Raw genomic sequence first — 144,179 nt, 5'->3', positions numbered from 1 at the left:
TACTCACGATAAAAAACACATTTTATAAGACGTACATCTCCGCTGAAGCCGCTCCCTCCGGCCACACTCGGATGTTTTTAGTGTTTAGGTTTTTTCCTGTTTTAACAGCAGTTAAAGATCAGACGAAGATTAACGGCACTGAGGTGTAGTTTGTAAGTACACTTGCTTTGTGTTCGTGTAAACATGCAGTGGGTTCGCTTTAAATGCCGGAATTGAAAAATGATGAAGTTTTGGGGGTTTGTGTGGCTGCTTCATTTTGTTTTGGGTCTCTTGTTTTTTTTAATGAGTCTTTTGAAGTTTAGTTGCATTATACAGTAGTGCACCGTGTACTCAAGTACCGAAGTCAGGCATAGTCGGTATAGATCCACTTTTCTGAAATAAGATGCAGCAGTTGCTCATCTCCTGCTGAGCCTGTGTCAGTTACAGCCTGAGCATATTATTATCCAGATTTTGGAGACAGGTGATGTGGGAGGGGGTTGCCTGGATTATACTGTACAGTATTTACTGTGCTGCACAGATCGATTGCACATCTTGCAGCACCTACTGTATAGAAAGACTGTACTGTAAATTTATGATCTGTGGTGGTTTGCATTTACATGAACCGTAATATCCCACTAGTTATCCAACCAAATCACATATTACACAGGATACACACATTACACTTTAGACACTATATACACTTAACATGAATAAATTATGGAAGAAACAGTTACGCATATGGCATTAAAATTTTGATATATTTGCACAATAAGTTTAAATTTTTTTTATAGTGAAATATAAATATATGCAAGAAAGTTGCATATTGCACTTGACCCATATTGACATAAAATGACAAATATTGCATGATATTTACCCATATTGCAGGAAATAATTCTTCCAGAGAATTTCACTAAGCATTTAATGCTTTACAGCTCTAGGGTTGAAACTGTTCTTCAGTCTCTTTATTGTGGTATTGATTGTTCGGTATCATCCGCCTGACGGTACCAGCTCAAACATTCAGTAGGGTGACCAGAGAGAATAAACGGAATTCCTGTAACCAGTCATAACGCAGAAGGCGGGATTTATCACAAAAGATGGGAAGCCTGACCCCTGACCTAACTACTGACTTCTGTTATATTTCCAGCAGATTAAACACTCCACAGCGCGCACACACACTTTATTTAGTGTTGTAATGCTGTGTGCTTTCAAATTACTGAGGTACGCACACACACGCACATGCACACACACACACATACACACACACACACACACTACTGTCGTTGTTATCCACAGATTCCAGTGCAGATCTAAACAGTGTTTCATGTTTAAAAGAGTTTATTCATGTTGTATTTTGCATTGTGGGCAAAAAGCTAACAGGAATCGTTTTGACCTGAACACAACACGGTGCCCTGGAGGACATCCACGTGGTACTAGGCAACTCAAAACACACTCATTAACTGTACAAAAACATGCACGGTTAAGGTAATTCTAGTGAGCTGTCTTGCTCATGAGATCTAGTGTACCACAATAGAGCAGAGAGAACCTCTCACATCTCACATCACACACACACACACAAATCTGTTTAGGAGAAGAAAGACTTTGATCTGGGCTACACACATATGGAAGTGATTTTTGACATTCCATCCAGATTAAAGCATGTTTGGAGAATGGTTTCACTAACCCCATTTCTTGGCTATGGTGAGTAGAGTTTCAAAGATGGTATAGATTTGGTTACGGCTAATACGGGCTCTTAAGGGGAGTGAAACTGGGGTCAGTCCAGAGAGAGAGAGGAAGAGATATATATAGAGAGAGAGAGAGAGAGAGAGAGAGAGAACAGCGAGAATGTACAGGATAGTGTCAGCCAACATAATAGCCAGACAGATAACAAGACATTTTAGAAGAAGAATAAATATGGCAATTATAAATAAAGTTACATTTTGATAAAAATAAATAAATAAATGATTTCCCTTATGCATGATGATTTCCACATTGCAGCAGCAAAGAACAACGTGCAAACATAAAGTAATGACAGTACAGTGTATAAATACAAACGAAAAGGGGAAAAAACAACACAGAAGTTAAATATTTAATTAAATTAAATTGCACTAGGTAATATAATATTGCACAGTTAAAAAATTATATTATTGCGATACGACGATAAGGCGATACGGTTTCTCAACCAGATTATCACACAAGATTAATTGTCTCAGCGTTTTTGCAAACATCGCACAGAAATAGACACTCATGGACGTTATTTATCGGTGCACACAACCCAGCGCACCATGGACTGGACAATCATGGACACAGCACACAAAATGCACACTTGCACACATATTGCACATTTGCACAAACAGTGCTCACTTGCACACTTTTTCATTCATTTCATTCACTCCACATATTAATCGCATTTTAATTCATTTTTGTCTTGTACAGATATCTGTACAGATTATTACTGCATATCATACTGTGTATGTAAGAAATAAAATTGGAATTTGATTTGATTTGCATAGTTTCTATTGCACAAACAGTGCAAGATGTTGTAAGTATACTGTAAGATAATGTAGCTATATTTTAAATATTGTGAGATATTGTAAGAAAAAAATGTAAGTATAGGTGGTCCTGAACTTTCTCTTTTACCATAGTAAAATACTATATTAAAATCGCTATAATTCAACCCCGAGGTAACACAGAATAGCCCTCTGGACTTTAAATCTCAAAATCCGTTGAGAGGTCTTTAGGGCTGTGTTCCATTTCACAGTGTACTTTAAAGTGTGCTCCCTACACCCAGTGCAGTCTAGTTTAAGGGAACAAAATCAAAACATTACCAAAATCCCTTCAATCAGAACACCCTCAGGCGTCACCAACTCAGCCATCACTTCCTATGTGCGTTACCATGGTAACGCAAACATCTCAGCCACCTGTTGCTGCTAATTTCGCACTATGAGAATTAAATATTAAACATTTATTGAAGAAAAACCGATAACACTTAAAAACATATGCTATGACATATGCATATAAATAAATAAATTATTTGATTTATTTACAAGATGTATGAAGAAATTATTATTATTGTGCATTTTTTATATAATTTTTTTATTATTACTAGTATATGCAATTGGAAGGATTTATTAAATGAATAGATTTTTTTAATGAATTGAAATTCAATTAAATTAATGTTACGTCGTCTTCGATATTAACGATAATAAAAATATAGCTCCATTTTTTCCAGCGAGATGCAGTGACTGATGGGAAATTTACAAAAATGTCCACTTCCTTTTGTTCCCTACACCATTCACGGTTCCTTTTGAACTGAGCAGTTTCGCTCTTGAATCGTACTAAACATAGTGGAACATCACGTGCAGTCCATTTCACAAGGACGTAGTAGCTAATCAGAGCGCAGCATAGGTCATCTTCATGAGGATAAGATTTAACGAAGGTGTCTGGGGTGTTCATATTTGATTACGGCTTTGATGGGTTCTGAAGACGTCCTTAGTAGGTATGTAGTTCGTATGGTCCTGAAGATGTCTTACCTGTACCTGTTCTAGCATTTTAAGGTCTGGTTATACTGTACCAATTAGAGGAAATTACAAATTAATGACTATGGTAGTGGTGCATGAGTGAAGAAGCCTAGTTTCTTTTCCAGTGTGACATTTGGAGGAAGAAAGCCTAGGCGAGTCTAGAAGGTAAGTAAAACACTGTGGCGACATTATTGTGGCATTTATGCTGTGGTTAAGTTGTTTACTGAAAGTAGTAACACAGGGGCTTTGTGGTTAACACAGTCAAGTCAAGTAGGCTTTTGTTTACACAGTAAAACGAAACAGCGTGTGGTGTAGATGTCTTCGATAGAGGGAAAAGAGACCCTGGTGATGTTCTCGGCTGTCCTCACTATCCGCTGTACGCTATCCTGACGTACGGGCTTTCTTATGCAAGGAGCTGGTATTGAGGAACCAGGTGAGGTTCGCCCCTAGGTGGCCACCCAGGAATTTGGTGCTGTTGCCGATCTCCACAGGGAAATCGTCGATGTTCAGCGTAGAGCGGTCGCTCCGTGTCCTCCTGAAGTCAACAACCGTCTCTTTTGTTTTAGCAACGTTCAGAGACAGGTCGTTGTCCTTACACCAGTCCGTTAGCCTCTGCACTTCCTCTGTGTATGCTGACTCATTGTTCTTGCTAATCAGACCCACCACGGTCTATCATTAGCAAACTTGACAATGTGGTTGGATCTGTATGTCCACCCTGGGGATGTGTCATCTCACATTACCAAGGTTGGGGGAGTTCGAATCTTGCCTTCCAGTCTGTGTGTGTGGAGTTTGCAGATTTAACTTTATTGTCATTGTGCAAAATACTGAATAATTAATAATAATTGTAGTAAATGTTATAAATAAAGGAGGATTATGGGTTCATATGTACAGGATGTGAGTGTGTTATTTACACAACATGCAGCAGATATAAAAAATAAGATATACATAGTATGTACTGAATAAATATGGGTGGAATATACCGTATTGTTGTGTGAAAAAAGAGTATCAGCGAGAATGAAAGGAAAGGTGTTCAAGACAGTTGTGAGACCGGCGATGCTCTACAGTTAAGTGACAGTGGCACTGATGAAAGACAGGAGGCAGAGTTAGGGGTAGCAAAGATATAGATGTAGACGTTGAGGTTCTTTTTGGGAGTGACAAGGATGGATAGGATCAAGAATAAGTCCATCAGAGACAACCCACGTTAGATGTTTTGAAGATAAAGTCAGAGAGGCCAGATTGAGGTGGTTTGGACATGTTCAAGGAGAGATGGTGAATATATCGGTAGAAGGATGCTGAGGTTGAAACTTCCAGGCAGGAGGTCTAGAGGAAGACCAAAGAGGAGATTTGTGGATGCAGTGAGATAGGACATGATGTTAGTTGATGTGAGAGAAGAGGCTGCAGAGGATGGGTTAGATGGAGGCAGATGATTTGCTGTGGCGACCCCTGAAAGAGAAAAGCTGAAAGACGAAGAAGAAGAAGTCGTCAATGATGATCTAAATTATGGATGGTGCAATTATTCTTCCGGTGTCTGTAGGTTTCCACAGTCTAAAGACATGCAGTCAATGTTGATTGGCGTTTCCAAATTGCCCATAACATGTAATTTGGTGTATAAATGTGTGTGATTTTGCCTTGCTATATGTTGGCACCCCTGTGACCCTGTATGGCAGGAATCTTTAACTTTAGTCCTGGAGGCCCAGTGTCTGTAAATCACCAATTTACAAGAGTCTGGTAATTAACAGATTAGACAAATCAGCTGTGTTTGAACATAAGAACCACCAAACTGCATTGGACACTGGCTCTTCAGGACTGGAGTTGAGGTCCTCTGCTCTATAGAGTAAGCTGTAATGGTAATGGATGGATGGATTGTGTAGGTATGCTAGGGCAATAATGTAATAAACATCTAACATGTGGTCACAACCTGGTTTTTGGTCACGTTTTTTCCAGTTTGGCGCCTCCTTCACTAAATGTTTCTGGCCCAAGGTTATCTTTTTTGTGATTTTCTCCCTAATTTAGTCATATTTTCCACCCATCAATAAGTAGGTCACAGATTAAGTCAGGGAGGGTCGAAGACTATGACGCGTTTCCTCCGAACTACATAACGCCAGCCAACTGCATCTTTTCGAACTTACGAACCTTTCCGCTACTTCCGCTTGCGTGAACGTACAGGCGTCCAAAATTGGCTGTAGAGCTGTGAATGATGTGAGAGTGCTAAGTGCCTCCCAAACCGCAACCTGCTAAGAGAGCTCGGCCAATCAGCTTTCTAGGCCACCGGCTGCGAGAGGCTACAGCATCACCTGGGAATCGAACTAGCAATCTCCGGATGATATATAATTTCAAACAGCAGATAAACTGTTGAAAAACAGTGTCAAGGTCACAGCAAGGTCAAATGTCTGAAATAGATTTTCCTCAATAGCTTCCTTTGTGTTTGAGGTATGGTTTATAGGTACCACTATGATATAAATTAGGAGCAAAAGGATGGATTTGTTGGCTATTTGTTTGCACTATAAAGGGAGATTATGTCATTGAGAGCATGTACATGTATTTGTTATGTGTTCAAATCCAAATTAAATACATGCTTCTGCACATTATAGCGTCTTTGTTAGTGCTTGAGAGTAATGCACGTCCATTTCTATGCAAAATCTTTCAATGAATCATTCACGCCCAGTTTATATTTTTGGAAACATGCTATCTACAGCGTATATCTCTTTCTTCTGGGAAGCAGGTTCATTCCAGTGCCAGCAGGTTAATAAAGCTTGACGGCAGTAGTGAAATGTTCAGCACTCCCTCCAGTCCAGGCCATGAAGAAGAGTAAAGGCCATTAAAGCTCACATCAGAGTAACTCTGCTCTGCTTGTGCGCTGTAGGCTGTAACTCCGGGTGAGAGCTCATCGTCGTGTTATTAGCGTTAGGGAGTCATAGCAGTGATGGATTCATCACCGAAGACTATTTTTCACTTCCCGGCTCGCCATAGATTTACACTGTATCCCTTACAATATATTTTTGTGAAAATGTGTCTGCCAACAAAACGCGCTCTTGTTTATTAGCGTACTTATTTCCAGATTTACATACAGATAGTGTTCGGGGAAGACTTAATACAAGAATTGCATTTTTTCTTTATACAAATCATGCTTTTGTTTGCTGTCAGGTCCTTTTACTTAGGGGTGAAACTGCTGTATTTGTATGTGGATGTGTTTGGTGCTCTTTATATCTTTATACTGGATTTGAACGTGTAGTTGATAAAGCTTTTCGAAATTTTATCGGAACCCTATTGCTGTGCAGAAAGACTAGAAAAAGGTCCTTAACGTCAGATATGTCTTAAATAGTCTCAGCTAGAGACATAAACAGAACTGGTCCCACCCTGAGTGATTTGTTATACATTTCGTTGGTCTTATTTTCCCAGAATATAAAGGACCATGTGTGGCTGACTAGGTCGGTTACTAACACTTTAATGTTTATTGAACTTTTCCAAGTCCTGAGAGAAATTTCCTATAAAATCGAGCCACCCAGAACTCGATATGTAGTTAGAACTCGAGAATGTATTCACACTAACAGACTGAAAATAGAACTGTCTGGTCCATTGCACACAAAGGGCTCTCACGCCGTAGTCTGTTTGTTTATTTATTTGTTTGTTTACTTACTTACATACTTGAGAAATAAAATTTTAAAAAATCATGCAAATGATTCATATTAAAAAGAAAAGACCAGGCAGGCAGCATAAACATGTTGTCATGGTAACATCCTGATTTATTTTTATTACCATTCTCCCGTTGTGCTTTGTTGTTGTTGTTGTTGTTGTTGTATTGTTTGGTATTTGTCCTGTCTATGCTATGTATTATGACCACTTCTGCTGTGATTATTAGACACATGGTTCCTGGTATTTATTTTGTCATGACTATGCTAATTGCTAATTGCTAATAGCCAGGATGCGCTAGTTTGGTGTTGTGATTTGTTTGTAATGTTCGTTAAAGGAAACCTCTTGAAATGAAAAAGGACATTATACTTTGTAGTTATTTTGACATTTAGATAAGTCTCCAGTGTGCATGTACAAAAAAGAAACTTGATTTAAAAGCAAATTAGATTTTCCCCCTATTGTGACCTCATATAAGAAGATGCCCTCCCCTAGGCTTGTTGTCCATGCTTGGTGTTCTATGGGGGCTTATTTACTAAAATGTTGCGTTTCGAGTTACATAAAGTTTAATATATGAAAAAAAAAAATATTATCTAAGGAGTATTTCAGCGGGAGCATTAACACACACATTTGGGGAGCTCTGAGAGACCTGTGTTACAGAAATAGTAAAATACAGGAACTTTAATAAAAATTTTTGCCTGCAGTTACATTCTGTCTCATCTACAGTAGGTATCTTTGGGTTGGCTAAGGGTGTACTGAGTGATGCTTGATGAATTTAGAATGAAACTCCTGGGCAGAAATGTGTGGAGTAGTGGAGTTCCTAAGAAGGGAGCAACAGATTTCAGTGCAGAAGAAAGCATTGAGACACAAATAAATAAGAGACTGTTAACATTTCCTGCTTGCAGTGAGATGAGTTGGCTAAAACTAGCTTGCGAGTCATGAATTTCTCAAGTTTCTATTGTATGTGGTTGTCTCTGTTCCACTCTAGTGATGGGTCGTCCATGAACGTTTCATTCTTTTTGAACGAGTCTTTAACGTATGTCTTGGATAAACGAGTACGGAGCGCGCATGCACAAAGCACCGCAAAACCTCTGTGGGTTATGTACAAGAAACAGAAATGAGTAGTTACCCTAGAGTGTGTTATTCCAAATCGGTCATTCTTTTGTCACGTGACTCTCATAGATGCTATGCAGTGCATTAAACAGGAAACCGAATTGAGCGGTTCTTCTCATGAGACTTCTAGTCCGAGTCGTTTGTTCTTTGGTCATGTGACTCCCGTAGACTCTATGCAGTGCAATAGATTCAAAAGAACGATCGTCTCGGATTAAAAGGCGCATGAGAAGAACCGTTCGGATCCCTGTGTAACACACTGCATAGCGTCTCTGTGAGTCACGTGACAAAAGTGGAACGACTCGGACCAGAAGATATGAGAGGTGAGCTGCTCATTCTGTTTATCATAATACGTCCTTAGCTGCGTTGCATTACTGGAACTATAGCCAAAATGTGTGTATGTAGACATGTTGGGGGTCTGTTTCTTGAAAAATGTATTTTATTTCTGATCAAAAGAACGAAATGAACTAAATGACTCCAAAAACAATTAGTTCATTTTGATGAACGAGATTCAAAGAACCGAGCCACTAAAATGATGCAAACTTTCCCATTACTCTTCCACTCCCACTTCTAGCCGAGAGAGAATAGCTACCCCCCTTCCCCCAATAAAAAATGCACAGGCTTGTACTGTCCTGTCCGTCATGTATCATGCAGCCTTGAACCTGCTAACACTCTGAGTTGACAGAAAGCTAAATGTGAATATCTGGTAGAAAAGAGAACAGGAGATTGCTATGCAAGCAGGTAATGCTCAAACGACTGCATTTATATCTGATGCTGCGCCTCTGACATTAAAACTAACCAGAAGTGTTTTATTAATGCATTTCCCGTGCTGGAGTCTGCTATTGAATTACTCGCCCTGAATAAGAAATGAAATCATTTGAAGATTTTCATGCCTTCATTCTCCCGCATGTGTAATATTTCTGGTCCAGCCGTACCACTCAGTCCTTTGTCTTTAAGGACGGAGCTCATTCCTTCATTCTCTCTGAGTGTGTCAGACACTTTGTTAAAGTCCGTGTATAAATACTGAAAGATTAATAGTTCCCATTTGTTTCTTTCTACATGACTGAATGTTTTTGATTTCCTGACACTCTAAAGCTGTTTGTTAATGACCACTGTCATAGCAGTCAAGAATAATGACTCCTATTACAATATTAAAAATATCAAATATAGAGCCAAAATCTGTATTTTAATATTAACCGACTATAAATATTAAGAGTTTAGTGTGGATTAAATTATGTCTTATATATGCTCAATGGCCAAAATATACTCCCTGATTGCGGGTCCTCCAGCCAGCGATCAATGATTCATTAATAACCCTGTGTGTGAGAAGCATGATTAACTTCGAATGACTGATCGCTGAGCAATGGGCTGCCCCGAAGCAATGCAATCTTTTTTTCCCCACATGGAGCATTAAATTTAATATTAATTAAGTCTTTATTTAAGGATAATGCAGTGGAAGAAATGAATAGAATGAGAGGTTTACGTTGCACATACTAAAAAACTTATTCTTTATTTAGAATGCATGACTTTTTTTTAACCTTTATTTTTTGCTATGGTAATTTGACATGTCTAGTGCATTATTAATCAACAAATGTGGACGGAATGTGGACTGGAACATTTTTAGCTTAAAAATCAAATTGTTAAAAAAAAAAAAAAGCTCATTTCTACATGCACAATGCGAGAAAGAGAACTCAAGGGACTGGGACTAAACAGCTGTGTAGCCCTAAGAAAACCACTTATTAGTGAGGCTAATTAGGAAAAAAGGCTGAAAAAGAATGAACCTGTGGAGCACTGAGAAAAGGTCATGTGGTCTGATAAGTCCAGATTTATCCTGATTCTGAGATCATGCCTGGATTCCTCCCGTACAATCCATATGGGGCAGTGTTGTGATCTGGGGTTGCTTCTCTAGGTTCAGCAACATTATGTTCCCAAAAATGATGTCGGCTAGCAACCTGAATATACGGAATGATCAGGTTTTTCCATTTATAAATTTTCCCTCTTTTTCCCTCAGGGCACGGGTATATTCCAAGATGACATTGTCGGAATTCACCGGGCTCAAATTGTGAAAGAGTGGTTCAGAGAGCATGAGACATCATTTTCACACTTGGATTGGCCAACACAAAGGATCAATTATGTGAACAATGGAAAAGGTGAGAGTAAAAGGGAGAGTCATTAGAGAGTGGGTCGGGGGGAGCTGTTAAGAAGAAACACCAATAAGAGAGAGATTAGGGAGGATCTTTAAGGTGTAAAGACCAAAGAGAGAGAAAGAGAAACGGGAGTCCTTAAGTGTGGCTTACCTGATGGACCCTTGAAGAGGTCTTGATCTACCTTGGGATGGATGAAGGGCCGAATGCAAAATAGGAGAAAGGTTGTGCCCAAGACCTCCACCTTTGTTTGAGAAGGATTTTTCCACTTCCACGTAGATATATTCTCCCCCTCAAAAATGTGTCTATTGTCCTTCAAGTGACTGATTCAGGCCCTGAGGTGTTGTTCTTTGTAGAGGTTGTTTTGTTTTCCCAATGTAGAGCTGTGAACACTCTTCATTGCATTGGACCACATATATTATATTGCTCTTTCTATGATTTGTGTTGAAGGTGTGTCCTCTTCCAACCTCCTTCTAACGGCAGGTATGGCACCAGTGGTGGGCATGCTAGTGAAGAACGATATACCAACAAAGAAAACCATGGTTTCCTCAGCATCCAGTTTCAGATCTCTGATCTTTAATTTTTTTTCTGAATATAACGCCCATATATATTTTTCACACAAATATTTTAAAATACACAACTGTCTATTATGTGCTTTTATGCTGTAGCATTACAGTGTCCCTTCACTTTAACTAAAAGGCCCAAACCTTTTGCAGTATGATAAAGCTCTTTTACATAAAGATAGAATCTGAGTAAAGACTATTGATTTTGTCCAATTGTAATTAGTTATTTTGTTTTTTCAGTCCAAAATATCAAGGTTTTTTCTTGTGCTGTTTTTTCCCACATAATGTGATGCATGTATAATTGTATAACTGTCCACCGTTTGCTCCAGCATGTAAGACCTACTGTACTACGATTGGCCACATCACTATGAGACACATTTTTAACAAAACGTGGTGTAACTATGCAAGTGAGTTGTCCTTCGCTTGTCCTTCTAATCTAATCTTCTCATATTATTCTGCTTAATGTAATAGTCTTACATCTTTTTTTAAATAGTGAGTATCTATGGACAGTTTGACAGCAACATGAGCGAAATGTCAGACTTTTGGCAGGCACACATGGTTAACTATGTAAGACCATGCCTATATCTTTTTAATGCATTCATATCAATCTATATTGTTCTTTTAATATTTACAAAATAAAACTACAACACTCATTAAATACAAAATTGGTTTGTGTACAGGAGACACAAGCTGAAAAGCTGTTGCATTTGGTATCCTTGGTTTTGTTTGCTCTTCTCCCTCCTCCAGTCTGATTTCTGACCTTCGTTATAACCTTAAGGGACCACAGACGTACAGTATATGCGATTGGTTGATGCCTGATCTGACCTTTTGTGGCACATCCTTGTACCTTTGATTACGCACTGTCATCAAAACCTGAAACTGATAGAGAAGGTACTGATAATGTATTTTTTTTTAAATGTTCCACATGAGCTTTTAAAGTCAGAGTAGACAAATCTACTAGAGAATTCCGTTTGAAATTTTTGGTCAATTAAGGTAATTAGGGCAGTCTCTAAGTCATTTTTAAATAAGGGCACACAGACAAAGGTTAGGGATGAGAATTAATGATGTCATTCGGTCGATACTGTGCTATTTCCCAAAGTAACATGCAGATGCCAGCTGCATGGCCATCCCAGTGTGGTAAATGGGAATTAAATAGAGTTTTCAAGGGCACAACAGTAGAAGCTTGATGTTAACAGCTGGGATTGAGTATGTGACCTTTTTTGTGCATAGCCAGTTAACAGTCTGCCAGGCAACTCTGAGAAATTACATCTGATCTTCCATTAAAAAGAGATTGCTATCTCTTTTAGGGATTGAATCTGGGAGGGAAAATGAGTCATAAATAATTTGCACTCTGTTGTTTTGGTTGGATTGAACTGTTTTGCCTTGCATGTTTACTGCATTGAGTAAAAATCTCTTTGGTTAAATCTTCCAACTCCTCTGCAATGCCAAACCATCGCCACAGGATTAGCTCTAAGTTCATTAACGGAAAAACACACACATATTACTATTTAATGAGTTGTTTTTGGCCAGCCTCCCTTTTTTGCTAGTTCCATTATTTCCTAATTGTGTTTTTAAGCAATGCAACCTCTTAAGTGCCACATGTTTTTGTTTTTCCCTCCATCTGCTTTCATACAAAGATAGAGGCCCAAGGATAGAGCCATGTGGCAACCCATCACCATCTAACAAAAGATGACCAAGAAAATTCCACACCTTTCTGAAATTAATTCATTCTGCACTAGCCTGAGGTCGTGAGCGCTCTCGACACACACATATGCCCCCTCGCAGGTAAGAGTTAGTATGACTATTCAGTTTATATGAATGCATTGAAAGCAGTCAGCAGCTGCTCACCTAGGTCTGGCTGTTTCGACAAGCAGCATCTTAATATTTCAAGAGCCATGTGAAAGCGCCAGACGCAGCACTTTTTGGACAGACTTTTCTCCAACTGCAGGCAGCTGGAGAGGAGCTTTCTGAGGCTTAATTAGAGCGAGAAGGCGGTTATCACAGGAGCAGTCGGCAGGTGCCTGCTTGAAATGTTTCATCCCCAGCCAGGCCTAGAGGAGGAACAGCTGAGCCAAGATGTCAAACACAATAGAGACCGGAGAATAAGTCTTCAGGCGCTGAACCGGGCCGACAAGCAGGCGAAGAGAGAAGAGTAGGGTGAAGGATGTGAGGGGTACGGTGTGTTGTTTAGCAATTTGTAGGGAATTAGATATGTGCCAAAAAAAATAAAAATAAAATAAATGTATTAAACAAAATAAATACACTAAAAGTGAATAAAAAATAATTACAAACCAAAAAAAGAGTTCTATCACTGTTACCCTATAGCAGCTGGCCAATGAGGAAGCAGCAATGTAGTTCCCCCATGTAGTTTATTTATGTCAGGAGGGCAGAGAGGTAAAGCTCGTGTTAAGTGGTGAACTTGGGAAGCAAGTTTGCTTGTTAATGGTTTCGAATTTATTGATTATGTTTATGTTTGTACTTTCTCCTGTACTTATTTGAAGAGTACTTGGGCTGCAAAACATTAAACTTGTACAGGCAGTCCCCGACTTATGGACATTTTTTCGCACATACGAACAGACCGTGGTTCTACTTCCGGTTCAATCAGGGAAGTAGCTCAGTGGTTAAGGCATTGGACTACGGTTCGGAAGATCCCAGGTTCAAAACCCCACAACCACCAAGTTGCCACTGTTGGGCCCTTGAGCGCGGCCCTTAACCCTCAACTGCTCAGATGTGTAATGAGATAAAAATTTAAGTCGCTCTGGATAAGAGCATCTGCCAAATGCGTAAATGTAGCTCAACAATAGACACTTCAGTGCATCAGATACTATTATTTACAATTACATGCAATATTTTCTGTGTATAATTGATGTATAAAATGTCAGTAAAAGTACGGTATATTTTATTTGTGTGTGTGGAGGTCCGGCCTCACTGGTTTTACCGAATCAGTCCAGAAGCATGATAAGAAATGTCTGTCCTGTAAAGCAGCGCCGATGGTTTATTAACAAACAATTGTCAATTGTTAATTGTCAACAAAACAGAGTTCAAAGACCAACCCAGTGGAAAACAGCTCTGAGACAACATGCCGTCTGGGATTCCACTCGCGATTTAAAGGCGGGGAGTCGGGGACTACCTGTACTGTGGTTTCTCTGGAGCATCTCAGAGGAGCCTTTTTTAATGACACACTTCATGGGTGTTCCAACTACAAGTAAAACTACCAAAGGCTAGTGTTTGGCAGCTAGTGAAAACTTTTTCAACTCCTTGGACTGTATCTTTGGGTAAAAAGAATTGACTACCCTTTATAGGGTATGCATTTCTGTGCGTAAATGTGTAGACATAGCAAATGCACAAGACCCAGTAGAGCACATAAAGTTTCAACAGGCTAACAAGTTTAAATTGAGAGCAATGCGGATATAAAAAAGCAAAAAAATACATGTGACACATAGACAGATCTTGAAAAAAGCATCAGAAAGCCACGCTCAATCCATTACCCCTTTGTAGTGTAAGACACCATTGATGCTCATTTCTTACAGTCCCTACAGGCTTACATTAGCTGTCCATGAACTAAAGGTCAGAAAAAGAGAAGCAGTGAGCACGGAGCTCATTCAGGAGAGCAGACGAGCCTTTCTCCCTAGGGTTTAATGAAGATTTGGAGGATGAAATCCGTCGGCAGAGCGAGATGGCTTTATCAAAGGCAAGGGGATTTTGTCATGATCCAGCTCGTTCAAAACTCTTGGTCCTTCTCATACTTTGTGCTGCAGTTTCTAAGACACTCACACACATTCTGTTTGAGGAAGAATTCAAAGTTAAATGCTGAATGTAGGATGGCTGGGTAAGAGAAAAATTCAGCATGTATATGATTGTATGTGGCATGGAGGATTGTGGGTAATTTGTAGAGCTACACCAACCACTAAAACGTTAGCGTACCAGACTTAATAATGATGGTTCCTGTACTATTACATGTACTGGTTGACATTTTCCCTTGTGGTTTCAGGAAGAACAGTGATGGAGGGTATATTTTTATTAATTTACATTTTTGGTACAAATGTTATCCTGGTTTAATGTATTTGGAGTATTATGGAATGTGAAGGTAAGCTAGATACTATATGTGTGGTAGCAAATTTGGACAAATGATGTTCTGGGCTATTACCTTTGCCCACGGTGGTTTAGTAGTTAGCACTGTCGCCTTGCACCTCCAGGATCCGGGTTTGATTCCCACCTGGAGTTTGCATGTTCTCCCCGTTCTTGGTGGTTTTCCTCCGGGTACTTTGGTTTCCTCCCACAATCTAAAGACATGCAGATTAGACAAATCAGCGTTCCCCAAATTGCCTGTAGTGTGTGAGTGAGTGTGTGTATGTGTGTGTGCCCTGCAATGGATTGGCTCCCTGGCCAGGGTGTACCCCGCCTCGTGATCTAAGTCTCCTGGGATGGGCTCCAGGCCCTCCGCGACCCTGTTTACAGAATAAAGCGGTATAGATGATGATGATGATGATGATGATGATGAGTTTATATATGCTTAGTGGTTAATGGTTCAAATCTTGCCTCCATATTCTTCCCATGCTTAGTGGGTTTCCTCCCAGGACACTGTTTTTCTCTTTTCTTGGTGCTTCCCAATTGCATTTAGTGTGTGATTGGGTGCTTAAGTGTGAGTGTGTTTGTGCTCTGCAACGGGTTGGAACCCCATCCTGGGTGTCCCACCTCTGCAGCCCAAGTTGTGGTTGGCACAACTAGCACACCTCATTCACCACCTTCTATACTATACAAATGACTAACTTGAAATAATTACATGAACAGTAATTATATATATTATAAAGGCATCACGATATTCAGACAGATTGAGGAACAAGGTTAAACAAACAAACAAAAAAAAAACCCTCTGCAAAATCCAGCGCAACCATAACCAGAATAAAGTGCTTACAGAAGTTAAATTAAATACGGAGTTAAAACCATACAGTAATTTTTTTTACATTTCTTGAGACAGGTCATGATTTAGAATAACTGCATTGACCCTGCATTAGTTAATAATACACAACAAATTTACTACTGTACATCTCAACATTTTTAGACTTACAGTATGATTCGATTCATTTATGAAGCCTTGATTATGAGCATCAATTCCAAGCACGCTAAATTATTCTTTAAAGAAATCCTATTATATATGAGAAGCACATACATAATTTTCAAGGACTCCTGCACTGCAATAGTTTCAATAATGTATTTGCTGTGCACTACTGGATTCGCTCAGAATATGTGGACTAATTAAGGGATTACTTCGGATTCCTCAGACTTAATACTGGAGCTATTTAAACATTGATAGGCTCGCAATAATGGGCAGACCTGTAACTTCTTTAAGAGGCTCCTCTGTCCTCCACTCGTTACCTGGATTATTAAGGGAACTAATTAAGGAGCGATCATACTAATACAAGCAATTATCCTTTATTAATTAATTAGTTTATTTCACTTGGCGGAGTGGGGGCGCACACGAGCACACACAATACAGGAAGTTTGGGGAATGCCAGTCTGTACTGTATGTCTTCAGAACGTTGGAGGTAGAACCCACAAAGCACAGAGAGAACATGCACGCACGAACCTGAGGTGAGAATCGAACCCCAACCACTACACCACTGTTCCATAATTATTAGTAGGAGTAGTTGACATAGTAGTTTTTAATCATCTCTTACTATCATTATTTTCCCTCTGTTCTCCCCACTTAAATTATGTTAGTCGTTTTTCACATTAAAGATAAAAAAAAAATCTATCTTTGGGAAAAAAATCTTATATGATTTATCATAATATGAAAGTATTGGACTTTATATAGTTTGGAAGGTCTAACGTACCCCATGACCACCAAGTGCAATTTCAACCCATTGGGACCCCACTGTCCTCCCTAAATTATAGGGCTACCAGGAGTGTGCAGGTTCTTTATCAATTCTAAATCTGGAATTTAAAGTACTCAGGATTGCAGAGAGTTTTGAAAAAGGCCAAAAAGTTTAGGAACCTCAGCTCGAACTTACTTCATCTTTTAACTTGATCAACTTTCTGTATTATGACATCAATTCTTCAACCCCTGAAATTTGTCACGTTCTCACATTTTCGGCCTTTCCATTACCTTTCATGTGAGTCTGGCACAAAGGTGCTTTATTTATGTGTGCGAGCAGTCATTTAGCTTGTATCATTAGTCATCCACGGCCTGTTCTTGCTGTCGTTTAGCGTTTGCCACATTTCTCATTTTCCGTGATTATTCTTTCTTCCTCACAAGCACAGGAAAGAAAACAGGCCATTAGTTTTATTTCTTTTTTTGTTTTCCTTTCTGTTTTCATTTGTCAGGTTGCCTCTCATTCTCTCCCCACACCCCTGCCGTCAGAGAGAAAATTGGCAAAAAATCAATTGATTCAAGGCGAGGAGGATAAACGGAGGGCATCGTGGTAGAACCAAGTTTTGGCAGATGACATGAGTTTAGCCTTGACGTGCATGCTTCATTTCTTCCATCTTTTTTTTTTTTTTTTCTTCTTTCCTCCTTGACTGAGGGCTCACTCTTTTTGGCCACGACTGAATGACAATGGGATAAGAAAGAAAATGAAAGAGAGAGTGAGAGAGGGTCTGATGTTTGTTACGCTATACAGGACCGAAATCAGGAACAGGAGATGAAAAAGCTGTATGCAATAAATCAAATGCGTTTTCATTCCACTTGCTTCTGTCTGGTCTGTGAAGCACTCAGGTGGTGCTCTTCTATGAGTCCTGAAGGCACTGCATTTGCATGGAGATAGGAGTGAGCAAAGGTTCCTTTCTCAGCCTTGACAGAGTGGATATCAGGATTGAGACACGGAAAGCAAATGGTATGTACTGTGGCGAGGAAGAAGCATCTTAATGCAGCTGGTTAAACCTCCTGTTCAGTATTTACGATGCAATCGATGTCCCATTGACTCGAGTCTTGTTTTATAGCAGTTGTGAAAACACCCAATTTATCTCAGCCGCATTTTAATTATTAGCAAACCTTTTGACATGCAAGGGAAATCCTCCTGAAGTGTATTCGATACTGTAAAGGAAACATAAACACCCTGAAATGACCAGTTTGTTTCTTTTTTTGCCATTCGAGCAGGGGTCGGCAACCCGCGGCTCCGGAGACAGAAGTGGATCTTTTGACCCTCTACTGCGGCGCCATGTGGTTTTGGAAAATAAATAATGAGTATTTAATTTAAATTTATTTTATTTTAGGTTGTTTAGTTCGTACGGTGATCTTGTAAAATTAAAATAAATATTTTTTTGTCTATCAAAATATGCGTCATAACCGCCGATGTCTGACACCTGTTAGCTTTTTGAGCCGCGGTTTTATTCAGATTGACAGCTGACTGCACGCGTGATGAAATAATGACGGCACACAGATTTTTGGTTGGCTGCAGGTGGATAATTTAAGTTCAGCTTTTTATTTCATAAAAACAAGAAGGACTTAAATGGACATTTTGTATTTTATTTGAAATCAACCTTCAACCTGGTCAAAGTTCAAATTGTTTTTGTTGCATGCAGAAATAAAATTCGTTTTCTCTGTAGCAGTTAATTGATTTTATAAATGCAACACACTATATATATATATATATACTTTTTTATACATTGCATACAGGTAAAAAATTATACATGCAGTGTTATCTTGATTTTTAGACGTCAAAACGTGGCATTTCGTGGTTTTTGTGGGAAACGTCTCCAAATGGCTCTTTGACTGTTTAACGTTGCCGACTTCTGCAACTCACTGACATGAAGTTGGGGGAAAAAAGGGTCAGTATTTGCATTGAGACCATCTAAAGTGTGCAGTGCTGTTGCTCTGCTTATTGAGTTCCCCCAAGCTGGTAAGCAGTTCAAACAGAATAAGTGCTGACATAATATAATATTCTGCCTTATTAGTGCAGTGATATGAAGTATCTACTGACAGGGAAGCACAAGCCATGCCGTGAAGGAAGGAAGATCTAGACTACAGAGTGTGTCACATTTAAGGTGATGGTCATATTAACATATTTGAAGCGCTGTTGGAACTCAACTATTGTGGTCGTATAACATTAAGAAGACGTCCTGTAATAAACATCTTATATAAATCTATGGATTGTTCTTTTAGCTACGCTGAAATGCATGTCTTAAGGTTTTATGTTGCTTTTAATTGGTTATTTCGAGTTGTCAGATTAATACATTAATAATACAGTTTGAACAATGAGCAGTCTGAGACAAGCATCTGCTACACTTTAGGTGTCTATCATAAAAATGGGGGAAAGAAAAGGAAAAACAGAAAAATAGGATGGCTTAAGAAATAATGTTTTCCATGCAATAATAATAATAACTACCATTTTATTATTTGCAATTGAACGCACAGTCCGAAATAGAAATCCAAGCGTGACCGCTTACCTGACATGCTTAACTCTCACTTCCGAATAGTTACATCTGGGATCAGTATCTCATGATATTTCTTTCACTCCTCTCTGAATATGACCCAGTGTGTTCAGTAATGCAACTAATAAACATCCCAACCACTTCCTACCTCTCAAGTTCTCATCAAAGCAAACACACACACACACACACACACCAGCCGTAATTAAATGGTGGAGGGGAAAACCAGGTTTAAAGCGTGAATCCCAATGCTCAATAAGTGCTTTACAAGTTATTTCAGTTGGGTTTGGATTCTGAGAGCTAAAACAAGAAATTAATTTTGTGAATCCATGCACTATTGTGTGAGAAGAGTCAGGACCCATGTGTGTGTGGTGTGTAAAATGTTAGTGGTGTACTTGGCAACTGCTCGTCCTTGGAGGGAGACATGAGGGATTCATTGAAGAGAAGGAAGCTTTGATCACTGCACACACACACACACACACACAAACACACACAAACACACATAGACCAACAGTTACTATCCTTGAGATTAACCCTAACCTTACCCTCAGCAAGCAAAATGAAATGCACACAAGGACACACACACACACACAATGTCATGCGCTTTATTGTTAGTCTGCTCATGCTCCAAATAATAAAAATCATTCCACTCACTCTGTTTTGGAAGAAACCCATATATATATATATATATATATAATGTATGTATATGGGTTTCTTCCGAAGCTGTTTCAAATGTTCAGTATTTGTACACTCATGGGAAAAATAGTTCTTTGGCCTGTTCCTTTGCGTGAACCTTTAAAGTTCCTATGCCAAACCCCACAACAGAGGATTTACATAATCAGACAGTTCCTCTTTTAGAAGCAAAGGACCTTTATCTACCCCTCAGTATGTCTCGGAACCAAAGCAGATATAAAGAATGAGGATTTTAACCTTCAGCAGAAATATTGTAGTATAATACATTATTATGACTAATTATAAACAAGTGATGCAGGTTCAAAGGTATTATTATTATTATTATTATTATTATTATCACTTATACATAAAAATGCTATTTATTATTGATTCAGAATTGAATCCAAGGTTCGATGTGTTTATGGGACTGACTGTGATAAGAGTAGTGCAAAAGCAGCTGTAAGGTACGAATTAGCCGCTTTAACCAAAAACAGGATCTGGTTCCACACCGTCAATAGATGGAGAAGAGCAAAGTATTTAGAACAGCAGCACCACCAAACTAGTCACCTCCGAACTCCAGCTGATTTACACACACGTAAGTGGAAGAGACAGCTCCATGGACAAAAATGATTTGCATGTGTATACAGTACGTGCTCCTATATGCAGAGGGCTGAGAGCGGTCTTGAAAGAGCCGAGTCTTCAGTAAATAGGTTGTGCTGAATAAAAAGATCTGCATCACCGCCCAAATAAATATATTATTATTATTATTATTATTATTGTTATTATTATACAGTTTTATATGGAGTAATAATTCAATTCTCTTAAGTTCTATAGTAGGTGTAGATGCCACAAAAACACATCATTTTTCTACATTCTTTTCAGTTCAAGCGTCCCAGTGCATTATTTAAATAAAAATAATAAAAATAGAAAAATTTGAAAAATATTACACTTTTAATGTTTTTATTCTTCACCGTCACAGGTCAAGCAGTGGAGACATACACCAATCCATACTATTGCAGTGGTATAACATTGAAAAGATGTACTGGAAGGAACTTCTAATACGAGTCTAGTAGGATGTTGCTCTTCTTTAAGCTGATGTAAACCTGGGTCTCCATCATGATAGGCAAGAACAGCACCACTGAGACACCAGTGCAGAGACAACAAGCATCTACTATAGTATACAGCACTTTACAAAAGTGAGTACACCCTCACATCTCAGCAATCACTTTATTATATGTTCTCAAGGGACAATATTATAGAAATGAAACTTGCAGCTTGTATAGCAGTACATATGTCCTGTCCTCTACATGAAGACTTTATCGTCTAAATAACTGGCAAAGAAAATGAGTACACCCCAAGTATCCAAAGTGTCAATATGTTTGTGTGAGCACTATTGTTATCTAGTGGGGCCATTATCGTCCTGTGCATGGACTTGGCACTTGCTGTTTCTGGGATCCTCTTTCACTACTTAATGATAGCTGGATGTAAGACACATGGCGGTTGAGGACCGTGCTCAATAGGGTTCCGGTCTGGAGACGTACTCGTCCACTGACAAACACATGAACATGATATAAATAGGACATGTGACTTTGCATGGTTAACGATGTACAGCTGTTATCACTTAGGGGTGCACTGACTTTTGTTGCCAGCTATTTTAGCAATGATGTCTCAAGTATGTTGGACAAGTATGAGGACAGTAAATCCATACCGTTATATACAAGCTGCACATTGACTACTTTTAAATATTTCTTTGGTATTGTCCTTTGAGGACATATACTAAAGTATTTGTTAAAATTAGAGGGGTGCACTGACTTTAGTGAGTGAGTGTATTGCCGGTATACATCAATCAGCCACAGCATTAACATCACGGCCAGGGGAATTTATTAATACTGATTATCAATCATACAGTATACCGTGTGTATGTACAATGTATATGATGTAAACAGTTAAGAGGATTCCCATTCCTGTGGGAAGCAAAGGCCAGCCTGTCTAGTCCGATCCCACAGAAAAGGAAATGGAGCTCAACTCGCAGAAAAGAGTCGAGGCTGGTAATGATTGAAAGGCCTCCGAATACCCAGTGCAGCACAGCCTGGCGGGCATGGGGCCAAAGGTCTGCCCGATCTGACTGCGGTATTCCCCAGATCCCAGTCAGATCCAGGCAAAATTTCCAAAAAATTAAAAATAAAATAACAAGAAACAAAAACAGACGAGCCAGAAATAAGAAACTTAAAGTTATAAAGTTGTGCAGTATCTTGGACAAATTATGATTCATGGTTTAAAGCATCTGACGCTATGATGGTAATAATAAAAAAAAGCCCTCTGTGGAAATCTGATGGTACAAGCCATTTCTGTATTGTGTAATTAATATCATCTTGTACAATCTGAGCCTCTTTGAAATCTACAGTATGATGACCAGAGTAATAAATGGTCCAGTAAAAACGACGTATCCTATGACAGGAAGGTGATTTAGCTGCATGTTCATTAATTATCCCTCCGGAGAAAAAGTTTGAAAGAGGAAAGAGCTGTGTCACGTACTGTATACTGGGTGTGTGAATGTCACTGCATTGTTCTGTATGGAACAAACCCTGTGGAAGTTACACGAACATTAGTGTAGAATCATGTACATGTACTGTAGTGTGTGTGTTATTGTTGTGAGTCAACACTTTTTTCATTATTGTTTCAGTAGGAGATGGTTAAACCTTGAAGTTTATAAGCCAGAGTATGTAATTGAATCTTCACCATTATATCCATTTAGATGAGGAAACATATTGTACAGAAGGTAAAATCAAGTGTGATCTTTTCCGACATGTGCACATACAATCTGTAAGAAATTGGCAGATTTGGACACGACCAAAATCCCAGAGATATTCTGGTGATCATTACCGTACACCACCGAATAGTGTTTATCTCAATTCAGAGTCGTGAACCCGCACTCCCTCACTCCCCCGCACATACACAACCTCACACACACACACACACACACAAAGCTTCAGTTTGACACTAAGTTGATGGTGTGCATGTAAAGGACTAAAAAAGAGAGAGAGAGAGAGAGAGAGAATGTAGATATACTGTACTGGTACTGTAGAATAATGGTGTAGTTACAACCCAAAGCATTTTAGCCATTTTCTTTTTTATTTTGCTGTTTTTTAATGACCTTTTTGAAAAAATTTTTTTAACATTTTTTATTTTATAATTTTTTTTAGCTCTTGTGCAGTATAAAACCAGATATCCTTTTTTCAGTACAACCGAGGCAATACTGTATGATTAACTGAATTAAAAAAAAAATGTACTCAACAATACAAACACAACTGAGCAAAAACATAAAAAAAAAAAGGGACACATATGCAAAGAAACAGCAGAGATACACATAGTCACATGTTTTTATTGTCATTTTTTGGTTGTTTCTATAACCCCCCAAATAATAATAATAATAATAATAATAATAATAATAATAATAATATGCTTATTTTGAAAACTTAAACGTTATTAAAGTAATGATGACTTTGGTTCTACCTGGCATATCCCAAAACCCAAATACACAGGTTGATGTCTGAAACCTCCTCATTAACACATGCCGGGAAGGCATCCATATAAGCTATATACTGTACAATGTATTTATATATTATTATTATTTTATTTATTTATTTATTTATTTTATCATCATTGACCTACTGTATGCTCTGTTGCCGGGACAGATCTGTGCTGCTGGAGTTTTAAGTATTAAAATCTCATAGAAAACTATATTCATCTCTCTCTCTCTCTGTTTCTGTCTAAACGTCCAGATAAATGGCGCAGTTAATGTTTGATCATGTACGTGAGAACCTGTAGCTAAACATTTACTGGAACAAGTTTTAGACTACTAAAGGCATCCTCTCATGCAAGATTCACTTTCTATTTTTTTTGTGGACATTCAGGTGTGTGTGTGTGTGTGCAAAATAACATAAGAAATATAAAAAACATTACGCATTTCCGTCTGTCCACATGCTATCTGACAGATTCTCCCCACCCTGAATGTATATCTGTCGTTTCTGTGGCAGTTACTTAAGGGGTCGTATTGTTGTCTACTTGACCCCCCAGTTATCATTCAAACACTACAGGGAATTTTTTTTTTGCGAATCGCCAGTTTGTCTTACCTTAACAGTTTGACTGTGGGAGGAAATCAGAGTACCCCGAGGAAACCTACCAGGCACAGGAGATGCAAACTCCATGCACACAGATCCGAGGCGGGAATCGAACCCCGACCCTGGAGGTGTAAGGCGACAGTGCTAACCACTATGGCCCATGGCCGTCCGTTACCAACGATTTGTACTTTTTCTATTTTTATATAGGCCAGGCTTAAACGAGCCGATTAGAGTTTTCCCCTCTTGTGATGTCATATAAGAAAAACACCCAGCTTGTTGCTCAGCTCTTTTTACCTAAACAATGTATTTGGAGGAGGAGGAGAGACATAAAAGGAGTTTGGGGTAGGGAATGCAGATTTAATTCAGAAACATATAGGTGACCTACATATTTATTTTTTTACTAATTTAGCTAATTGGTCCAGTGCTGAAAGTGTCTTAATAATGAATACAAATAATCAGCCTGTAAAAAAACAAACAAGCAAACGAACAAACAAACCAACGCAACTAGATTAAGTAAAAACATCTTTCATTAGACGTTGGGCTAATCTCAGCGCTTTTGTGTGGTTGTGTATCATCTTCACCTCGAATTTCTCTAAACTCTGACCTCTTCATACGGTTACGCTGATGGATTAACCTCCCTCCTCCTGTCTCTCTGAGTACACATTCAGCTTATTAGCCCAGTTGATGTTTGACGATGATAATGGAAAACGAGTCAACATTAGCAAAAGGTTATTATGATCATTATAATACATCTTCATGACGATTTCAAGTACAGACTCACTTCCTAAATAGTTACCAATGTTCACTTCAAATGTCCATTTTAATGAGATCACAGTCCATTAAATAATCTCATGTTTTGCAATTATGGGAACTGAGCTTAATAGTGAAACACCTCAGAAGTTGCGCAAGAGCTGCGTCTCAGTTATGCGCAGTTCTGGTCTTGGATGAAGATAAAAAGCCAAGTGTGGTATTGATTTCTGCACGGAGTCCTAAATATCAGTTATTAATATCAGCATCACTTTACCGTCCATGAATAGAGGACAAAATAGCAGATAGCATCTTAATCTGAGACACTTCCTCTCTCAAGGACAATTTTTATGGATACAATAATGAATTAACAATTTGAATTAAATAAAGTGCGCTTGAAGGCATCGCAGATGAATTCTTCTGCAGTTTATCATTCAAAACATCTACACATTTTCCTTACAGGAGTGCACACGCAATTAACAACATCCATTAGCATTGTTTTATTAATTCACCGAGTCGAGATTAAAATAGCTTACATCTCATGAACATGTAATGGTATCATGTCCTTGATTAATAACTTGTGATTTCATAAAGTTGTATGCACAATTAAGTGCTGGATCAAGTGCTGGCTTTATAGGCTTTTCAATAATGAGATTGGAAGCCATATTGGTAAATTAAATGAGATTTGCAGTGATTAATGTGCTTGTTACCACTAGGACTATTTAATACACTATATTGGTATTTTATGAGACTCCTATAGGATCTTTATAATTAATTTATTTTAGGCCTTATCATCGCCTGATTCATATATCATTTTAGTTTTTTTTACAAATAATTTTCTTAAAAATTTTATTTTTGTCACGTTATGTTAGAAGCGGAATGGTGGCGCAATAGTTAGCATCTGGACCAAGTGACAGTTCTGATGGTTTTCTGAATAAATGAGAATAATCAATATAACAGTAATCTAGCTGGGGTTTTTTTGCTTAACGGAGCTCCGCAAAAAAACAAAAAAAAACTCAAGAAACAGCACGGCTTAGTTCAAGAAAACACCCAAATATCTCAGTTGCGAGAGCGTTAGACTGAAGATCTAAAGATCCCTGGCTTGAACCTGGGTTTCGGGCATATTTGAAATACAAATTATATCTTTATGGCATTGTTGGCTCAAACGGTTAAGGCTGTGGTTAAATAGATTTCTGATTGGAAGTTTGTGGGGGTTCGAGCCCCAGCACCACCAAGCTGCCACTGTAAAGCCCATGAACAAGGCCCTTAACCCTATCTTACCCTGCTCTCTGACCCCAGCTTTCTAACTGGAATATGTGAAAAAATGTATTTCCCATTAGGATTAAAAAAGTAGAAAAAAAGAAAGTTGAATATGTAAACTTAATAGTTTAGTAATACTAACTTAATGGGGGGGGGGTTATTATAGACATGGGAGACATGTAAGGAGTACAAAGACACTCATAACTTTATCATAAATTGTACACACTTGTTTAACCTTTTGGACAAAGTAATGTTTCGCCACACTGGCCAAATAAAAAAAAAATTACCATTCCAGAAGAGTTAAATTATTGGCCTACATCAAGCAAAGAAGGTAATTAAGGAGATTTGAAATTATTGAAATTGGATTACGAACTGTCCAACACATCATTAATGCCTGGAAGGACAGTGCTGATCCTTCAACTTAATGGAAGAAATATAGTCAGAAAACCTTTATGAATGGAGACCATTTAAACACTTAGTAAAGATGCATAGTAACAAATTGATGGTATAAATTGCAGCTATTTTTAATGTTAAAAGTAAGAGTATTTCCACATGTGTAGTGTGATGAGAACTCACAGGATTGGGATTAAACATTCCATAAGAAAACCACTTGTTAGTGAGACTCATCAGGGGGGAAAAACACTTTAATTTGCTAGCAAACGTAAAAGATTGACTTTGGAGCATGGAAAAAGGTCATTTGGTCTAAAGAGTTCAGATTGACCTGTCATGCATAAGCCTCCAGAGGCAGTGTTATGAAGTTACAGGGTCATGTACAGTACATGTGGTCAGGTCTAGTCTTAGCAACGTTATGTGGCACTGAAATGAAGTCAGCTGATCATTGAAGTCAACCTGATCATTCAGGACATCACATCTATGGAGTTTTTGTTCCATGATGGCGCAGAAATATTCCAGGATTCAAGTTGTGGAAGGGTTGTTGTGGAAGCATGAGGAATCGACAGTTTGTACCGTAATCAGTCAATGACATCTTTAAGAGCAACCTAGTCATAAAATGTGTGTCCCCATCAATAGATCTTGGAACGGGTCAGACAACCTGTGTTTCTGATTATTCTTTTCTTTTTATCCTTTTTTTAAATTTATTTAACTTTAATTCTGTTGATAATAGATGGGAGTATTTGAGGATTCCTACTATTTGTCTCTGGAACAGTCCCCCCTGAGATTGAGCCACAATCAGGCATGCTTGAAAATCTGAAATTTCTTTGGAATTGTCACTTCTAGACATGCTTAAGGATGGGTCCATTCCATTCTGAACAAAGGAAACAAATAGTACTCATTATAATGTCAACAAACTCTGGTGCATACTGTACAGTTTATCATAGAACTCTGGCTGGTTATTTACTTCCTGCATGTCTGGGTACAAAATATGAAATTACTATTCATTAATTTATTCAAGTGTTTTAAAGGGGAAAAAATCATATTTTTTAAGGTGACAGGTCATTTTAATTATTATTATTATTATTATTATTATTTTCTTTTTTTTAGGAAAGTGGTTTCCACTGCTTCAACTTAATTCAACTTGGATTTGAAAGACTAGCCAGATTGAATTTAAACAGACATTTAATTTTACAAAGTTATGAAAGGAGTAAATAAACAGACAAATAAACAATCAAATAAATAAATAAAATCTGTGGAAATATTTACTAAAACAATTGATTAGGCATGAATTTCTTTTTTTTTTTTTTTTCGTTTTTTGCAGCAGTGTGTTTTTCTGAGCTGCGCCACTGCTTTTTTGGTGTAAACAGAAAATCGTTTTTATTGCTGAACCAGATATAGATTTTGCACATAGTGTTTTTTTTTGTTTTTTTTTATAAATATGGATTAATGTTGAATATGTATTAATTAACAACATTCTATAGTTAAGATTTAATATACTTAATATATAATTTTATATATTTAAGATACAATAACTAAACTCAGGATTAATTAAAAGAATAAACTACCTGACATCTGACCTGCCTGCTGTTAATCATATAGTCTTTGATTTTAGCCTGGAGGCGGTTAGAGAGAGAGAGAGAGAGAGAGAGAGAGAGATGTACTCTAGCTACAAGCGTCTGCTTGTAGGCTCCAGAAGTTTGAGTTCCAGACCTGCCTTTAGTATCCAACCCTCCTAAGATTTACTAATTTCCTATGCATAATGAAGCCTTTATCATGCCTGATATAAACCTGTTTATGTGCATAAACATTAAAGATGGCCTACATTTCCTGTTTGACGTCTGAGTCATATGACAGAATCAATGCAACACTATAGAAATAGAGCTGACATTAGCAAAAGGTCATTGTTATCATCATAATTCTTCTGCACGACCATTTTAAACTGAGAAGCAATCGATAATTATTGCTAATGCTACCACATTTTTCACTGTTGTAATAACAAAGATAAAATGTGTCCTTGCTCGGTTGGGCGTCCCGCTGGCCTGGGACATTTCTAGATGGTACATTGAGAAATATAAATGCAGGGAATAAATAGGAAATCTAAAGTACAGTGATGGATGGCTAATATTTTTTAGGTTCAGGGTTACTGTAGGATCAAGTCATCTTCATGTCTGAAAGCGAACGAGGTCCTGACTCCTGGTATATGGTTTTTTTTTTTTTTGTACTCTTTTCATCATGCCATAGTCGAAAAATTAACTGAAATAATAGAGGGAAAAGCCTCTGTTTTATAGGACGAGGAGAGTTCTTATGGGCTGGCAATTAAAGTCACATATTTGGAAATCCTTATTAAATCCTACCCAATCTAAAGCTTTAGAGACACATGACTTTTTTCCCTTTTTTTAACTCAACACTTTCCCACAGAGACATAGCTGCTGGAGCCAGATAACTGGTTTTCTCCTCTGCCCTCCTCCAATCCGGTTTAAAAACAATACAACCATGTTGTGAATAGAAGGTCTATTTCTGTTCTGTACAACACCATGGAGTTCAGTTTCAAACAGTCCTTTTTTGTTTTCTTTTTCTCAGGGGTGGCTAGTGCCTTGACTAAAGGTAGAAAGCAAGAAAGAACAAGAGAAGCAGGAGATGGAAATTACACTGCTGAGGGAGTCTCTGGACATGAACTGCTCAGCCGTCTCTGCTAATAAACATCTAAAGTCCTTGATATATATATATATATATATATATATATATATATATATATATATTTTTTTTTTTTTTAAATAGACATACTGCAGATTTCCAGAAAGCGTACATACTGTATGTGCTGCACACATATGCAAAAAAGAGATTTAATGTATAATAAAGTGACTGCATCGAAATTACACAAAATGATTCGATTAGATTTGATTAGATTAAGTTTTATTCAAGTTTATTGTCTTTGTGTAAAGTAGGGAGGACCGGGGCTTCTTGTCACACGAGTTAGTTGTCACATTGGTAATATTTTTACAACAGAGGGTGCTACTTAAAAGTAAAAAAATTGGTACTTAGTTTTGTACCTTTACATGGTCTGATGTAGAGACCTGCACTCCCGCGGGAGCACCGCGGGACCCAGCGCATGTGTGCGGCGCGGGGCAAGATTTGATTTAATTTTAAAAATTAATTTATTGAAAACAAATACTATATTATTTATCTACTGCACAAAAGCAACAAGAACGACTAAATTAAAACAAAAACTATTTACAGGCGTAAGGTCAGAACTTTATTTTATTTATTGAGAAAATAATATATATTTTTGCGGGAGCGGGACAAAATCTTGCGAGAGCGGGCGCAAGTCCCGCGTAGGTCTCTAGTCTGATGTCATATCCTTTCTGGGAAAAGCAAAGCAAACTGTTAACTGACGTGATTACCCATTTGTCATTTAACATTCAGAAGTAAAAAATATAAACTTAATATATTTTTTGTAATAATTTTCTTCTAGTTTAAAAACTTAATAACTGTACAACTGAACTTGTTAAAGGAAAGAATAAAGTGTCTTTTTGGGCCTAAGTAAGTGTAAGTGTAACTTTTGGATATCGCTAACATTAGCAAAAATTGGGTCAAATTGTCTAGTGCCATCTTCACCCACCCATCAACTCCAAAAGACATCTGGTCATACCCAAAAGCTGGTCCAAGAAAATTTGTCCGCCAACTGAAAAAACAAAACAAAACCAAGAAAAACTCGAGTCTAAAAGGCAGGCACAAGGTGAAAATTGTCTCTCCAAAGGAAATCCAGAGCAACCAAGTCAAGCTTTTTTCTGTAGTTGAATTACATTTTTAATTCAAAGTAAATAAATAAAACTAACACAACATTAAAATGGTTCTTGCTTTATATGTTGCAAAATCCACTGTGATGTCTTACCCCACGTAGTGTGACCTACCCGCTTGTGGGGCAACATGTCACATGGTCATACTTAATATTACTATTGCTTATAAGTCTGTACTGAAACAAGATATACAAATGAAATTAATGCAACATATGTGCCTGAGACTGTGTGTTTTTTTATTTGGTATGTAATTTTTCAACAATATGATGTCTTAATCCCAAGATATATAAAAGAGTGTGAAAAGTGTGAGAATTTGCCCTGGTCTTCCCCACATGTACAAAGCCAATAAAATGCACTTAGCATATAACCAGTAGTGCATAGTGGCATAAAATAAATAGCAGAGTACATACGGCTGTGGGAGTATGAATAAATTATGTACAGAAGGTGCACTAGGTATTATAAATAAATAGGATGTAAGTAACAAACATATGTTGGGTAATGGCTGTGCAGAGGTAAAGACATGTTAAGAAGATAACATGCTGAACAGAATAAACATATGTACATATATGTATGTGGAAGGCACGGGTTCGATTCCCACCCAATGCCCAAACCTAGTCCACAGGATGCGGTGCCGGCTCTAATTGGGAGGGTTGCGTCAGGAAGGGCATCCGGCATAAAACCTGTGCGGATTGGATGGTCCTCTGTGGCGACCCCTCGATGAAGCAGCTGAAAGACCAACAATGTACATGCATGTTTATATAGAACAGTGTTTAAAGAGTAAAATATGGATGGTGCAGGGACCACATTAAGTTATGGGTAGTGCAAAGATGCAAATGGACGAGCAGTGCAGTAAAAGTAAAGATGAAAAACAGAGTGCCTTAGTTTTCTAATCACAATCAATGTATAAAGAGTGGATGTGGGTAATATTGATGATTGGATGATCAAATACAAGGTGTATTGGAATGAAGAGATAGAAACAGCATAATATGCTTTGGGTAGCGGACAGTCTGTTTGTGTGGGCACTGAGGCACTGCCTGGTGCGAGGAGGGTAAATAGTCCATGATTAGGGTGAGAGGCCTTATCTTTAATAATGCCTTTCACTCTTTGCAAACAGTGTTTTTTGTAAACATCCTCTATATTGGGCAGCTGAGTGCCGATGATGCATCGGGTGGTTTCAGTTCTTGGAGCACAGATGGGCCTTTTTTAGTCTTCTCAGAAAATAAAGGTGCTGTTGTGCCCTTTTAATCAGAAAAGATGAGTTTAGGGACCAGATGAGACCCCCGGAGACTTAACCGTAGCTCAGTTGATGTGGATGGGATTTCCAGCCTGTCTGAAATAAACAGTGACTCACTTTGTTGTTCTGGTGTTGAGTTTCAGGTTATTGTCCTTACACCATGCCACTAGGTGCTGAATCTTCTCCCTGTAGTCCACTTTTAGTCCATTGTTACCACTGATCTTGCCTACTTATGTTGTGCCATCTGGGAACTTAATCATGTTGGAGGCAGGAACAAGTTTGCAGTCATGGGTAAAAAGGCAGTATGAGAAAGGGACAACACCTACTCTTGAAGAACTCTAATGCTGAAGGTGCGACTCGAAGAGGTAAGATTGTTCAGATGGACAGACTATGGCCCAAGGTCCGATTACAGACATGAGTGCTCAGGGTGTTAAATGTTGAGCTAAAATCAATGAACAATCCTAGCATAAGTGTTTGGGTTGTCCAGGTGGGTCAGGGCAGAATGAAGTGCCATCCTCATGATGGCATCCTCTGTTGACCTATTGGGGTGTTAACCAAACTGGGTGGGAGGCAGTCAGTCTTTATGGTGGGTAAAACCGCCCATGGACAGATAAAAGGTGTCCGTGATGACCTCCAGCAGTTGCTCACAAGAGTCTCTAAACACACATCCAGGGATGCCATCAGTGTGAGCTGCTTTCTGTGTATTCACCCTACTCAGGAAAGTGTACGCTTCAGAGGTGGGGAGTGAAAGCAGCTGCTCACCTGGTTGTAGATCTGCCTTAAGATCTGCATGAGCTTTATGTGCCTCTTTTTAAAATGAGCATAGAGAAGCTCATCAGGTAGTGAGGCAGAGCTGGTTGGAGGCACTGTGATGACCTGAATCCCATTCCACATGTGTCAGGGATCAGCAGAACTGAAGCGCTCTTCAAACCACTGTCTGTTCATGCTTAGTTCGGCAGATTTTCCTCCTCAAATTGGCCTAGCGATGCTGTAGACCTACCGGTCTCCAGACCTGAATGCTGTGTTGCAATGCTTTGAGCAGAAGGCGGACGTCCCAGTTCATCCACGACTTGTGGTTGGGAAATGTTTCTTTTTGTGTGGTAACCCTATCCACATACCCGTTCATGTGCTTCAGGACAAAGGTGTTGATGTTGGTGCCTGAGTTTATGGTGGCCTGGGCAGTAAATTCACTCCAGTCAGTAAGTGAGAATTGCTGCTGACGTGCAGAGTCAGCCTCTTTTGACCAGAATTTAACGGTCCTGATTGTTGGTTTCACACGTTTAATGACTGGAGAGGGCTTGGGCAGCTCTTTCATCTTTTTGAAATATGGGTAGATTGTCCAAGATTGGGAAAGGGTATGATTTTTTTTTTTGGAGACATGATACAGAGTTTTATGTTCCCTGGTTAAGCAAGAGATAATTTGAGGAAACTTGGGAGAACAGATGCTAAATTGAAGTGATTCAAATCCCTAGAAACGATAAAGCATCCATCAGGATACACTATCTGTAATGATATCAACAATCTTTCTTTTATATTCCTTCTAGACTTTTAGGCATCTGGAGAAACATAGACTGCTACCACAAACATTTCATGGTAAATAAGAGTCTGCACATAATAATCGGATAGTCAGGATCAGCACAGCAGTGGGATCAACAGTAATAGAAAATGCACCATGTTTTGTTTAAATAAATGCATAAATCCCTGCCGCCGGCTTCACCTGTGGCTGCTGCTTCTCTATCAGCCCTGAAAAGTGTGCGGTCCACGAGCTCCAGCAGGCAGTTTAGGAAACCGTTGTTAAGCCAAGTTTCTGCGAAAACCATAATATTACAGTCGCAATTAGTCTCTGTGTGGGGGTCCAGAGCCTGAGCTCATTTTGTTCGCCAGGGACCAAACATTGGTGAGAAAAACACTCAGAAGTGGGTTTAGCCTTAGCGTCGCCCGTATCCTTTTCTGTTTTGCTGTCACCGTTTACAATCTCTGCTCCAGAAACTGACTTTTCCAGTTGGCCTAAAGTGCTTGATTTTTAGCGGCTTCCTTGCTTCCAAGTTCTGGTGGTAACTTTGGTTGATATCAAAAGCGAGTTTCTTTATGCATAGTCGATATTAGTTTGTTGTGAGTCGAAAATGATCCGCACTCCGAGTATATTAAAACTTCCGCTGTCTCATCAGTGCTTTCTGTTCAGGGCTACTGTCTCCCCAGTCACTGCTGTGCAGGTGTGAACGTGTTAGATCAGTTAATTTGTAACTGAAGTGCGAGCAAAAATGGATGCCCATTTTTTTTTGTGGTGTGAGGGTGTACATGGTGCTGTAACAACTCCCAGAAGAGCATAAACAGAAGCAATTGGATATCTGCAAACAGAATTTAGACCCACACTTTAAGGAAGATAAAGGTTTCTTAAAAAGAATCATTACTGGTGATTAGACATGGATTCAGAAAAAAACAACAACAATCTGCTGAAAAATTTATGCTGACAGTTTGGCAGTTTTCCTTCTTTTTCTTTTTTTTACGGTTTGGGATTCTCAAGGGCCGGTATGGGAATATTATCATTAAAAAGGTTCAACAGTCAACAGTGCTTATTACAGTGAGATGCTTATTGACAAGATGAAGCCTAAACTTTACAGAGGACTGAAATTTAAGGGCATTGTGATTGAACATTTTTGCCCACACTGTCAACACGACAACTTAGTTTTGAGGTGTTAAAGCCTCCTCCCTATAGGCCTGATCTTGCTCCATCTTACTTTTACCTTTTTGGTCTCCTGAAAGCAGCCCTACAAGACCAAAGATTTAGTCCTTATATAGAATTAAAGAGAACAGTGCAAAGAAGTAGGTCAATGACCACTAATTAAGAAAATCTGGTGATGTGTACACACTGCCATTTCGGTTTGTATTGTATAAGTTAACAGTAAGTGAAAAGGCATACTATTCAAAGATACAGTGACGATAGCCTTTTTTGTATACTATATCTCAACCAATTGGTAGAGTTGGCCCAATCAGGTTAAGTTCTAAGCTTTTTAAAAAAATATATGATATAAAGAATCAAAATGTGTTCCACCAAAAAGCTCAGTGGACTGTTAAAGGGTTCAAATTTTCATCCAAACGTTCTTAGACTTTGTGTTTTCAAAGATTTTGTTCATTCTCCTTACAGTTGAGTGCGTTTTCTTCTACGTGTGTGCCATTGACTTGGCAAACTCTTTTATCCAGGAGGGAAAAAACGGAAATTGCAGATTAGCGCTGAACATTTCCTTTCCGGGAGTGAATGACTCATATGCTGGATGGGTGGCCTCACATGGAGAAACCATTATAGCAAGTGGACTTGAAAGGGAGTTTATGAAAAAAAAAGGTCTTGGTTAGAGGCTGAGACAAGCCTGTCAGTTCGGTTTTAGTAGTCAAGATATTAAAGAATATGCTTACGGCATGAATGACTCCCTGTTGACAAATCAAACAGGATAGGAAAAGTTGAGAGAGAGGATGATATTCTTTGGTAAATGTACATAGACACACATGCTGATGCAGTGTGTAAAAAGGAGATAGAGTCCATATCTGGTAGATGCTGCTTTTTTGTTTGTTTTTTCACACATATACCACAATGATCTGTTCCTTTTTCTCAATTTGATCTACAATATACTAGCGCTTCTACTAGATCGGACTACAGACAAATTGTGATGGTCCGACACCTAGGTCAAACGAACGCCAAAACCACAGCTCTCTTGGGATGTTACCAGGCTGCAGTGATCAGGACCTACCAAAAGCAATCCAATGAAGGAAAACCGGTACTGGGAACTGGCAACAAGGCTCAAACAGTTAAGGCTGTGGGTTATTGGGTTACAGATTGCGTGTTTGAGAGGGCGATTGTCACTGTTGAGACCTTGAGCAAGGCCCTTAACACTATCTGCTCCAGGGGCGCTAGATCCTGGGAACCCTGCGCTATGACCCCAGATTTCAAATTGGAACATGCGAAATAATTATTTTACTGTGGTGTAAGGTCCATGTGACTAATAATTGAATTAGTAGTATTTTCATGAGGAGTGCAGACTGGCCTATGCAGTCCTTTCCAATAGAAGTATAGATCAAATTAAAGAAAATGTTATTGCTGGTTGTGATTAAAAAAAAAAAAGGTGTGAGAATACAAAGCATCACTTTTATGCGTGCAATATTAAGCAGGTGGTCATAAAGTTACAGTATCTTGCAAAAGTATTCACCCTATGCCCCCTTTTGAAAACCTTTTGTTACAATGTTTTGTTACATTGTAACCTGTAAATTAAATGTTATATTAATCTGAATTTGATAAGATGGCTCTAAGTTGGTGAACTGAAATGAGAAATATATATATGAAAGAAAAGATTTATTAAAAATTACAAATCTGAAAATTGGCATGTGCATTTGTATTCACCTCTTTTGCTATGAAGCCCCTCAACATTTCTAGCGCAACCAATTACCTTCAGAAGTCACATAATCACTGAAATAAAGTCCACCTGTGTGCAATCTAAGTGTCACATGATCTGTCAATATAAACACGTCTTTTCTGAAAGGCCCCAGAGGCTGCAACACCACTAAGCAAAAGGCATCAGACCAAAGAGCTCTCCAAACTCCAAATCAGGGACAAAGTTGTTGAGAAGTACAAGTCAGGGTTGTGTTATAAAAAAAAATATCCAAATGTTTGATGATCCCCTGGAGCACCAACAAATCCATTGTCTTTAAATGGAAAGAACATGGTATCACAACAAACCTGCCAAGAGAAGGCCGCCCACCAAAACTCACAGAACGGGCGGCATTAAGGAGGGCATTGATCAGAGAGGCAGCACAGAGACCAAAGGTTACCCTGAAGGAGCTGCAGAGTTTCACAACAGAGACTGGTGTATCTCAGTAAGCTGTACACTCCATAGAGCTGGGCTTTATGGAGGAGTGGCCAGAAAAAAAGCCATTACTTAGTGTTAAAAATAAGAACGCACATTTCGAGTTTGCCAAAAGACATGGATGACTCCCCAAATGTATGGAGGAGGGTGCTCTGGTCAGATGAAATAAAAATTAAACTTTTTGGCCACCAAGGAAAATGCTATGTATGGCGCAAACCCACACCGCAAGAACACCATCCCCACAGTGAAACATGGTGGTGGTAGCATCATGCTGAGGGGATGTTTTTTAGCAGCAGGGACTGGGAAACTGATCCGAGTCGAGGGAAAGATGGATGGTGGTACAGGGATACGAGTGAAAACTATCCAACATGGTTTTGCCTTGAGAATTGGCAAGTGCAAGATGTGGCAAGCTCATAGTGACCCTCAGCTGTAATTGCTGCAAAAAGTGGCTCTACAAAGTACTGACTTTATAGAGGGGGGTAAATAGTTATGCACTTTAAAGTTTTCTTTTGTTTTAATTTATTTTGATATATTTGTTGTTTGCTTAACAATAAAAAAACACATCTTCAAAGTTGTAGGCATGTTCTGTAAAAGAAATGATGCAAACAGTCCATACTTTTGCAAGGCACTGTATGTCTGTTTGTTGTATATACCTAAGGGCAATGTGGATCACTTGGAAACCTTCTAGTGTCTGTTTTTGTATGATGTACGGTATTATCAAGTTGCCATTTTTCCTTGGAACCTTCTCACCAAGTTCCTGGCAATGCTGATACCAAATGTCAACAATATAAACTGTGTTATGAGAAGTTACATAGTGATGCCCAGGTGGAAGCAGAGCCGACTTCTTATAGTAACATCCTTCTTAGTAATTCCACTGAGGAACTGCTCTTCTAAGGGTGGAATATCACAATAGTATCTGGCATGTAGGCCAGTGGTGATTATGTCCACCACCCAATGGGCCAATCTCTATTTAGACAAGAGGCTCTCCCTGTGTAATCTCCCAAAAATAATCAATCGATCTGATGATTTGAATCTCAGTCTGGTTCAAATTGTACCGCAGGGTGGTATACCCAGCAAAAGTATGAATGCTCAGCAGGCTTAGTGAATGCTGTGGGATCAATCGATTTTTTATTAACAGACATGATTGCTGGAAAGAAACCCTGAATACAATCACCCAGCCTTTCTGGAGTTGTTCAGCCTCCAATGCATCTACAGCAAGACATGATTTGTAGATTTGCATATTTTTGCCCAAAGTGATCAACAGGACTCTGTATTAGTTTTTTTTACAAAACTAATACAGAGAACTCTCTTTAGAAAGACCCGATTCGCATCTAGCATGGACAAATAATGGGATTCTGAGATCGTAGTCCAGTGCAAGGGTGAGATCCCACATACTGTAAGGATCTTGGAAAAGTGTTGAGGATAGACGCCATGATTTTCTCCATGGTATTGAGACTGTTAGCTAGGCATTGAAATTAAATGAAAGGGGCCCAACTCTGACCCCTGCAGACTTATTAGCAGAGTCTGGCTATCTTCACAAGCTCGGTTAGTGACGCAGCATGTTGTACGCTAAAAGTGAACTAATAAACCAGCACTATTCACAGGTGCACAAAAGGTTTAACACATGCATGATGAAAGAAGGAAAAAGAAAATGATGGTCACATGATAACTACTTAAAGTATAAGACAGTCCCTTTTTTTTTGTTAAATGGAAGCACTTATACATGTAAACAAGACGTTATCCTCACTGCCCCTGGTGGTGAGGAGGGGTGAAATCAAACCTCTTTCTCTTCTCGTGAATCCTTTGGTATAGTTCCAATCAGATGAAGCGTTAAGTGCTTCTCTATGCCTAGAGAAATAAAGCAATATTGCACGAGGATGTGTGCCAGGAACCAGCAAGAAGGCCCACTAAAATTTTATGAAAACACAGCATGGTGTTGGAAAAGAAGTGAATTGTCTTGTGTGTGTGCTGTTTTGTCCTTTTAGTGGTATTTAGTATTCTAAATGTTGCTTGGTATCTTATGCCCTCTTCTCTTTTTAAGGCTTTTTTCCCCCCCTGCGCTTGTTTTTATATAACCATCCTAGATAATTATGCTACAATATAAATGACCTTGGCAGCTTTTTACAGTAATAAAGTAAAAGTAGTGTGCACACACACACACAGATCATAGGAAGCTCAGGGCCAGATTTGTACATCAGACGGTGCAGTGCCGCAGTGTAAATTGCAGCTTAAAACGCTGCCGCAAAATCCATTCACAGAGCATCTAAAATTAACGCTCGGTTTCCTTATGCCATGTGTGCAATGCTTAAACAAAGCCAGTTCATAATATACAAGTATATTTTTGGCACAGAATGTGGCCTAAGTGTCCCTTAAAATGGGTACCGGCAAAGCACGAGTACTGTACAAGCAGTTTTAATCTTGTCACAGGAGCGTGTGTGTATGTTTTTTTGCTTTTTAAGACATGTTTTATTAATTCTAATAATGTCTATATTTGTATTCTGGATTTATTATATTACTGGTGGTGAGCTATACAAGGCTTTCTGACTGATAAGATTCTTTATGAGTTCCTTCAATGACCTGCAGGATTTTTAAAAATGCATGAGCCTACAGTATGCATTAGCTGTCCTTCAATTACAGATGTACCGAGATTATATGTACAGTACGTAGTTTGTGTTTGTGTTTATACGCCTGTTTGTTCTCCCTAGAGCACAGTATACGTGATGAACTGGGAAAAAAAAAAAAACATTGTGTTTGTCTTTGGCTTTTATCTGGTACATTAGTGAAGATTTGTACTTGACGATTGACCTTGTTTTGATACTGATTTATGATTCTGTATTGGATTTGATGAATAACTGATGCTTAAATATATTAGTATTTTGTCCATTCCACTGATATTCAGAACTCTACTGAAGGTTTTCTAAGCGATTCAGCCTGCTGCACACAAACACCATTAAAGGTACCAGAACTTAGAATCTTGGAAACTTGGAATCATTGACTTGGAACCATTGTTGAAAAAAAAAAAAAAGGTAATAAACAGCTTGGAGAAAATAATGTCGAAGGAAGATCAATTAGCGGCAGAAGGATTACTGGCTTACGTCTGCTTCATTTTGGTCATTATAGCTTAAATTACCTGTGGGATTCTCTTGACTGGTTATGATTCTTACTCATGAGACAAGTCATCTGCTTGAATGTTTTTGGAAGCAAATAAAGGCCATTGTGTCTGATGATTAAGCCATCAGGTACTCTAGGTTATAGTCTTCCAGCCGGCGTACTCATCCTTCAAAACTATTTTCATACCAAGGGAATCTTCAATGCGGGTGTCATTGTTCGTCTCTGCAGGTGTTAGTTTTGTAGAATCAAAAAATGTACAGTATATAATTCTCGGAGATTTCCATGGTGCTGGGATCGGATGGCTTATTTCCGTGACTCTGAAAGATTTATTTCTGTTACAAAAAAAAAAAAGAAACATCAAGGTCGATAAAAATTGCAGACTTCGGGGACTCTCTTCTTCAAACTTGAAAATAGTCAAATATATCCCAATATAGGATTACAGTAAACCAAATACAAAATAATAAAACTTGCTTTATGTTAGATAATGATGCCTACTTTGATATATATAGATATATTGATATAGATATAGTACACTATATATATTACCGTTTGGGGTCACTTTCTAACTCCATGATCGTTCCTGATTTTTATTTCTTTCTACATTGTAAAGGAATGCTGAAGGCGTCTAAAAATGCATTAATCTCCTTTAAACAGTTGATATTGAGATGTTTCTGCTACTTCTGCTCTGTAAAGACTTCATAATGCCTCTAATCTGAGGTGCTGTTAATTGGCCATTTTTCAGGCTGATGACTCTAAATGAACTTCTCGTCTGGGGCAGAGGTAGGTTTTGGTCTCGCCCTCCTGGGACGGCCTTCATGAGAGCCAGTTTCATTTTGGTGCTTGACGGATTTTGCAGATGCACTTGACAATACTGTTCTTGCAAGAACTATTACAGAAAGGCTGACCTCTGTGTCTTAAAATAACAACTAACTTTTGTTTTTGTTGTTGTTACATAATTACCTGTGAACCCAAACTTTTAATAGGTAATGTATATACAGTATTATTATATATAGTTATGTTGCTATTCATGAGCATTTTTGAGCAGTTATTAGAGATTATATAGTTGATATTAACTTAAAGGTTTCTTTTTTTTTAAAGTCTAGATTTGGACGTTTGTACTGTAGTGTTATCTTTCCAATTCACTGCAGTGGATAAGAATTCAGCCGTAGGGACATTCCATGGATTTTCCCCAGCCATACCCCTACACATATATTATCACCTTTTCTTTATGAAAAATAAGAATAAGAAAATAAGAAATGCATGTAATGAGATTAAGAATTGTTTAGCACTCTGTTTGGTTAATAAATAGGTGATGTCCAGATTCACACTTATCTGCCTTTGGGCCTTTGGGCAGTTCATTTGAAGTACCTTTTTTTAAAATGAAAGTGACTGCTGTGGTCATGGGGTTGAATTACAATTTCTTTATTCTATTCTCAGTTAGGGCTCAGGCTAAATATAGCTCTCCAACACTCCATTACCCTCTCTTGTTATTATTGGATTTCTATCAGTCCCGATGGCCCTCGTACACACATTCTTGCTATGTAAACGCATGAATTATGCAAACTGATTGGTTGTGCTCTTAGGGAAAGGCCTGTTTTAGATTGGGTGATACAGCAGCTGTGTATTTGGATGAGGACTTATTGGTGTACATGAGGTTTCTCTTTTGTAGTTTAAGCAGGGCAAAGAAGCACTGTAATTTATTTATATTTTTGTGGAAGTGCTGCCATATTTGCAAACGAACCAGTCAGGCAGTTAATGAATTATGATGTACTGACTTACTCATGTACCAGAGACTCTGGACCATAACATCATGAGAAGAATAGGCTTTTAATAAGCATAGGCTTTTAGTTCATTCATTCATCTTCTATACTGCTTATCATGTACAGGGTCGTGAGGACATGGAGCCTATCCCTGGAGACTTTGGGCAGCAGGTGGGATAGACCATGGACAGGGTGCCAATCCATTGCATTACACACACACACACACACACATACACTACGGGCAATTTGGGAACGCCAGTTAGCCTTATCTGCATGTCTTTGGACTGTGGGAGGAAACCCACCATGCATTACCCGTCATATGTTTTTACTTTTCTGTTTTTCGTTTTCTTTTTTTTTTACTTTTATCCTATGTTTGAGCAGAACTTGATGTGGTCTTCTGCTATCGTAGTCCATCTACAGTACTAAATCCTTAAATACAGAGTCCTTAAAAATAATGCAGTGGGAACTTGTACAGCTTGGCAGGAATGCATTAGAACTCGGTAATGATGAAATCTCGTCTACTTTGACGTGGAGCTGCCATGGTTTTTTGGATATTTGCAGAAAAAGTGAACTGCATGGCGCAGATGGGAAAGATTTTAAGGTCTTCTGAATGAGTTGTCATTGGGATGTCACAGCGTTGTTTCTACATCATTGGAGTTCTCTCACAGTGACCTCTTCAGGCTTGTGCTCAGACCATTGTAGATCCATGCCATGTTGTAGAAGTTCATTTTATGTTCTTTTGGTGCTTCCAAAGTTTATGATGAACAGAGGTAAATAGATACTTTATTGCTCTCCAAGATAATTATATACATCCAATAGCAAGGATAGTAACACAATACACAGGTCAACTACAACAGTAGTTGTTGACCTACTGAGGTTGTTAAACCATACTTCAACTGAAGGGATTATCAGGAAAATTGAGAATAATATATAATATACAGCATAAGGGAGTGGTGGCTCAGGCAGCTAAGGCTTCAGATTGTTGGTTCGGGGGTTTGAGATGCCAGTTAGGAAAATGGAAGGGTTGTGTTAGGAAGGGCATCCGGCGTAAAACAATTCTTTGTATATCTATAATATACAGTAGATAGACGCATTGAGAACCTGACAGGGGCGTGTCTGGGACATAGTATGAACTTGATAAATGCATGTTTTTTTTATTTTGACCCCATTCCCCCTGGGTTTCTTCAATATTTTTAGGACGCAGTGAGAACTTCATGATCTTCATCAGAGTACGACGGAGTGAAAGGTTTGACATGTTTTGCATTTCAATGCTTTTCTGCTCACCGTGGCTGTAAAGAGTGATGGTTTAAGTTACCATAGATGTCCTATCAGCTCAGTCCTTGGGCTTTTTGCCCCGTTCCGTATAAGCTCTAGAGCTCTTTGTGAAATTCCGAGGAGATCAACAGTTGCTGAAATACTCGAACTACGCCATCTGGTACCAGTAAATATGCCATGGGCAAGGTCACTGGGATCACACATTTTCCTCATTCTGATGTTTGTTATCAATAGTAACTGAGGCTCTTAAGCTGTATCTGTGTGGTGTAATGCTTTTGCGCTGGTGCCATATGTCTGTTTTCTATAATTTAACCAAAGAAGTACAGATTTGTTTAATTTACATTGCACTCATTTAGCTTTTCCTGTAATAAACTGCATCGGGCATTTTGGTAGACCATTTCACATTTACATTTTATTACATTCACATGGAATAGTCAGCTTATCCAAAGTGCATTGTCCTTCCATGTTTCCAGTGTGCTTTTGAGAGCACTCCAGCTCCGAGTGCATTAGCAGCCTCTCTTCCGGTTGGCTCTACTCATAAAATGAGCATTAACATTTATTCTTAGAAATCCAGGAACACATCGGATTCTTAATGAAACCGAGTGACTCAGCTCAATTATGGTCCGAGCCAAGAGCAAAAGAGAAGCGGTAAAAAGTGAAAACTAAAATCCTGATGAAGCTTTTCTAAATTAGACCGCGTCACGACAACCGCATTCCGACTCGAACAAGACGACGTCTCCGAAAGTCTTTTGAAATTCCGAAATGCCCGATAAAACACGCTAATACTGATTAATCGCATTCTTTTTATTACTAACTCAAGCCTGTCATCTTGGTTCTGTCCTTCCAGAAGCTTTCAGAGACATTTTTTTTTATTTAACACAAGCCAAGCAAAGGGTGATTCATCCATTCTCTACTGTGTACGTATGTTATAATCCATCAGTACTCTAATAATGGCATACAGAGTTCACTGCTGCATTTTTCTATGCAGTTCATTCTTCTTTAAATATTTTCCTTTACATGCACAAAAAAGATGAAATATCGCAGATGTGAAGGGTTCTTTCAAAAGCAAAGATGGTCTTGGGCTAATTAGATTTCTTGAAAGATTTTACATCCTTGTACTGTTCATCCGTCTTTCAGACCTCTACCACGATTGGATTGCTCCACAATCCACAAATAAATCATTAGTAAACCAAACACACACATACACACAGAAATACAGTGCATGTTTTATGTTTTTAAGGCTTTTTATGATATGTTCCGTACAAAATATTTTTTTCCCACAGTGAAATTAAACGTGTTGAGCTACGTTAGCGCTAACGTAATTGATGACCTAGTTATCCTTTTATGAAAAACCACACCCAATCCCAAGTTGGTATGTTGGCTTCTAGGTTGGCTCCGCCCCCTTTTACAATGCATGGACTGTTATTAATTGGTTTAATGAGTATGCACATGATCTAGAATGTAAAGCGTCTGCTTTGGCCTTTATAGTCACCGGATTTCAACCCTGTTTACAACAACTGAGACATTCTGGACTAACTACTTCTAATTAGACACCGGACATTATATGGTCTGGAAGAGGAAAAAGCTTTTATTCCTTACTTGTGATGATCCAACACTTTACTTAGACACTTTAAGCAGACTGTTTAGTTTTTCTAGCTCAACCGCCTGTCTAATACCGTATAACTGTATAAACCAAAAGGTGATTTTTAGTTCCTGATCTTTTGAATTTCCCTCATCAGGATGGGTTTTACATGTTCACTTACAGTACAGTCAAAAGTCTGGACACACCTTCTAATTCAATGCTTTTTGTTTTTTCATTAATTTTTTTACATTCCAGAACTATACGGGATTTTTCCCAAACTATAAAATAAACACGTATGACGCTAGAAAATTGAGTAACATCATCATCAGTTGGTTATTTTATTTTAAGACACGAAGGCCAGCTGTTGTGGAATCGTTCTTGCAAGGACGGTGCTTTGTCAAGTGCGTTTGCAAAACCCGTCAAGCACCATGATGGAACTGTCTCTCAGGAAGACCTTCCCAGGAAAGCAAGACCAAAACTTACTGTACCTCTACTGCGAAGAAGAAGATCATTTAGAAATCACCAATTAACAACCAGAACCTCAGATTAGCGCCGTTATGAAGGATTTACTAGAGCATACGTAGCAGATACTGTACATCTCAAAATCAACTGTTCAAAGGAGATTATTGCATGTTTTAGACGCCTTCAGGATTGTTTATAATGCAGCAAGAGATAAAAATCAAAGTCAGAAGGTGCGTCCAAGCTTTTTCACTGATAGTGTAGAATAATCAAGATGGCTATAAATACTGTGGTCTCACATCTCCGGGTCGATTCCCATCTCGAGTGCGGAGCTCGCATGTTCTCCTCATGCTTGGTGGGTTTCCTCGTTGTGCTCCGGTTTCCTCCCACAATCCAAAAACATGCAGATTAGGTGTTTCCAAATTGCCTATAGTGTGTGTAAGTGTATGCGTGTGTGCCCTGTGATGGATTGGACCACTAGGCTCCAGAACCCTATACAGAAAAAGCAGTATAAAGAATAAGCAGAGAAAAGTGATATAAAGTGAAGGATTGAGTGTGTACTGCTACTGTGTATATATATATATATAAGGGTTGAGAGGTAAGGTTTCTGCAATCCTGAGCTGCTCTTCACCTTATCTTCTAAACGAGTGTATTCAGTTTGCATGTGAAATAAGAATTACCTCCAACAACCTCAAGTTATTTTTTTTCTCGCTTAAAATCTTGGCTAGAGTATACCATGCAGGAAGAACAGCTTAAAAATGTAAAAGCTTTGGCTGGAAGCTTTTCTTATATCCATCCTCTCATTTCCTTGCCTGGATTCATAACAGCGACTGTGTCCCGGCGGAGTCTGACACAGAAAAATTCTGAAATGAAATATTGCCCTTGATTGGTTCAACTAAGGGAGGGAAAGAAGAAGAAGAACATCATTCAGGGAGAATGGCGTGAATATCTAAGAATCTCTCTCCTTTTTCTCTCTTTCTCTGTTTGAAGACACAGCACAGTAGGATGATGCCGTGATCTGGGGCCCGTTAATTATGAAGTGTGGTTACCCATCACTTTAACTGCACCCTAACTGCAGATTAAGGCGTTATGGCTGCCATTATGCTGCCGCAGTTTATAACTCTGTTAAACAGGATTTAGCACCTGTGCTGGGACGCTCTCCCTCCCTGCTCCGCCTTGCTTATTCTCACCTTGGAAGAAAGAGAAAGAGAGAGAGAGAGAGAGATGAAAAAAATTAAATGCAGAATAACCTTAGTTTTTATGTTTAAAGAGGAAAGATGTTTTCTGTCCATTTCCTCGGGAAACACACTCACGTTTTATTAAAAGAAAGGACATGATCAATCACTACATTACGGTATTTATGCTGCCATGGTTCACCTGTCCTACTTTATACTGTGTCTCAAACGGACTAATGGACTCTACTAAAGTTTTTTCAAAAATGTCGTAAAACAAAAGAAACAAAATAAAACTCGATGAGCGAATCAGATGAATTTTTTCCCCCACAATTGTTAGCATGAACAGAGATCAGTCAAGCGAAGAACGAGACAATGAGGCTTGAATTATAAAGCAGTGCCTGATGAATAGGATGGTGAGAGCTATCATGTCCTATTATGAACTTACTTAGGTCATAAATGGAGAGGTAAACTCAGGGTCCTTACAATAAATACTTAACCCTTTAATATTCTGCTCAACTTTTTGGTAAAGCATGTTTTGATTCACAAGTTGACTTTAACCTGATTGAGTCATCCCTACCATTTGGTTGATGTATGCTATGGCTAAATATATATATATATATTAGATGTTACTGTCTTTAAATAGCACGCCATTTTTATTGCTTTGTAGCATACCATAAGAAATAAAGTGGATCTTTATGTCCAAAAATATCATTTATGATGCAAAAAGTTTATTTGTTTGTTCTTTGTTTTGTTTTGCTTGTATGTGTAAATATGGATACTTTTACCATAAAGCAACATCTCAACCATTTGGAAGAGGCCTCTGTTGGGGTCAGTAAAAAAAAAAAAAAGAAAGAAGAAAAAAAAAAGCACTGTTTTCATTGCCTTATAGGAATAAAAATTGGAAAAAGATTTTTTATCCATTGTCTTTTTTTTATTAATGATGATGTTACACTTTTCTCTCTACACATACTTTATTTGAAACATTGCATGTGATGAAGATGAAGAAAACATGTTCCGTTCAGAACTATACAATAAAAAATGACAATGCAAAAGGAATTGCCAAATGACAAATTTCACAAATACTAACCCCATTTAAATTTTTTATTTTTTTACAGATTTCATCAAGTGACATCAGTCCTACTGTAGTCACGCCATCTGACTGATGTATTGCATAAGCGAAAGCATGAAGCCCAGCCCCACCTCTGGGCTTACTGAGCACATTCTAAACCATTTAACCCAATGGATTTGCTGAGGCAGGGACTTTGGTGCATCAGGTCTGCTGAGATCCGACACCACCTTCCTCACCCCTCTTCCTCGGCCCATTCAACTTTTGTGGAATGAAGGCAGCCAGCAGGTCTTGCAGCACTTCTTCCGTAATCCAAATGAGGCGTTACAGGACAGGGGTGTATCCCTTGCTGTTCCCCACTGTGATCAACTCGCTTCCTTTGCCGTCTCCGACGCAAAGTTTTAACCCCCCCAGCAGCGCGGGAACGCCGTCACCTGTGGGTGAGTCTCTTAAATCTGTCTGCTCATTTTAGCCAACGCGGTCAATCTCACACGGTATGAAATGAATGGACGGAAGCAATTATATTGGGTTCTGCAATAAAATGATGTGCATGCTAGCCACTTGACCTGACCTTAAATATCTGATAATATGTGCTAAATTTAATGATCAGGGTATAGGAGAGACAGGAGTGTCTTCTCTAGCAAATGCAATTGGATGGCATATTGCCGCAGTGATACACCAACAGTTTTTACCACTTTGGTCTCTTTCTCAGTTCTGGTTTAGAGCTTGGATTACCCGAACCCGATCTTACAACAAGTGCACTAATCTCTCATGTGGTAGGGAAGCTACGAACCGCCAGACTCGCTAAATTTAGGAGGAAATCTTCCCTCTTGCTGATTAGCACCGAAACCCAGCTTTAGACTTTTATACAGCAGGCACCCGCTGAGAGTTTTGAAATAAAACAGAATGAGAACGAGTGAGAGAGGAAATACACGTCTAGCCAGGCAGATTTTAAAAAATAAATATATATATATATATCTAGTGATGACTCAGTCAGTTTTTGTTTTGCCCCATGATATTCTAAGCCATGTGCTCCTCCTGAAACACATTTTCCCTTATCGCAGTGGAAGTGTCCAAATCCTGCTTTCAGAATGGAAACACTTTCTTTCTGAAAGGAGGAGGGAAAAGTAGGACGGAGAGAGAGAGACTCAGAAACCATATGCCAGTCCTCTGTGTGTAAATTAAACTATTTGTGCTGCAATTTTTTTGCAGTTTGGTTAACAGAGGATTTTTTTTTTCCCTTTTTAATCCAGGTACAGTGTATCAGATTTATGATAATATCCTTTTCCATCATTATCAAAAAGAAAAGAAAAAAAAAAACCTCCAGCTCCATATAAGCAGTGAATAAACATCATAACTAAATCTTGTTGCTGAATCGCAGCTTCAGGCTCCCTGGTTTGATCCCGAGCTCAGGTTATTGTCTATGCAGAGATTATCATGCTCTCCCGGTGTCCCAGGAGGTTTTCTCCCATTTTCCTCCCACCTCATAGAAGGATTTGCTGTGCTAAATTGCCCCAAGGTGTGAACGAGTGTGTGAATGCGTGTATCCACGTTGCCCTATGATTGACTGCCCTCCCATCCAGGGTGTAATCCAACCTTATACACTCAATGATCCTGGGATATGCTCCGGATCCAGCACATCCCCGGCTAGGATCAAGCAATTACTGATGATGAAGGAGTGAATGATTTAAAGCTCATGCACTCCAGAAATAACACAGTAAATTAGCTTCAATCGAAACAGCAGTGTTAGTCATTTTTAGTTTTTAGTTTTCTTCTAATTTGGCTTAATTTGTATTCTGATTTAACTTATAATAATGATTACCTGGCATTGACCCTATGTAAAATAACATTTTTGTTACACGTTGATCATTATATACTTGGTGACATCATCAAAGAATACATCAAAGCATACATCAAAGATGCCGCATACATCAAACAAAACATACATCAAAGCACGCAACAAAAAAAAATCTATGCAAGAAAAAAAAATGTAGATAACGAAACCGTTCGATGTGTTTATACGAAAGGTGGAATAAGAGAAGAAGAGGTTGCTGTTGATGCTAAACGAAGCAGAAGCATGAAACCACAGCAACATTAGACAAGATGGAAACAAGCAGTCATCTCATTTTCCCCCCAGTTTGCTCTTGCTAATTCCCACCTGCTAGCTAAAGCTGAGTTTGTGAAAGTTATAATGACGTTATTTCCAACATTTAGACGTTTAACATGTAACATGGGAAAAAATGTGGGTGTCTCTATGAAAACATGTCCTACTTTTTGCTCAGACTTTGAGTTTCTCAGTGTGACTTCAGTCAGACTTTTACAATTACAGGCTTAATGTGTTGTATAATAAACTATAAATATGCATGCAATTTTTTTTTACATTTTTGGACTGAAAATGCATTACAGCAATAAAAGTGCTTTGTTTTATATTAGATAGCGTTAGCAACAGGTCATGCAATTTCAGCAAGGAATAGAAACGGTTAAGGAGCGTCTCGAAAGTGCATGATCTGGGCAAATGTGTAAGATTCTACAAAGATTAAAATTATCCAACGTATTGGAGCAATACATATTTACATACATATTTATTCATTTTTATAGAATAAATATTAATAATAATTATGAATGATATAGATTTGTAAATGAGTGTTTACACATATAAACTTATTGTTCTTAATAAAACTCAGGAGCAGTTTAATGAACTAAAGCAAGCTGCTAGGAAAAAGGGTTTATTGCTATATATATTTTTTCTGTTAATTAAAATAAAACTAAACTAACTTTATGATTTAAACAATTTTTGACTAATTTTATTTTATTATTATTATTTTTTTTTACAAAAACACAGCTTGGTTTTTAAAAAGAACCTGACAACAATGAGTTCTACACTGTACAATATTTCCATTTATTCTTAAATAAATCTGTTAATAGCTGTCCTCTCTAGCGCACAGTTAAGTAGCTTTAAATATAAAAAGATTAAATTAATTAAATTATCGATGGCCAAATGAAGTCTATGCCTGAAGCATTGGAACCTAGTCCAGTGATTAAGCGCCATCGTTTTGACGATGTTCGTGCCGTTGTGACCATGCTCACAGAGGTCCCATGCAGCCAGGGCCTCTCTCAAACCCGCGGCTATGTTCTCTCCGGTGTGACGATGTTTGCAGGCAACGGCTTTTCAGTTCAGAAAGTTATTTCAAGTTGAACCTTGCACTTATATTGCGACTTGAGAGAAGTAGTTTCGTGAGGGCAACTGGTATCTCCTGTCCAGTGTGCGAATCATTTTCTGAAATCCCTCCTTGTTTAAAGTGTATGCCCATCATCATCTCTTTTGCCAAGCAGTGCGTAATGTAGTCTGTGATTTCTTTATATCTTTGCGACGTCTTTTCATATGGCGCGAGACTTGCAAACACATCTGTAATAATGTGTTGTTTTGTTCTGCTCACACTGGGCTGTGCTTTGTTTTGTTCGGTCTCTTTACTACTTTTACCGCCATGCATTCATCATACTTTTCTTTGTGTTGCTTCAGGTGCTGATTTGAATTTGTCGTGTTGCCACGTGATTTTGCAAGGTACCTCTTCCGCTCAGTGTCCGATATCCTGAAACCAAATAATCGCCAAATAACAGATGTAGCATTTATTCAGGGCACAAGTTCAGTTTCGGTCTGTTCTGTATCCATTTTCTCCCGTCTCCACACTGCGCTGCGGAAAGTCACATGACCACAAGCGCACGCGCTACACGAATCAGCGATTTTTTATTTTTGGCATAAAAAACGGCTCGTACAGCTCTTAGAATGAATGTCTTGTTACGTCCAAGAATGCTTTTGTTTATTTAATATAATCGCATAATAATTTTTTTTTTTTTTCGCAAATAATTTTTGTGGTTATTACTTGGTTCATCAAAAGCATCATAACTCTTTTCTATTACATGATCATTTTCAACCGGGAAGGAGGGTGAGGAGTACATGTGCTAGAAGCGAACCTACAGTAAAACATGTCTCTGAAGTTCTGCGTCACATAGAACCATGACACACTCGGAGGAAAGCGATATCTCCCAGACACATTTGATTATCTGCGCTGTGATTGTAAGAAGGAAAAAAGTGAAAACCTTCCTTCCCATTCGGAGAGCATGCACAGTTTTGCTGTCTTGACGCCTGGCAGTGGATGGCTGTGGGATGGCATCATGGGATTTGAACTGGCAGGCTTACAAAGACTCCGATGTTCACTCTGATCTGGAGAGTCACCCTTTGGAGTGTGCAGGTCAGTTAAGGGGAAGTAATAATGTGGCCTACAATCAGTGGTCATTTTGACAGACTCTCTTATCCAGACTGACTTACAGAAGCGCTTTGTGGTCAATCGTTATGCTAATACTGTACAAGTAGATCTGGGACTATGAATACTTAAAGCTAAAGCCCTCTCAAGATGGCATTTGTACAGCAACTAACAACACCACAAGTCAAGTTTCTTTTGAAATGATTGTTCTTTTAAGCACTCGATGAAGACCTCTTCACTGCAACACAGGGGGGTCAAAACTTTAAAGTATTTTTCCCACTGAGTCGGGAGGATGTCAGGACAGAGAGGAGTCGTGCTGCATGTCTTTCTCATACCTTGAGGGATTGTGGGTCAAGTTAAGCCATGCTTTTTGGGTTATTTGACTTTTATTTAACAGTCAGGCCAGTGAAGCACACCCTGAACTTAACACAAAGCGATAGAGAGACAGGAGAGACTTTTCACTGTCACATTTTTATCCCACCTCAGGGATAGGCAGGGATTAAAGTATTTCCTAATTTAACACCAGGCATGTGAAGCCGGACTCTTGGCGCTCAGTCTGATTTTCAGCGTTCCTCCAGGTGAATCCCAATAGCCTTCGTGGGTTGTCCCCAGAGAAGCCCAGGCTACTGCAACCTGCCCAGTTATTCTGTGTAACGAGAAAAGTTGTGGCTGTCAAAGTTAAATATGCACGCACAGACATTTTTGCTGGCGCGTTGTGCAGTATACAGTACGTAGGCATATTCTCGTATAGGAAGTTGACGCAACCCTCCCACGTCACTGTTAAATCATATATCTATAGGAGAAGACGAGACGCTAAATAATAGATATGGGAGATTCAGTTACATATCACGATTGATTTGTGTGGCAATTCATAGACTGGCACCCTGACTCCAAAATGTTTTTTTCTTTCTTTCTTATTTAAATGTATTTTTTCTGTATTTAGATATGTTTGTAGCATGCATTAGAAAAAGTCCCTGGCGTACAGTACACTACAGTAGGTTATGGGAAAATATTCGTTTAATAAAATTCACTTTTATCCTCACTCATATATTTTTTTAATTAAATCTGGTACAGTATCGTGATGTGATATTCTTTTCTCCGGAAAAGCTACTTAAAATTTTAGCTATTTATCGCCATCTTTAAAAACGTGCTCCGTTAGAAAAACATGTTTTCGATGGTTAACATTTTCGCACAAAAATGCACGGCCAACGTTACGCAAAGACTTCCTCGGATACGTACAACAGACTGGTGCCGCCAAACAAGAGCGCGTCAACGTACTACTACTACTCTACATGGCCACTGCGAAGAGACTTTCTGTCTGCGCTGTATTGTAATGTTGCCATTCCTCCATAATCCTGCAGGTGGCGTGGTCTAAACTCTTCGCAAAGCTCAACATCCTTTGTGAAAGAAGCTAATTATTTTATAATTTCATATAGAATCTGAAAATAAGATAAATATTGAATCAGGATATTTATAAAATCGTGATACGGAATCGCAATACGAATCAAATCAACATCTAAACAACATGATAATATTGTATCGCGTGGTTCCTGGTGACCTCCTTACTTAATAAATAATGCATTATTTAAAAAAGAAATTAAAATTCAGTGTATTTATGCAAACCCAGCAGGAAACCTGCCGTTGTATGACATTTTCAGTACAAAGCGTATGCGTACTACTCGTATTTCAAGACCCCTTTAAAATTGATTAATGAATGTTAATAAAAAAAATGTTGGATGTGGCATATGGGTGTGAACAAATTACAGAAGTAGCTCACGTGTATGGTATAAAAAATAGACCCTGCAGTGCACCAGATACCAATGGTTACAATTATATACAATATTTTTTTGTGTGTAGGCGAATTTATTAGATGTCTAAAGTTGAGTATATTGTACAGTCTGTGTGTGTGTGTGTGTGTGTGTGTGTGTGTGTGTGTGTTTGTGGGAGAAGGGGGGGTGTTGCAAGAGAAATGAGTCAGCCAAACTGATTTCAATGAATCAGTCCAGGAGCTTGATGATGGAAAATGTCTGTCCTGTAAAGCTGTCCTGACGGGGAATATTAATTATTAATTAAACATAAAACGTTAAATCATTATTCATTAAACATTAATCGAGATCAGCTCACCCCACTGCTTTATTCTATTATATAGATAGATTATACACATTGTACTGTATATTCGTGTCAAAGGTGTATAAGACTCATATTGTCGGACTTACGAACAAATCCGATTACGAACAGTCCCCCGAAACTGAACTTGTACGTAAGTCGGGGACTACCTGTAGTTGTATTGACATTACAACGTAGTCCATGCAAAAAGGTAGCAACTTTAGATCATAACACTGCCTCCAGAGGCTTCTACAATGGCGAGTTGGCATTATGGGTGTGACATAACAATTAAACATAGCTGTGATTTATACCATGTTTTTTTTACTATGCATCTTTACTAAGTGTTTAAAAGATCTCTATTCCACTAAGTTGAAGGATCATCACTGTAATTCCAGACATCGATAATATGTTGGAAAGTCCTTAACCCAATTTCAGTCGTTTCAAATCTCCTTGGTTGTTTTCTTTGCTTGATGCAGCACAATAATTTGACCCTTCTGAAATGGTGACTTTTTTATCCAGAAGGCAGTGTACAGTATGTATACAACAAGCATATTTCTTCTTCCTTACATGACAGCTCATGTACCCTCAATTATTACCATATAAAAGACAATGCATGAACGAATTTTGTGATTTTCATACACGGGTAACAGAATACAGAAAAGTCTCAAAAATTAAAATATGTTCCCTGCTTGGGTTTGGAACGCGTCCCTTTTTTTCTGTGGCTGCCAGGTGAGTTTAGGGAGAGGGGAGCTGAGGCAGGTACGTCTAAATCAGGTGGATGTCAGACAAACCTGTCAACATGTCAAAACCAAGCTTCCTCCAGGCTCCCTCACTCACCGTTGGCTATTTTTCATCTCTCCGTAATGTCCATCAAGGGAAGACGAAGGGGGTGGGCTGGTCTGCATGTACCTGCGGATTATGACCCCCAGATGACCTCTGATTGACCAAGCCGAATCTTCTCGCTGAAGACCACTGAGCTGTCAGAATCCTGCAGACTCTCACTGCCTGACTGCTGGAAACTCACCGCTGCTTATTGATACTTCCCTGCTAAGAAAATGTGTGTGCGTGCGTGTATATGAAAAAGAGAGTTTTAAAGAGTATAAATGGGTCCAAGTAGCTAAAAGGTACAGATTACCTGCTGCATGCATACATTTTTTAAAATCGTGAGACTTGATGTTGCATTATTAAATATAAATTATAATACGCAGTATTACCAAAGATACTTCAGTTGTTCTAGTAAGAAATTTGTACGCCATGATCATAAACACACATGCAAACTTGAGTGTTTGGTTACATTTCCAGTCTTGCATTGTTTAATCAGCAGAATTTGTTTTCAGGAATTCTTTTGGCAAAACAGTTGCAATACGATTACTGAAGAACAGTCACTACCCTCGGCCACACAAAAATGCTTTACGCGCACAAACGTAGTCACAATGTTATAGTAAACAGTACACAGGCGGACATGGATGCTGACTATACGAGTGACACTTTCACAGAGACTGGGCATGGGAGACGATTACCCACAATCCCACAGCAAGAGAGAGAAAGAAGAACCATTGGCTCAGTTGTGATCACGTGATGCTCGGCAGACAAAGTAGATGCATACTACTTGTATTTCAAGACCTTGTTAAATTTCTTTCTTTTATGTTGCTTGTCTTGCAAAATACTCACAGACCAAGTTACTCACAAATTCAGTGATCATCACCAGTTCTTTTAACAATGCTTAGTAGCAGATATTACAATTAAAATTAAAACATATGCATCTGTATTTTTAGGCCTATATCTGAGTATAATAACAGCTGAGAGGTAGACTGTATGTTGGAAATCCCAGTATCTTTGTTTTAGATGGATCGATAGATGGGTGGATGAAGGGTTAAATAGACGGATAGAGAGATAGATGGATGTTTCAATGGATGGATGATTTAGATTGATTGAGAAATGGATGGATAAATTGGTAGATGAATTGATGCATGGAAGCTTAAATAGATGTATGGTTGGATGGAATGATGAATGAATGAATACATTGATAAGTTGATGCATGGAATGATGGATTGATGGATACATGCATTATGTATGGATGTTGGATTAAACTGATAGATGTCTTGATGGACTTGATGCATGGAAGGATGGATTGATGGATGCATTTGGGATGGATGCTTGGCTGGATTGATGGATAAATGTATACATAATTTGATGCATGGAAGAATCGATTGATGAATACATGGATGGCAAATCTATGGATGATAGATAGATGATTGACTGGATCCAAGGAAGGTCAGATGGATGGATGGAATTTATCCCCCAGAAGTAAATTTGTGTAATCTGGAATGCGGTTTTATTTACTCTGTATGTGAGTGTTTGTGTTTGTGCTTGTATTATAGCACTGCGTAATTAGCTTGAGTGTGAGTTATACAGCAGAATCAGAACTCATAATCTGCCTCCATCCATAGGAAGCTCTGTTTTTCATTTGCCATTAATAGAGTTCGTCTGGAGCTAAAGTGAAAGACGCAAGCAGAGGAACTTTACTCTCTCCATCTTCATTCTGTCCACATACTCACTAACACTCATTTCCTGGTGTGTGTGTGTGTGCGCGCGCTTTTTTGGGTGTACTTTACTTTTACCTTTAATTTCATACGTACTGTATAATCATGTTTATGTACAGAGCGATCAGAAAAGCTGTGAATGTGGAAAGTCAAACAGACTACGTATCATCTGCTATACAGTACATCCCCCTATATAGTATACTGTATATACCTAAGGACTTCGGTAAAATCCTTCGTGGTATTTTCTTCTTTTCTTTGCTGCTCTTTCATGGGCATCTCGTGACCAGCTTCATGCTCGCTGTATCTTAGCATGTACCATGCATTGCTCTGCATTATGTATTGCTGTATTGGAGATTTCATCACAAGCAAAGTCACCTGTGACTTCTCCTTCTCAGAACATGAATAATGAATTTCGATCTCGTTAGAATTTGCACGAGGTGCCTGAATTAAAAATCGATGCACGCTCTTTTCACTGCAAATGAACGTGAGTGGGGCACCGCTTTCTCAGGATGGAGACGTCAGTGTGGAAGCAGACTCTCAAACAGAGACACAGCCATCAGTCAATTCTTCAGTGCTCTCTAGTCATTGAACTCCAGTCATTACTGCACCACTTCACTCCATTCCCTTAAAATTGTTGCATATTTAGTTCTTTTCTTTTTTTCTTTTTGAGATGGAGGGCTTTCCACCACACTCCAGAAGAAGAATAGCCAAGATACCCCTTGCTTGCAGACAGAGTTCCGCTTTTATGGGACGATAATCCAAAATAGGACAGTGTCAAGTGGTCTGACATGGAAAAAAAAGTATTAGCACCCCAAAGTTGATTAGTTTTTCCATAACAGTACTTTTATTTCTCTTAAATTCCCCTTTTATTCCACTTATACTACAGAAATCTAACAACCGATACCATTTTATTTATTACAAAATAGCATGTAATGTATAAAAACTCCAACCAAAATAAATAAATTCGTTAAATAATAATAAAAAATAAAATGTGTTCATGTATGCAATGTGTTCAGTTCACAATGTGAACATGATCCCTCATGCTCCCAATCCCAGTTTCAGCTTCAGTCCAGGAATATGGGTGTGTACGACTGTAATAATCTGGTCATTATGTACATTCAGGTCGTCAGCTGATTTAATATTATTGCCGAATATCGTCGCTGAGTCTAGACCTGAACAACTGAAGCAACCCAGATCATACCACTGCCTCCAGAGGCTTGTATAGTGGGCACTATGCATGATGGGTGCATCACTGAATGCGCTTCCCTCATAACCCTGATGCACTCATCCATCTATCCATCTATTATAGCTATTTGTAGCTCAACTACGGACAATTGAGGCCAATGATGACCATTGTATTTATTCCCATCTTGTACAACCGTGGTAGGACCTCCGGTCAACATTATGGTCCATTTGGGAATACCAGTTAGCCTAATTTGCATGTCTTTGGGCTGTCGGAAGAAACCGGAGAACCCTGATGCACCCATCACTCTGGAATAGGGTTCCATTGCTCCAAAGTCCAATCTTGAAGCTTATTTCCCTTATTGGTCTCCCTATTTCTACTGTCCATTTTTTATGATATGAACTCTACCAAGTGTTTAAGTGATCTTTATTTATGTTTTCTTCTGACTCCCTTTGTTCTTTGAAGTTGAACGTTCAGCACTATCCTCTCACTTCAGATTTTAATAGGTCATTAGTCAGTTCTTAACACCATTTCTAGTCATTCCCAGCATTCTGCTTAGTGCTTTTCTTTGCTTGGTGCAGGGCAATAAATTGATAAGACATTGACCAAGTAGTATAGATTAAAAACCAGACTAAAGTCACTTTAGACTGGTACGGTGAACATAGCCTTAGTGTCAGCTAGATGCACTGGCCAAAAAAAGAAGAATAGTGCATAGTGTACTGTATTGGTACCTGTATTCTTATCCATTTAAGAATACAGTACAGGTATTGTATCCTCCGCTCCCTGCACTGGCTTCCTGTAGCTGCCTGCATCAAATTCAAAACACTGATGCTTGCCTACAAAGCTAAAAATGGCCCAGCACCCACTTACCTCTCTGCGCTAATTACACCATGCACTGCACCACGTTCCCTCCGATCCTCCAGCACTGCTCGCCTCATCCCACCATCTCTCAGGGATGTGGGCCAGGGGTAGCTCAGTGGTTAAGGCATTGGGGTATACGGTTCGGAAGATCCCAGGTTCAAACCCCACAACAACCAAGTTGCCACTGTTGGGCCCTTGAGCAAGGCCCTTAACCCTCAACTGCTCAGATGTGTAATGAGATAAAAATGTGAGTCGCTCTGGATAAGAGCGTCTGCCAAATGCCTAAATGTAATGTAAATCGAGGGCGGCATTCATCCAGGCTCTTTTCTGTTCTGGCACCTAGATGGTGGAATGAACTTCCTCTAGATGTCCGTACAGCAGAGACTTTGACTATCTTTAAACGACGACTCAAGACGCATCTGTTTCTCCAGTACTTGGACTTACCCCCCAAAAAACAAAAAATCTTCTCAGTTGTGTTGGACTAATGGCATTTAATTATTAACCTAGTGAACCCAGTGTAAGTATGTATCCAATGATGTAAACATTAAAGCACTTTTTGTAAGTCGCTCTGGATAAGAGCGTCTGCCAAATGCCTAAATGTAAATGTAAGTATTGTACTCTTAACTATGGTCATCTGCCTATGCAAAATGTAACATCAAGGTACAATATCTTGCATCAAGTCATAAATACAATATCTTATGTGAAATGTACGTACTAACTTTATTATAGGATTGCAATAAACCAAATGTAAGATTATTAACACTATTTCTAAACATATTTTGCTATTTTTAAGCAATATCCAAGTTCTGTTGGAAGTTTGTTTTCTAATTTTATTAATTAATTTCTAGGAATAATATAAGGCTATATACTGTAATATAGGCTTAATAATCATTTATTTTGTTTATTGTAATTATATCATAAGAAACAGTACATTGATTTGATTAGATTTAGGAAACAGTCACTTGCTAAGAAATTTTTTTTTTCAATAAAGTAGCTTTCTTTATATATACAGCTTTGGAAAAAAAAATAGACCACTGCAAAATAATCAGTTTCTTATGGTTTTTTTCTGTTCTGTTGAATTTTTTGTGAACTGCTGACAATATTTCTCCTTAATTCAAAATCTAGCTATTGTTATTTAGATGGCAGAGCTTTAATAACTTTGATAAAACAAAATGGCAATAATTTGTAAACAAATTGTTTTAATGCTTTGGATAAATAACATTAAGAAATCAGTATTTGGTGGAATAATCCCGATTTGCAATTCCAGCTTTCATGCGTTTCGGCTCTCCACCAGTTGTTCACATTGCTGAGGGGGAAACTTAGGGGGAAAATAGGCATCTTGATCTAACAGACACAGTAGAGAACAGATGGATGAATTTATCATTAGTAACTTTAATAATGTTTTCATGTATTTTGTGCATATAAAGATGGCACATGCTTAAAAACTGTCTGTTTGTATATTTTTCATATTTTTCAAAATTCTGTTTTTTTTCTTTTTTTATTATGTCATTGCCAGTGAATTGCTGTATATTATAATTCAGACTGTCAGTTAAAAATCTGTTTTATTAAACACACAAGCCTAGCTTTGTGCCAAAAAAAAAAATGCATCCTGAGCGACAGAATTCACTGTGCCACTGCTACATTCCTCCACTTCCTAATTGACACATTTATATTATTTCCTTGTCAATCTGACAGCGGTGACATCTAATTTATTCCCCAGAGCCTGTTCCAAAGCCAGCCATGCTTATTAATGCCTATAGACTCAGCGCTATAAGTAACGTCATTCTCTACTCTCTCGGTGGCAGCCGCAAAATAAATCAAGAAAACGGCATCTTCGTTGCGTTCATTAATAGCCACAACATGTGTCCATTCCCAGCCCCTTATTTTCCTCTGAATGGACTTTGATTGAAAGCCAGTCTTATTTAAAAGGCTGCATTCTTATTCTTACGCTGTAGAAGCTTTTCTGGCTGTCCAAGCCCAAAATTTATTGGCCTTTAAAGAGGAGACGTGGATGTGTCTCCTATCACCCTCTAGTCCCTAACATCGTGAATTACTACCTATGGACACTAAAAGTGCTTAGCTTGAGTAGGTCATAAAGAGGAGTAAATTTACTGCAACACTGGGACACTTAACCTTTCAGGAAAAACCGTGACGTCATGCGTAAACAATCGACACTCCTCCAGAACTAGGTTCTGACTGGCTTATTACACAGGCGTGAGCGAACATCTGGAGAATGACCAACAGGTCCCAGTGTATTATACAGAGCGGGATTTTAAAATACCTACCAAAAAGTATTTTACATTTAATGTCATATAACTGTGCATCATATGACTGGGGACTGAATTATTGTGTGATATTCACTGGAAACTTACAAATAATTCTTTTAAATATGAAATTATAAGCATGATAAAATAATTCTGGTTTTAGTTGAGTATTGAACAGTCAAATTGATGATGAAGTCGTGGATCGAGTGCTACTGTATAGAACTGTTCATGCAGCAATGTTACATTACATTTGATAGCCTTTATTTCAGTCCATATACAGTACTGTGCAAAAGTCTTAGGCACCATATTATATGCTGTACCAATTTTGTTATACATGTTTATCATGTCTGCATAATTACGTACAAAATCATTCAGTATTTCCATATATAACTTAAAAATGAATAAATAAATAACATTACAGGAGAGTATAAAAAATAAATATATAGTACAAAACAGACCTGGGATTTGCATGAGAATATAAAGGAGCGAGTGTGACAAGATACTAGAAGAACTCATATTCTCCAGCAAGCTCAGTAAAACCTACCAGCTGTTTGTACTGTACGTTGCTTTTTTTTTTTTTTTAGGTTTAAATGCAGTGTTTGTTTGTTTAGCAAAACATTATGCCCAGGTTTCCCTTGTGCCACCGAGGCATGTTTGGGCCCTTAGGGCATGGCTGCACAAGCCCTAGTGTGGTGTGCTGTGGTGTCTGGGACCAGAATACTGCCAGCGTATCTCTTAGATGCTGTAGGTTTCAGGGTGGGGCCTTTGTGGACCAGCCTTGTTTGTCTGGTGCATCCCATTGGTACTCAATCAGAGTGGGATTTGTGGAGTTTGGAGGCCGGGTCAGCCAGCCTTTGGCTCTTTGCCTGGTGCACTGGGTGTTCTGGTGCCTTCCTATCATGGCCAGCATTGACTTTTTTTTAGCAATTTGTTCTGCATTGGCTTTTTTTGTGGAATGGATTTTCACCCCCATGGGCATGAGTGAGCCTATTGGCATAAAATTGATAATTAATGTAAATGTGTTTTTGCTTTTTTCATTGCTGTTTACGATTTCTCAGGATCCGTGACATAAAGTGATCGTTCATTTGCCATAAAGAGTGCTGTGTTTTTTGATTTTGCACACCAAATCAGCCAAAAAAATCTTCTTTTTTCTTTTATTATTATTTTTCTTTCTTTTTTTTTTCTTTCTGTTTTTTTGCAGTTATTGAAATGCAGTTATTTGTGCATGAGACGCCCTGATCTCTGGCTTCAGGTTCGGAAAATCCCTTTTAAAGTACAACGTTTCTCATGTTTTTTTTTTTTTTCTGAAAGGAATTTACAAAAGGGTAAAGCAATGCGGGAAGCGCGGGAGAAAAGATGATAGAAGCAACCTGCATGTTTTCAAGAGCCGGATAATCGTAAGAGCTGTCAACACCGCTCTTTTGTTCATGAAAAAATACCCCACACACACATAAACATGCCTCAGGCTAATTAATAGTCTGTCCCATTACAGTACATACATAAATCTCCTTAAAATTCTAAAAAAAAAAAAAAAAAAAGATATATATTTTGTTTATCAGTTTAGAATTAGGACTAGGTTATTATTCGCACCATCTCCAGTGGAAGAACAGTGACTAATAAAGAGAGAGAACAAGATGAAAGCGTTCTAATTTAATCTGTGTTTCAGCTCTAGCATGCTAAGTCTTAGCGGGCTGTTTTGAAGTCTTTTCTGTTCTGATCTGTCTCTCTCAAAGGAGTGGAATCAGTAAGAGAGAAGACCGGCCCTGCTAAGCCCCACACAAAAGCACTTTAATGCTATTGTGCGTCTGTGTATCTGTGTGTCTCTGTATTCACTGATAAAAGCTGGAATTTCAAGAAAGTGTTCACACGCTGCTTAATGGCCTCGACTATATGGAAAGAAATACAGTAAAGTACGGGACGCTCGGAAACTCTGTACGTACACGTGCACGCATCCTCCTGCAAATCTGGCTAAATATGCCTTTGCAAAAAAAAAAAAAAAAATGATAGTGCCTTCAAAATGATCATGAGGCTGTTTTGATTTCTCGAGCAGGCATACTGTATGAAATGCAATTTGCTTTGCACAAAAGTTCCCACTGTCTCCGTTGTTATTCGTCTCACACATACATAAACAGCGACACACACACATTTTAGTGTACTTTGTACTGCTTTGCTGAAGGCAGCGTAAATGCAGCCCAGGTTTTTAAAAAATGAAAAATTTTTGGCAACTATTTTGTGTGACTAAATTACGCCTGTGGCAGAAGTTTGACCTACAAGCAGCTTCTTGTGGGCCCCTGACTATCACTGTATACTGTACACTGGATAATGCCTCTCAGGATGAAGAAGAATGTGGATATGTAGTACAGTATGTGTACCATACACATGCAGGGTCTCTGAGCAAGTTTGTGTTGAGGAAATTCTAGCAATAAACTGAGATTTATGAATAATAAGTGATGAAATACAAGAAAGGTTGTTTATGGCTTGGTTTTGGACACATACAGTAGGGACTGGTGGTTAACAGGGGGGTCCACAGATACAGAGAGTACTGTGAAGGACAAGCAAAACTGTAACAAAGGAGAGATTTAAAAAGAAAGCAGTTGAAGGTTGAGGGCCTTACTCAAGGGCCCAGCAGTTTGAGATTGGTAGAGTTGGGGTTTGAACCCAAGACCTTCCTATTAGAAGTCCAACCAGTCCCCACACTTTTACAGTTCAGTACATTCTATCTATTAAACCAGGTAAGTATGTGGTCAGTAATCATTTTGAATGCAAACAAAGTAAGTATTAACAGACAAACTATTCTGTATATAACATGTACAGTCCATTTTCATAGATAGTGCTTGAGTACACATAACTGTTTTTTTTTGTTTCTCGATACATATGTAGCTCTAGTCGTATAATCCTCAGATACCCACCAGGGTCAGTGTGAAAGACCTGGATGCATCCTTGTTCACGTGAGCACGCATGCCGAGATCTTCCAAGTCATGTAGTGAAGCATGACACTGCCCTCATTCTGCCATCTGTCCTTGGAACTGCTGCCAGTTCGGAATTACAAGGAACCCTGGCAGCTATCTGGGGTTCATACCACCACGGTTACAAACAAACATAACTACCATTGTATTTTACCTCTCCTAATAGCAGGCTGCCTTGTTAACATGCCGATGACTTCATGAGAAACTAAACTCAACTTAGGACTACCCTGAGAAGTCCTTAGTGATGACTGCTGTGGTCATATCACTGGAACTTTGTACTTTGCCTGGAGGATATAAAGGGGTGCTTGGAATTGTAAACCAACACCAGTTTGGCAAGAAGGTTTCAGGCACAGATTCCAGTCCCCCTGGAGTGGCACGCGTCTAAATAATGGCTATTGAGAGGAGACACTTCTCACAAAGTGGAACATCACTGTAGGGGCTGGGCATCCAGCTCATCTATAGGTCAATGTGATGATGCCTGCAACCCATGGCCAGCCTCCAGTTCTACAGTTCTGCCACTACGGTAGATGAACAGTTGCTCTAAAGATTGGACTGGCTGCTAAGACTTAATATAGATGGGTGATTTGACCTTGGGCAGGAATCCCAGATTCAACCAGGTTTATCATAAAAAATTATCTGGCCACCAGAACGTACATGATGAGCTTATCTCCATCGCATGTGACTTTTTGTCAGATTTCAGAGAATTTATGCCAGCATCCTACAAAGGCTTATAAAAGGGTTTCTTAAAGGGCACCAACCCAACAGGAAGGCCCTGCACCATGCTTTTTATGGGACACTTGTGGTAGGGATGCTTTTCCTCATTTATAAAGGTGCTAATATGCCTATGAGATCCACTCTGTGCATCATAATCTTAACTGGGCACCAGTTACGGTGTCCACCTACACCATGGCAAAATCTTCCCAACTCTGGGGGCCCTGTTGCTGGTGGTATTACTGATGCTTTTTGTTCTATCCAAAAGCAGGTATAAAACTAAGTTAACAGAAAGTTTACAGATATCAGACCTTAGGTGTCCTTCCTCTGGCAGCAAGGTATCTATTAGTACACTTATGGAGGGTGAAATTTGCTCCAGTGCTAGCAGTACATAGATGAGCTAGCATATTATCTGTGCATAACCTAGTTGAAGTTTGATACCTGTTCTCTAGGTGGCACAAATATGTTTGCAAGAAGTGTTTCTGGGTAATGCAGATCTTGGCATAGCAGTTCATTTGGCCATACCTTTAGTCAGCAAATGAGTATGCATTGTGGCATTTGCAGCGAGTCATGGGTTCAATCGATACATTTAGTCCTACCTTTGGTGTTCCGTTCTTATTCTCTTAATGGTGTTGGGCTCAAGTTTAGAGAGACGTTCAATAGCTGCGAATTCAATAGCTGCGTAAATAAACCCGCAAATAAGATACCCACATATATATATTTCCTCTCTACATTGTCTTTAAGCTACATCCGCCTTAAATTATAAATGTTTAAAAGCATAAACAATAAACAACAACGGCGCAACGAATGATTTAGGGATCATTGCAAAATGCAGCATACCAACAAAAAGCGTATAACGATATTGATCTTCCCTTCTGTTCAGCGCCTGAAGGACTGGAAACTAGAAATGGCAGACTAGTACTTCCTGATAAAATATAAATTTTTCACAAAAATACAGAAACATCAGCATACACATTGGAATAAATGAAATGACATATATAATACCGAATGTTTCCTTATATATTGTTCCTCTGGAATTAACATGACGACGTTAAACCGTTATTGTTGCACTATGGTTCCATTTTTTTTCTGATGTTATTTTAATTTACTTGTATAAACGATCTATTTCTTTGCGTGTGATTGTTTATTTTTGAGTGTCCGATCTTTATTGTCAATAAAGAAAAGCGTGAATTAGAATAGGTACTTTCCTATTATTTTCCACTAATTCCCTCCCGTTCATTGCGCCACACTTTGAGAACCACAAGTATAAACCAATGATAATAGAGTATAGCACTAAAGAATCTTCGGTATGAAAAACCCGCCAATCTGATTATTTATGTGTTGAATATCATTTTAGCCCAATTTAACCCCTGCCTGAGACCAAGTCAAAACCGAGAACAGATTTTTAGTCTATAATTAGCTCTTTGTAATAACTTTCCATTTTAACATAAAATTCTCTTAAATGAACTCAGACAACAATGTTACTGTGGTATCACAATTTTCTAATGAGTCCGCAGGAAATCCTTTAAACTTAACTTTTTATAACCGTAATATATTTTCGCTGCATTATTACACTTTTAGTGCTATATTAATTTGAACATAGGAAGATAAAGCATTTCATTTTAATCTCATTTAAAATAAAAATCATATATAATTCCACATACAGTAACGCATATATTTACATTTTGTCCCATAACAGTAGCAATTACTTGTTGATGGAAATGTTGTTATGGTCTCATTTTTTGTTACCTCAGACAGTATTTGGCTGGGGTTTGTTCTCGAGAAAGCGTTCCAAGACCTGTCTAAACTATTACTGATGTAATATTACTCCTTAATATTTGTATTACAATTTAATACTTAAAATCTAATACTTTCCAATACAATTTCGCTAAAACATATGTTAGCACTTACAGTAGCTCAGTGGTAGGTTTTTTAGCCTGCCATGCGGAAAGCCCAGGTTCGAATCTCACCCAGGGCCGGTCCCAAGCTCGGAGAAGTTGCGCCAGGAAGGGTATCTGTCGTAAAACCTGTGCCAAGTTGTTATGCAGATCGAGTTGTCCACTGTGGAAAATCTTTTTTATATACATAATCATGCAGGTGTTTACCATTGTATTACCTAAAATACACTACATAACCAGTGCATTACTTTGTAGTAAATACCTACTTACTGTAACATCGATAACCTGATAACCTGGAGGATTGAATATGCCTCGTCCAACAGGGAAGCAAAGCTCCATAGATGCGATAACCTGGTCATTCAGTACATTTCAGGTAGTCATCTGATTTCATTTTATTGCCGCTTTGTTTGGACCTGACCAACTACTGTAACCCCAGATCATAAAAACTGCCTTCAGAGCCCTGTACTGTACAGTGGCCACTATGCATGATTGCTTCATGCGCTTCCCTTCTCATTCATCGCTCTGGAATAGGTTCAGTCTGGGTTAATCAGACCGCATTACTTTTACTATTAAACATAGCTGTGATGTCTGCATTTGTGTTTTTTTTTTCTTTCTTGATGACATTTCTTCCATAAACTGTAAGGTTCAGCACAGTCCTTACAGGTTTTAATAATGTGTTAGACAGTTACACAGTCATTTTAAATCTCCTCAATTGTTTTCAGTGCAGCAGTTATAAAAGCTCCCTATTGCAGTGTTGATTAAACCCGTGTCGGTTATATTAAATAATTGTGTAGGGGACATTTAAGGATCAATATGTATTAGAGCATAGAACTCCTTAAACATCTCCCTCTCTCGCTCTCCCTCTCTAATCTGAAGTGACTGAGGTGTGAGAAAACACACGCTCCGAAATGTTTTACTTTTCCTTCTCCCCACTTGCCGTTGTTATTGTGTAAGTGTGTTAGAGGAATATTTCTGTTTATGCTTTGCTGCAACACGGAAGAAAAGCCTGGCATGGGGGACGACGCTGAGAGAAGAGCATGAAAAGGAGAAAAAGGAGGGTGTTGGGGAGACGAGGGATGGAGAAGGGGGGAAGGAAGTGGAGAGATGGGTTTGGGGCTCTCGTTGACTGTTGTTGTTTTTTTGCTATAAAACCGCGGGGAGAGAAAATGTAGATACAGGAGTGAGGGGTGGTGGGGGTCTAAAGCATGCTGCTTGATGTAGTCGTGTGCCATTACTAGAGCATGCATTCATTCATGAACTCTGGGTGACTCCTGTTCTTCATTCCTGCTTTATCTTTTTTTTTTTTTTTAAATCAAATCTTTCCTTTCTTCACTCTTGTCCTCTTCATTTTTCCTTCTCAAGATCTCGTCACTACTGAATTTCCTCTCCTCTTGTCTGTTCATCTGACTTCTAGTCGTTCACCTTTTGTCTCTTTTCCTCACCTTTCCTCATGTCGCCTGTCTCCTGCTCTACTTTGGTTGCTTCTCCTCCCATCCTTTTGTTTTTTTTTTTCTTTTTTTTATCTAAAATTTCATAATCTAATATATTTCTTTTCTTTTCTCTTATATTTAAAATTTTCAATTTTTCAACTCAGACTCTCATCTTGGTTCTTTTCTTTTCTTTCCTCTCCTATAGTCTTTCTTTCCTCATCTCATGTCTTCTTCTCTACTTAACTTGCTTTACCTCGCATTCTCACAATTACCCTTTCCTTTTCCTCTTTTGTTTTTTTTCTCTTTTTTTCCCCCAATCCTTCCATCTCTGATTCACTCCTCTATATCTCTTTTCCTCCACCAATTCTTTTTACATGCCTTGCCTCATTTATTTTTTTTCCCGCTGTTTTTCCGTCACTTTCTTCCTCCATAATTTGATCACTGCAGCACTCCTTTCCTTTTCACTTCTCATCCTCTTTACTCTTCTCATCATTTCATACTTTTTCCATTCTCAGTTCTTCTCATCCACTCTCCTCTTTCCTCATCATCATCATCATCATCCTTCTTTTCAGTGCTCTCCTCTAGCCTGTTTTTTTTCTCCTTTCTATCAAGTTATCTGCTGTCTCTTTCTCCTGCTTTATCCACTCTCTATAACTTCTCTCGTGCTTTCTGGAGTCCTAAATTTTCTCTCAGGCCTGACAAGACTTGTAGACAAGAGGAGAGTGTGAGAGAGAGACAGAGAGAGTTATTGATTTTCTGGCACCAGCCTGGCTAGATTAAGAAATGCCAATACTGGGCTCCCACCCCGGCTCCCTGGTTCACGTTAAGTTCACTTGTCATTTTCGATAATTCTGATAAAATCAAGATGCTTAACGGTGATGCAGTTAGGCTGCCCATGGGTCAGGTTGATTGAATTAGTCTGCTGTGTTTGGCCATTATGCGCCAGGCTGCTGTATTCCCAACACTTAATGGAGCTCTGGTTATTACCGCAGCTTTTAAAACCAGTGAGTCCAGGCCGAGCCGAGAGAGATAACGGTGAAGAACACGTTTAATAAATTCACTTATTGGGAATCATCTTAAGCTGCCTAGTCGCTGCTTTAATTTCGGAGATAAAAAAAAGGGAAATCTGTGTTTATTTTTAGAATTATAGGTTAAAGACTTGGAGATTTCTGGTATCATCGTTTGAGCAAGTTCATGATTAGGGTTTTGTTAGTTCAGGTTTGAGAGCACAGCGAATTCACCAGCATTAAACTAATATTATTTTAGTGCCAGAATATAGTTTTATATATATATATATATATATATATATATATATATATATATATATATATATATATATATATATATATATATAAAACTGTATTAATATATATCCCTATATATTAAAAAAAAAAATATATATATATATATATATATATATATATATATATATATATATAGGGCTTGGGGTTGTGCAGTATAGAGTTAAATATCCATGTTTCTGAATTTTATTCCATTTTAACCGACTATACAAGCATGACTCAGCAAAAAAAAACAAAAGGCTCACAAAGGCAAAGAATTAGCACAGATACACATGATCACATTTTTATGGTTGTTTTTCGGATTAAATGAAAATTGAATCCATGTAGCTTCTATGCAACTAAATTTATTTACAAATGACACCAATATCAAAATGCACACATATAGGCCACACACTGGTGCCAGCCTATCAAGCTCTGGCAAGGTCTGTATGGGTGGTACGTGTAAACAATAGCGCAAGTCCCATTAAAGCACTTAGCCTGAAGTGTAATTACGCCATCTACACTGAGCCGAATCTGCGGCTTGGGAGCCATTGCAGGAGCTGCTTAAAGCCTCCCCCTCTCGAAATGAGCTCTGTTTATTGCTCCTGCCATGTTTTAATTGGTCTCCCTCCTAACTCACGCAGACAAACACGCACACACAGACACTCTCGTCTATTATTATCTTTAGGCAAATCAGCTTCACACAGATCCATATCATGTAGTAGTGAAACACGTGTAGGTGCAGCCATGTGACTTGGAGTTACAGTGTCACTTTATTTAGAACGGTGGGGTATACAGTACAGTACGTAAGTGCAACTATTTCAATTTAGATTCAACCATAAAGCTGGCTTGGGTAGGGTAAGATGAACATGTCTGGTTAACACCTACAAAACAAAGAGGTAGAAATGTAGACAAACTTCTTGATTGGCCTACATCACCCCAACCCTAACCAGACAGGTACAGGTATAAAGAATGAATGAATGAAGAAGAGGTTAAAAAGGCATACAGGAATATATTTTGCTAAAGGAGTGGCTAAACCGATATTATTTTGAATTTCTCCGTTAAGTTCCATCCTTTATTCATGCCAAACGGATACTTAAGCAGTGATGGTTCAGGTGTGAACCATCACTGAACACACCTTAAACCTCCAGAATTGGGGGTTTCAATCTCACCTCCTGTCTGTCTGCATGGAGTTTGCAAGTTCTCCCCATGGTTTGTGGGTTCCCCATTGGGTACTCGTTTCCCTTCACAGTCCCAAGCTGATTGCCATTTCCAAAGTTTCACCCCATCCAGATCCAGGGTGTTTCCTGCCTTTTGTTTCCTGAGTTCCAGGAAAGGCTCCAGACCCACAACAATCCTACAAGAGATAAGTGGTATGGAAAATGGATGGATGGATGGATGATTTTAAATACTAAACATACAAAACAATCGTACAGTATATAAGTTATGAGTACATACTTTGTTTCTATAAATAGCATGAATGTATGAGGTCAGACGGATGCACTAGAACGATATGTGAAGGTCCTGAGGGATAAACACAATTTACAGTAATCCTAAAGACTGTCTTGTGCTCATCCCATGACTCTTATTTACAGACTGAACACAACTGAATTGGTTTGATGTCAGAAGTCATTATGGTCATTATAGTGGACGGCCGTCAGTATGGTACGTTTGAGTATGCAGTAAACACTGTTTATTTTTGTACTTTAGCTATATTGTAACTCATTACTCTATATTTCTACATAATTAATGCTATGAGTTATGAAAGAACTGAAGTTTGGGAACTAGTCGACGCCTGAAGCGCTTCCTACAGTAGTTAAACTTCCGATAAATTCCCTTCTGTTCTTCTTTCTTCCCGACTGGCAAGTTTCCACCTCCATGCAACACAACCCAAGAGATTGTAATGGGAATCCTGTGCAAAGAACCTGTCCAGAACTCCAGGCTTTCTCATAAATCTCTGCACTTTTTACAGTTACACTTCCTTTCTTTGTTGTTGAGCCGAGTTATCTTCTGAGATTTCAGAATTTTAGTTGAACTTTGAACATAAAACTTACATTGTTGATTGTGACTTAAAAAAAAACAACTCCTTATTACACATTTACATGATGTTCATAATATTTACATTTACAGCATTTGGCAGACGCCCTTATTCACAGCGACCCACATTTTTATCTCATTATACCGTACATCTGAGCAGTTAAGGGTTAAGAGCCTTGCTTAAGGGCACCAACAGTGGCAACTTGGTGGTGGTGGGGTTTGAACCTGGGACCTTCCGATCCATAGTCTAATGCTTTAATCACTTAGCTACTCCTGCCTCATGATATGTTCCATTAATTCAGACCCAAAACCAAACCAGTAATATTTTGTCTGGCAATCTGAAAAAAAAAAAAAAAAACAGATTTTTTTTGTCACATACACAGTATGATATGAAGTGAAATGCTTTCCAATAAGAATATAAAGTATGTAATAAGAGATTGTTTTTACAAATTAGAAATGTAGAACAATTTACAGTAGAAAAAAACTTTTATCTGTAAAAAGATTTTTACATTTACAATATAGTTGCAAGCAATGATGAGCGGGCCCAAGCACCCAGCGCCATTGCCACCCGGGCATCCCGCACAACCTATTTGTCTTTTGAGGGTGTTAAGACCTCCCAAAAGCCATCGCCACCCAGGTGCACTGCACAACTTGAACACTTCACACAATGCATGGGAATGCCTTTAAAAAAAATTGTTTTCCACAGGCTAGTCCTGGTCAAAGATGGACCCCTGTTGATTACTGGCACTTATTTAGTGACCATTTTACATCAAGTAGCATAGCCTCATCAAAGGATAAAGTTTTACTTACAGTAAAATAGCTTAGAAATAAGTATATGTTGTCAAATATACATACATTATGTATTTGCTAACTTAGCAGGGATTTATAAACCGTGGTTGTTGTTATGTTTGCATTAGTATTACTAAACTTTAAAGCTTAAATTAGGTAGATGTTTTCCGATCATACTAGGTTTATCATATGCTCTAAATAGCTACCGGTTTGTGTGCACATGCAGCGACCTCAGTCGCTCGCCAGACAGCACAGATGGCCGCGACTCAGGTGGAGGGCAAAGTAGGGAGAAAAATAGGTCAGAAACTGGTGTGTTTAATAACAGAATATAAACTAACATTAAATCTTTTCTTATGAGATAACTGTAAATAGCACCATATTGCGCAAGTCAAACTGAGACCTTATTTCGCTATATAATCCTCTGCTACACTAATGTATGTATCCCAGCGTTTCACTAGTGCTTAGATACCATCACGGTAGAAAGTTTCCTCAGTGCACCGGAGCCATGATAGGACTGCCTGCTTCACATCTGTAATGCTGGCCTCCCAGGAACTCCTTTAATGGCCCAAACATGTGGAAATGGCTGGAAGCCAAATGCAAGTACTGCAAAGAATACCTGGAGCTTGATTAAAATCAGTAACATCCCATGATTGAAGTTTCCCAGCTTATACCGGTCTCGCATTATATGGCAGGCAGGCATGATTGGCCTTTATGTACCAAAAACGTTTATGATACAAAACTTTAATTTTGGTGACCATAGTTATAATTTGGAAAGTTAAACCAGCTTGAGAATGAATTGTACATTAGGACTTTCCAATACTGTAGTGCTGGGGAAAAAAAACAGTGACATGTGACTAACCTTACTGCATGAATCACTGTTCCAAAGAGCTGTGTGGATTTGGTGAGATTTTTTATTTCCCCACTTAAGTATGTTACAACAACCATAGTACTTACTGTTAATCTGACATGTGGTCTTACTGTATATATCAGGCGTGGAAAACCAAAAACGGGTGTGTACATGTGACTGATATTTCATAATGAGATTTATATGACAACAGCTTGAAAACCTTCTGCTGTAAGAATGGGAAAAGGAAAAGAGAGGGTCAAAGGGTCGACAAGGCTTCAGCCATGTCGGAGCAGAGCGGACTTCCGTCTGTTTTTGTTGCTCTTCTGCTTTTTTCAGCTATGCAGAAATCACAAAGCTGTGGACTGACATGACTAAGAACGTGTAGAGAAAGTGAGAAAATGTTGCAGTGGAAAAGGGCAGGGTGCCAGAGTGAGAACAAGAGTAAGAGAAAAGGAGGGAGAGGTCAAAGATGTGCTTAAAACTTTGTGGATTTCCCTTTGTTGTACTGTAGCTCCTTGTACTTTTGAATTAATTGGTTTCAATTAAATGTACTGAAGTGTTATGTGGCCGACAGCGCATCAGGCTGCTCTTGGTTTCATTTTAAAGAAAGATAAAAAGCATATTAATGTGTTGTAGATAATTATTAGAGCTTTGTATTTGTAGATCTTCCATCGACAGAAGGTCAAGAAGGTTGTCATTATTTATAACTCTACTAGCATTCAGTATACTAAGATCTGGATTAAATCCATTCAAAATACATAAATCACTGCCTGACCAAAAAGAAAGAAGGGTCAAATCATTGGGCTGCATCTAGCAAAGAAATCAATCAAGGAGATTTGAAATTCCTGGAACTGGGTTCAATACAATATGAAAACCTGGAAGGTTGTGATGAACTGTTAACTTTATGAAAGAACTGTGGTTGAAAACTAAATCATAAATGGAGATCACTTAAACACGTGGTGAAGTTGCATGGTAAAAAATCAACAGTAAAAACGATAGCTGGGGTTTATTAGTGAAATACACACCCAATGTCATGAGAGCTCATAGGTTCGGGATGCGTCTTTGTGTCTTTGGGATGCGTCCGGTATCTGGGGACGGTTTCACTCTCCCATGAAGACGATTCTGCCCTCGACTGATGTTGACAGCTGTTTCTCCGAGGACTTGATTTGGCTCCAGTTGCTCGATAATTCAGGTCTGGAATTCCCAGACAGGCTTCCAAACTTCTCAGGGAGTTTTTCCTTGCCGCTGTCGCCCTCGGCTTGCTCATCAGGGACTATCTGACCATTTTGATTCATACACATTCACATTCCATACAAACTTAAATAATTCTTTTGATTGTGTAAAGCTGCTTTGCGACAATGAAAATGTAAAAAAACAAATAAAATTGAATTGAATTGAACAAATTGGGACTAAATAGCTGCGTGTCTATAAGAAAACCACTTATTAGCCAGACTAAGAAAAAAAAAAGACTTGAATTTGTTAAGATTGGACTTTGGAGCAATTTAAAAGTTCATGTGGTCTGATGAGTCCAGATTGATCCCATTCCAGAGTGATGTGTGCGTCAGGGTAAAGAAGGGAGGCGTATGAAGCGATGCACCCATCATGCACAGTGTCCAAACCTCTGGAGGTGGTGTTATGATCTGGGGTTGCTTCAGTTGGTCAGGTCTTGGTTCGTAATGTTATGTGGCAATAAAATGAGCTCAGCTGATTAATGGATGACACAGGCATAAATTGTGAAAGATTGGTTTTGGGAGCATGAGGAATTATTTTCACATGAACTGGCCACCACATTGTGTGCAATCAATGCTAAATGTGAATGAAATCTCATAGTGTGTGACTTTCTTTGGCCAGGTAGTGTATAGCTATAATAGCTACTGGATCTGCTTTATGCACCCCTGGACGCTGTTTAATAAATCCCTGCTAAAAGTAGCTATCAATCAGTTTCTTATACCAAGCTGAATTCTCAACTAACGTAGAATCAGAGATAAGGAAAACTGTTATAAAACACCAGCTGAAATTCCAAAGCCATAATCTGCAATAATACAATAAAGTAGGGAGATTTCTCAGGCTCAGATTTCTCCGGGATGAGATTTTTTATCTAAATATAGAAAGCCGTACAGCGCTCCGGCTCGATAGGAAGAACTCTTCAAGTTTTAAAACACATGATCTTCGTGCAGCTTTGACTGAGCTACTCACTTTGCGCTAACTTCAACTTGAAGCTGTTAGTGCTAACAATGAGTTACTAGATCTCAGTGAAGTTGATCGGAATCATTTAGACACCTTCACGCGTTTTCCAGGTTAGGATAACATGCTGAGATTCTCATTTCACGGAATCTTTTGTCCACTTTTCTGCTCTTCAGAAAACTGATACTGATTGACTGCTCATTATCTGCTTTATACATGAAATGGTCACTTTCTGCGAAAGGTAAGAATTCCTTGGCGCCCTTTTTTTTTTTTTTTTGAGATAAACGCACCAGACTCTTTGGCTCGCCGGACTAGCTAATGCCATGCCTGCTGTAGATCAAAGCCGGGCGAAGACCCAGACTCGTCGCTGCTTTTATCAAATGCCGCTGCTCTAAATGAATTTCCAGACTACGACGTCAGGTTCGTCCAGCTTTATTAAATGATCAGGAGCCCTCTTTATAGTCGCGCTCGAACGATTTTTGGCACTCGAAGAACGGAGACAACAGGCAGCGGTGCCAGAACCTGTCTTATCTCGATGGACCGGTTCATTATCGCTTTCTAATTACAGGTGGATTTCCAGGTGGATTCATTACCTGCTCGGGCTCGGTAATGGGTGCGTTCAGGAGGAGTCTGTGCATGTGTGTGTGTTGGTGCACAGGGCTTGAATTACAGTGAGAGGGATGCAGGGGGTCAGGGCTAGTGTGTGCGGAGCTGGGAGAGGGGTTGGGGTTTTCTTTTCAGCTTCTCTGTCAAACCACTCCATTATTCATTAGCCACGGGGGGATTGATCTCTCCTCGAAAACGGATCTGCGAAGTATGCTATACGAAGTACACTCCAGCAAACAACTAGCAGTGTGTAGTGTGTAGATAATATTTATATGCATGTAGAATATGTTACAATCTTTCCAATATAGTAGACCAATGCACGTATACTGTGTACAGTACATACTGTACGTAATGGGGACCTTTTTAAGGACCTTATACTTCTTTTTTCTTCCATTATATTACTTCACTTTTATTACTACAGGACATTTATAGCACATACCTCTCATACCATATCTTTTCAGTTTCTCTCTCTCATACACAAAGATAAGACGTAAAACCCACCACTTCAGGGGTTACAGCACAGCTCAACTGTAACAACATAAATTATACACTAACCAACTCCAGTGGCTGAAAAATTGTTTTCTGAAATCCGTGCCGTGTTGTCGTGGCACAGAGTGTAAGCTGTTAAGTCATAAGAGGTTCTGGCGGCGCGCACGGGGCCGGAGAATGAGCTAATGTGATGTTCGGATAGTCATGCTGTCCTGCGGTGACTTCCTCTCACATGCAGAGCAAGAACAGCATCTATGATGCTCTGTAAACTAAAGCATACCATTATGTAAATATACATTCTTGTCAGATATAAGAGTAAAAATGGTAAAGCTTGCAGAGAAAAGGAGCCTTTTGAAAAAAACAAACAAAAAGAATTGTGCCGTGAAGTGGTCCTCCAGGACCGGAGTTGAGAACCACTGTCTTAAATGATATATGATATGATATGATATGATATATGATATGATATGATATGATACACTGTACATTAGTGCAGTCAGGTGGATATCCCGAACATAATCTTATTGTTTATTATTGTTGGAAGTCAAGGTGGATGAATCTATGGTTCATCATCCGTCTAGTTTAGTACTTTTTTCCAACCATAAAAAATATATTTAAAAAACACAGGTCAAGTCTTATGCAAAAGTTTAGGCACCCCTTTTTAATTGAAAAAAATTTAAACACAGTCTTTCTTGGAAATTGAAAAAATCCACTATATTTTAGCAAACATTATTATTATTATTATTATTATTATTATTATTTATCAAAGGATGCCTAAACTTTTGCATAAGACTGTAAATCTGCAAAAAAAACGTATTTTCTACAAATATGTCTTTTTTTCCTTGAGGTATAAATACTGGCACAAATGTGGTTCTTCACACATCTGTGTCACACAATATAGGCAGGGAGGTTGGAATCTGCTGCCATTAGGATGCCTGAGAGTCTGGGCCCCGGGCCTGGCACGAGATTTTGCACGAGATTTCGGAGAAGCGGCTTTGACCGAAAGAAAGAAATCATCTTGAGTTGTGGTTTCTCACTCTCACAGAAGCGAAACAGGATCCCAATTCCACTTTCTCATTTAGAGAGTACTGTTAAACCTCACTTCACTTTTATAAGTATGTAACTCTACGAGCACTGATTTTCACTGATCTCTCACTAGCTGAGCGAATTGGTGTCAGAGCAGCATGAGAGTGAATAAGCAACGCTCTCTGTTAGCGTATGTCACGATCCTAAATGAAGTCCAAACCTTTATGGTCAGAAAGAATCACTCTAAGATGATACAACCTTAAGTTAATTTTAGATGCTCTTGAAAGCGTAATGTTTATTGCATTTTATGGCTATAAAAAAGTGAGTGTAGATGATAATGATCTGGCAAAAAACACTCCTGTTTATAGCTTACTTCAGTTACTTAAATTCAGGAATAAATAAATAAATATAAATAATATATAACCCCATAGTAAACCTGTATACAGGATTAAGTGGTATAGATGATGAGACGATGATAAATGGAATGTAGGGGATTAGTGTTCAACCCCGAGCTCAGGTAGCGGAGTGGAGTTTCACATCTTCTTTCTGTGTCCATGCGTTTCCTCTGGGATGCTCTGGTTTCCTCAAACCAGCCAAATGTTTGGGCACACCTTCAAATTTAATGTTCTTTCTTTCCTTTTTTTCTTTCTTTTAATAATTATGTATATTCCAAAGTATTAAATAACACTTATTGAATTACATAATTAAGGAAAGCATATGCATTAATTAAGCAGACGCAGCAAAAAAAAAAAAAAAAGCAGCAAAAAAAAAGAGCAGCATTTAATTCTGCTGCAGAGGAACGAATAAAAGTTCACTTAGTGTTAGACTTACCAGGGTCTAAATTCGCCCACTAACAGCACCTTAGATTAAAATCCTTATACTAAGTACCAGACACATCTCAATATCAACTGTTCATAGGAGATTATTGTGTATTTTGGATGTCTACAGCATTATTTTACATGTCTGCTACTTCATCATGCACAACAATTTAAAACAAAGAGCAGATAAATTTTTGGGTCAAAAATGGGTACATTTTCTCATAGAGACATGATTTGTCAAATTTACTGCAAATGCTGCTATGAGTTGTTCGAGGTGTTTTGAGTTGCACGCACGCTCCAAGAGCAGAAGAACATCATTAGAAGACAACAAGAGATCAGGAAGACCTTAAACGAGCTCAACCCCAAAAATGTTGAAACCATTCGGCAATTTGTGCACAATGATTGTCAGAGAACTTATGCACCCACCCTACTTGCCAGATAATAATAAATTATAAATAAGTAAGGAATAAGATACTAATCTCAAAACCTTTTTGATACCACCTTGTATAGTGAAATGTCCGGATCATTTCTTTCTTTTATGATTAGGTTTCAAAAGTGTTTTTTCCCCCCATGAGCCTTAACCAATTATCTGATTCTCTTGTATTGGATAAACAAATTGCAGCATGTAATTTAATGTAATTAATTTCATCATAAAAAATATATATATGGTATTTGGTGTGTTTATATATAATGTTATTTATAATGTAAGTAATCTTTTCAGAAACAGTATTTTTTTTTACATTTATGCCAATAAAGTCTTTATGGTCTGATTCTATTTTTAATGTAAACAATCTTTTTGGAAACAATGTAATATTTTTATACATTCATGCCAATGAAGCCTTTATGATCTGATGTTATTTATAATGTAAACAAACATTTTGGAAACAATATACATTTTCTGTAACATTTATGGCAATAAAGTCTTTATGATCTGATGGTAATATATAGTAATATACAATTAATATATATTAATATATATATATATATATATATATATATATATATATATATATATAAAATATATTTTATATATATATATATATATATATATATATATATATATATATATTTTTTTTTTTTTTTTTTGAGCCAAGGTTTTATTCCACTAAAAAAAATGTATTTACTCTGGCGGCACGGTGTCTCAGTGTTTCCTCTGGGTATTCCGGTTTCCTCCAACAGTCCAAGGACTAATGCGAATTGGCGTTAGTAAAGTGTGTGTGTGTGTGTGCCCTGTGATGGATTGGCACCCTGTCCAGGGTGTACCCCACCTTGTTAACTAAGTCTCCTGGGATAGGCCGGCCAGAGTGATATAGACAATGAGTGATTGAGGTGGATAAACAAATAGCAGTATATTAATTTTATCATAAAGAACAGATAACTGTATATCAGGGCTTCTGTGTATTTAGAGATTAATAAACCAGATGAAGGAGGGGGGGGGGGGATCACCATTAAGTTTTGTTTAAAAAATCCAAAATAATAAAAGTGATACTTCATTTATTATTATTATTTTTATTTTTTTATTTTTTTTAAGGAAGGAGCGTGCTGCCACTCTTTGTGTGTGTGTGTGTGTCGGCGCGCGCTGGCAGGCTGGCGGGTTTTTAAAGCTCGCGTGAGAACTTGGTGATGTCAGAGCGGCTCGGGTCATTTGAAGGTTAGCAGCCTGGGAAGGGTTCATGCAGAGTTCACTCGCATACATTAAGCAATCCAATCTTTCACTCCGTGCGACAAAAAAAAGGAGAGGGAAAAAAAAAGAAAGAAAGAATCTAGTAGGAAATGAGCTGTGCTGAGGCAAGAGAAGTCATTCGTCATCCATCGAGCAGAGGAGAGATGCGAGCTGCTTTGTTTATAAAATATAGACATCTGATCGGATAGAGGACAGAGACACACACACACACAGACACGGAGAGAGGGGTGTGTGTGCGCGCGCGCACATATTTGGGAATCACTTACGTTGCATTTGTTGCATGCATTTTCCTGAAGAAGAAGAAGAAGAAGAGGGGAATAAGGAGGAGGAGGAGTGAAAATGGTCCCAGTTCTCGTGCTGGACTGAGCCGAGCAAAGCTGGAGCAGACTTCCATGGGAGTTTTTGGACGCACTTTTGCAAATCGGAAAGCACTGAAGGAGGACCGCGTCAAGCACACGAGCTCCACCATGTTCGACTGCATGGATGTTCTGAGCCCGGGACAGATGTTGGACCTGTGCAGCGCCAGTCCGGGCCAGATGTTGGAGCTGTGCGGCTCGAGTCCCGCGTGCATGCTGCAGGAGAAGGCGCTCAAGGCGTGTTTCAGCGGAATCACACACACAGACTGGCGGCACCGGCGCAGCGCGCACTGTAGGTCCAGCACACACACACACACACACTTACTCAGTACTGTTCAAAAGTGCTTTATTGGCAGGAATGTAAATATATTTTGTTTATAAAAAAGGATTGTTTACATTATAAATAACATCAGATCAAAAGGGCTTTATTGGCATAAAAGTTACAGAAAATGTACACTGTTTCCAAAAAGATTGGTTACATTATTAAAAAAAAAAAAAAAAAAAAACATCAGATCAAAAAGGCTTTATTGGCATAAACGTTACAGAAAATGTACATTGTTTCCAAAAAAAATTGGTTGCATTATTAAAAAAAAAACATTAGATTAAAAAGTCTTTATTGGCACAAATGTATAAAAAAGATACACTGATTCCAAAAAGATTGTTTACATTATGAATAAAATCAGATCATAAAGTCTTTATTGGCATAAATGTATAAAAAACCTTGTCTCCACTAAGATTGTTTACATTATAAATAACATCAGATCATAAAGGCTTCATTGGCATGAATGTATAAAAATATTACATTGTTTCCACAAATATTGTTTACGTTATAAATAACATCAGATCAAAAAGTCTTTATTGGAATCAATTTATTAAAAAAATTACTTTGTTTCCACAAAGATTGGTTACATTATAAATAACATTAGATCAAAATGGCTTTATTAAAATGAATTTATAAAAAATATATACTTTGTTTCTACAAAGATTGGTTACATTATAAATGAGATCAGATTAATAAGGCTTAATTGGCATGAATGTATAAAAACAAAAATTACTTTGTTTCCACACAGATTGGTTACATTATAAATAACATCAGATCAAAAAGGCTTTATTGGCATGAATGTATAAAAACAAAAATTAAATTGTTGCCAAAGCAATTATAGAAGATTGATTACATTATGAATTATAAATCTGCATTTTGATCAGCAAATCTTTAATTCTTATCAAAGAATAACAGGTACTAGGCAAACAACAACAAAAACAATAACACCAACAACTTACTACTCACAACTACTCACTCACCTGACACTCACCCTCCTGCTGCTTTACTCTCATAAAGTTTTATATATATATATATATATATATATATATATATATATATATATTAATTCATCATATTTTATCTATTTAAAGCCTGGTTTGATGTCTATATACGTAATAATTATCTTTAATAAATGATATTATGTTCTCTACCTTTAAACTGTCTGAAAAGACTTTTTCAGCAAAAGATATCTACCAGAAATGTGCACACACAGTCTATTATAATATAATATAATATAATATAATATAATATAACCATTATTATTGGCTGTATTTATATAAACAGATTTAAAGTACAGTTTCATGTACAACACTAATGTTCATCATAAGTGAGAGAGCAATTATGACAAGGATGTTCTGTATGCCTAAAAATACAATATATTTTTTTCTAAAAATAGGAAGTGTTCAGTGTCCTGATTTAACCTTTTGTACTTCACAAATGCATTTACACACAGTACACACCTCTGCTCCTGCTGCAAAAAAAAAGTTAAATACCCTGAACTGAATGAACTAAAGGAAATTGATGTACTGTACATGTAATGATACGTTTGGAAATCTTTCTGGAGGACCACAAAACTCCTTCAGTGTCATTAGGAGTAAGATAAAAGTTAAGATATAATAAAGTAGATTATTTATTGCATGCATGTGTAAAGGCAACCTGGACATTTTATAGTCTAAACATAAGTTACAGACAGGCAGCTTTTCTGCCGATGTGTACGTGCAAAGGACACACTGACACGCTCTAGACAGCAAAATAATACCCAAGGGTGAAATCTTAGAAAAACAATGGAAGAAAAAAACATAATCTATTCCAGAGCATTAATGAACCTTCAACATGCTAGATCACACTAACATAGATTAGAATATAAAAAAATATAAAGCCATAATTGTAAGCTATAACATTTATAATTATAAAAAAAAAATTTAAAAAATGGGAAAAATATACCATCATCACATTACTATACCAACATTTTCATCCCCTTGTTTGCCTTTCCTAAGAGAGACTTAATGTCAGTGAGCATTTATCTTTACCAATCTAGGACCATAAAAAGTGTCTTTAAGTGATAACTAGTGAATCGTGACACTTTTCAGTGTTAGTTAGAATTTAACACACATTTCCAGACCCTCACACTCTCAGAAATAAAGGTATCCGAGTGTACTTTTTCCTTATTGCTTGTATGCAGAGGTGTTACCTAATACTGTAATACAGTACAGTGGAATGAGCTGTAATATGGAATTTGTAAGGAAAGCAGCGCACTGACTGAGACTGCTAAGATGCTCAGTATTTGAAGTTTGCACAGACGAGGCAGGTCGTGTGTCAACCGTCACGATGTTCGTCACCTGCAGGTGCACAAATCACATTGGACAAACACTAGCTCACTTTGACAGATAGAGATAAATAACTCTGGAGAGTCTCTAGTAAACGTGTCTGTTAAGAACTTCAGCACATGTTTCCATGTCTGCGCCCTGACCCCCGTGCGGCTGGGACATTGACCCGACCCGACCCGACTCGACACATCCGCTACAGTCCTTCACTCTTCGCTGCTCCACAGGACCCAGACAGAAACGTACTGTATATTCAGAGATGTTGGAATAAATAAAACAAGATTCAGGTGTATAATTGGCCCTAAAGGTGGTGCCTGTACTGTAAACAAGAAGTGGTCCTGTTTTTTTCCATGAGAACGCGGCTAATGCAACATTGACAGCCTGTTTTCTTCGGATCCGAGCGGAAGTCTTTGTTTAGCTACCTGATTTATATTTATCCACTGTAAACACCACACTTGAGATAATGCTAAGCGCAGACGCGGGCTCCCGCTATTTCCCCGGTGTGTACGTGTTATGGGCTTTGAGAGCCACAAATCACACAAAAGTCTCAACACTCGCCCGCTAGCTGTCCACCGGCTAGCGTTCCCGAGACCCGACCGCAGGTCTATCAGAGCGGTAATGTCGCTGACAGTAAACCTGTCATTCGTGTACAGTAAGTCAGCGCAGACATTATGACGGAATCCAATATCATCAATGACTCGCGGCTGACATTTCACTATTAATAGCTTCAGAGGACGTCAGTTATTATTCTATTAACTAATACTGAACTATTATTAACTAATACTGAAGCACAGTTTAATCATGTGCGTGCATGATTATAGTAAACAATAGTTATTTATTGATTAATGCTTAAAAAAAAATCATAACACTTTTTTGTTAGGCAAATAAATAGTCATGCACTATAAATATAAATATTCTAAATATCACATGCTGTTTAAATGTGAATAAGTTGCGCCTTGCATATTTATAACATTTCCTTTTTTCTAAAATGTATTTATTTACTGATGTATTTCATTGCATGACCTTGTTTTTAAAAAGTTCTATTTAAATGGTAGAATAAATATGCAGTATGACATGATTACGGAAAACAACAAGTTTGCAAGACTGATCGATGAGTGTAATAGTATACACTCGGTTATGTGTGTGTGGGAATCTCAAATGCCTGAACGAGGACAGGAATATCCGTCAGGCTTGACCTTCTATTTAAATTTCATTTCAACAGGTTAGGTTCAGATCCAGATGACTTGTGAGATGTTAAAGGTCCTAGTTAACCGAAAGATCTGCTCTTGGTGGGTTAAATAACAAAAAAGAGAGAGAGAGAGAGAGAAGGGATTCCACTTTTCCACTTATCGGTCTTACAATCATCATTATACAGCTTATTATACGTAGTACTTGTATTGTGTGTCTTGGTTAAGCAACCGAGTGTGATTAAATCCCATTAAACATTCTCGTACCCCATCACTTTGACCAATTATGCCACCTAAGTGGCCTTTATTTGCATCTCAATGGATTAGAAAATCGTTGGCATTAGAGTCCAGTGGTAAATTGCTCTGATAAAGCTTCGCTCGGATTCGTCAGTAGTGTAATGAACTGGAATGAGAGAATGCTGATCGGGCCCTTTGTATTCTTCAGACGAGCCTCTCCGTGCATCTCTTTTATGTTTAAATAACAACAGGTTCGAACAGGATCTCATCAGGGTCGTCGAAAGATGTTTATTTATTCATGATAAAAGAAACCATCGGGTTATTAATTAAGCGCTATAGAGAGAGATCCGGCATTGCTTGGATCTTAATTAAGGAGCGAGATGGACGAGGAGACGCTGCGTAAGCCGAATGCATTTCAGTTCGGCGTTTAGTATTCTGTACGTGTCGGGCTTGGGTTTGAGTTGCTTCTTCGGCTAGCTAAGGTGCGTTAATTATGCAGCAAATCTGCAGTGTGGTGCAGTTATTGTACATGAAGCGTATAAACGGCATTAAGTATACAGTACAAGAATAAGAATCGTATTTATGTATGATATACGATACAGTATATGGAATAAGGAGACGGCGCTGTGGACACGTGCACTGTATATAAAGTGAGAAATGTTTCCCGAGATTTTATTTGAAACTTATTTTTCAATTTCTGCGCTCTCAGAAAGTATATCGTGCCCTTTTTTTTTTATCCCATGAAAGCGTTTGAGGAGATTAGAGTGAGATTTTAGTGCCTCGCATTCCCTTTGTCTGTGCGTGATTTGGTGGCAATTAGGCTCTTTTCCTCTCTCCCTGCTGAAGGCTTAAGCACCTTTGAGCAGGACTTGAAAGGTCATTAGCGCTGCTTGCATGCCGAGTTAATTTCGCAGGCACGACAGCTGAACGGGACGGAAAAACGCCGCGCCGCGACTTTGAAACAAGATGAGGCTGTGGGATGCCAAGCGGCAGAGGACAGGGATGATTACCGCGTATTGGGATGCCTGCTTTAAAAATGCAAGGCAAAGGAAATTAAATGGAGTTCTGTATATGACGGATAGGGCCGTGCTTAATCAGATAATTAGCAGAAGGACATGTTTGCTTGCTTGATTTCCATACACTTGCTATATTTTTTTTCAAACTGTGTTAGGGACCGAGACAAGACGTGTCCGGACAGATCCGAGGCACGCACCCGGATCGGATACCTGCCGCAATATAATGCAACTGGAAAGAACGCCAAGGATTAAAATGAAACACCCTTTTATTTTTTATTTTTTCCTTTTCTTATCTCTCTTTCCATTTCTCTATTCTGTTTATCACATCAGGTTCATGGTTTCCACGTTGAAGAGCCTTGCACCTGTTGTGTTAGTGGTGGAGAGCGACTGAGACGAGGTCATGCAGGGGTCACGGAGGGTTTAAGGTTTAAGGGGCGCGCACCAGACTGAACACCAGATTGTGGTGCTGCGCTTCATTCCGAAATGGGAATTCACATACAGGGTGATTGTCAAAACATGGCAAAATGTGATAGCAAGGATCTAAGGGATGCATTTTATATTAGCAACAATCTAGCCGGTGGTATTTATTTCTTCAAAAGTGTCAATTTGACCCCACATCCTGAGAGACCTTCCTGACTTTCCCCGGCTGGCGATTCCAGCTTATTATTATTATTATTTAAAAAAAAGATATTTTTATTTCTAGCTTGTTCTTTCCGGTGAAAGGTTCAGCGTCCACATCAAGGTCCGTGAAATGTATACAGACAGCGGAGGGGGGTTGGAGTCTGAAATGAAAAATCTGGATCTAATTTGGTGTAGCTTTTCCGTGAACTTTGCCTGCATGTTGCCTCTCTGAGTGAATCCAAAGGGACAAAAACTTGTGTGTGTGTGTGTGTGTGTGTGCGCGTGAGAGAAAGAAAAGAAAGAAAGAGCGGGAGGGAGAGAAGTGGAATTTTCGCCAGTATTGAGCAAGCGCTCAGTGTTGTTTGAACAAGCGCTCCAAATGAAGAGAACTTCTGGGTGTAACACAGCTTCTAATCAATCTGAAATCAGCTAACCTCCCTGCAACACCTTCTGCCATGACAACAAACTCAGGATAATGCCCCGAGAGACATCCAGGAAATGCCTGTGGCTTCTCTCTCCCTCTCTCTCTCTCTCTCTCTCCCACTCCATGCTTTGTTCCTTCCTCCTTCACACTTCTACAAACTTTGCCTGTCCTTTTCCGTGCACTTTTGCTCAGTTTATTTTCGTGAAGCTGTTTTTGCAGGCCGAGCCGTCCGTAATTACGTCAGTGTGCTCGGAAAGGTGACGCAGGACGTGTCCTGAGTGGGCTGAGAGGAGAGCAAATGAAAAGCAGATTAGCTTAATACAGGTTAACATAAACACACACACATGATTTCTTTAAATAAAAAAGTAACATTCAGATTAAATCAAATGTTGATAATTATAATAATAATAATAAGTTTTATTATTATTATAATAAATTGTAAACAAATAATTCAAATAAACAATTTAATCAATTTGATAAATAGTTACAAATAAAATTATTTATTATTTATTATATTTTAACGTATAGGTATTATTTATATTTTATATTTAAATCTAATTTTTTTTATTTTATAACTGCTGAAAATATAATGTACACCCTCTTTGCAATACATCACATATATTTCCTGCTATTTTTATACCCGTTAAGTGTTTTTAGTTTGCTTTCCCCCATTGAGAGAATGACTTGCAATGGGTGTGTGTGTGTGAGTGTGCGCGTGTGTTTTTCCTGCTTGACCCTGATGGAGAGTTCAGCCAGAGGCTAGAAGTTCAGCGTGACAAGCTATGAGATGTTTTTTCCTTTGCTGGGCCTTTTTTTTTTTTTTTACCAAAGCATTTTTTTTTTCTCTCATTCGCTTTCTCTCAGCATTCGTCTAATGGCAGCCATGTGTATGTTAACATGCCCGAGTTCCCAGTCTGCTGTGCCGGAGTGTAATCGGCCAGAAAATGGAGAGAATTTTTCGCTCTGTGCATCTGCCTTTTTTTTTTTTTTTGCACTCCATCTGTCCACAGGTGGTCCAACACACCCCTGTCTGTGAGCTTCAAATATGCAGCAGCATAGAGAGGAATGACTGTGTAACTCTCTCTCTCTCTCTCTCTCTCTCGTTTTCCCACCACCGCTTCCCTTTTCTATCAAGTTTATAAATAGTATAAGGTTAATGAGTAGTATAAAGGATGAATCTTCTCTTTCGAAATCATGCTAATGAACTTTAGGACCATTATTTGGCAACATGATGATGTTTGTGAACCTCATTATGGACGTGCATTCCGTAGCCCCAACAGCATGTTCTCTAGTGGCCCAGTGGTAAACATGCGCTGTATCGACTCCTGTTCGGGCCATCGGTTCGCCATAAAAGTTTTATATATGTATATATAAATATTTACCAACGATCTGAGCAGGAGTCGATTTACTGCATGTTTACCACTGGGCCACTAGAGAACATGCTGTTGGGGCTACTGAATGCACTTACGGTACATAAAGACCAGCATCACAGGAAAATTGCTGAAATATAAAACTGGAAATCATCCGAAAGGGTAAAATTGCTTAATGTCTGAGATCTGTCTGTGGAATTGGACGTAATGCAGTGTGCAAACACCATATTACAGTAGAGTAATTTGGCAGCTAAGACGTACTCACAGTAATAATTCTGAAACAGAGCGGTAACTAAGAGATGTGTGTGGCATGAGATACGCACAGTGTGGGTGGGAAGCTGTTTTATTCGTCCCAAACTCCGATCAGAATTCTAAACCCTGTTAGAAACTTAAGGAAGCGTGGATGTGGCGGATGTTGTGCTAATGGACGTTAATCCGAATAAATGTAAAATAGACAGTATTTTATCAGACCGTCCTAAGGGTGTAAAAACATCCATAATAGAGGCAATAAATATGTGGAGAAAAAAATGCCATTGTTCAGCAGATACATGCATTTATGTATAATGTTTACAGAATTTTATGCATTTTTATTTTATTTTATTTACCCGTTTTGATTAATGACGTGATGACATGGCCTGTTTTAAAAGAATAATGATGAAAGCGCGTTTAAAAATAAATAGACCAAGATGACTGTGTTTAATTTCCCGGCATCATATTTCTAACAGGTGTTTCTTATCTGTCCATTCGAAGCCTCAAGACAAAAGCGGTAACATGAGGCAGCACTATGAACCATGACATAACCACTTTGAATTCATAGCCACATCTAACAACTCATGGTTTACATTAAAAAGAAAACTTTTTACCACTATTCAGTTACATCACATCACTTTAGAAACCGTCACTATACCGCCGCAGTACAGCAGGAACAGTGCATCACGTCTCTCATGATTAGAATTAATGTTCGAGTGCTGTGTGAGCATCGTGTGTCCAGATGGAAAGGATTTAGAGGCGCAGGCCGGCTGTACTCTTTGTCGCTGTATGACCTGACTTAAATAAAAACGGATGGCCGGCTGCCTTCATTAATTAAATCAGGTTCCACTTGGAGGAAACATGGGTCTCGGAGTCGCGGGTCAGGGAGGGCCGTGATGCGAGATCGATATGGCAGTTTATCTGTCTACTGCAAGAAATCCCAACACAGGGAGAGATGGAGAGGATGAGCAACGAGAGCCTCCCACAATCAATGTGCACTTAGTTAGAGACTCGAACTGCATTTATTTACTCAGTTAATCTGGCCTCAGATCTGAGATGAAGGCACAATGCGCTGCCCAAGCTTCACCGCAAACCAGAAAGCCTCATTTTCTTATTTGTTTTCTCACAGCCTTGTTAGACTAGCTGAATGCAACTTTTTTTTTTTTTTTTGCCAGCATGCGATTTAATACATTTTGAGGTTTTTTTTTTTAACATTTTGCATTTAGCCCAAATGATGTATAGCCAAGGCATACTTTACTCAGTGGGGAATCACTGAAAAATAATTTCCTTAATATTAATTGGTTTTTTAAACATAATTTTCTATTAAGAGAAATTGATCCAAGCTGGTGGATTGTGTAAGGGTCACTGCGAGGTCTCCTCCGATAGAAAATTAACCCTGGATATATTAAGACGCTTAAGAGTGAGACATAAAGTACCTGGAATTCAGAGAGGAAATTAAAAGGACACAAGATATCAAGTATAATTGGCTAAGCTCAGGATTATCTAGTATACTGACCCCATTCCTTTTGTGCTTGCATTGTTGAAACGCTATAGAATTCGCCGAAAGAACAAAATTTTGTTTTTGTTTTTGTTGTAAAGCCCTTTACATCTCGCAGGGGTCTAAAATTGTCATAATGATTAGCTAATTATCGCTACGCTACACCGAAATCAAATCCAAATCCTAACAAAGGAACCAGCAAAAACTGTATTTTTAGTGATTTGCTGTTTGAATATTTTTGTTTAAATAAGGAAAGAAATCACTGAAAAACGACGCACATGGAGGTGGAAATGACTTGTCCTTGAATATGCACGTATTCACAATGCTCTATGTATGGTGTGGGTGTAACATGCTATAGGTAGCGTCTATAGGGACAGGTTTCACTCCCAGAACAGAATGTTAGAATTGAGACACATCCACAGAGATATTTCTGCTAGTGCCTGAGGCTAATACAGCCTGAACTAGCAAACCTGATTTTACACACACACACACACTGTTTCAGTTTTCTCTATCATTCTGAGAACCTGTCATAGACTTCATGATTAATGCTGTACTATATATAAAAAAGGACATTTGACCCTGTTCTATCATTGTGAGTACATTTAGGTACAAACAGTTACATATTTACACACACAATTTATTGTTCGTAAACATACAGTAATAATTACTTTAGATAATTAATAAGACAAAGAAACAGCAGTCATATATCTTTTCAAGGTTAAAACAGTCAGATTCATGTTCTTGTGGGAAATTCTGTCCCTTATCAAGATATGAAATATGTCCCCCGCCCCTCCCTGAGGGGGTAATGATGAATGCAATGTTACACAAAAACCTGTGTATATTTTGTTAGGACTGGGTAAGTGTAAGGACATTTGATCCTATGCTATCATTTCGAGGACAACACTTTCTCAAATAAACTAAATAATGCACACACGTGCCCACGCACACGCCCATGCACACACACACACACACACACACACACAACCCCCCCCCCACTCACGCACACACACACACACACACACACACACACAACCCCCCCCACTCACGCACACACACACACACACACACACACACACACAAAATACCCCCCCCCCACACACACACACACTGACACTGAACTAACTTTTAAAACTCTTTCTTTTTTTTAATAGTAGTGTAAAATGAAAAAATAACCCAGTTATAAATATTGTCTGTTTGTTTCAGAGTGACATTTCAAGATTTCTTCTTGAGGACAAATATTCTATTAGGACAAAAACCACACCCCACACACAGCAGAATATAATTACCAGGAACTGTTATGAAAATATGTTACAATTTAGTCAGTTGATAATTATTACTAAAGATTATTTGCTTATTAAGTTTAAAGATTATTTTAATTATATATATATATATATATATATATATATATATATATATATATTTTTTTTTTTTTTTTACTATACACTGCTCGCTTTGTGCTATATATTTCACTCAATCTGATGCTAATTTTCTTCATAACCTTCTGAGAAAAACTAACTCTCATTTTCAATCATTTGTACTTTTATTGTTTTTTTTGTTTCAAAGCAAATACATTTGACTTTATCTTATTACATATTTAAACCCCACATCATTACACCACATTACTGTCTTTTTTATTTATTAATGCAGTTCATTTTGTGACAGCTAGCTACTTGTAGTCAGCCTATTCATTTCATTAGAGTTGGTATCATGCTAGCTAACATTTGTGAAACTAGCAGAAAACTATCTGTTAATTAGCATTAGTTACTTAACTAGCTGTCAGAATTCTCCTTATTTTTATTGCTAGGTTTATTATTATGGTGTGTACCAATTGAGACAATTACAACTAATAGTTATTTAAGTATCAAATCCCCTTGGTCTCTTACATGTTATTTGGCTAGTAGCACTCAGCTAGTTTGTTATTAGAGTTGTTAGCATGCTTATATGCTCTTATGAATTAGCCTTGTTAATGTTGGCTCCTTTTAAAAGGAACATAAACTTATTTTGTGTGATTTGATGCAGACATCTTTTTGTTTCCTGACTCTTTCTTGTACTTTCATAGTTTAAGTTAATTTACAAGTTTATATTTTGCATTTATATTTGAGGAGACTGTAAAACTTCATTTCCATTTTTTACAAACCATTTTTATTAAGCTGTGTAATTTGATTTCATTGTAATTTATTAGCTTATCAGTACAGCTGCCTAGTAACTGGTATAATATTTGTTTGAGGAATTACATGGGAACTGCTCCAACATGTATGACAAACACATTTTACGTTTTATTTGTTAATAAAAGCAGCGTGTTCAGAGTTAATCCGTTGGGCTGTGGCTAAGTGAATTTTGCTGCTCTGAGGATCTCTTCACAGTGGCGTAATCTGATCATCTGATCTGTTCAGCCTGAAGCTCAGGGTGTGATCAGGTTGCCGTCTTGTCTGCTGATACGGTCTGACCTGTAATGAACCACTTTACACCGCTTCAGGATTCTTTTTCTGTCTCTATCACGTTATTGTGTCTGCTTTGTTTTAGATGATTTTATGCTTCATAGTGGGCTTTATGTAGCTTCCTGGGTAAAACCTGTGAAGCAGTTGTACATAATAAAAGATTGGTTTTATATTTTCAGTAATATTTTTGCACGTCACAGGGGGTATTGTGAAAAATCACTTAATTGATATCACAAACTGATATACAGTTAAATTTTAGCACTGACTATTTTGAAAGAAATTACAAATATATCTCCATGGTGGGACATATATCTGTCGCCCAATGTGCTGGATGGCACATGGACGAATCAAAAAAATATTAAATGCCATAACACACAGCAAAAACACTGCATCTATTAAATTATTAACCCCAACTGGTAATACGTTTAATAATATTCTTGTTAAGAAAAAGATTAATAGCCTTTTTATAGTGTAGAAATACTAAAGTTTTTAAGAATTTTTGGCTTTTTTAAAGGTAGATTCGCCTGCTTTAAGAATCTTGTAGCACACTTTAAGCAGGGAACCTTGAAATGACCCACTCTGGTGGCTGTGATAGTCCCTGGCTAGTGAAGTGGTATTCCCCAGAGGGATAGACTGCAACAAATTGAAAATGATTGAATAACAGAAATTGAAAACTGCTGAAGTTTTTAAAATAAGGCTTAGATGTTTAAGGATTCAAAGACTTGAGGTTGTGCTGTTATGGGAAACTAATCAGTGATAGAATGGTGTAAAGTGTCCCACTCAAAAGCAGACTATTTTCCATTTCCATAAGTGTTCTGTCCGTCTTACACACCAGCAGTTCGCCAACAGTAAGACTTTTTATATATTCAAGAATGACGTATCTTAATTTTCCATTTATAGTTTTATTGATTGTTCCAACATTTGTCAATGAATTTTCTGCATATTACTTGTCATGTACTGTATAAGGGAGTGGTGGCTCAGGCGGCTAGAGCCCTACAGTAGGTTGTTGATTTGGGGATCTGAGGATTCGGGATTGGGCCCTGTCTTCAGTGGGTAGCCACACCCGATACTACCCAGCCACTGCATGCAGTCCCAAGCCGGTCCCAAGCTTAAAAAAAATAAGAGGGTTGTGTCAGGAAGGGCATCCAATGTAAAACCTGTGCCAAATTGTCTGTCGATGGCATGGTCTGCTGTGGTGACCCCTTGATGGGAGCAGCTGAAGGAAAGTACATGTCATGTTTGCTATAGTGTCAATTTCTCACAAGTGTCTGTTTTTTTCTCTTATGAAGATAATAAGGTTTTGCATAAAGCATAAAGTCCTTTTCTTGTGTTATAAAATATACTGACTGTTATAAAGTACTGACGCTGGAGACCCCTTTTCTACAAATAAATCTGTACTTACAAAAAAATTATCTGTACTTACAAAATTGATTATACTGTACCATGTTATGCCTTTAAAAAAAAAAAAATGTTTGTTTATTATTAGGTTTGGGCTAATTGAGCTGTTGCTTTATAAATTATAACGTATTAGAACAAGTGCAATTATATAAACCAAGCATGAGGGATTTTTGTCAGAGCTGCCTACCAATCAGATTCAAGAATTCAGCACTGTGGCATAAACAGTCAGTCAGTATTAAATAAGATTCAGTTACAGTAATAGGATAAGAAAATAATAAATATGAAGGCTGCATGACATGATGACTTTAATGCTGAGAAATATTAACTTCAGTAAGTTACACAGTATTTTGGAGCTTTTCATCGTTTATATTTACTGTATTTATATTCATAAAGTAGTTCTGTAAATGTTCAACCTAACTTGTGTTGTCCTTTCCAAGTTTGTGTGTGTAATTTTGTTCTTGTATTGCCCGCAGCCATCGAGACACAAAGCAGTAGTTCGGAGGAATTGGTGCCCAGCCCGCCCTCGCCCCTGCCCCCTCCACGCGTCTACAAGCCCTGCTTCGTGTGCCAGGACAAATCCTCTGGGTACCACTATGGCGTCAGCGCCTGCGAGGGGTGCAAGGTAAGCTGAACATGAGCGAGATCAGTTCTCAAGAACAGGAATGGGCATTCTGGGCAAAACTGCCTGTTAAATTTTCATGGAAAAGTTTCTTTACTGCTACATAGCATTTTTGGTACAAAAGAGGAAAAAAAGAGAGAAGCGTTTTTCCCCAAACTATTTAAGTATTAAGCGAGGAATAAAAACAGACCAGATGTGTTAATGTTATAGAAAAGTTTTATTCCACTCATACCACAGCTTATAAAACAGGGTCACAGTCACATTAAATAGAATTTCTTTAACAGCTTCCTTTTTGTTTAAAGTATGATTAAGAGTATTTAAGGCATAGAGATTAGTAAAACAACACTCCGACATTTATGGCACTAAGTTTGGCTAATTATTTTATTAAAGAATGACATATTGTATGTTTTAATCCATTTATAGTTACACTTAAACAGGCCGACTGCAAAATAATAAAAAAAAAATCAAGCAGAAGTTACTAAGAAATTAGTAACTATTTTGCGTATGATTAATTTTGGGTCACAAGGGTGTTGAAAACAGAAATTCCAGAGTATTACATCAAAACCATGTGAATTTAGTTAATTTTTTTAATTGCTATAATTCCACTTCTCTATAGTACTATAGTAAACCTACCCTTTGATTGTGTCTTACTTTATAAACAAGACAACAACTTCTGTTGTACGATGCATCATAAGCCTCATTCCTTACCATAGTATGTCCATGGTCCCATAAGTTAATAATAGAGTACAGAAATCCCGATTAAAGAACAGGACTTGGTGAGTATAACCAGACCTGTCTAATGCAACAGATCTTTTGTACACAGCATGTTTATGTCATGTCTCTTGTCTGGAAAGTATTGTAGCGTTATCTCTCTGTTTAATTTTTCTTTCAGAAATATTCCAGTAAACTGCATCAGTCTTCCCAATTGCAGCTAAACATGTGTTAGTGATCATTCAAAGCTTCTAATAGAGGAATATATAGTGATTTTCCTACTAAATGTTTAGTTATAGACAACCATGTGTGCCTGCAGGAAATAATTTGCCAAGATGAGTTAAAGTCCAAACATGATGTTTATCTCATTTTGCAGTTGAGCTGTTCACGTCCTGTTGCGAAACATCTGCAAAACAAGTTCCTGCTATCACTTAGATCACAACAGGCACAAACAGTTGATCGCTCAGAAGCCTTAATAAGCTAATAAGACAAAAATTGAGAAAACGTAAGATTTAAGCTCCTTGTCCTAACTTTTCTGTGTGAAAAACTGTCCCTGTCAACAAGCAACAAAAATGATAACATATAAGCCTATTAGTTCTACCACACTTCTGTGCATATACACCGATCAACCATAGCAATAAAATCACCTGCCTGAGATTGTGTTGGTCCCACTCCGAACAATCAAGGCATCCTGGACTCAACAAGACCTCCGAAGGTGTGCTGGAGTATCTGGTACCAAGGTGTTAACAGATCTTTTAAATTCTGTAAGTTGCAAGGTAAGGCATTCATGGATCAGAATTGTTGGTCCAACAGGTCCTACAGACACTAAACAAGATTGAGATCTGGAGAATTTGGAGGCCAAGTCAACACCTTGAACCAACTCTTTGTCGTGCTCTTTAACCATTTTGATATTATCCTGTTGAAAGGGGCCACCTTGTCAGGGGATACTCGGTCTGCAACAATATTTGCTAGGGAACTTGAACTCAGGTTTTTTAGTAGAGCATTACCCATTGCGTTTGCCAGCATGCATTCTTCCCGTGGGGCATTCTGGAGCCATCTATTGCCCTTGTAAGCGAGGCTCACACTCATCCAGCCATCGCTATGATGTACTGTACAGTAAAAGCAAACATTTTCAATTGCTCCATGGTCCAGTTCTGACATTTACGTCCCCATAGTAGGAGCTTTCACCGGTCAGCATGGACACTCTGAAGCTACACAGCTCCATGTGCAACAAGCGGCAATGCACTTTGGTGGTAACACCTTCCTATTATTGCCAGAAAGTAGTTCTAGGCAGCCCTAGTTCACCAGTTGTCCTTCCTTGGGCTACTTTTACATTTAGCAGCTGCCCTTATCCAGAGCAGCTTAAATCTTTATCCCATTATACATCTGAGCAGTTGAGGGTTAAGGGACCAACCTGGTGGTCGTGGGGTTTGAACCTGAGACCTTCCAAACTGTAGTCCAATGCCATAACCACTATGCTACCCAGGACCTCTTGGTAGGAACTAACCGCTGCGTATCAGTTTTGGAGATACATTGTGTTTAGCAGTTACAATATGGCCTTGGTTACAGTCTTCCAGATCCATATGCTTGCCCATTTTTCCTGATTCTAGCACATCAACTTCAAGAACTGATTGCTCTTACTCTGGATAATATACCGTATCCAACCCCTAGACAGGTGTCAGTATAAGGAGATAAGCAATGCTGTTCACTTCACCTGTCAGTGCTTTTATTGTTCTGGACGATCCGTGTATAATATAACGTATTCCCTGTGTTCAGTTTTAGTTCTCGAATGAAGCATTGTGTTTCCATCCCTAGGTTGTTTTGGTGTTATTCCCCTCGCTGAGTGTGCAGATAATTTAATCAGATGCTTGTTATACTTTTATGCCTATGGGAAGCTTTTAAATATCCATACCGTACCCTACACCAAGCTGCGTGCGTGCAGCTGCGGGGCTTTTTAAATAATGAAACGTTCGGGCTTTCTGCGCTGCAGCACAAGCTAACTGAACTACAAGCTCAAATCCGTGGGAAGGACAGGTATTAAAAACCGAAGTGCACAGGAGGAAGGGAAGGTAGCACCGGAAAGCACGAGTCCTTGAGCGGAAAAGCGTGTAGGCGCTAATTAGAAGTCTGTTGATAATGAAGTCTGATAGTTTCCAAGTGAGTTGTGTGTGTGTGTGTGTGTGTGTGTGTGTGAGGGCGTGACACCAGGATACATCTGTGCCGGGATCTCCGTATCCAAGAGGCGAGTGTGTTGTCGTAGAGTCAAAGAGGGAAACACACGGAATGAGGAGTGTCTGGGTAATTATTGGACAGAAGTGATCGCAATGTAGTGCACTGTACATCAGGTGCGCTGCAGGTTTCATCTAAACTCACTTCAGGGAACTTTAGTGGTTCTTGTTTACTGACAGCAAGTGCAAAAAAACAAAACAAGCGAGAAATCAATTCTGTGAGATGCAGCTATGGAGAGGGCTGTATCTGTGAATTCCCTCTGTGTGTGTGTGTGTGTGTGTGTGTAGTCAAAGAATGTTTGTAATGTATAGAATTACAGTATAAGAAGGTGATTCACTGGTTATTTCTTACTCTTTTTCTTTTCTTACTTACATACACAAACGCGCGCGCCCACACACACATACACACACGTCCACATGTGTAACCAACTGCACCAATTCATTAGGAGATGCACAAACACGCACACATACACACACGAATATACAGTATATGTGTAATTCCCTATAGCATAAATTTATTAAACCTGCAGATTAAGTACATTCAGGTTCACACACACACACACACACACACACACACACACACACACACACACACACACACAAACACACACACACACAAACCCATATGTGTAATTCAATGCACCAAGTTATCTCTTTTTACACACACACACACACACACACACACACACACACACACACACACACACACACACACACACACACACACACACGCGCACACACACACACACACACACAAATATACAGTAGACAGTAATTTTACAGTAAATAACACCATTCATTTACTAACTCTGCAGATTATGGACATTTAGGTGTACATGTGCGCACACACACACATACAGATGGACACACACTTGTATGTCTCTTTACTGGGTATGTCCCCCTCATTTGCGCTCTCTCTCTCTCTCTCTCTCTCTCTCTCTCTCCTAGTTCAGTTCTGCAGTCCTTTATTATCTGAATGTTGAATATATCACAAGGTTAATTACATTAAACATTACAGAATTACAAACGTATTAAATATGAGTGAGGGACCGAAAGAAAAACAAGAATTATTAGGGAAGTATATAAACAGTAGTGATGTTAAACCGTGATTGCTTGGAGTTAGGTGTATTGCGTGTGTGTGTGTGTGTGTGTGTGTGCACGCCGTCTCTCGGGCTCTCACACTTTGACGCGTATGCAGCAGTGTTGCCTTCTCCTTAAATTATTCTCAAGTTCTCACCGTCTGTCAATTTGGGAAAATCTGCGACTTTTACGTGCGAGTTTTTTTTTTCACTGAAGGTGTTCCTCATACGTTCGTATTTTTGACAGCGGAGGAGGAAGTGCGTCTCCGTCTCGACCTCACTGAGCACACGCTCCCTCTGTTCTCTCGGCAGCCAGGTTCTCTCTCTATACCTCTCACTCCTCCGTGCGTCTCTTTCACGCTCACTTTTTCTCTTCCTCTCTTATTGTCTTCCTCTTTTCTCTCAGTCAGAGACTCTCGAGGGAAGCACTCGGGAAAAAATTCTGTTTGTTTAGTGGAATTTAGATTAGCACCCTATGTGCGCTCGAAATGAGGAAGTGTGTTGGGGAAGGTGGAATGAAGGAGAGAGAGATAGAGAGGGGAAGATAAATATAGGGGAATTCATGCTGGATTGGAGTTTGATTTCAGCAACAGTGGCTTGACAGGATTAGAATAGGGATTATAGGTGCTTTCTGGGTCGTAGCTCTGTGCAGACTGAAGCTTGGGGCAGATGTCTTTTCTTATTTCCTGTTTGGAGAGAGAGAGAGTGAGTCAGGTTTGAAGGATCATACTGTGTCAGGAAGCACTTAACCCTGCATCATGCGAGATGACATGCTGTCATGAGTCATTACCATGGTGTACAGTATGACCAGTGATACAACAACTTACACGAGCTGTATTATAGCGCTGTCTTAAACTTAGATGTGTGCGTGTTCTAGTCTGTACGTTATTATTATTAGCGATATTTTCAGATCTATATTATAAAATATGAGCATATAGTATATTAGTGAATGTATATTATGGTATGGTATATTAGTATGTGTATAACTGTGTGTATAGTTATGGTCGTCAAACATTCATCAAGCAACAATTATGAGTAACAAATGACAGAAACGATACACCGCAGGTCGGAAACCGTCAATGACATATAATCTAATCCTGATAATATTTAGATTAGTTAAATTAGTTGTTATGTACTGTATGTAGCAAATAAATATGTGTCACTGATGTAGTAGGGAAGCTTTCTATATGGTAATGTCGATCCTTCATTTTTGGAAGGAGTCTCCAGTTTCAGCACCAGTCCTGGATAAGTTACTTAAAAAGTAATCTATTACAAAGTACAAATTCCTACGTACAGTAGCCCCCCCTTCACCCCCTTCTGCAGGTGCGCACAGGGGCGAGGTCGCCAGGTAAGGTCGGCTGGCGATAATTAATGTGAATGGAACTCGGGTTTTCTCCCCGTCAAAAAGCCTCCCCCTTTTTCCCTTCCTCCCTTCTTTAACCTTTCCCCGTTCTTTCTAAATAAAATGACCCCTTTTGCCGTAAGACCTCGCCTCGTGTCTGTGGTGCCGCCCATGCAAAATGAGTTAACCTGTCGCAGCATCATTTTTACAACAAATGTAAAAAACTAAAGCGCATGCTCGTTAACTGAAGCTGCCATGCAAAACGTGATTTTTAAATGCATTTTGATTAATCTTTAAACACTTCATTTGTAACGCTAGTAACGTAATGTTATTGACGTTACCTGTAATCAAATTACATGCGTTTAAAACGTAACGTAACAAATTAGCGCCGACTCTGGTCAGCGCTTTGTAACACATTCCGAAGGAAAAGTTGTTTCTTTGGGTTTTCTACCACAGGAAGGCTTTAACACGGAGCAACAAGACGTTTCTTACTCGAAGTCGAGGTGACTTTTCAAATTGACTATTTGCAGCTTAAATAAGTGATAAAAGATGTAGAAACTTTTCATCTAAGAAGATAAAAAAAGGATTTCTTAAAGATAACAACAGTTAGCTAAAAATTAAGTATGCCACGTGGCTTAGCAAGCATTGTTACTTCGCATGTCCAGGGTTGGGGATTCGAGACTCGCCTCTGGTCTGTGTGAGCATGGAGTTTGCATGTTCTCCTTTGTATGTACTGTATAAGCTGGCAGTACCCCAGTGTGGAATAGGCTGGAGGTCCCACTTGACGCAACAAAGGATAACAGGATCGACGCTGGATGGATGGATGAACAGATGGACAGAAGTATTATGTATTGTGCTTTTATATATACATAAAATCTAGTTATTTGGCAAAATGTTTGAAATTAAGCTAAAGTCAGAGGCGTTGTGGTTAGGGTTCAATTCCTGCCCCAAGTCAAGTAGGAGTTCAAGTTCAAGGAGTTTGCATGTTCTCCACCTGGTCCTTTGGTTTCCTCCCACAGTCCACCGTCCTGCAGATTGGGCTAACTGGTGTGAATTAGTGTTTGTGTGCTTGAAACCTTAAACAGGCGTTCCCAAATTGTGTTGTATTCACGTCCTGGGATATGATCCATGATTCCCGTGACCATATACAGGATAAGCGGTATAGAAAAAGAAAAACAAAAAAAGAATAACACTACATCAAACATTTCATGACATGCCTCATCACTGATTATTTTCCCATATCAGCACATCCTGTCATGATTTGTTCCTTATGTTCGCTCCACCATCCAATACTGTTTTGGAAACCATCATAATAATTCCTTTTCCCAGTTGCCCAATCCAAACAGTTTTCTTCATTAAATATTTTTGCTCCTTCATTCTCTGCTTCATCGCTTTACAGAGGCACAAAACCACTCTCCCAGTCTGAGCAGATGGGTGTACATGCTGGAGTTTGTTTATCCTGAGTTTCTCCTCTCCATCTCAGGAGCAGCATTAGCATGGTTTGACGTGACCCTTTGTTTGATATAGACTCGGAGGTCTGATTAGAATTGGTAAAATGGCACGGAAGCATATGGCCCACCAGAAGAGCATGCATATGCATCTGAGGCAATGCGGAAAGGACGTTCAGTCTTTAACTAAAGCCAGAGTCGGGCTCTAAGGACGAGACAGTCTGCTGGCTCCGTGACGCGCCAAAATCCTTTTTGACATTGGGATCTTTTCTGGCGTTCGTCCTCTACCTTCGTATTCTGTTTAATCTTCTGCTGGTGCGCAGAAGAGAATCGAATCCTTTAGGAACAAAACATAAAACAAAGAGTTTATATCTTTCAAGTCTTTTTTTTTTTTAAGAATGATATTCTTTCCTTTCGTTTCATTTGTATGTCTGCTTGTGTACGTTCCTGCACTAAACTCTGTTTTTATGATTAAACTTGGAGAAGAATAGAAAGATTGGAGACTTTGTTCTATCATTATTTAGTGCTTCTCGCTTTCATGAGCTTATAACCCACAGTACAGAATGATTCAGCAGTGGATTATTTGTTATAAGTTTATTTTTGGTGCATATGTAAAAAAAAAAAAAATTTATGTGTCTTCATCCTCAGTAATCAGTTTATCCAGGTCAGTGCATCTGGAGTCTGTCCGCAAAACACTGGCAAATACAATCTGAATTGGTAATTTATCACTACGTATGTGTATTACAAACATGGTTTTGGACAGTGGGAGGAAACCAGAGGACCCAGAAGGAATCCATATAAGCCTAAATTTTATTTGATGAGATTAACACTGTGGTTTCATGGCGGTGTATTGGTTAGCACTATGGTCGCGCACCTCCAGGGTCTGTGTGTGTAAAGTTTGCATGTTCTCCCCGTGCTTAGTTAGGGTCCTTCGGGTACTCCGGTTTTCCTCCACAGTCCAAAGACATGTAGGTTAGGTTAATTGGCGTTCCTAAATTGCTCCTAGTGTGAGTGTGTAACCTGTGTTGGATTGGCATAAAGTCCAGGGTGTACCCCATCTCGTGCCCAAAGTCTCCTGGGATAGGCTCCATGTCCCCCGCGATCCTGTATAGAAGATAAATGAATGAATGAATAAATGAATGAGATTGCTACTCCAGATTTTTCCCACACCTAAAGACATGCAGGGTAGGCTAACTGGGGTTTCCAAATTGCCTGCAGTGTGTGTGAGTGAGTGTTTGCTTGTGCGCCCTATGATGGATTGCCACCCTGTCCTTACTATGGAGGCAGCTGGTCTGGTTACTGGTCTTGTACTTCAGTGGTTTGGGGTTTGGATCTTGCCTCTGGTTCTCCCCTGGCTTGGTAGGTTTCCTCCAATTACCCAGTTTCCTCCCACACTCCAAAGACATCTTGTGTAGGCTCATGTCTCATGTCATATCCCTTTTTTCCATTGCCGTGTGACCTGGTCTGTTATCTAATGTGGGCATCTGTTCTGAGTTAAGCCTTTAATTACTTTAAAGTCTATCTCAATCCTTTTATTTCTTCGTCTTGAGGTAAAAAATTGTTGATCGGACAAGTAATGGTGCATGTCAAAGCACCATTTGCCAAATATTTACATCAAGTCTTGACCCTCGCTTGTTCTTCAGTCCATGATTATGAACATTATTCTGATGAAAGATGGACGGCCCTCTATTACGCGTAATAGTTTCTGCTGCCTTGGATGCGAAGTATTTTGATGACGTTTTCCTGGTGCACTTTAGCTTTGTATAATACAGTAAATCAGAGTTATCAGCCACATGGCATTGGGATGGATATACTTCAAGAAATGGATGTGTTTGAGAATCAGAATTGATAGAACTCGTTTGCTTTGTCTCTCAGACGACAAAATGATAACCCTGACTTTAGGTCATAGAGAAGAGAAATCTCTTCTTGCATGTACAAAACCCTCGCTCTGCTCTACACAACAGTCCAGATGGAGGCTGTCATCCCGCCCACCTCCTGACAAAGAGTGGAAATACAGTGTTTTCCTGCCAAAAGGTTATTCTTTTATCCTCAATTACCCTTGTTAAGAGACTGATTAGACTGATGCTACGTGCCGGTGAAATAAAAAATCGTTGTTACTATTGTTTTTAACACACTGAAGGATGCGTCAGGAAGCAGATTTATTCAGTTCAAGTTCATTTGGATGGAAGGGATTAGAAGGCTGGTAGGTAACAGGAAAATGATTAGGGTCAAAACAAGGATATACATCTACTGTACATGCCACCAGGCAATAAATACCTACCACCTCTGGGAAGGTATCCATCATTTCCAGCTTGATGCCCGACCGTATCTGAGCATTCCAGGTTACTTAAGGGCCCAACAATAGAAGCTTGATGGCACTGGAGCTCAAACCTTGGACCTTCTGATCTTCAGTCCCACATCTTGACTACAAAACCTGTGCCTCAATACAATTCATACAAACTCTGAAACCACAACTTGGGAAACAATGCAGAGAAACATGTAGTTAGGAATGCACCGCTGTCTTCACTTTTTCATCATAAGTGACTCTTCGTCCTCTAAGGGCCGCTTTTAGGGGACCACACTGATGAAAGTAGGATGGAAAAAGGTCGGGACAGTAGGGAGGATGCTTTCACACCTCAAAACAAAGTATCGGAAGAAGTGTCACACCTGCTCAGCAACCTTGAAGGGAAAGCACTGATAAGACGGTGTGACAGGTGACAGGTTTTAATATAATTTGGATCATTTTTGAAACAGAGAGGGAACATTACAACACTAAGCGACAGGTGACAAGACAGGTGTGAAGGCCACACACTGTGTCCATTCCTATCTATAATTCTAAACCCTGTTAAAAATTTAAGGGAACATGTGTTCCGATGTTGTGTGACTGAATGTTAATTGCCATAAAAGCTCCAAATAAAGGTCAAAGTTTTGGGGTTCTGGTCACTCATTCAACATTGTCTCGATATTGGTGGCTCAGTGGTAGGTTTGTCGCCTACCACGCGGAAGACCCGGGTTCGATTCCCAGCCATTGTCCAAACCCAAAGCACTGGATGTAGTGCAAGTCCCAAGCCCGGATAAAATGGGAGAGCTGCATCAGGAAGGGCATTCGGCGTAAAAACCTGCGCCAAGTTAATGTGCGGATCAGTTGGTCCACTTTGGCGACCTCTTAACTAACAACAACGTTATCTCAGCGTCACTGCAATGTCGTTAAAACCATTGTCCTGCTGGGTTAATTGTTTATCGCACTCAGATATCGATGGTTCCAATATCCTAATATTCACTCCGTCTGACTCTGTCGGATGAATGAAAATGCAGCATGTTACCGCATATCCTTGAATCCTACTTGCGGATTGCGTTCCTGCTTCCAGACTCACGATCGGTGTATTTCAACACCACCTGGTCGGATCATAACTTTCCCTGTGATGGGTTTTAATACCTTTATTTACTCTTTGCTGTCTGAGTGTAGTGCTATAACAATGAGATACAGCCCCAGCCTCTGCTACTGCTTAGAGAGCGGAAGAGAGCAAGGAAAGAAAAGAGCCATTCGGAATGAGAGAAGGTAAAGCGAGACGACAGGCAGAGAAAGTGGGAAAAAGCAGAGGCGAAGGGTGATATTAGCCCCGCTGAGTGTGTTCTAACTGCCTATCGAGGTAATCTTAGCAAACTGCTAACACACATCCCGCTAATGTGATTTATCAACAATGTGAAAGGAGTGCTACATTTTCACGGGAGAAAGCAAATGGAGCGTCTCATCTCAGCTCTGCTCATAAGAATATCTAACACGTGGGGCGGAAAAATGGGTTCGATTGTATAGTCGCCACCTTTATTGTCTAGCGCTCCCTGTCTTCTTTTCCCTTTGGTTATTTTTTTAAAGTGATATGTTTCACTTTTTTCTGCACTATATTCTGGGTTGATCACATGGACAAAGGTGCCATAGCGAGGTGCATCGTTTTCATATTCGAAATCCGACACCGAATACGTCAAGGGCAGGCGGAGCAGATGATGATTGTCAAATCAATATCAAGGAGCGTCAGGTCCGAGTGAAAAGTAAGATGAAACGCAGCTCCTGTCAGCTTTTAAATCAAGGCAGACATGACGAGGGTGCGCGGAATGTCAATCTGTTTTTGGCGCACGCACAGTATCATTTAGATCATGCGCTTGAAATGTAATGATGCTGCTCTGATTATCATTACAAAAAAAAAAAACATGGCTGATGATGACACAGCCTGCAAAGCCCAGAGGGAAGGTTATGTACTGGAGGCTTTGTGTTTGATGCTGTGACACAAATCAGATCTTCACTTGCATACTGAAAGCCAGCATGATTCATAAGCCAGCCAGGGTTTTTTCCCTCCTTTTAAATTGCATCAAACTTTTAAAACTGGTATCAGATAGCCACAGGCGCGTAGTAGAAGGTAGACAGTGATGTTGTGCTGCTCTGTTGTTTCCTGACGCTCCTCTTGTCAAGCCCAGCAGTTGGTATACAAAAAAAAGATCGTGCAAAACCAGTGGTGTTTCTTTCTTTAACAATGCATGACAGCCAGAAGCTTCTGGTTCTGATTTTGCCAACTTTTCCCCTCACCATGATTGACAGCTGAAGAGTTTTAGGTCTGTCATTGATCCATGTTGGCCAGATATAGTGGTAAAAGGATCAGGACCGGTATGGACCCAAGTCTTAGACGACTCTTTTCCAGCTCAGACAAGCAGGGATGCCAAGGCTAAAGTTCCAGCCTGACTATATTTCAGCAACCATGCACGAAAACAAACTCCTAAAATCATAGGGAACTGGAAAAGGGAGTTTTTTCTGCAATATGCAACCTGAATCTGTACATCTATTATCCACTCCATAATCCGTAACAATTTTAAAAAAAATGAAAATAGATGCATGCAAAAAAAGCAGGTCCAACAGTCAAAGTCCTCCGAAGAACTGTGGGTGGTTCTCTAGGATGCAGAGTAAAACTTGGGAGCTAATTTCCTTATAAAAGTGCACAAAAAGTACCTGGACGTCCTCAAGGCATTGACCCACCATCTACAGTGTATACGCCGAAGACTGTAGGTTTCCTTTTTGTGGAAATTGATTTGACTTAATTAAGATTATTTGCCATATTTGCCAGAGAAATAAAAAACTAAATGCATCCCATGTCTTAAAGGTTTGTCCATCCTTCCCTGTTTTTTTTTTTGGAGTGAAAACATAAGGACATTGTGGCGAACATGACCAAGAGAGAAACAAATTCAGTGAGGGTCAACGGCGTAATCAAGGGTCTCTTATTCGTCTTGTTGGGCCATTGAAAAGACCTGGTCTTTCTTCAAAACCCTGTTATCTTCTGGGATTTCATGTTAGAAATGAACGGACAAGGCTGCTTTTGTGTGCACAGTGACTACCTTCTTTTTTTTTTTAATCCCCGAGCTGTTCTTTACCCCAGTTTTTCAGCTCCGTCTGGCCTTCACCTCTTCCATGTTCGACAGAGAAACGCACAAAGGCGGACAGCGATGTCCTTCCCCCTTGTTCCATTCTGCTCGGCAAGCCGTAACCTGATCCAACTTTCCTCCTCTTCCATCTCTTCCATCACCTTCCTTCAGAGCTCTACAGGTGTAATTAATATCCGCGCCGCGGCCGTCTCTTTCGCTTTCCCTCCAGGGTCTCCGGTGTCCTCTCTGCTTTCGTCCGCCGCGATAAGATGTCTACGCGACTAAGAGCGAAAACTTATCCCGTACTGAATGCTCAAGCAATACAAAGAACCGACAACGAGGGGGGTTATGGTAGATAGGGGCGAGTAAATAATTGATTGGCAGCACTTTTTTTTTTCTTTCTTTTTTTTAATCCGTAAATGAGATGGACTGCAATGCTTTAGGTTTTCGTGTCACCCTATCCTGCCACCATTAAAATAACAAGATGGAGGATAATGATCCTAGTTTAAGATGCGGTTTTGCGCTGGAGTGGAGGAAGAGACTGACAGAGAGTGAAAGTTACCAGGGGGCAGGTCGCTTTCCTCCCCAGGACGATATTCTGGCGATAGGTAGGTTCTTGGAAGAAGATCCGCACCTAGCCTGGTTGACGTTGATCGCCGCTTATCTATGTGTCACTACAGTACGCTGGACGCTCATCAAAGAGGCGCGCAACAACAGGCCACCGCTATCTTGTCCATTAATCTACTCCGTTTACATGCCACCTGGTTTAAGTCGTCCGAGAACAAAACCAGCCATGGCTGAACAACCAGGGAATTATCAAAGCATCAGCACCTCCAGGTCTCTTTAATCACAGGTAGCTTTCAATCAGCAGAGAAGCAGAGAAACGGACCGAAACCAGGGGAAAGGAAGGAACGTAGAAAATCAAAACGGAGAGGAAAGGTTTTTTTTTTTAATCACAATAACAGTTCTAGCAAATCTGTTGCTAACATAGTAGAGCTCACTGTTTCTCTCTGCTTTAGTTTTATTTTTGTTTTTCTTCAGATTTTCTCCTTAAATTAGTCGTGTCCAATTCCTCCTCGTCACTAGGGGGCTCCCACATTAAGGCTACTACTACCACCCAGTGGGGAGGGCCAAAGACTATTACGTGTTTCCTTCGAACCACATGACGTCAGCCGACCGCATCTTTTCAAACTGCTCGCTCACGGAGTAACACACTCGGAGGACAGCGCTATCCGCTTCTTCCACTTGCGTGAACACACAGACGTCCCTGATTGGCTGTAGAGTCGTGATTAATGTGGGAGCACAAAGTACCTCTCATCCCTCCCCTCTGAGAGAGCTCGACCCATCAGCTCTCTAGACCTCCGGCTGCAAGAGGTTACAGCATCACCCGGGAATTGAACTCACGATCTCCGAATCATAGGGTTCGCCACTCTGAGGCTCGAACCCAGACCAAATTAACATGGACACTGTAAGAACTTTGCAAAACTCCACACAGACAAGTTGCTTTCCATTCCGAAGTGCACTTCACATTAAATATTGGATATGTTTTTAAATAAAAACTGATAAAACATATACTATTGAAATGTGTATAACTTGTAAATAAATTATTGATTAATAATAATAATTGATTAAAGATGAATAAAGATTCTTTCTTTTTCTTACAGATTAAAATTTGAATGTAAATTTTTGTGTCCTTTTATAATATAATGCCCTCCTCGATACTAAACATATAAATCCTTTTTCAAGCACCATTTTTTTTTCACGCTCCAGCGAGACCAATGACTTTGAATGAAATTTTTCATTCCCTTTACCGGTGAAGGGAAGACCCAATGTTCAGTTGTTCCCTACACCTTCTCAGTTCCCTTTGAACTAAACATTTCAAGGGTCCTTCAGGCCGATCGGAACACACCTACTGTACTGTAACCTGAGATCAGAGATGCCCTCTGCTCCGTTGTTCCTTCTGTACTGATAAGGTATTCAAAATGTAATTGCGCCTATTATAATAAGTGCAGTAAGCATTTTGGTATTAATTATAAAGTAAAAAGACTGCTGATTGGTGAATAAAAATTTCAACCCCAATGTACACATAGGAGTGTGTTTCCAAGGGAGGAAGTCACCATATCTTCTGACCGCCATGGTCACCGGGATGCTTCGGCACCTCTGGTGATACATCACTACTGTAGCCTTGGGCATGGCAGCCGGGCTGAACACAATAAGCATCTGCTATCCAAAACCCTTTCCCATCTTCATCCATCAGAGGACGAGCGATGCGTAGGAAGCTGAGATCACCGTGAATAAAGATGTCTATTAACTGAATGAAGGATACTTCATAAAGCGGCGCGACCTCGGAGAGGTCACGTGATGTCAGCCGAGGAACGCCACCGGCAAAAGGCGATAGGCTCTAGACCTGGCCGTCCCTGCCCTCCTCCCCACTAATACGTTAACCATCATGCATTCTGCTCGGCCTCTAATGAAAGCATAAGGCCTCATCAGTCACTCAAGAGCGCAAGGCAAATGGAAATTCAGTCATCCTCAGGAAAGACACACACACGCTCCGGCAGGCGTGTGCATACACCCGCACATGACTAATCATCATCGCTGCCCACGGTGCAGCAATAACATATTAATATTCACTATAAAACCATTACGGATTTTTTAAAACGTCCTCTTCCAAGGAAACCGCCGTCGTTTCTGTGTCTCCACACCAGTCAGATGGATCGAGACGTAAAAATCTAATATCCGTCTGCGGAAATCAGCGAACCTTGTTTATTTAGGTTATATCACTATTTATAATGCAAATGCGCAACTCATCATCTTTTACATATGTGTATTTTCAAATGGTTTTTGCACACTGTTATAATGTTCCTTGTAGACAAAAACAGACAATCTGGATTAGTTTGGATTCTTGCGCTGATATTAGGACAGGGAAACTAAACACAGTCTCACAGACACAGTAAATAAAATCATGAACACAGATGGCCATGTTAAATATAGAGCCCTCTCCAGAGACTCCTATTAACTCTATCAGCTTCAGCCCAGGGTCTGTTTGTCACATTGCAGAAATTCCAATAAAGAGAGTAATTGCTTTAATGACTTGTGCATCGGTGATTTGTTCGGGAAGACTTCACCATGATAGACTTAGTGGAAATGCAATTACACATTACTGTACTTTACAAATGAGACAAATTCTATGATGAATTGTTTGAAATATATATTAAATGCATTTCATTATTAATACCGTATATTCACTTACACGGTCTGTTTTTTTCAAAATGTTCTTTTAATTTCGATATTGAGATCTCGACCAATATTACAACAATATTATTTTACATATTGTTGTATCTAGTACTTCTAGAACCAAAGTCATCAAATATCAGTATCTGCATACTGTATACAAGAGCCGTTCAAGTCAAACCGGGACTTGCGATTGCCATTTACAGAAGACTTGAGGCACAGCACACTGATAAAAAAAAAAAAAGGAAACACTTGACTGGTGCAAACTCTTTATAGAAGGCCGTATGTCTGTGAATGATTACAGTCGTTCCTGTGAACATTTTGCGAGTGGAAAGATAACTTCGTCATCTGTGAGAACTATACACACACGACATCATTCACCACAACCTGTTGCACATTACAGGAACTCAGTGGAGAGTTATTGCCATATTCCTCATACAGTCCTGACCAGACAAGCCATTTCCTCATTAATGGGGTTCCTGGGAGGCCAGGGTTTCAGACGTGAAGCAGGCTGTCTTCTGAGACTGAAAAACCTCTACTAGTGACACGCTGAGACAATTACATTATAGATTATATAGAAAGATTTTACCAGATTTTACTATAACTGTTATTCTGCGCAATCAAAAGTCCCGGTTTGACTTGAACAGACCTATAATTGTTCCAGATGTGTGGATTGCAATTGAAAACCCCTATTTTCCAACCCAGGCAGTTACTAAGCATTCTGTAAACGTAGCGCTAATGTTAAAGTACGAGGTGTTTCTTTATCCTGTAAAACTTCATATCTGACATGAATGTAAAAACCTCCCACTCGTGCTCCTTGTACGCGGCACCCTGTGGGATCCTCCTGTCTCGGCGCAAAGCTTTCATCTCCAGTTCAGATGATATAAACAGAAGGCGTGCAGAAGAAAAATATTCATTACTGCGTATGCTAATCCTGGATATACTCTTTCTGTCTCTCTCTCTTGCTGTTTTGCTCTCAGGGTTTCTTCCGCCGGAGTATCCAGAAGAACATGGTGTACACGTGTCACAGGGACAAGAACTGCATTATCAACAAGGTGACGAGGAACCGCTGCCAGTACTGCCGTCTGCAGAAATGCTTTGCTGTCGGAATGTCTAAAGAGTGTGAGTGTTATAAATTATGCTAACTAGCTCACGAAAGTCTGGTCTAGGTCCCAGAATGGCTTGATGCATGTAGGGTGATGAGTTCAGATAGGAAATCTGAGAATCATATCATAAAATAGATCAGATGTTTTAAATCAGCCAAAGAATGCCAACAGCACCACATACACAGTCATATACATATCTATACAGTTTTACCTTCTAGCGCTGTTGCCTTGCACCTCCAGGTTGCGGGTTCGATTCCCGCCTCGGATCTGCGCTTTTGGAGTTTGCATGTTCTCCCCGTGCTTGTTGGGTTTCCTCGTTGTACTCCGGTTTTCTCCCATTGGCGTTCCCAAATTGCCGTAGTGTATGAATGAGTGTGGGAATGTGTGTGTGCCCTGCAATCGATTAGCACCCCGATCAGGGTGTACCCCATCTCATCTCCTTGAATAGGCTCCAGGCCCCCGCGACCTTGTATACAGGATAAAGAGGTAAAGACGGCGAGTGAGTGAGTTTACTTTCGTCACTTTTTATTGTCTTTTCCTCAAACTTTTTAATTATAGCCATGCATGGAAACTTTTTTTTTTTTGCTATATTCAGTGTTTTTTTTTTTTCTTTTTCTTTTTTTTATTTGCATAGGCTGAAGTGAGTGGCACTATTGCCATTGCAGCATTTCCCTTTGTAAAGATAACATCAAGATCAGCAGTTTCCTAAATGGGTGAAATGGCATTTGCGAGATAAAACCGTAGATACCTTTCAGATATGAGCCTATTTTTTTGCCTTTAAGCACTTTTACTACATCCTCCACTGATAACTCACTCACTGGCACTCGGATCCTGATGCGTTCTTCTACAGTAGATGCACCCATAGCATAGCGCACTTCACTTGCTTGCTCCTTTACTTTAATAAATATTTTTTCCTAACCTGCTTCATCAGACAGCACAAAGGAAACTGAAAAAAGAATTAAAAAAACATGATTAAGACCATCGTGGCACATCAGGACACCGCAGATTCACCCGTTGCTCCTGTAGCACCCTTGAAATAGGGCACTCGGGCTAGTGAATGCATCATTGCGCCGTCTGCATCCTGGCGCTCTTGTCGCCTTGTTCTCACACATCGGAGTGCTTTGCATTTCACACGTTATTGGAGCACGTCGATTGCATCAGCGTTTATGGCTCCAGGTCCACTTCATGCTCCATTTGCCATGAGAGAAGAGGTGATTCTTAGCCGCGCGCTTTTCCGGGACAAAAGAACAATCCAGACGGTGATTTCTTACACATTCATCCCACTCTTCTTTCTTTATTCCATCTACTGTATAAATGAGCAGAGGCTGTGAAGCTGTTGTGCTGCTGGGAAACTCGAAAAAAGTTTATGAGTGCTCATGTATAGCAAAATAAAGATGTTAATTTAAATAGGGCGTATTTTGCCAAAAAAAAAAAAAAAAAAAAAAAAATATATATATATATATATATATATATATATATATATATATATATATATATTTTTTTTTTAGGTCTTCAGATGGGTTTTTACTGTTAATATTCAAGCAGAATATGTGAGAAAATAAATATATCATGAAAAGGAATTAAATAAGTCTATGAGATTTTTTTTCTCCTATTGTGACCTGATTGTGGCTCAGCACTGGTTCATTTATATTGTAGGGTTTCAGCTCTGGTTCAGAGGTGAATCAAATCTTTAAGGATTCGGGTTAATTTTATCAAACTGAATTAAAATTTATAATCTAGACTTTATCGACTACTTGTCCAGCGTTTAATACAATTTAGTGTATCTTACCAGTTCAGGTGGTAACAGTATCCGAAGCCACTGATGATAAAATCTAGGACAGTGAAACCTCGGATTGCGAGTAACGCGATTGTAAGTGTTTCCGCAAGACGAGCAAAGTTTTTTAATAAATTTTGACTTTGAAAAACGAACAAGTCTTGGTTTACGGGTACCGAGTATTATGTATCACGCATGCGCTTCTTGTTTTGGCGCCGAGCGTCACGTGATCACAACTGAGCGTTTTTTCTCTTTCTTGTGCTATGGAATTGTGGGTAATCGTCTCCCCTGCTGGGTCTTAGTGCGCGTTTCTTACTGGTATAATTAACATTCTTGGACGCGTGTATTGTTTATTATAACACTGTGACCACGTGTAAAAACATTTTATATTGTGTCTGTAGGTGTGTGTGTACAGCACGCGTGTAAAGCAAAAGCAAGACTCATTAGAGAGGTTAAAGATTAATTTTCTCTCTCTGCTCAAGGCTCAGCCTGCTCTTTGTGTCTGTGTGCGCGCACGTCATTGGACACCGTGCCACACACACACACATACACACACACACACAGACCCCTCCTACTTCGCCTTTACAGACACACACTCTCTTTTTCTCTCTGGTCTACACAGAAACAGTGCTCTGTCGCGATTCTTTTTAAAGGTAAAGTGTAGGTTAATTTGTTTTATTTTTACTTCACAGCAGTGATTCCGTTAGTGTGTTGCTCAATCGAGTGTCATTAGAGAGATTTCTTGTTTATTTTTCAGATAAAACAGTGTTTCCGTTGTGTGTGCGCGTGTGAAAAGAGTGGAAGGCTACCTGTGTAAGACGAGAAGGGGGAGAGGGGAGCTTACTTTAGATTCACACACACACACACAGCGCCTGCTTGCACAAACGAAAACACTTATCTGTCGCAATTTATTTAGCCTTTTTTAAGGTAAAGTACAGGTTAGTTTTTTTTTTTTTTTTTACTTTATATTTTGTGTTGATTATTTTTATGTATTCATTTTTTGGGATGTAGAACGAATAAATTAAATTTCCATTAATTCCTATTAAAAATTCGTTTTGATTTACGAGTGTTTGAATACGAGCCCGCTTCTGGAACGAATTATGCTCGTAATCCAAGGTTCCACTGTATTTAGCAATTATGAGCAAGGTAATTTAGGATCTGGGCAGATGTTCAGACTTTAAAATACACAACCAAGACAACAGTTCTTTATAAAGAAACAAGAATTTATTTGACTAATCTACGATACCTTACACTACACTACTTAAACACACACATGCACACACACACTCAAACAGTTCAAGGGTGAAAGTTAAATAGGGTTTTCTAGTATTGTTTACTAGACCTGAGAAAGTCACAAGAGCAGAGCCTTGGGTTTAATCTTACGGTTTAGTCAGTTAGCGAGCACCAGTTTCAGCAAGGTATGAAGGTTTGTTTGTTTACTTGCGTTGCGTTGGTGTCTTCCTCGGTGATTCACCTTCAGTGGTAGGGAATCCTTTCTAAATCCTTAATAGTAGGGAGCTTAGAAACGTAAATCGTGTTGTATGTTTTATTAAACTCTGATATACTGTATACAAGAGTTAGAGACAAGCAAGACAAACTCTTTAAAAATAAATACCAATTTAAAGAAGGGAATTTCTTAATAATGCTGTCAGTTTAGCCATGTCACTGAATGTCTCAAGGAAAGCTAAAACAGGTAATGTTATTTTTAGGCCAAGGAGCCTTAAGGAAGATGTCAGCATCTGGCAGTCACCTGGTGAGAATCACTCCTCTGGGTGATGCTGGAGAATCATTAGGACACAAAGGTAGCTGTATCTCTCCCTCTCTCTCTCTCTCTCTCTCTTGCTCTTGTTTATGCTATCTCAGGTTTTTCAGATCTTTGAGCCTAGGGATGGAGAGAGAAGGGGGAGAGGAGAGGAGATGAGAGGTGGGGAAAAATGCAGAATGCAGCTGGCCGTATTTAGATCCCAGGAGGGAAGATGGCTCGGGTCTGGTTGTCCTGGTGCTTCTCTCCTCATGAACATTCACCAGTCATTCTTCTGTCCTGTTTCGCCTCCCCCTACCCCACATTCACTCTGCGCAGGAATGATATCCATGGCCCTGACACGCTTCTGCACAGTCTGTCACCACTTCACTGCCAGTGTGTATTTGTGTCAAGAGCAGGGGAGAAATATTGTGTTTATTTCCCGGGGCATCTGTTGCGATAGAGGGTCGCATGCTGCACAGATGGCCGGCCTGGACGGCAACATCATCGAAGCATGCCGTTAACATAACCATCTCTCTCTCTCTCTTATACACACGTACACACACACACATAAGCAAAGAATGTTCCTGAGCAGAGATCAAGGCAGAAAAATGAAACAGGGATGGCTGGTGGGTCATTAAAAGGCATCGTATAAATGAATAAAACAAATACTCGAAGATTGTTATAGCTTCTAAAACATATGTTTAGAAAGATACAGAGAAGAAAGGATTTGATTTTGTTCACAAAAACGTAATAAACCTAATTAGTATAATTGTGTAGTACTGAGTCTGGACAACTTTATCAGATAAAAAATAAATAAAAGATAAGATTATGCCTATTTAATGAACACGATTATTAGATATTACATTTTTAGATCTGATTAGTGAGAAGATTTTGATTAATTTTCTACGACAGCAGCTCTGACTATGGGTTTAGCTACAAGGCAAATCGCAGGTTTATATTAACGCTCTTGTTCGAATGCATTATAGTATCTGGTCAAACAACTTGCACATAAATCTACATGTGTAAGTACATTTTTAGATTTGAAAAATATATTTTTAAAATATAAGTTTTCAAGGATCTTGCACTATCATAGCTTTATAACACGCTTAGAAAAATATGTAGCTTCCCCCTTCCGCAGGAGAGAGGAAACTGTGCTTTAGTTTCATTGTAAATTGACAAGCTGCATTTTTGTCCCTTGTTTCATTAATATTACAAAACATTAAACGGAGCTATCAGTGAATAAAAATACATGTAATTCCTTAACTTTTCAACCTTATAATGAAAATAGAAATGAAAAGATGTCTTTGAATCAATAATAGTACACATACCACAGAATATTGTATGCCTCTTCCGAATGGTTGAGATGGCCCTTTGTGGTAAAAGCATAATTAAAAATAGGTGTCACATAAAATGCTAACATTTTTTTGTGGTGAAACAGCATACTATTTAAAGACCAAGGGGCATTTGTGGATTGTTTTAGAGAAGCCTACAGTACCTAAACCAAATGGTAGAGAGGGCTCAGCCAGGTTAAGTTCAAGACGTTATTCAGTATGATGCAGTGGCTGACAGTGCTCTACCAAAAGGTTGAGATATATATATATATATATATATATATATATATATATATATATATATATATATATATATATATATATAAAAAAGGATCAGAAAATATCAGGGCGTTCAGTTTCTCACCTTTTTTCTCACATTTAAGTGTTCTCCATATACAGAATAATTTCTTCAAGAGAGGTTTCGAAATAGAAAACAAAGCCCCAGAGCCTCTTCTCACATCCCCGGCTTTTTATTTGTACGTGTTAAGTACTGCTCAATAAAAGAGCCGATTAAGCTGATAATAGCTGCTAGATTGAGCAGAAAGAAAAGACACATTACGAGTACATTTTGTCTGAGAGAGGGAGAGAGAGAGAGACACTCCCACAGGTAGGATCCTCAGTTGGATTTATTTCCTCTTGCAGAGAAGAGTATTAAATGTCATTTATTTAATAGTGTTCCGTGCTTTGTGTGATGAAAGGGAGTTTTGGCTGTTAAACTGCGTAGGAGCTTATTGGGTAAAAAAACAGAATAGTCTACTCTGAATCACATTTGCTCGTGATAGGGAATATTTATCAGAGCATGAGCATGAGCATGAAAAAACACTCTTACATGATACTTATAAGTTTCACTGCGCTAACGTTAACAACTTGAGTGTGGGTAAAAATACACCTGCTTAGACATGTTCAAAAAGTTACTTAACTAGCTGTACTTGTATCATTGAGAAATGAGATTTTTTTTTTTAGATATAATTGAACTTCAGCAGGCATTTCGTCATAGATTCTGTTAAAACACAGACTAACAGTTACCCAACACACACGCAAGTCACGCTTAGAAGCTTTTTCATGATCTAAGTGTGCCAAGTCTTATAAAACTGCACAAATCTGTGTCTCAAACTCCTGATTTTAAGCTTTAAGTTTTCACTCCAAATATTGATTGTTTATTTTTTCCTCTTTATTGCTTTTTATAGAAGTTTCTTTTATGCAGAAATGTTTTTAAAAGCATCTTTTGCTTATTCCATATTTTTGTATGTGTCCAAATCTTTTGCACTGAACTATAAGTAAAACAGCTGTTAGGTTTTACTGAGCTTGCTGGAGAATACGAGTTCTTCTGGTAACTTTGTCACACTCGCTCCTTTATATTTTTATGTAAATCCCAGGAGCGTACATTAGGTTTTTTGTTTTCATCTAAAAACTCGTCTGTCTTGTACTAAATATTTTTCCTTTACAGCCATGCATATATTCTTCTGTAATGTTATTTATTTATACATTTTTAAGTTATATATGGAAATACTGAATGCATAATTATGCAGACATGATAAACATATATAACAAAATTGGTACAGCATATAATACGGTGCCTAGCACTAATACCATGTTTTGGCTGAGTACATTAGCTTGTTTTTCATATGTTGCTAACTATAGTCCTGAGCGGCTGTGCTGGATAATGGAAACAACACTAAAATGATGCTTAAAGCCTCTGTACGGAGGAGGATAAGGGCCACCATAAAAATCTTTTGTTTTTATTTGTGTAAAATTTATTTGTGACCTGTTTTTCTCCAAATGCTGACAAAATCAGAATTCTTATTTTAATCTCAGAATTCATATTTTTTTCTTAAGCCCTATCCAGACGGGACTAGTTTTCCAAACGACATTTGAGATTGAATTTTTTTTTTAGACGACGCCCGTCATTTCATGCTAGCATTCGGACAGGACTAACATCTCCGTGTTTATTACGGAGGTAGGAGTGTCTGTGTTTTACATGTGGGCATTGCACAAGATCACATGTCCACATCTCCATTTATTATTGGTGCGCAAACTTGAATACCAGCGCGTTAGAGATAGTACGGTGGTTCACGTTGACCAAAACACAAAAGAAAACGCGTTTTAAAAAAAAAAAGATCCGGCAATCACAGACATTCGCACATTTTTACAGAGGTCGTGTAAGAGAAAGACAGACATGGCAGATTCGGACGGGATTAAAATCACAAAGTACGTCTGTGAAACAGAAATTTCTCTAACGACCCCCTGTAAAACTAGTCCCGTCCGAATCGGGCTTTACAGTACTGACTTTAATCTCAGAATTCTGACTTTTTTTGCTTGGAAAACTGATATTGAATTCAGAAATCTTTTTGTCAGAATTCTGACTTTAATCCCAGAATTCTGACATTAATATCGTAAGATTAAAGTACTTCAAGAGAATTCGAAGATAATTTTTCATTTTTATTTTTTTTTATGATTCTCCTAATCATCTGAGGCGGTGACATAGGGACAAACTGTTTGAAATCCAAAATAAATGTAAAAACAAAAGCCTTAAGTTACTTAAGTAATTGTGAATGAAAAGTAATAAAAATCGAATAATTATTCCTTAAAATTCCATTTATTTCAAGACACAAAGGCGTACTAAGAGATATAACGCAGACAGCCTTTGCCAATTTAATCCCTGCCCTTTGGATGTATTAATTTGCTCAAATCGTTGGCGTTCCCAGCGTGGCGAGCACGCATCGTGGAAGACGTGCTGTTCTGACACGCAACCCCTTTGTAGACCCTGTTAGTAAATCAGCTTGCGCGGTCTTGCGTGTTCTCGAGTTTGTTCGAGCAGTCAGTCGCTAAATCAGGGTCTCTGTGCATATTTGTAAATGTCAGAATGATCATAGCAACAGAAGAAAGAAGAACACTTGAAAGAAATCCAAAAAAACACTGTGTGACTAGTATACCATTTAGAGCACTTTAAGCATTATTGAAGGCACTTAATTAGACTTTGTGAACCACTTCAGTAATACATGTTCAAGTACCTCGTTAACGGCTGAGAAAAGTGGAACCTGATTTTGCTTTTGTAATGCGTTTGTCCAGGGGTTCACCACGCTGTGCCTTTTGAGATGTTTTCCTGCTCATCGTGGTTGGAAACAGTGGCCGTTCCTCACATTCTCTTTTTTTTGTTTTCAGATTCTCTTCCCGTCCCCTATCCAGTTTGGTGTGAATTTGGTTTAATGTAACGGTATACATGCATTGCATATACAAAAATCTAGAACCGCTGTTCAGACTCAAGTGTCCAGGACATGTTGTGACCAGATCATGCGTAGGATTAGGAGAGCCCATGTGCTACTCATAGTGGTATTTACCACACTGACACCTGCTGCTGTAAACGTGTCAGCTTCAAGTGCCTGTTAAGTCAGTCTGTTAGATCCCTATCACGCTGTAATCTCTGAAGCGTGCTGCCCAATGGCTCAACCACGTAAAGAGCAAAGCCCCTAAATCCATTCAACTGCCTTCTCGGACTGAGGAGCAGAAAGAATTCTGTTCTTTAATGCATAAGGCACATTAACTTAGACAAAGTGCTTATGGTTTAAAACAGGCCATGATGTAGGATACTGTCTGTATGTCCTACATATACCGAATGTAATTTCATTGTCTTGTGGCTCTCTTGCTTTCCCTGCTCTCCATCTTCTTCAATGTGTTTTGTCTGCATTTGTCTTTTTTCTTTTCCTTTTTTTTTTCCTGGAGGCCTGAATGCTTTGCTGCATTGATCCTAACAAACATCAGAGTGCCCCTGCTGTTGTGTTTCTGTGTGTTAGTGGCTGTGATCAGAGACTCATGAGGCCTTTTTCAACTACAGCAAATAGAGCAAGGCTACCACTGATCTGTGGACCGTACATGCCAACTCTGATCTACCCACCATCTGAAAACACAAAGCCCTCCTTTATGTCGTTGCTTACCCTCTTTACGTATTTGTCTGTTTTTTTGACATCAAGCAGTAAAACCGGTTTAGCTGGACAAACAAATAATGTAATTTTGCATGTTGTTGTTACAGTACCAGTGTCAATTAAAATACACCACTTCAAGATTTTTATTTTTTTTTTGCTAAGTAGATTTACGATTGTAAGGCTGCTCGGTCTTCAGGCTTTAATTACACAGTGTTTCCAATTATGCAGGACCCATGAACCCTTTAGAAGGTAACAGCCGAAATCCCAAATAATTTGGTTTTGCCGGTGCCCAAAGCCTGCGTGATGGAGGAGTTTAATACTTTAAATATATAAATGAATAATTGTCTCATTTGTTTTAAAACTAGCATGCTTTTTTCGATTGTAGTAATTAGTAAAACCATATTAGTGAAGGAAACATGAAAGGGTGAAATTTGCATAAAATTACACTACACAGGAACACCATCTAATAATAGTGTATAAAATACAAATTAAACGAGAAACATGTTTGTAAAAATTCCAGAGATAAAGGTAGGTCTTATTTAGGAGATTGTAGCCTTAATTTAGATAGATTAGTGCTAAATTGTGTGCGTTGTGGGTGATTTTAAACAGAATAAACTGGAGAACTCGAGAAAGAGAACCATATCTACAATACATGCTTTTATATACAATTGATAGTATTGGAAAGGTTCCACATGCATGTGTGCTTTTCTTTCTATTTAAGATTGAATTAAAGAAATGGGAACAAATGTTTTTACTGCGACAGGTCGCAAAGTACCTCAAGATGCAATTTAAAAACCGACTGTTTAAGAAACAACCTCAACAGCAACCTCATTTCCCCTCTCGTCTGGTCCAAACACTCAGTATTCAGCATCACCTTCTCACTGGTTGCTCACTGGTTCACGCCTTCAGTTCGATGTTTTTTTATGCTTAAATAATTGATAGGTCACTGTGTGGTTTAGCAAACAAAAAACATTCTTCGAAACTTCGAACAGGGACAAAACTGAGACAAACCCCCCCAAAAATCCCAAGGAAGCCTGGAGAACTCTTCTTCAAGATTAAAATAGAAGAACGTTTGGCCTTTTGGAAGCAAAATATTAAAATATGAGGGGTGGCTCAAGACAAAAGCTAAACTTAAAACGAAAATATTTCCAAATATGAATTAAAATGCAAAATATAAAACAAGAGTGTGTATTCAGTTGACAAGATTCATAACTGCACAGAACTTGAACTGGGTTTTTTTTTTTGGTTCGTTACTGGCAGGTTTTTGTCTCCTGTTTACAGTCGAGTCCCTGAACTTAAACAGTTTTAAAGAATCCTTTTTGTTTGTTAAACCACACCGTGACCTATAAATCATACAAGCATAAAAAACATCTAACTTAAGACATGAACCAGTAAGAAACATCTGAGCAGGTTATACTGAATGATGAGTGTCCACACAAAAAAAAATGTCACATGGAAATGTTTGTATACTGTGTTGACTTTTTTTTTTTATCATAGAGTGTATTATAAAGTATAAGAGAAACAGGTTACGTCTGTGGTGTGTAGAAATGTGGAATGGATGTCACCAAGGCGGGTAATTAGCTGAGAAGCCAGCCAAGGCATTCATTATGCATGTAAAGTAAACTACAGCGTGCTGGGGGCATCGTTGTTTTGAGCATCCATCCTCTACAGTCCCGGTCACCTTTCTTCAGATTATGTTGAGGGAAAAAAAAAAGTTCAAAGGGATACAGTAAGTTTTTGTATAATATTCTTTATACCCCTTAGGAGTGAGTAAATCAAAGCAAGTAATGGTGTGGATTTGTGGAACTTAATAACCGCACAGACTTACCTTGTTTTCCAGTATTTATGCAGTTGTGTAATACCCCTGAAGGTAGAATACACGTAACAAGGCCATGCAAATATAAATCATAAATACAGAGTTGCTGATATTGGTTTAACCAAGGTATATATGATTTTTTTTTTTAGGCTTTGCTAAGGAGGTGTATGAAAACTACACTTTTTTGTAGTTGGATCAGAAACTACTGTATACCTCGACTCTTTAATGATCTACTCAACTTTTTGGTGTGGAAAAATTTAAAACATTGTAAATGTGTCGTCTTTAACCTGATTGAGCCACTTATACCGTTTGGTTGTGGTATTCTATGCTATAAAAAATTCACTACATGCTCCAGTCTTTTGAATTGATTTATAGCATATAAAGAGAAATAAAGTGGCTGTAACAATTATTCTTTCTGTTGCACCACAACACAAGTTTTTTGTTTGTTTATTTGGTATTTGTAAATATGCTGAGCTTTGAAGTGGCTTTTAACCATAAAGTACCATCTCAACTATTTGGAAGAGGACTATATTTGGTCTTTTTGCGGCAAGAAAAAAAAAAGAGATTTTCTTTTTTTGTTTTGTTTCTTGAGGTTGTTAAAGGGGTAAAAACAAAACACATGGAATGTAAAAGACTTCTGGAGTTTACAACACCATATCTCGTCAGCCATTAGAAAGCATCAGAATTACCTCGTTGTTTGATGAAAAAAAAAAAAGGAGAAACTGCTTATTATAAAATCGCAATCACACCAGACTTTTCTCCCTCTGCTACGTCTGCTACGCTATTCCTGTTAGCCGTGCTAGCTCCACTGAATATACATGCCTTCGTCCAAATTTGTGTCCACACGTAAATGCATTTGCTGTATAAATATTAATGATCGTGTTGGAACCTTAGGGCAGGTGCATGGGGAAGCCTCTGTGAGTCAATTCTATTTTCCCTGAGATCATTGGGGAATTGCAGCGGCCTTTGAATTTCCTAAGACATGCATGGTTGAGAAATGTTTTTTTTTTTTTTTTTCCGAGCTAGCACTGATCTCTGGTTCAGAGTACCACATCTCTTCTCCTGCATCTCCTCCAAGGCTTAATGAAATCGGATGGTCCCCAGACGCCCCCCTGCACTGCACCAGGTGTCCTCCGCTTAATGATGTCGTATAGCTTGTCCGGCTTCATAAGCCTCGTCTGTATTAATCATGGGAAGACTGGAAGTCTGCATGACTAATACAGAAGGTGAGAGATTGACTCTCTTGCTCCATTGGTCCCGGCGAGAGCCATGCCAATGAGAAGTTAAAGCCTCAAGGCCTCGATGGAAGACTTAACGTCCATCACGTCTAAGTGACCCTCCTTTGGATAAGCTGGTCTAAAATCTGCTTTCATTGACCTCCTTTTGTTCAGCTCTTGTAAACCGTGGTGTGTTTTTATTGACCTCGTGGTTATGGAGATTTTCAAGGCTTTGTCTCTTATGATCTCTAATAAGCTTGGACACAGTGATGACACACAGGGGCACCTGCATTGACGGTGGGATTTCAGGAAGAGTGAAGCTTTCTAGATTTTTTTTTTTTGTAAAAAAAGAAAAAAAAAAGTCTTTTTAATGCTTGTAAGGAATCATATTTTAAGAAATTATTTTTAAAAATGTATGTTATTGGTGACGCCTTGATTTATTGTTTTTTTTTTTTTGTATGTGTGTTTGTACTAAATTAAAGTCCAATTAGTTCAAATGATAAAGCAACTAAGAGGTGCTGATTATGTTAATTCAAGTGAGTTGATCCTTAACAGAACCTACCGTATAGGCCCCCTGATCATTTATCCCCGATTTCTTTTGCAGCTGTGCGGAACGACAGAAATAAAAAGAAGAAAGAAAGTCCGAAGCCGGAGCTGACGGAAACCTACGAGCTCACGGCTGAGCTAGAGGCCATCATTGAAAAGATCCGGAGGGCTCACCAGGAGACATTCCCATCCCTCTGCCAACTGGGCAAATACACCACGGTGAGAATTCACCTCTTACACACACACACACATACACACAGCAAATCACAATGGGATGGAATGCATCAAATGTAAAATATATTTGATTTATGTTGCTCTCACTTAAGGATTATTATAATAATCTAAATGAATTAGTGTTCTCTGTCATTCCTACAATTTATGTTTAATCTCAAGAGAGAAATCCAAAGTTGAAGAGTTGAACAGGAAACAAGAACAATGAGCCTCAGTTCAAGAAGTTAATAATTGTTTGAAGTGAAATGTGGGTGTAAAGAGTACGTGCATCAAAAAAACTGATGAAATATGTGCAAGAAAAATGACAATGTAGAAATTAGTTCATATTATTTTAACGTTTAAATGCTGTGGGCATTGGCAACAATCTAATATGAAACAGCTTAACTGTTAGTCATTATTTTATTTATTTATTTATTTTTTATCATTTCATTTTCCCAGGCATAATTTTGATTAACTTTAGTATCATTTAAATGTTCCTATTATTAACTAATTAAATTTTTTAATTTTTTTAACACATAGAAATAGCCTTTTACAAATTTAATACCTGCCTTTTGGGTGTACTTTCTACATTTAATTTGATTGTTCAGGCTAATAAAATCGCACTATGGGTGCAAAACTAATTTATGTGCATTGCCACAGCTCTGTATTTTATACCTTTAGGTAAGACAAATTGTACATCAATCAAAGCAAACATGCAAAAAATGCTATTCTGCATATACTGTATGAAATACATAATCCTTTGTAAGGAAATCAGCTCTTTTTTGTTGTGGAGTGTCAAACGTCAATCTTTTACACTTGCAATACTTTTAATCAGGGTCTCCATGTCTAAAAAAATATTTTGACTTGTTTTAAGGGTTTGCAATCAATTATACCGTTTAGTCAGTATGAAATAAATCTTCAAGCATAAAGAAAATATTATACACATGGACACACCCAAAAACTTTATATGCCGATTAGGATTGAACTAAAATGCCCACACTTGTACCAGCATCATAATGACCCTGATTGAGATATGGTTTTTCAAGGCTGAAGTGGAAGAGTAGAAGAACTGCCCTGACCTCGACCCCAATGAATACCTTTGAGATCATTAGAAAAACCAGCTGCACCCCAGGTCTCCTCAACCCACATCAGCGCCTGACCTCACTAATCATGTTACGGCCAAACAAGGAAAGGAGTGGAGGTTTTTATACCGCCAAGTTGGGACTATATCTAAAAGTATATATGGCTGAACACACCCGCGTGGCTAGACGTTGTGGTATTTGTAAATCATGCTGATGAGACGTCATCTCTACACTACGCAGGGTCAAATCAAAAGGGCTCAACCCTGTTTGATACGTGTCTTACGCGATAATACTTACCGCAGCAGGAACAGCGGTAATCGATGGCACATACTCCATTCTAAATCCTACTATAATACACAGTGCTCAATTGTGAGTGCTGTCTTTAGCAAATCCCTGCAAGTTATTCAATAACTCGCATTCCTCCTTTCTTCGTGCTGTTTTTTTTTTTTTTTTTTTTTTTGCTCCAAGCCTTTTTAGTTTAGTATCTGCAAATAAAACACTTCGGATAATCAGTGAAAATCAATAGCAGTGAATTAAGATTAGACAGTTCCTCGCAGAGCCTGTTTGAACGTTTGCAGTGCGAAGGAGGCTGATTAACGTTACATTTGAAGGCAGTGTGACAAGCTACTTGATGTTCAAGAACTTAATTAGGTGTCTGTTGTCAATACCAGTGATGAAGATGCCTTCAGTGTGCATCAGTCATGGCTTCAGTGTGGAACTAAGAACATCTCATGAGTAATGCACACAGCACAGGCTCAATCCTTACAGAGGGTATGAGCACACAAAGTGTTAGTGTTAGTGCATGCACCTATCCTCGCATTGTGTACAGAAATAACCTTCATATTTTATACATAGGCTAGGTGGGCATGGTGGCTTAGTGGTTAGAACTGTTGCCTCATACCTGACAAGGTCAGGGGTTCAAATCATGCTTCAGTTCCGTGCGACTGTAGTTTGCATGTTCTCCCAGAGCTTTAGTGTTTCTGTCCAGTACTCTGGTTTTTCCCATAGTGGAGTTCCTCAGCAACATAAGTTCTTCTACAACAATGACTGCTGTCCTGAAATCACTTATTAATGCTAACGTAGATGGATGGGCTACAAGTTCTTTCAATTTCTCTGTATTTCTCTATACTTGGCTGTACTTATTCTTCCCTCTCACCATCCCTGCCACTCAGAACCCGCCCCATAACATGATGCTGCCACCACCATGCTATACCATAGAGACGGTATTACTAGTTGTTGCAAGGTTGATGAAGTATTTCTAAAAAAAAAATGGAGGACTTCTAAAGCTCTGTTAGAGAATCCATTGGGTTCTTGGTCACCTTCATGATTAAAAGGTTCTGGTTACTAAGTTTGGCTTGACCCCCAGTTCAGACAGAGTCCTTGTGGTTTGAATCTTCTTCCATGTCACAATGATGGAGCGCACTGTGCACCTGGGAACATTCATCGCTTTATAAATGGTTTTAGGTTAATAACTTACTGCCTTGGTTTTCATTTGACATTTACTGTAAATTGACCTTATACTGTACTTATTGTGGTGTGCCTTTCTAAATTATGTCCAATCTTTTGTATCTGCCACAGTTTGACACCAGTCGAGTTCTGTAGGAATCTCAAGATAATCAAAGGAAGCCAGTCAAAATTGAATGACTTAGCTAAGACCGAAGCAATCAAGATTTGGTTGTAGTGTAATCCATAAGCTTAACTTCAAGAGGTTTAACAAAAATACTCTTTCGCCAGAATAAGCCAGAGCTTATACAGTATACAGTGGAACCTCGGATTGTGAGTAACGCGTTTGCAAGCGTAGTTGTAGTAAAATGTTTCAAGTCAAGTTTTTCGAGTCAAGTTTATCGAGAATGTTCCAGCATAACCAGTTAAATAACATTTTTGTGCTTTGGTACTTTTTGCTCCTGCTGAAATAAAAAAGCAAGGATATTTGGAACTGATAGAGAAAAAGTATATGAAAAAAAACCTGCTACAACTTTTACTCAAAAATATAATTTCATGGCGGTCCTGTTTTTTATACCATTTATTATTACTTTTTTTAAAGGTAAAGTGCCGGTTAATTTGTTTTATTTTTACTTTATATTTTGTATTAATTTTTTTTTTGTATTTATTTTTTTGGGCTGTGGAACAAATAATATGAGTTTCCATTATTTCCTATGGGAAAATTTGCTTTGGTTTAGGAGTGTTTTGAAATACGAGCCTGCTTCCGGAATGAATTATGCTCGTATCCAAGTTTCCACTGTACTGCTTATCCTGTACAGTGTGACGGGAGGCCTGGAGCAATTGCAGACAACACAAATTACAAGCAACTAGGAAACCCCAGTTATCCTAAATTGTATGTCTTTGGACTGTATGGGGGAAACTGGAGTACCTGGAGAAAACTCAGCAAGCACGGTGAGAACATGCAGACTCCATACACACAGACCCAGTTCAAACCTTTAAATCACTACGCCTTATTAACCATTTAATTTAACATAACAGCTATTTATATTCATAGTCATTAAAAGCAACTGAACATTTTTTTTAATGTCCATGGGTTCCAGACTTCCAGTCATTCACTATAATTCCTGTATTTGTGAGTAAGTTCGTGTACATACTTTTGAGGCTGTGAAAATGGCTGTTATTCATTTATAGTAATTGCACTATATTTACACTCCCCTTGAATTAAATCACCCCTAGATTGTTTCCTTTCAGATGATCCACAGGGGGAAAGTTTTATTTTTTTATTTTTTTTTATTGTGTTGCTGTACAAATACTTATGGACCTATACTTATACAATACATACAATACTTATGTATTTAATGCAGATTTGATTTTATTAGAAAATGCACAAGTACAGCTGATTCATGGAGTCTTTTCTTGTTCTCCCGCAGTCAGCCCTCTGGTTTTATATCAATTTAAAGGTGAATCTCAGGGTTCAAATCAAGAGTAGACATTTAGAGCTATTAATCGATTGAACAGTCTATCTACACTACAATGACACACCTGGCCAACCAGAAGCACGTGTTCCAATATTTTTGGACACTCTGGGAAAATGGGTGGCTTTAAACAAAATCCATGTTTTAAGTTGTTTAATTGATCGATCGTCTTATATTCATTTATTGATTTCAAATCCAGAAATTTAAGAAAAGGAGCTGGCATTTCCATTCGAATACTTTCAAAGGGGGGCGTTTGTACGGTTATCAGATTGTATGTCGTATAGAGACAAAACAAAGACATGAGAACCATCACACTCGGCTGTCAAATATGAATGCTTTGTCACAGACCTCAGATGTGTGCAGCTGGAAATGACAGTCGGGCCCAAACAATCCTCTCCCTCCCAGTCATTTTTTTTTTCAGTCTGAGCAAATATCTGAAACAATAAAACCAGACAGCACACTGGAACCTGCCGGCTTGGTTCTCTGAGAATGAGTAGTGGACCAGAGCTTCAGGGAGCTACTGGGGAAAGTACAATACTATAAATCAAACACAGGCCGAACCGACTTGACTGGCAACATTCATCATCAAATTGATCTAAAGCTCTGAGCAATGCTGACCCATGCACGACCTCTGAGTAGTGAAAGACACGGCACCATGCCTCTGACAGTTGCCTTTGGGGAACAACCACTAACGCTGCCTCACTGAGAAAGGGCTAGAGTTTAATGAAACCGTCTTAAATCTAGTGGTACATTCAGCAGAGACATGCAACATGGTAAACAGAAATATAGATCACCTTTCAGATATCACAGAGCACTTTGACGAGAAAGCAGGAATGTAAAAAAAAAAAATCAGGTTGATAGATGGCCTGATTGTAGGTTGAGTAGGACAGAGAGCATAGAGCATAGTAGTTGGCTTGCTTAAGGATACACTGAACACAGCATGGGGTTTCTGTGATTGACGTCCCTAAGTATGTAGTTGTCAGCCAGATGGATGTGCAGTAGCATTCACCAACCTGTTGTTCTTGTGGTGGCTCCAAAAACTCAACTACAAGAATTAAAATATCATTTTGTAAAAACAGGATTGTAAATTAGGGCGGCATGGAGGTGCAAGGCGCTGTCACTTTGCACCTCCAGGGTGCGGGTTCGATTCCCGGCCAGGTTCGAGTCCTGTCTCTGTGTGCATGGAATTTGCATGTTCTCCTCGTCTTTGGTGGGTTTCTTCCGGTTTCCTCCCACAGTCCAAAGATAAGGCTAATTGGTGTTCCTGTGGTGAGGGTGTGTGTATGTGTGTGTGCCCTGCGATAGATTGGCACCCTGTCCAGGGTGTACTCCGCCTCGTGCCCTATGCTTCCTGGAATAGGCTCCAGGCCCCCCGCGACCCTAAATACACGAAAAAGCCATATAGAAGATAAGCAAAGGAGTGATGATTGTAAATTATAATTGTTTTCTGAGAATAGAAATGTTTTCTAGCAACGTCTGATGTTTTTTTTTTCCCCAAGACAAAACACAAACAGAACACAACGTGACTTCGGTCGTACAAAGTTCTAAATTGAAAATCCCTAAAGAAAGTGCACAATAAATAAAAGTACCTGTATTACACACTTGTGGGATTTGCTCTCAGTTTCCAACACGTGCTTCGAATTTTCTCTCTTCCCACTAGCAGATTCATGTTTGCCCCAACAGCAATGTCAAGCCTTCAGACACGCCCGTAATTTGCATCAAGGCTAATTATCCTCCCTCAAATCCTGTGAGAAAGTCCTCATTATCACTGCCGATTGGTTCCTCATGAGCCTTTGAAAGCTCTTTATTGGGAGGAGAAGAGGAGCCCGAGATTAGGTTAGAGCTCCTATTATGCAGCGAAATATTCAAATTCAGCGCCTCTGTGATTTGGGAGTTCATGTGCGGGTGAGGGAGAGGGTCTTATCCTTGACAATGAATAACACTTTATTGACAGCCAGCAGTGACGAGAAACGACCGTGGCAGCCTTAAAGGCAAAAATAAAAGCCCGGCGCTGAAGTAGAAAGCTTTTAGATTGCTCATTTGCTGAATCTACATAACCACAGTGTTATTTCAGGACCCAGCTGCCTGTCCCGGATTTCTCGTCCCGCCTCAGCCTGTGGTGGCGGCGGCGGCGGCGGCACGCTTTTCGAACGTGGGCCGTTTACTTTCTAATGCCGCGAGTTGTCTAATTTCTTCTGGATAAATGCCCCTAAATGAAATTAGAATTCCCCGGCCACTTCCTTGCTTCTCTCTATTGAATTATGGTGGTGTGGTAATTGACTGAGATTGCGAAGGGAAAATCAAACAGCGCAGGCTGGCTTGCCGCTCCACTGGTCGCTCCCTCTCTTCATCTCATCCCTCCATCCCCTGGCCCCAGGGAGGAAGAAGACAAGTAGCTTTAATATCAGAGACTCGGCCCCGGGTCCGCGCCGCGCTTCTCAGGCGAGCTCTGGCAGCGAAGTGTGCAGTCGCGAAAGGCTTGCGTTCGAGCTCATTGAGAATGATTTAAACACATCCATACCCTGCTTCTCACTTAACCAGAGATCATATTTACAGATCGCCCTCTTTCTGCCAGCGACAATAGATCCTGCCGATGGCGTCCACTCTCCTATCCACCACACTTAGCGTCTGCTAAGAGCCACATTCCCCCTTACACGCTGAATGATGGTGCTGTTAGCTAAAGCAATACTAAACCCTGATGCTGGTTTGCAGAATTGGGGATATTTCAGATTTGATGGGATGACATTCCTCAATGGGGTAAAGCTTCATTTTTCAGAATGATGTCCAGCGACTTTCGATCTTTGCACCTGTTCAGGGAACAGATGTGGAATAAATTTCATAGATGTTCTACATCTGGTCGCATGGCGCAGTGATACCCTGAATGCACAAAAATTCTTCAAGGTGCTAACGTTCTACCTAGATACAAGTAACATTTGACGTTTATTTGGAAGTAATTAAAAATAAAAAATTAAAAATACATCATATATACAGTATTTTTACAGTACAGCACAGCGTTAGAATAGAGTCCTTTTCATGTGAAAGCACATTCTCCTACATGAAATGCCGCACTTTTGAATAAAAGCGTGACAAATGCTGCTTTTCACAGTTTGAAGCACTTCTCTGGACTGACGGACACAGGGCGCTCTGATCTTTTATTGCTTTGGATTTTGCATCAGTAGCACAAAGGACACAGTCTAAATCCAATCTCTCTCTCTCTCTCTCTCTCTATCTCTCTCTCTCGCTCGCTCGCTCGCTCGCTGTGTCCTTGCTATTTGGACCCAGGCTGTCTAACTGGTGCCGGAGCTCACTGAGCCGGAACAGATGAGCTATTTAATGTAAACTGTTGGAAAACAAACAAATTGGCTTCAGCTGCTCGGCCCATGGCCTTAATGAGCAGATTGCGGGTGGAGCAGAGCGCGCCGCAGTGCCACGTCTCGCTCCTGCTCATGGATAATATGGCCGCACTTAATGTAGCACTTACCCTGACTGTCTCTGTCTCTGTCTTCCTTTGAGCCTGTAGGTTTCTTCTTTTCTTTCGCATTCTTTGGAAATGTATGTAAAACCTTTATACTCTATAGAAAAAACAGGACCGCCATAAAATTTCATTTTTGAGTAAAAGTTGTGGCAGGTTTTTTCTCATATACTTTTTCTCTATCAGTTCCAAATATCATTGCTTTTTTTTTTTTCAGCAAGAGCAAAAAAGTACCAAAGCACAAAGATGTTTTATAACTTGTTATGCTGGAACATTCACAAAAACTTGAGATGAAACGTTTTACTCCAGCTAAGATGAAGAACAAGAGAAAAATATACAGTAGCCGCGATCGGCGGGGTCCAAGCGCATTTTCAAAAAAGTCGCTATTTCTGAAAAGGTCAAATTAGTGGGCTGCGTCAAGCAAAGAAGGATGTTTAAAAGAATCCTTTAGAACATGATATTAAAACCTAAGAGGATAGTACTTAACTTTGTGGAAGAAATCTGATCATGAATGGAGATCACTTAAACACTCGCTGAAGTCGCATGATAAATCAACAATAAAAAAAAAACAATAGATATGTTTAATAGAGAAAGTGGCTTTTTTAATGTCTCTTTAATGAGTATGGTTGTCATGGTGACAAACCGTGTAAAGTCGTGGCTTGGTTTGACCCCGAGGAGTGTAACATGTTCCCGCCGTGTCTATGTCACTTTCCTCTGGTTCCTCTTCAATGTCCAACAACATGCAGCTCGGCATAGAGACACTCCGAGCCTGACCAGGACAAAGCGGTCGTCCCTGACTGTCTCTAATCTGCCCTCCGTCCCTCCTTCCTTGACTCGGCCCGATCCCCATCCAGTCCCCTCCGTGAATAATTGTGTGTGTGTGTCTCTCTCCACATCCCTGTAGATCCCGTCTGTGAGTTTTTGTGTATAAAAGCCTCCTACCCTATCTCCCCCTCTGTCTCGCTGTCACAGCTCTATCAGTATCTTCAATATGTGGGCTTCAATCTCCGCACAGCTCTGTGCCTGCCGGAGTAAACAAACGCACACACGCGCGCACACACACACACACACACACTTCATTAGAGCCTTTCAGTTGTTCTCCTGACAGCTTTGTCAGAACCTTTTCTCTCTACAGCTGTGCTCTGAAGTTTATATACAGCAACAGTCAAAAAGTTTGGAGAAACCTAGCCGAATAATATTGTTTAGGAATATCTTCTACATTTAGGTTCAGAACTGAAACCTCAAATGTGATTATGCACTGACCAGAAATTTTATTCTACTTGATTTGTTTTTCAAATGACATTCTAGTTATTAGCATTTCCTTTCCTGTGTCCAAAATACCGAATACGAGGGTGAGTCAAAAATTAACCGCACTGCATTTATGTTAAAACTTGTGTCGGTCTGATGGGCGCTTTGCGTTCGAGGCTACCGTCTCGGTGTGCAGGTGTAACCGTGGTACATCGGTTCTTTTGTAACTGCAGAACGAGCCACAATGGACACCTTTTAAGGAAAATAAAAGTTTTTTTAAAGAGACTGGTGATGTGACATGGATTCGTCACTACGAGCCTGAGAGTAAAGGTCAGAGTTTGGAACGGAAACATCCTCAATCGCCGAATGGAAAAAAGTTCAGCAATAGCTGGAAAATTTCTCGAGGGCCAGAAGTATTGGAACATTAGCCGTAAAATGGGTCGTTACAGTGAGGCGCTTGTTGAAGAGCTGAAGCCTAAGCTTTGGATTAAACACAGAGGACTGCTATCCCAGGACGTCGGGATTTTGCATGACTATGCATTTCGCACACTTGTCCCCACACTCTGCAAAAACGTCGCTTTGAGGAGTTAAAGCACCCAGATCTCGCTCCATCGTACTTTCACTTGTCTGGCCTCCTGAAAGCAGCCCTACGTGGATGAAGATTCACCTCTGATGAAGAAGTGAAGACAGCGGTGCATTTATGGCTCACATCTCAGCCTTAAACTTTTTTTTTTAAAAAGGGAATACGAAAGCTTGTCGACAGATGGACAAAGTGTTTTGACAAAATTATGCATTCCACTTTTTCTGAAAGTTAATTCAAATGAATTCTACAGCCAGAGTTCGGCAGCGGATACACTTTGACTCACCCTCGTACATTTAGTTTATGTTGTGCTACATGTGTATTTTTCTTGGATCAATGGATATTGATTGGATTTTCTGAGGAGTACGTAGGTTATGGAGATCATTATTTTGAGTCCAATAATAAACAAACCTTCCTGACTGTATATTTGTGTGTATGTGCTTGTGTAGAACTCGAGTGCTGACCACCGTGTGCGTCTGGATCTGGGTCTGTGGGATAAGTTCAGTGAGCTGGCCACCAAGTGCATTATCAAGATCGTGGAGTTTGCCAAACGCGTGCCGGGCTTCACCGGACTGACAATCGCTGACCAGATCACTCTGCTGAAAGCCGCCTGCCTGGACATCCTGGTGAGTGTGTCTCTATGTATATGAATCCCAGGTGATCAATCATACTTTTTATCATTAGATCAAAGAAAAGGGCATGTCTAGTAATGTAACTATGAGGGGCGTTTAAGTCAAACCAGGACTTTTTCCAGAACATTTTGTGTGAAAGAAGCCATAAAGCCAAGTGACTTTTACAGAAGACTCCAAGCTTGATGAGACTTTTAGCCGCAGTAAAACATTCGAACAGTGCAAGCGTTTTTTAAAAAAAGGTCGTTGCAGTAGCTCCTTAAGCATCCAGTGAGTGGAATGCCTGATCTGCCAAATTGCAGTAAAGGAGTTCCTGGGAGGCCAGCGTTTCAGATGTGAAGCAGTCCGATCATGCCTCCAGCGTATTGATAAATATTTCTACCTTGATGGTATCCAAGCACTAGTAAAACACTCTGATGAATGCATTAGTGTAGAAGGGATTACAGTGGTGTGAAAAACAATTTGCCCCCTTCCTGATTTCTTATTATTTTGCATGTTTGTCACACAAAATGTTTCTGATCATCAAACACATTTAACTATTAATCAAAGATAACACAAGTAAACACAAAATGCAGTTTTTAAATGATGGTTTTTATTATTTAGGGAGAAAAAAAAATCCAAACCTACAAGGCCCTGTGTGAAAAAGTGATTGCCCCCCTTGTTAAAAAAATAACTTAACTGTGGTTTATCACACCTGAGTTCAATTTCTGTAGTCACCCCCAGGCCTGATTACTGCCACACCTGAAATCACTTAAATAGGAGCTACCTGACACAGAGAAGTAGACCAAAAGCACCTCAAAAGCTAGACATCATGCCAAGATCCAAAGAAATTCAGGAACAAATGAGAACAAAAGTAATTGAGATCTATCAGTCTGGTAAAGGTTATAAAGCCATTTCTAAAGCTTTGGGACTCCAGCAAACCACAGTGAGAGCCATTATCCACAAATGGCAAAAACATGGAACAGTGGTAAACCTTCCCAGGAGTGGCCGGTCGACCAAAATTACCCCAAGAGCGCAGAGACAACTCATCCGAGGGGCCAAAAAAGACCCCAGGACAACATCTAAAGAACTGCAGGCCTCACTTGCCTCAATTAAGGTCAGTGTTCATGACTCCACCATAAGAAAGACACTGGGCAAAAACGGCCTGCATGGCAGATTTCCAAGGCGCAAACCACTTTTAAGCAAAAAGAACATTAAGGCTCGTCTCAATTTTGCTAAAAAACATCTTAATGATTGCCAAGACTTTTGGGAAAATACCTTGTGGACCGACGAGACAAAAGTTGAACTTTTTGGAAGGTGCGTGTCTCGTTACATCTGGTGTAAAAGTAACACAGCATTTCAGAAAAAGAACATCATACCAACAGTAAAATATGGTGGTGGTAGTGTGATGGTCTGGTGTTGTTTTGCTGCTTCAGGACCTGGAAGGCTTGCTGTGATAGATGGAACCATGAATTCTACTGTCTACCAAAAAATCCTGAAGGAGAATGTCCGGCCATCTGTTTGTCAACTCAAGCTGAAGCGATCTTGGGTGCTGCAGCAGGACAATGACCCAAAACACACCAGCAAATCCACCTCTTGAATGGCTGAAGAAAAACAAAATGAAGACTTTGGAGTGGCCTAGTCAAAGTCCTGACCTGAATCCTATTGAGATGTTGTGGCATGACCTTAAAAAGGCGGTTCATGCTAGAAAACCCTCAAATAAAGCTGAATTACAACAATTCTGCAAAGATGAGTGGGCCAAAATTCCTCCAGAGCGCTGTAAAAGACTCGTTGCAAGTTATCGCAAACGCTTGATTGCAGTTATTGCTGCTAAGGGTGGCCCAACCAGTTATTAGGTTTAGGGGGCAATTACTTTTTCACACAGGGCCATGTAGGTTTGGATTTTCTTTCTCCCTAAATAATAAAAACCATTATTTAAAAACTGCATTTTGTGTTTACTTGTGTTATCTTTGACTAATAGTTAAATGTGTTAGATGATCAGAAACATTTTGTGTGACAAACATGCAAAAGAATAAGAAATCAGAAAGGGGGCAAATAGTTTTTCACACCACTGTATATACAAAGAAGTTTTGAAAGAGACGTGGTCTGTTCTGCCCAATCAACAGTCCCGGTTTGACTTGAACACCCATCATTTAAACAGGTAAATAAGTAGGATGTTTCTGATTACTCTAGAAAATGTTGTAGCCTTGCTGCAAGCATGTGTTAGTTTTCACATAAATGAGGAAGAAATAATTGTAGCTTCATTTATCAACAAATTGCTGCTCGAGAAATAAATAACTTTCAGCATTATCAGTGTTAGACCGATATTAATAGATTATGTTTTATTCCTTAAATCAGAGTTCGACTAGGGTTTTAATGAACCCCGTTAATCCCCATCGTGGTGCCATAACATGCGGCTCAGGAAGACGTTAAACATCAGTGTCAAATAAAGTAACATTTTAATTAATTCTTTATTAATATTTATTAGTTTTTATTATTAATATATATAATATCCTAATGTGTTTTGTAAGTAAAGTAATAAAAGTTTTTTTTAAGTGCATTACTTATGAGCAACCTGTGTTAGGTCAGAGCGAGATTCACTCATTAACTCCGTTTCCCAGAATCCATCAGTGCATGTGTCCAACATGGCTGAAACCATCTCCCATAACCCTCAGCCACGATCACGCTCACCTGATGACTGATTGCACACACCTGGACTCAAACACATAAATAGCCAGGACGCAAACACATGCTTTGGGACGTTTGCTCATGGTGCGAACAAAAGTGCTAAATCAGGACGTTTCATGATGAAAAGTCTTTAAATGTGGATTTATATCCCTGAACTGAGACAAGGCCTAACCAAATCTTTAAAAAAGAAACTAAAAAAAAAAAAAAAAAGCCTGGTAAAAAACAAATCATGCAAGCGTGGCCACAAAGCCAGTTAAATAATCTGAGGTTGGAATAGATGGAACCCAGCTGTAGATTTGAGTTTCCAAGCAAGCAAATATTTCACTCCAATCACAGGGGGGTAAATACTTATAGTTAGAAAAGCCCTGATTTATTTGACAGTTGAATGTTTTATACCTGCTTAGCTCAAAGTAGGATAGCACATGGTAGCTCATGGGGGAGTAATGGAGGACTTGTCTTGTTAGTAGGTAAATATATGGGTGAGTCAAAAATTATCTGCACTCTTCAAAAAAAAATTTTTTTATATAATCCGCCTGCTTTTTAATACACCGGGTCCGTCTGTCAACAAGCTTTTATATTACCCTCATTTATTTATTTTTTTTAAATGTAAGATGCGAACAGATTAGAACATCTGAAGTGAATTTTTATCAGGAGTCGATAGTGTGAGAAGACGCATGGTGCTCTTTTTTTTTAAAGTGGGGTGTCTATTTTTTTTGCCACATTTGCAAATGAACTGATGTACCACGTTCACACCTGCACAGAAGCGACCGGGGAGACAGTAACCTTGAACTAAAAGCGCTGATAAGGTTTTAATATAACTGGAGTGAGGATAATTTTTGACCGAGTTAAAAATATTTCCTTGGTGTTTCAGTGTTGCAGATGCTAAGACCGTGGGTAATTATGGGACATGTGCACGATATAATATATGTTGCCTCTACCTTAAATTCTACCTCCAATCCAAATTTATTATAGTTTTCACTTACTGTGTCTCGTGAGTTAAAAAAAAAAGAATAATAATTTATATACCAACACAAAAAGCATGCACTTCTTGTGTGGGGGAAAAAAAAAGAAATACACCAAATTTAAAAGCACCCTTAGTTGCCACAAGTTTTTGTTGTCTTGGTTTGCGTCACTTGGACGCGTCTCAGAGTTGCTAACCCACCAGAAACGAAAAACAAGCTGTCACGTAATTATCTGCGTCTCGTCTGTTCTTCCCGCTTAAAGTGGAGTGCTTAAAGCAGATGTGAAAAAAAAAACATGAAACATGGTTATGCAAATGGATCAAAACAGAGGAGCAAAAACTTCACGCATTTATATGGAAATTTTTGTTTTCATGTGAGATTTCCGCGAAAAACCGAAACGCAGCGTATAACGCCCCGTCGTCTGTTTCCAGCGTAACCGCGTCGATTCGGTAGCCGTCTGATCTGTTTACGCTCCTGTTTGTTTTCTGGCCTGGCTGTAAATATCCAGCGTTGTGAGTGTGTGAGTGCGAGGCCCTCTGGCTGTTTGTGTGTGTGTGTGTGTGTGTGTGGAGTGCTGAGCTCGGGGTTGCCGTGGTAATGAGCATGAAACTGAGCAGACAGCGCCATGTGATAAGGTGATGGAGGGAGCAGCTAAGCATGCTCATTGTGGAGCTGGAGGGAGAGATAGAGAGAGAAAAAGACAGAGGGACGGCCGCTGATTTGATTAGCTCGTCCCCAGAGGGAAAACAGATGAAGGGAGAAAAGGACAGAGAGAAAGAAGCAAAACCCAAATCGTGTCCCTTAACCTTTTCCTGTCTTTGTCTCTCCTTTTTTTTTTTTTTTTGTGCTTTCGGATAAAGTAAATAATAACCTTGACTTCAGCAGCAGGCTTTCGGCTCTATGAGGCACGTGCCACATTACTTTTTTCAGAAGATGCTATGCTAAGGGTCGACTTTAGGGCAGAGGTCAGAGATTTTTTTTTTTTTTTAAAAAGCAGGCAAGAAGAAAGAAGAGAATTTTATTACATTAAAAAAAATGTGGGTCGAACACAAATACTATAAATCCAACCAAAGGAGATGTTTATGCCTCGCATTGATGCACATATTCGATTGTCTATAAAAAAAAACATGGCTTATAAATTCATAATGTCAAAGTTCACCTACAGTGCCGTGAAAAAGTATTTGCCCCCTTCCTAAATATAGAAGTACAAAATGCGTTTTTTAAATCTTGATTTCATTTATTAAGGGGATTTATTAAAAGCTGTCCTGGCCCTTTGTGGGAAAAGTAATTGCCCCCTAAACCTAGTAACTGATTGTGCCATCCTTGGCGACAACGACTGCAGTCAAGCATCTTTCACGTCGCTGTGGAGGAATTTTGGCCCGCTCTTCTTTGCACTATTCAAATGTCTTTGATTTAAATCATCTAATTGTCCCAAATATGCAAAAAATTAAAAATGATATAAATGAAATGGGGGCACATACTTTTTGACAGCGCTGTAAGTAAAGTCGGCGCAAAGTAAAAGTAAATGCGTGCGTCTTTTGCCCTTTCCCCTTGAGTGCATCTTTTTTTTAATCCCATAAGTTAAATTTTCTTCTTGCTAATTGTGTAAAAAAAACTTCTTCTTTATTACAGCAGACTCCCTAAGAGTATTATTCTTTACGTAGTTGAAGTTTGAAGGAAATGTTTTGTCTCATGCACATGCAGAGAGCATGCACATAAACACACACACACACATGCACACACACACACATGCACACAAAGCCCAGCTTCACCTTGTCCTCTGTGATGACTGTTTACTGTGGCACTGTGCTGTAGAGTTTGGCTTTAAAGAGAAGATCAAATAATGTGTGTGTGTGTGTGTGTGTGTGTGTGTGTGTGTGAGAGAGAGAGAGAGAGAGAGAGAGAGAGAGACTAGGCCCAGGCCCAACCAGCCTGCATGTTTTATTCTGTTTCATCTTCCCGACAATGGTGCCAATCACTGTCAGTGTACGCTTCAAAGGGTTCATATAGCACCCATACACACTGCCTCTCATTTCAAAGTCCATCACACACACTCACAAACGATCCCACCGTTCCTACGGATCTGCTCATCACGCACATATGCATGCTGCATACAAACACACACAAACACCAATCCATAAGTTCACACACGTTATGTTCCTCTTTTCTTTTCTCTTCTTCTAAATGACAACAAGCAGGAAGTTCTCCTACAAGTTTACCCCATTTATTCCACTATCATGCTCATACAGCTTTAAATTTGGTTTCATCAATCCAGCACTAATCTGGTCTTTCTGAAAGAAACAAGTTCAGTAGACAAAGTTTCCCAGACTGTGCATGTTTGTGTGGACGTAGATCCTGCGTATCTGCACGCGGTACACGCCGGATCAGGACACCATGACCTTCTCAGACGGACTGACGCTGAACCGGACGCAGATGCACAACGCCGGATTCGGGCCGCTCACGGACCTGGTGTTCACCTTCGCCAACCAGCTCCTGCCCATCGAGATGGACGACACGGAGACGGGCCTGCTCTCGGCCATCTGCCTCATCTCCGGAGGTGGGCCTCACACACACACACACACACACACACACACACACACTCGCGTACACTCACACTAAGCATGCACGCTGTGGTACAAGACGTTATAGTGAGCCGTCAGTGGCGTGTGCACACGTAGACACACATGTACAGGAATACCTTGTCTCGTATTTTTACCTTCCACTTTGTTTAAATGACTGGAGTAAATATTCTATTCCAGGCGATATAATACAATACCATGTAAAGCATTAGAGAATCATTGTGGTGCAATGTCCTGTTGTCATTGCAAATTAATCATTACCATTACAAATCCTGTAAAAATAAAAAAAACACACTGGCATACGGTATAATTTCCAGCACTTCTAATTAAAGGAAATTTAATGAGATCAATGACGCCATCTTATAAAGTAGGAGAGCTATTTTATTTGTCTTCTTGTTGGTCCATGAACAACCGTTCATGGACCAACAAGAAGACAAATAAAATAGCTCTCCTACTTTAATAGGGGGATAGTGACACTTTAAAAATAAAAAAAGAAACAAGTTGCATCCACCCACAGGTATACTGTCATACAGAGTCATTATGTTGTCCATTTGTCAAATGTTAAAGTTGGACATTGTGTCCACGCAGAAAACCATCACTGTCATGGTCAGGTTTCTCATTGATGACCGTAGGGAACTGATACTTGTACATAACTCATACTTTTGATACTTGAAATTTAAAATGTCGGTATTTTTGTACTTTTACTCAAGAAAAAATTTTAAATAGAGGACTTTTATGTGAGTTATATATATTTAATATTTCAATATTTGGGATATTTCCACACCTTGAGTTGAAGCACAAATTGCAAAGCAAACTGACAGCCCAAATTGGACCCCAGTGTGTGTGTGTGTGTGTGTGTGTGTGTGTGTGTGTGCATGAGCAAGCTCAGTTTATAGGACTGACAGTAAACAGAGAGCTCCATTAGAGCAGCGGGTAAATTTGAAACCAGAATGATGAGACATTTGTTTCTGTGTGTGTGTGTGTGTATTATTGAGTTTCACCTGATTCCTGTTCTTGTGGGTGTTTATCACTGTCCAATTATTTACAGACTGCATAAACCATCCCCATGCCCACTGCGAAAGGAAATTAGAGCCTACAGCCTGTCTTTCTGTCTCCTAGCACAAATTAGGAGTTTATAATAGTGCCTGAACTCTTACACATACACACACATACACGGAAAACATACACGTCTTCTCATTCCCACGGTTTGGTGTCAGAATAAGCCCTCCTCGTGTGAGCGTTGTGTATTTGTCTCGGAGGTCTACGAGCTCGGCGGTGCATTCGGTGTTTCACTCTCTTGCGTAATCTAGAGAGCCTTAGGGAAAGGGGAGAAAAACTTGTGCACAGTCTCTAACAGCACTCCTGCCCCCTCGGAGAGTGGGAGATGATGAGAGGTGGTTTGTATAGAAATACTGCCACCTAGTGGCTATAAGCATGCCTTACCGTCATGGACGCGTTTGTTTATTTAGCTTCATTCTAAGCCAGAACAGAGCATCCTCAGGCAACTCATGAGGCATGATGGACTTGCATGGGAGTTGTGAAAGTTGCGTCTTGGTTCTTGGACAGTGCTGGCGTTGACGTGGTTACGTCTCTGGGTTAGTGTTCAGGAAGTTCAACAGAGCTACTGCTACTCTGTTGCGTTCTCGAGCAGGGTCCAAATGTAGAAATGGCTACAGAACTTCAAAAGCACCAACATGTAGCATCTGAAGATTTTTGACCGTTTGGTCCAAGGGACAAATGAGAGGGAATGTTCCTCAGTCTGATTGGTGTTTAATCAGATTAGTCTTTGTGAAAGAGGTTCACTGAAGAGGAATGGACTCAGGATGTGAAAGATGTGTAGTGGTTAGCACAGACGCTCTGCACCTCCAGGTCCTGGGTTTAATTCCCGTGGCAGGTCTATTATTGTGCATGGAGTTTGCATGTTCTCCCCGTGCTTGGTGGGTTTCCTACAGGTTCTCCGGTTTCCTCCCATAATCCAAAAACAAGCAGATTAGGCTAATCAAATTGTCCATAGTGTGTTAAGGCGCGGGTAAATTTTGTTCTTACCACGGTCATACAAATAGGAATAAAAACCATGGTCACCATTGGCCTCCACAGTCCCTAGTTGGACTACAGAGGTTCCTCTGGATGGATGGATGGATGGATGGAAATGTGGTCTCTTTGTTTAATTAAAGAGGGATGAGCCAATCAACATACACCACCAGTCAAAAGTTTGGACACCCCTTCTAATTCCATGGTCTTTCCTGAGTTCTGTTTCTTTCTACACTGTAAAACAAAACTTAAGGCGTCAAAAATGTGAAATAATCTCCTTTTAAACAATCGTGTCTGCTACTTACGCTCTGTAAAATCTTCGTAACGGCTCTAATCTGAGGTACAGATTGTTATTTGGTGATTTCTGAGGTAACTGGTGACTCTAAATGAACGTCTCCTCTGCAGCAGAGGTCAGTTTTGGTCTTGCTTTCCTGGGAAGGTCTTCATGAGAGACAAGTTCATCATGGGTCCTGAGTGACTGGGTTTTGCACATGCACTTGACACAATATGGTTCTTGCAAGAACTATTCCTGAACTGACTTCTTGTTACTTGCATAATTGCATAATTCCATGTGTTATTTATCATTATTATTATTATTAGTTGTGAAATCTTCAGTATTGTTCTAGAATGTAGAAAATCAATCGAAAAACATTTGTCAAAGAAACTTTTGACTTGGGAAGTGTGTACCAGCGAACTGAGAAAATAAAGTCAAGGACGGACAGGAAGGAAATTGCTTCTAATCCTGAACCGAGCACATTTTCTGTGAAGCATGATGGAGGGATTTTACGGCATTAGCATGTATGACTGCCTGTAAACCCGACAAGACTTTTCCTGACCGGATTGCAGAAAGCTGAGGTAATGAAACAGTCACCAAGATGGTAATGCAAAGCATGCTGATGAGCAGCAGAGCTTTTTATAGCTAAAGGTAGAATGTCCTTGCCTGGTTAAGTCTCTCAGCTTACATGAATCTTATTGAGCCAAAACCGAAGGAAACGCATGCAGGAACTAGTGTATAAAATATGTGCCGAACATCATAAGGATGTGAACGCACCAGTCATAGGTTTCATGGACGTACTAAACATTTGAATGATTAAGAATATAACGATCCATTTATGGCTAATTGAAATGTCCCTGTTGCTTTGTGGACGCCTGAACAGATCGTCAGGATCTGGAGGAGCCGTCGAAGGTGGACCAGCTCCAGGAGCCTCTCCTGGAAGCGCTGAAGATCTACGTGAGAAAGCGCAGGCCTAGCATGCCTCACATGTTCCCCAAGACCCTCATGAAGATCACGGATCTCCGCAGCATCAGCGCCAAAGGTAACAGCGCTAGGTCGAAGACGGGTTCGCAAACAAACGCGAACGTTGATAGAACTTTGTCATCCATCAATGTCGTTTTGTCTCTAGGTGCCGAGCGGGTCATCTCTCTGAAGATGGAGATCCCCGGTTCCATGCCTCCTCTTATTCAGGAGATGCTGGAGAACTCCGAGGGCCAGGACGGACAAGGACAGAGCTCTTCGGAAAAGAAGAGCGCGGAAGAAAAAGACAGCTCGGTCAGTCCAAAGTCGGCGTCTCCAGAACCGGGTTCTTCGTCGAGCGAGGAAGCTTAGACGGAGCGTTTTATGTCACTTTTATTGTGCGCACTACAATTGGACCATCGATGCTACTTTTTATCACCAGTGTAAACTTCTTCTTTCTTTTTTTTTAAAAACATTCCACCGTCCGCAACAACAATAGAAACAAGGACGGTCATGGAGGATCGTCAATCAAAACGTGCTTAGCGCTACAAATAAAAAAAACATTCTTACTATTGGACTTCCAACATGCACAGCCTGCAGCACACTCGGGTGTGTATGCGAGCACATTTGTGTGTTACTGAATACCTAACACAGAGGTGAAACTCCTCAGGTCTGCTGTGTATATATATATTTTTTCGCTAATAACCTGCATGACGACAGGCTCTTACTTCGTCCTCCGCTCCCTCCCTTTCTCCCTCTCTCTCTCTATAAATATATAAATATATGTCTCTCTGCCAGCGTTCAGGTTGGCATGCATTGTACATACCATCGTACGATTGACTAGACCTCTGAATTATACATTTTGTGGTGTTTCTTTCTTTCTTTCTTTTTTTTTTTTAACGGTCTTAATAGTCTCCTGTAACGTTTAAAGATGAACAGATGACCTTTGACCTTTTAGAAGAGCAGCTCAAACTCAGAATCAACCTCAGAGCAGTTCAGACACCAGATCATCAGGGACCTTCAGGTCAGCAGTCGACAAGCTCAGCTGTGCATCTTTAAACGACGCTCTTCATATCAACTCCTTTTATAAAAAAAAAAAATAATAATTATACAGCTATACAGAATGAATGTTTTGGAATGAAGTGAGTTATGGCAGGATAATCTTTTCTATAATCATATCATATATTTAATCTTGATTTGTTTCTGTATTTCCTTTGGTTCATATCAGGAAAACACTCCTTACACACACACACACACACACACACACACACACACACACACACACACATTAACTGTCATTGCCTTTTACTAGTAATAGAGGGAATTCATAGGAACAGGCTTTTCAAAAGTTCTGATGTGACACACACACACACACACACACACACATTTATTGGAATGAATATTTATGAATAATATGGATTTAACAGTCTTTTAGTGTTGAACCCCGTCCCTGCTTTAGGAAGACCAGGAATAAAGCAGGCGTACAGGCAGCACACACAATCACACACCTAGGGGGAACGCAGAGTAGACGGGGCACAGACTGTGTCTGTGTGTTTTTAAAACCGAGACAGACGGAGAACATACGAAGGTTTAGAAAGTCAGTTGAGATCGGGATCAAATCCGGAACCAAATCCAAGTCAAGTGTGGAATCGTATGGAATTTAACCCCACATCAAAGCATCAATTCAGGGTCATTACCTGATTATCAAATACTACTTTTTCCTTATCTTTTTCTCCCCCCATTAAAACATTTCAATAACATGTTTCCCAATTTGGATTTTGGAAATGCTCTGTTCTTATCCCCCAAACTCGGAATTACGGTGTACAATTCCCAAAATTCAATCCTGATTCTAAAAAACAACCAAGGCAAATCCGTCGTTAACATGACGGTGTATTAATCTGACCAAAAGCGGACTTTTTAAATTGCTTCCCAGTTCCCATTAGGTTCTTTGACCTAGAAGTCGAGGAAAATGTATAAATGAAGAAGAAATCGCTTCTATATGCGACGGTGTCTTCTGAGTTCGGATAACACCATGAGCATAAGGGATAATGCAGATCTCGTGTGTGTGTGTGTGTGTGTATATATTAAAAAGCGTACAGTTCATGTTTTCATCAAATCAGACCTACTTCAGTCAATAAATTTGATTCCCGTCCAGGGACAAGAACAGCTGTCCAATTAATGACCGATCCGGTGCATAACCGTAGCTCGACTTCTGAACCATTTTAATGTGAACATCAGAGACACGATGATCACAATATCAGAACTGCTGGAATTTCCTGATCCTTTGTGGAATCTGCACTTGGGAAACTCGTGTGTGTGTGTGTGTGTGTGTGTAATGTGGTCAGGAGCAGAATGTCACAGCAATCAGGTTCAACCACAAAAGACTGGATTCATAGACTGGAACTGGAACTTTATATTATTTTGAATTTTCTTTACATAACAGTATTACAGTGGGGTTCTCCTTCACTCTGAAGATACCTCGTTGTTCTTGTTCTCTCTCTCTCTCTCTCACACACACACACACACTTAGGGGAAGTGCATTAGTGGAGTTGTTTTCTTCACAACTCATGTTTGAATGTTTTTTTGCCTCAGAAGCCTCAGATCGAAACTGCAAACCTGAACAAGTCTCTATGTTTATTCTTTTAACTCATGATAATGGTGTTGATGTCACTATTTAAAAATAATGTTGATTTGCAGATGTGAAAAGTTTCGCAGGTTTTTGTTAAAGCGGGAGGTCTATTCAGCTTGTGGCCTTTCAGACCGTCACGACTGAATATTGCGTTGGGGTTCTTACGTGGAATGTATTTATCCA

The 144,179-nt window shown here is 39.1% G+C and overlaps 1 protein-coding gene across 4 annotated transcripts; it reads left to right on the top strand.

The window, feature by feature from the left end:
* Nucleotides 1-46,957: 46,957 nt before the first annotated feature.
* On the top strand, nt 46,958-143,695 carry LOC128515813 (retinoic acid receptor beta-like). 4 transcript variants are annotated; one of them, XM_053490008.1, is made up of 9 exons: nt 46,958-47,253; nt 92,708-92,856; nt 109,282-109,423; nt 112,891-112,983; nt 121,814-121,974; nt 131,715-131,891; nt 137,876-138,080; nt 141,291-141,449; nt 141,537-143,695. In XM_053490008.1, exons 1-9 carry the CDS (start codon nt 47,085-47,087, stop codon nt 141,737-141,739), a joined length of 1,458 nt encoding a protein of 485 aa, XP_053345983.1. In that variant the 5' UTR covers nt 46,958-47,084; the 3' UTR covers nt 141,740-143,695. The 4 variants fall into 4 exon arrangements, with proteins under 4 accessions (XP_053345983.1, XP_053345985.1, XP_053345982.1 ...); XM_053490007.1 differs by lacking the exon at nt 46,958-47,253 and adding an exon at nt 78,710-79,442; XM_053490010.1 differs by lacking the exon at nt 112,891-112,983.
* Nucleotides 143,696-144,179: the final 484 nt, after the last annotated feature.

This window comes from Clarias gariepinus, chromosome 28, assembly GCF_024256425.1.
Source record: "Clarias gariepinus isolate MV-2021 ecotype Netherlands chromosome 28, CGAR_prim_01v2, whole genome shotgun sequence".
Lineage (NCBI taxonomy): Eukaryota > Metazoa > Chordata > Actinopteri > Siluriformes > Clariidae > Clarias > Clarias gariepinus.
The sequence above is the reverse complement of the archived record's forward strand: the minus strand, read 5'-3'. Positions and strand labels throughout refer to the sequence as shown.

Bases quoted from the DNA above. Each gene is read 5' to 3' on its own strand.
- LOC128515813 (XM_053490007.1), top strand. From the start codon at position 79,187: ATGGGAGTTTTTGGACGCACTTTTGCAAATCGGAAAGCACTGAAGGAG. The intron at 112,984-121,813 runs GTAGCTGTATCT...TTTCTTTTGCAG, and splicing joins AGAATCATTAGGACACAAAG to CTGTGCGGAACGACAGAAAT. The intron at 138,081-141,290 runs GTGGGCCTCACA...ACGCCTGAACAG, and splicing joins CATCTGCCTCATCTCCGGAG to ATCGTCAGGATCTGGAGGAG.